Source organism: Oncorhynchus gorbuscha, unplaced genomic scaffold (genome assembly GCF_021184085.1).
Source record: "Oncorhynchus gorbuscha isolate QuinsamMale2020 ecotype Even-year unplaced genomic scaffold, OgorEven_v1.0 Un_scaffold_7:::fragment_4:::debris, whole genome shotgun sequence".
NCBI classification, from domain to species: domain Eukaryota; kingdom Metazoa; phylum Chordata; class Actinopteri; order Salmoniformes; family Salmonidae; genus Oncorhynchus; species Oncorhynchus gorbuscha.
The window spans coordinates 91,810-225,279 of NW_025745509.1; the positions used below are offsets into that span (position 1 = coordinate 91,810).

Here is a 133,470-nt window from a genome sequence, read left to right on the forward strand (position 1 = left end):
GGAACATCTACCCAAAATATTTCACCACCTTTATTACTTTACCAAACATATCATGAGTGATAGTCCAAATCTGTTAAATTTGAACTTCTAAATCAATATTTGGGCCATTTAAACTGCGCACGTTCCTCCTGTAGACAAGGGGAGGTCTATGTCAAATTATTAATTTTGTTCTGTGCATATGCAATGTTTCTACCTCCGACATAAAACAAATGTTTGACTTCCACACAAAATTACTTATTTTAGGTTTAAATAAGTGTGTAGGTCACATTCTTTATTGTAGAGCTATGAAATGTATGGGTTTAGATCTGCCTGCTCTAGACAAATTCAGTGATTGCTTTGCTATGTCTGTGCTGTAAATCAGGGACCGCCATTTTGATTTAACGTTGCAGTAAAGTGATATAAATGTATGTAATGATGCAGCCGACCACCAGAGGGAGGCATATACAAGTTCATTCAACAGAGGGCCTTTACATAGTCCTAGGAAGGTCTGGATGGCTGTCTTCTGACTTATAAAACCGTGGGAAATCAATAAAAGAAGTATACATATTTATTTTTAAGTAATTCTAGTGCCCAATTTCGGGGACTGTCAGCTTAAGAGGTTTGCAATAGAGTCGATACTTATAGAATTAATAGGGTTTTCGCTTAGCTAGCTACCTAGGCAATTTTTTTTCTGACATCATCTGTGAGGCAGTTTGGCTGCAAAATTAGGTCTCAACAATCACAGGCATCGAAGATAAAGATGCACTATACAGAAAATCACACAGCCATTTCCTGGTGCTAAAATTCTAATAGTTTGCCTAATTTCAGTTTATGAAACAAACAAGCAAGTCTAGTGTACATGATCATTGTACCATCTAAACCGCTGTAACATCTCTTTTCAAGAACCACAAATATTGTATTTTCAACTGCTTGAAGCTGGTGTACAAAATTTATAGTAAAAGGCCCAAAAACAAAAACTTAGGAACGGGAAGCATTAAAATAGCACACAAGGAACAGATCTACCACATCTTAGACCTGCTTTCAATGAGAGTGACAGATCTATGTCACACATTTCTATGTGAATTTTGTCAGGTCGCCCAAAAAGTTACATATTGCAGATTTGAAAATAAAAGAGAGCCGCACACTCCGCACACATATTGCAGATTTAACAGCTAGGTAACTACAGTAAAATAGGGAGGAGCATGATATTATGATGGAAAAGTCAAGGTAGCAAATGTTAGTGAGATCAGACGTGGTGCCATAATATATATGTAAAGTGATGTGGGTAATAAACTATTCCTTCTCCCTTAATGTGACCTGACCTGGGCCCCCATTCCTCACTAATCCACAGCTCTCCACCCTTATCAGTGACTGCAACCATGTGATTACCCAGTAACATTCCAAGACCTGGCTCATATCCAACCTTAATTGTCTCCACCATATACATTCCTCCTACAGATAACCATTAACTCCTACTGTAACAACCAGACTGTGGCCCCTTTCCTTTGAATAGGATATCTTATGATTAACAATATTTCAAGTTTAGAAGTCAGAACCCATCAATACTGAACAAAAATATAAAACGCATCATTCAACCATTTCAAAGATTTGACTGAGTTGCAGTTCATTTAAGGGAATTAGTCAATTGAAATAAATTGATTAGGCCCTAATCTATGGATTTCACATGACTGGGAATACAGATATGCATCTTTTGGTCACAGATACCTTAAAAAACAGGTAAGGGCATATATATCAGAAAAGCAGTCCATATCTGGTGTGACCACCATTTGCTTCATGCAGCACGACATCTCCTTCGCATAGAGTTGATCAGGCTGTTGATTGTGGCCTGTGGAATGTTGTCCCACTCCTTGTCAATGGCTGTGCGAAGTTGCTGGATCTTGGCGGAACTGGAACACTCTGTCGTACACGTCGATCCAGAGCATCCCAAACATGCTCAATGGGTGACAGGTAGTGACAATGGGTGACATGTCCAGATCCTTGCGATGAATGTCACGGCAATGGGCCTCAGGATCTCGTCACGGTATCTCTGTGCATTCAAATTGCCATCGATAAAATGCAATTGTATTCGTTGTCTGTAGCTTACGCCTGCCTATACCATAACCCCACCATGTGTCACTCTGTTCACAACGTTGACATCAGCAAACCGATCACCCACACAAAGCCAAACACGCTGTCTGCCATCTGCCTGGTTGAAACCGGGATTCATCCATGAAGACCACACATCTCCAGCATGCCAGTGGCCATTGAAGGTGAGCATTTGCACACTGAAGTCAGTTACTATGCCGAACTGCAGTCAGGTCAAGACCCTGGTGAGGATGACAAGCACACAGATGAGCTTCCCTGAGATGGTTTCTGACAGTTTGTGTAGAATAAATTCTTCAGTTGTGCAAACCCAGTTTCATCAGCTGGTGCTCTTTTTATCTGTAATTTATTTTCATATGACAATGATTGAAAAGGATTTGCCAGTAGATTGTCAAAGGGATTCATGATGATGACTGCTTATCTAACTAGCTAGGTAATATTCTGAAAGTATGATGATGTTGACATGATCAGTCCAATCAAAGCTACAGGAGATAGTGATTTTATCTGTGGCCAATGACCTTGAGCCTTCTTCGACGGGCACTTCTACTCTAAATCTATGGTAGCACCCCCATAGATTTGTGTCCCCATGAGTGACATAAACCTGAGCCAATCACGGCGCAACCAGAGAAGATTAAAAACACCTTCGCTCTCTGCTTTCGCAGGCTGCCCCACCACCACAGAAAGCACTGAGCTGCCTTTTATTTATTTATATATCTTTTTTAACCTTTATTTAACTAGGCAAGTCAGTTAAGAACAAATTCTTATTTACAATGACGGCCTACCAAGAAGGCCTCTTGCAGAGCCTGGGATTAAAAATACTTAATAAATAAAGGCCAAAACACACATCACAACAAGAGAGACAACACTACATAAAGAGAGACCTAAGACGACAACGTAGCAAGGCAGCAACACATGACAACACAGCATGGTAGCAACATAACATAACAACATGGTAGCATCACAAAACATGGTACAAACATTATTGGGCACAGACAACAGCAAAAAGGGCAAGAAGGTAGAGACAACAATACATCACACAAAGCAGCCACAACTGCCAGTAAGAGTGTCCAGGATTGAGTCTTTGAATGAAGAGATTGAGATAAAACTGTCCAGTTTGAGTGTTTGTGGCAGCTTGTTCTAGTCGCTAGCTGCAGCGAACTGAAAGGAGGAGCGTGCTTTGGGGATCTTCAACAGAATGTGACTGGCAGAACGGGTGTTGTATGTGAAGAATGAGGGCTGCAGTAGATATCTCAGATAGGGTGGAGAGAGGCCTAAGGCCTAAGAGGGTTTTATAAATAATAATCAACCAGTGGGTCTTGCGACAGGTATACAGAAATGACCAGTTTACAGAGGAGTATACAGTGCAGTGATACGTCCTATAAGGAACATTGGAACATCTAGCCACTCGAGAGCACCCTTTCCTGCCAATCTATAAATGATGTCTCCGTAATCTATCATGGGTAGGATGGTCATCTGAATCAGAGTTAGTTTGGCAGCTGGGGTGATAGAGGAGCAATTACGATAGAGGAAACCAAGTCGAGATGTAACTTTAGCCTGCAGCTTTGATATGTGCTGAGAGAAGGACAGTGCACCGTCTAGCCATACTCCCAAGTACTTGTATGAGGTGACTACCTCAAGCTCTAAACCCTCAGAGGTAGTAATAACACCTGTGGGAGGAGGGGCATTCTTCTTCCCAAACCACATGACCTTTGTTTTGGAGGCCAGAACAAGGTTAAGGGTAGAGAAAGCTTGTTGGACACTAAGACAGCTTTGTTGAGGAGCATTTAACACAAAATCCGGGGAGAGGGCCAGCTGAGCATAAGACTATCATCTGTATATAAATGGATGAGTGTTTCCTACTGCCTGAGCTATGTTAATTGAGAAGAGTGTGGGGCCTAGGATCAAGCCTTGGAGTACTCCCTTGGTGACAGGCTGAGACAGCAGATTTTCTGACTTTATACACTGCACTCTTTGAGAGAGGTAGTTTGCAAACCAGGCCAAAGACACCTCAGAGACACCAATACTCCTTAGCCGGCCCACAAGAATGGAATGGTCTACCGTATCAAAAGCTTTGGCCAAGTCAATAAAAATAGCAGCACAATATTGCTTAGAATCAAGGGCAATGGTGACATCATTGAGGACCTTTAAGGCTGCAGTGACACAGCCATAACCTGAGCGGAAACCAGATTGCTTACCCAAAATAATACTATATACATCAAGAAAGCCAGTCAGTTGATTATTGACAAGTTTTTCTAACTCTTTTGATAAACAGGGCAAAATCGAAATAGGCCTATAACAGTTAGGATCAGCTTGATCTCCCCTTTAAATGAAGGACGAACTGTGGCTGCCTTCCAAGCAATGGGAACCTCCCCAGAAAGGAGAGAGGCTTGGCGATGATAGGGGCAGCAACCTTAAAGAAGAAAGTGTCTAAACCATCTGACCCAGATGTTTTTTTGGGGTCAAGTTTAATTAAGGAGCTCCTTTAGCACCTCTGACTCTGTGACTGCCTGCAGGGAGAAACTTTGTAGCGGGCAGGGGAAAAACAGGGAGAAGCATGAGGAAATGTTGGACCGGCACCTTTTGGAGCTGCCTTATTCAAGAGTTTGTTTGTATGCTGTGATATGAATGAACCCCAGAATTACATGCAAAACAGCCCCCCCAAAAATACAGTAATGAGGTGGGGCTCAAAACAGCTCTGCCTCACCTGCCCTGAATGACAGGTCACCACTGTGTAGTTATACTTTATTTACATAATCTTTACATTATGCAAAGCTGCAAAAATGATTGATTTCGTATCATGCACATTGCATTTTACTGTAGATGTATATTTGGAAGGCAAAATCGGAAAAAAACCCAAACAGAAGTCTTAATGTTGCTGCCGGGACTCTAATCTAAATACCAACAATAAAAACCCTAACGTGAAAATTCTTCGTGGTCATGTTTACTTCCGTTTACAATAAAAAGAAAGGATCTTATTGGTTGAAGTCATAGCTCAAAGGGTGTGTAGCTGTTCTTTGAAACACGGCACTGCTTATTACATTTCCACATCACATCTCCTATGATCAGTATCTTTCAAGCTGAGAGCAGACTTGTTAATTGTCTGATTAATCAGACTGCAATACATCTAATTTGTATATACAGCCTGAAACGAATGTAACATTGTGCAAATGTTCCTTACAAGCAAGATTATTGAGTCAAATTACATGTGAACTTACTCTACACTGGTGATCTGTGCGGTTTGTCCTTCAGTTGCTCGAAATCCGAGACAAATTATCGACGGGAAACTGACTTTTTAGAGCACTATTACTGCCGTTTTAAATTATTATCACCTGGCACGTGCACAAAATCATTTAAACACCTGCAGACTTCAGATTCATGAATACTTTGCTTTTCCATGTACTTCTGTCTTGTGCACGGGCAAAAAAATCTTGATTGCCACACACAGAGATCCACGGTTTGAAGTCGGGTTAATAACACAGTCCTGTTGATATTTTGTCTAACATGTCTACCAAGAGAAGGATGAACATCACGGACAATCGGCAGAGTAAGTTCAAATTAAGTTTATTAAACATTCTGACTTGTAAGAGGACAGTTTGTCATTATTTAATGTATATGTGCACAGTGTTGGCATAATTTGAAGGCCACGTTTCATGACTAACTTGTAAGGAAAGAACAGTGTGTTCATAAGAATAGAGCAGAAGAGAAAATAATGATAATCAGCTTCTTGATATGCCACACTGGAGAGGTGGATGGATTCTCTTGGGAAAGTAGAAATGCTCACTAACAGAGATGTAAACAAATTTGTCCACATTTTAGAGAAATAAGCTTTTTGAGCATCTGGAACATTTCTGGGATCTTTTTCAGCTCATGAAACATGGGACCAACACTTTACATGTTGCGTTTATATTTTAGTTCAGTGTACATGACACATAAAATCTCCCATTATTGCCATCTTTCGAGCTGAGCGCAGACTCGTTTAGAAAGAACAGTGTGTTAGCAAGAATAGAGTAGAAGAGAAAATGATTAATTTATTCCATCTACATCACCTCAGTAAGGTAAAACAATGGTCCTTGTTCTAGCCTAGGTTTACTGTCTCTCTAAAAACAGATTTACACAAGCCTGTTTCAATTGACAAATTAACAAAGGGTTAATGAGGGATATGTGGTTAATTACTCTCTTACCCAAAGACACTTCACACGATAACTATAATATGTCAGCTAAAAAATGGTTCCCAGATATCCCTTGTGTACATCTCAAGCCACACTGCTACAATTTCTCCACATTGTGGACACTCCTGTGTCTGATAAGGTTACTCAGGAAGGAGAAGCTCTTGTAACATAGTTTGCACTTGAAGGGCTTCTCCTTGGTGTGAACGGTCTGGTGCTTCTTCACATAGCTCGCCTCAGCGAAGCGCTTCCCACATGTGGGGCAGGCGTACGGCTTGTCGGCGTCCGTTCTAATGCTCGGCCTCCCATGTTGTGACCCAATGACACCAGAGGAGGTAGAAGCAGAAGCCACCACCCTTAGGTGGTTAGTCTTTGAGCTCCCTCCTTGACCTCTGCCCATTGTTTGGGTGTTGTTTGGATTGTGTGCTGTGTTATAGGCTAGGTACCTCTTGTGGTGAACGCCCATCCTGGCCCTGTCTGTATTTGTGGGGTAACCATGAGGTAGCTGAGGAAGGCTGGACCCAGGCTTCCCCTGAACCCATTCACCAGGCATTAGACAAGATCCTGAAGGAGAAGACAGACTTGCTGATAGACTACTGCCAGGAGGGTCTCCTACCACTCTCTGTGAAGGCTGAAGCCCAGGGTGACCTGCTCTGTTCATCATGGATACTGTGGTGTTTGTATCATAAGAACAGGAGGGTCTATCTCTATCAGCCCCAGGTCCTGCTTCATCCCTGCACTGAGACTGTGAAGAGAAGGGTTTGGCCTGCAGAATGGATCCCTGACTGGAGCCTCGGTCTCTCGGATGACCACCAGGACTGAGGTTGTTCAGTCCACCTGTCCACTGGTTGTGTTCTGTGTGGTGGTGGAGTCTCTGTCCCTCGTGGTTCAGTCCTAGTTCCGACTCGGGAAAGAAGAGCAACGGCTCCTGATCCAGGGTTCTGATCTGGGGCCAGGGTTTTTGACCAGCTGCTTCAGAGGTCCAGGCTCTCCCGTCAGCAACACCGGACATCAGCTGGTCCTTAACACAAAATTGTACAGAAGAGCATATAAAAGGTTTTTATAAGAAACTCTTGCTGTACACACAGAAACATTTATATACCACACCCCCTAATGCCCTATTGCTATTATTGCTATTATGAACTGGTTACAAATGTAATGAGAACAGTAAAAATAAATGTTTTGTCATCCCTGTGGTATACAGGTGTTAAGCATTCAGGGCTCAAACCACCCAGTTTATAATAAAATGTCAACCAAAGTCAAGCCCATCTCTAACACTGTGATTCAAGTATCAAAATGGAGCCACTGGAGGTTATTTTATTTTATTATTATTTATTTTATTTTAAATCAGCAGACCACGTGTAACTGCGCCAGCCCAGAACCTACACATCTGGCTTCTTCAGCTTCGGGATCATCTGAGACCAGCCAAACAAACAAACAATTTCTACACAAACTGTCAGAAAAGGTCTGAGGAAAGCTCATCTGCGTGCTCGTCGTCCTCACCAGAGTCTCGACCTGACTTCAGTGGGCAAATGCTCACCTTCAATGGCCACTGACATGCTGGAGAAGTATGCTCTTCACGGATGAATCCCGGTTTCAACTGTACCGGGCAGATGGCACACCAGATAGTGACTGGTTTTCTGATCCACGCCCCTACATTTTCTAAGGTATCTGTGACCAACAGATGCATACCTGTATTCTTAGCAGTGTTGTAGTACTCAAGACATGTTGAGTGTCTGTCTTGTGTCGGATACATTTGTACTCAGTCTTGACTCTGTCTCAGACAGTGTAGCCTCGTAATATCTTCCAGAGACCACCGGAGTAAAAAAAAATCATAATTATCAGCTTTCATTCAGTAAGTGCATAAAACAGCTTTGTTTTCTGTAAGATATGTTAGATGAAAGAATAACGCATTGTACAAGTCCCTACATACGGGGTCTGGGAAACAGCCCAGCTAGTCGATTACCTATCAACTAGACTCCATAACATTATTGTTTCAATAGAAAGTGCAAACATAACAGCACAACCATTAAGTTCTTAACAGTCAAGTCATAACAAATGAAAATGCATTTTCTTTTTACTTCAGTTGTTTAATTAGACCAGAGGACATTTCTCCAAAATGTCCCCATGTGCAGTTGCAAACCGTAGTCTGGCTTTTTTTAATGACGGTTTTGCAGTGGCCTCTTCCTTACTGAGCGGCCTTTCAATTTATGTCGATATAGGACTTGTTTTACTGTGGATATACTGCAGATACTTTTGTACCTTTTTCCTCCAGTATCTTCACAAGGTCCTTTTTGCTTTTGTTCTGGGATCGATTTGCGCTTTTCGCACAAAAGTACGTTCATCTCTAGGAGACAGAACGTGTCTCCTTCCTGAGTGGTATGACGGCTGCGTGGTCCCATGGTGTTTATACTTGCATACTATTGTTTGTATGGACGAACGTGGTACCTTCAGGCGTTTGGAAATTGCTCCCAAGGATGAACGAGACTTGTGGAGGTCTAAATTTTTTCTGAGGTCTTGGCTGATTTCTTCTGATGATGTAAAGCAAAGAGGCACTGAGTTTGGAGGTAGGCCTTGAAATACATCCACAGGTATACTGCCAACTGACTCAAATTATGTCAATTAGCCTATCAGAAGCTTCTAAATCCATGACATACATTTCTGGAATTTTCCAAGCTGTTTAAAGGCACAGTCAACTTAGTGTTTGTAAACTTCTGACCCACTGGAATTGTGATACAGTGAATTATAAGTTAAATAATCTGTCTGTAAACAATTGTTGGAAAAATGACTTGTCATGCACTAAGTAGATGTCCTAACCGACTTGCCAAAACCATAGTTTGTTAACTTCTCTAGGATAGGGGGCAGTATTTGGAAATTTGGATGAAAAGCATGCCCAAATTCAACTGCCTGCTACTCATCCCCAGAAGATAAGATATGCATATTATTAGTAGATTTGGATAGAAAACACTGAAGTTTCTAAAACTGTTTGTATCATGTCTGAGTAGAACAGAACTTATGTAGCAGGTGAAACCCTGAGAACAAACCATTCAGATTTTTTTGGGGGGGTCACTCTTTTTAATGGATTTTCATTGGGAATCCAGATTTCTAAGGGACTTGCTTGCAGTCCCTACTGCTTCCACTGGATGTCACCAGTCTAGAAATTGGTTGAGGTTATTCCTTTGTGTAATGAAGAAGTATGGCCATATTGAACGAGGGTCACTTCATGTGTTCTGTTTGATAGAGGCGCATGACCAGAAAGCATGCTTCAGTTAGTTTTCTTCCTGTATTGAACACAGATCATCCAGTCTTCAATTTTATTGATGATTTACTTTAAAAAAAACCTAAAGTCGTATTACAAAAGTAAACTTTGCCAAAAAATATCAAAGGTGTAGCTTAACTGATTGGCAGCGCTCCATCAGTGCTAGGAACTTCACATCGTGGTCACGTTCTGCTTCTTAGTGTGTGTCACCATGGCCTACGATCATCAGCGATGGGTTCAATGCCCTTGAGCCCAGCCAATAACTTGTGCTGCTTGCGTTGGTGTACCTCAGGCGCCACAGAAACACCAAACTGGAGTACTCTCCTGAGTACAGCTTTAGTCTAATATAGCAGGGCAAGAATTGTGTGTCAGGTGCCAGATTGATTTAGTCTTTGTAGCTCATTACAGTGCACGTAGCACTGGAATTCAGTTGACATTGTTGCAGCTTGTGTAATCGTACTGTCCACAAACCATTTCTTCCCTCGAGTGTACAGCCCCAATGTATTCATGCATGTAAATGTCACTTTCACTGTTCTTAACACTGAGTGACATCAACACAGTGAATCCTGCCCTTTTTGCTTTTGAGACACTTTTGCAAAGTGATTATTAGTTCCACAAGCTCTGCATGGTTTTCCGTAGGCAGGGCAGTGCTCTTTGCGTGTGCATTTCCAGTGTTCACCGTTTGTTGTGAATTACTCTGCCTTGATTGGTTTTGTCTGAGTGTTTGCCTGGCAACAGTGTGAACAGTATCAGCGTCAGTGCATGTGGTTTTGATTTCTATTGCTCTCATTCTCATAGCAGTGCGGCATATTTCAATGGCAGTTGCTAATGTTAAGCCTCTCCTTTGGTTGATGCCGACGTGTGTCCTCATTTGCAATTCCCAGTACTATTTTGTCCCGTCCCGAATCAGTTCATCTTTCAATCCCCCGTATTAACAAGTAGCGGATCTTTCTCTCAAATGGGTTACAAATTTGTTCACTGACTCACCCTCTTTCTGTTTGCAGCTTCCAAAATCAAACTGCTCATAAATTACGTTCCTGGTAGGTCTGAAGTAATTATCCAATGCATCCAGCATGGCCTTTGCGTCACACGGTTGTTGAGTGTGAGATTGCGCAGGTAGATGTGCCTGGATTCTCTGCCCATTAAGCTCCTCAGAGTTGCTGCTTGGAACTCATTGGGTTTTTCATGTTGACCGGTTGCCAGGGCATAGTCCTCGAATTCATCCCTAAAGTTGTCCTAATTAGAATTTCAGTCCCCGGTCAGAATGTTCGCAGCCATAGCGATGGAATAGATAGCATCACTAACAACCTGAGGCAAAGATAACTAGCCAGTTAACGAGTTGATCAGTGGTGAGACGAACGTTATCAGTAGGAAACAGTGTGTGTTCTCATGAATAAGGAGTGCACTTGTTGTAAAACGGAGGCTATAAGCACGTATAAATCAAACCATACACATGGTTAGCAGATGTTAATGCGAGTGTAGCGAAATGCTTGTGCTTCTAGTTCCGACCATGCAGTAATATCTAACAAGTAATCCAACAATTTCACAACAAAAGTGGGTATACGCTGTATACCCACTTTTGTTATGGCCATTTCGTATACTCACTTCTTAATCCCCACTGACGCGTAACAAAGTAGTGTAGTGGAGGTATACGACTTATCAGTTATGTAGTACAATAGAGAAATCATGCACAAAGTATCCTACACAATCGCATAGTACGTGAAATATATTCACATGCGTGGCGCACAGATAGCCTAGTTTCAGCAGAATATCATCTACAGGCAGCAAGCGCGCACAGCTCTGGTTTTGGCATGGAGCAGCTCTCAGAAGAATGACATAGCCGGTAGGGTAGGTAGGAAAGACTTTTCAACTTATGATATCTACAAGTAAATGGGTATGCAAACCAGGTATTGAAAAAGTTTGGGCCAAAGTCTTTGTTAGTAGGCTATTTGTGATGCACAATTAAGTCATCATGCCCTGTTTTCATCAGGGGTGCAGGCATGGCCAGGCCCACCCTATTAGATTGAGCAAAAACAAAAAAAGAATACATTAATTTTACAAAAATACTCCACAAATTGTTTTCTGATTTTCCCCAGACCTCCAAAATGGTCTCGGGTTCAGATTTAAGCATTGTGGACTTCGAAAAACAACAAAAATGTGATGTTATATTTTTAAAAAGTGTGATTTTGAGAGTGCCAATTTGAAAAAGATATAGGAATACTAATTAAAAAAACATTAGGGAAACATCGGGTATTTGTATTTATTATGCCAAAACAGCAGATACTCTTCCTGGGGTCCAGCAAAATTAAGGCAGTTTATACCATTTTAAAAACAATACATTCACAGATTTCACAACACACTATGTACCCTCAGGCCCCTACTCCACCACATCTACAGTACTAAATCCATGTGCATGTATAGTGTGCATGTTATCGTGTGTGCATGTGGCTGTGCCAATGTTTGTGTTGCTTCACAGTCCCCGCTGTTCCATAAGGTGTTTCTTTATTTTTAAAATCTAATTTTACTGTTTGTGTCAGTTATTTGATGTGAAATAGAGTTCCATGTAGTACTGTGTGTCTGTTCTGTTCTGGACTTGGGGACTCTGAGGAGACCTCTTGTGGCATGTGTTGTGGGGTATGCATGTGGGTCCGAGCTGTGTGCCAGTTGTTTAGACAGACAGCTCGGGGCATTAAACATACCTCTCATAAATAAAAGTAGTGATGAAGTCACTCTTCTCCACTTTCAGCCAGGAGAGATTGACATGCACATTATTAATATTAGCTCTCTGTGTACATGCAACTCTTTGTTGAGTGTTGCAGTCATTTCAGTCGCTGTAGTAGCTGACGTGTTGAGTCATCCGCATACATAGACACTCTGGCTATACTCAGTCAGTGGCATGTCGTTAGTAAAAATTGAAAAAAGCAACGGGCCTAAACAGCTACCCTGGGGAATTCCTGATTCTAACTGGATTATATTTGAGGCTTCCATTAAAGAACACCCTCTGTGTTCTGTTTGACAAGTAACTCTTTATCCACATTATAGCAGGGGGTGTAAAGCCATAACACATACGTTTTTTCCAACCGAGACTGATCGGTAATGTCAAAAGCTGCACTGAAGTCTAACAAGACAGTCCCCACAATCATTTTATCATCAATTTCTCTCAGCCAATCATCAGTCATTTGTGTAAACGCTGTGCTTGTGTGTCCTTCCCTATAAGCATGCTGAAATTCTGTTGTCAATTTGTTTACTGTAAAATAGCATTGTATCTGGTCAAACACAATTTTTTCAAGAAGTTTACTAAGGGTTGGTAACAGACTGATTGGTCGGCTATTTGAGCCAATAAAGGGGGCTTTACTATTCTTGGGTAGCTGAATTAATTTAGCTTCCCTCCAGGACCGAGGACACACACTCTCTAGAAGGCTTAAATTGAAGATGTGGAAATATTGTCTGCTATTATCCTCAGTAGTTTTCCATCCAGATTGTCAGACCCCGGTGGCTTGTCATTGTTGATAAACAATACATTTTTCACCTCTTCCACACTGACTTTACGGAATTCAAAAGTACAATTAGTCTTTAATTTGGTCCGATATACTTGGATGTGTAGTGTCAGCGTTTGTTGCTGGCATGTCATACTTAAGTTTGCTTAACTTGCCAATGAAAATGTATTAGTCCTTTGCAATATAATTAGGCTTTGATGAATGAGCCATCTGATTCAATGAATGAAGGAGCCAAGATGGCTTTTTCTTCTCCAAGAAATGTGGCTGGGGGGCAGTATTGAGTAGCTTGGATGAATAAGTTGCCCAAACTAAACGGCCTGCTCCTCAGTCTCAGTTGCTAATATATGCATATTATTATTAGTATTGGATAGAAAACAAAAGTTTCCAAAACTGTCAAAATATTGTCTGCGAGTATAACAGAACTGATATTGCAGGCGAAACCATGAGGAAAATCAAACGGAAAGGAAGTGGCTTCTATTTTAAACTCCATGTTCCATAGCATGCCTTTGCTCCATTTAAAGGGATATCAACCAGATTCCTTTCCCTATCGCTTCCTTGTGGTGTCAGTCTTTAGACCTAGTTTCAGGCTTTTATTTTGAAAAATGAGCCAGAAAGATAACATCGCGTCATTGTATGGCCGGGTGCCAGCAGCGTTTTGTATGCGTAACAGAGTTTGGGCAGCCATGGCCTTTCCCTCTCTGACTGAAAAACAGTTGCGGTTGATATATTATCGATTATATATTTTTAAAACAACCTGAGGATTGATTATAAAAAACGTTTGACATGTTTCTGTGGACATTACAGATAATATTTGGAATTTGTCTGCGTTGTTGTGACCGCTCTTTCCTGTGGATTTCTGAACATAACACACCAAACAAACAGAGCTATTTTGGATATAAAAATAATCTTAATGGAACAAAAGGAACATTTGTGTAACTGGGAGTCTTGTGAGTGAAAACATCCAAAGAACAAAAGGTAAACGATTAATTTGATTGCTTTTCTGATTTTCGTGACCAAGCTACTTGATGCTAAGTGTACATAATGTTTTGTCCAGTGATTGATAAACTTACAAACGCTTGGATTGCTTTCACTGTAAAGCATATTTTATAAATCTGACACGACAGGTAGATTAACAAAAGGTTAAGCTGTGTTTTGCTATATTGCACTTGTGATTTCATGAATATAAATATTTTTAGTAATATTATTTGAATGTGGCGCTATGCAATTCAGCGGTTGTTGATGACAATTATCCCGTTAATGGGATGGCAGCCATAAGAAGTTAAGGTGCCCCAATGCTTTTTACTGTCATTCGTTACATAATTTCTCTTAGTTTCATAGTGTAGTTTATTTTTATTTAGTCATATGATTTCTTAATTTGCAGTACGTTTGCCAATCAGTTGGGCTGCCAGACTTAATTGCCTCCGCTGGGCAGGCCATTTTGGGAAAATTTGAGTATACCCACTTCTCCATGGGGCCGATGGAAAGACTGCAGCATGATGTTAAAGGATAAGCAGTCCATTCACACAGAAATAATAAACCAGTAGGTCCCAATCATAAGAAAAGAAAAACACAACCATTGGGGGCGATGCATTTCCTAATGAAAATGTAGAACTATTACTTCTCACTGCAAAAAACATTTAACATTTAGCACAAAGTAACCAGTGACCTAAAGTTTAAAATGCAACAATGTTTCATAAACAAGATATTTTCAAAGAGATGGCTAAGAAAAGCATGTGAGCTCCAATAAAACAGTTCAACTCACCAGATGATCATTTGAAACTTAACTTCTTAGCTAACATTAGCAACATCTTCCACAATAACTGCTGCAGCCACTGCAAACGAGCCTACAACTAAAGATAGCTAGCTAAACCATGAAAACTACTGCTCGCTATTGCGCAGTGACCTGTTGGCCATTGAGAAGGCAGATGTTTCCATATGTTTTTTTTGTGAAAACTGTTCAACCCATTCATTACAAGTCAAAATGTAATTGGTTGATTCCATTGTCACGCCAAAATTTTGGCCTTATACCGTTGAATTGCAGATCCCTTCTGCCTAGCTTCTGGTGGCCTAGCCAATGGCTTACATGGCAAGCTAGATTTATCTACCCAGAGACATCATGATTGAATCTTTTTTCTCTTGAGTGTTAACCCTTTCCAACAAAAATGCAATAGATTAAATCATATATAATTGAACATAATTGAAAATAGTAATGTAAATAGCATTATTATATTATAAATCCTTAGGCCTTCTCTGAAGATGTAGAAGGACCTCATTGTTCCCCACTGTGTTTGGGTTAGTAATTTGTAGAGTGGCTCTATTTTCCCTTAGCATGCATTTTTTCTTAATGTCTAAATAAATACTGGACATGTTTAACTCTTACAATGGTGGCGATTGGACAAAATACCAATCGTCTTGAATTGGTCTCGCTTTAGGTGGTCTTGAACGCAACACTGAATCTAAATCATGCGAAAATCCATAGATTAGGGACGAACGAATTCATTTTAACTCAGTAACATTTTTGAAGTTGTTACATGATGCATTTATTTTGTTCAGTGCAGAATAACGTATGTAAATCTGGTACCCTTGCTTTGATAAAAATACATTTTAAAGTACTTTGGAAAAGTTTCAACATTACACAAATCACTACTTTATTTAAAGTAAACATGATTAAGGCACTATCATTTCCTTATTATAAAACACCAGTATTAACCTAAAGGGACAGAGTTGTCACTCTTCATCAGTGAAGCATATTTACAAACACCATCACCATATAATTTACTCTGTCTCATCATACTCAGTCTTTCCTCAGTTCACCTCATCCAGTTCCCTATACATCCAAAACCAACATAATTAACTGCAAACAAAATAATTAGTACTACATATCACCATACTCTTACTCTATACATGGTCTGTGTGCATTTTCTGCTGGTGTATCCTGAGAGAGCTCTTCTCTGAGAACCTCTTCCCGCAGTGCGTACAGGCGAACGGCCTCTCTCCCGTGTGGACCTTCAGGTGCATCTTCAGATGGTGCTGGTGGGAGAACCTTTTCTCACACTGGTGGCAGCTGTAGGGTTTCTCCCCTGTGTGGACTCTCTGGTGCAGCTTCAGCTGATGCTGGTGGGAGAACCTTTTCTCACACTGGGGGCAGCTGTAGGGTTTCTCCCCCGTGTGGACTCTCTGGTGCCTCTTCAGGTGGCCAGCCTGGGCAAAGCGCATGTGACACTGGCTACAGCCGAACGGTTTCTCCCCAGTGTGTATCCTCTGGTGGATCTCCACGTGTTTGGGGAAACTGAAGGCTTTCCCACAGAATGAACACGGGAAGCGCTTCTCCTTGGCGCTGCCACCTTTACTGATTCCATCTCCACTACTGTCATTGGTCAATGGGCTTGTGTAGCCATTCAGTGTTGAGGCACTGGCATTGTCTGAGGTCTGGTTTAACATAAGGAGAGTGTGAGGAGGATGAAGGCCAGGGAGTGTCTGCGTTGTCGCAGGGTCCATGTTCCAGTTGATAGATCCTATAGAAGGCAGGCTGAAGCCAGCACCTGCTAGGGGCTTAACCTGAGGTGCCATCAGTCTCTCTGAATCACAACTATAGGAGCAGGACGGAGCATCGCTAGCCGAGTCTGTGTCTGTTCTCTCCCTCCACATACGGACACCTCCCCGTCCCCACAGACCAAATCTACACCTCGCCCTGGTTTCTGCCAGTCTGTTGGCATGGAGACTAAATTCGGTTGTTGTTTTGTGTTCGACTGTCTGTTTCTGGTTAACAGTGTTGTTCCCCAGCCTAGAGTTGAGGACGCTGTCCCATCCACTGACCTCGCCTCTGGTCCTGGCCTGTTCTGTGATGTTGTCCCCTGGGCCCTTGGCTGCACCGGTCTGGGAATCAGAGATGGCTGTCCAATCTCCTCTTTTAGCCTCCATCCAATCACCTGCAGGAAGAGGGTAGAAAATAAACTTTACAAACATGGAGAATGCTACATATGGAGATTTTTTTGTCAATTATCTGGTCAAGTTCATACATTAAGATGTGTTTTTCTATGTAAACAAGTTCTATTGATTTAATTTTATGAATATAGAAAAGGAAAATAAAAATGGTCAGGAAGATTTATTGCTGTATGTAGGTTATATGTATTTCTCTCTTACCTTGCTCCCCCATCTTTAGTCCACTCAGCAGATCAATGCTCTCGGGTCCATCTTCTATTGTCTCCTCTTTGACTATCAGCAGATCAGGCTTCCCATCCTCCATGTCTACTGACTGTAAGAGATACAGATTGAGAGGATGTTGGATCAAGACATGTGGGTAACACTTTATGTGACACCTAGCATCATAACACCGTCATAACCGTGTCAATATGTCAACAGCTGACATAACCTGTCAAAATATGGCCATGACACATACTTAGACCTCTTGTGACCTATTGCATATTTTATGGCTGGTTATGACACCTACATAAGAGTGTCAAAACCCACAAATCCTACCTGGAACATTTACTGAAATTGACCATATTAATATATTATTGTAATTGTGCACACATTGATGTCAGACATGCACCTTCCCCAATGCTTTGTTGCTGATGAATGCAGGAGCAGATTTCAAGAGCAGGAAAAGACACCCTCTTTTTGACTGATGACTGACATAGGTCTATCACGTACAAGCCCTTATCTGGCTTATATGATAGTCCTAATGCTTCTTGACAGTGTCAGTGTATTTTCTTTGTCCAAGTAAAGTGACACAGGATGGTCATAATGCTTCATGGGTGTCAAAGTGTATTTTCTACAAGTTACTTAAAATATCATAAACAAAAACGACTAAAGAATTCATTACAACAAAGAATGTAAGGAACTTCTTGGCAGGGAAAAAACACAATTGAATACATGTGGGTGCCATACAATGATGTAATATAGGTCACAACATATCTACAGTTTTATGACATGGATTAGACAGTGTCAAAATGTGTTATGGTTTAGTGTTACTGAAATCGGATATATGGAGCATCTTCTGATTGGGCAATGAGGGATTGCTAGGAGTACTATGCAAACACGTTAGTTGATTTGATTACTTGACACTCTTTAATGGTTTGATCATTCAAAGGCATGGTCCCACCCTTAGGACAAAATTAATCAAGACCTGGGCCCGTATCCACAGAGTCTGAGTTGAAGTGCTGATCGGGTATCAGACCTGATCGTCTTATTCATTATGCACTAAAAGGCAAAACTGATCCTAGAGCAGCACTCCTACTCTGAGAGGCTTTGTGGATATGGACCCTGACCTAATACCATACAGACAGTAGTTCACAGTGGGCTCACCTCAATGAGACTGTGTGTGGTCCTGTGCTGCTCAGCTGGTTCCTCTGTGGGTTCAGGAGGAGGTGCAGTCTGGTTGTCCTCCATGACCATGGTCCCCTCAGGGTTCCCCAGACCCTCCTCCTTTACCAGCTGCACCTCTGGATCTTCTTCCTCCTCCTGGAAGAGACAGGTGATACAGATTACACAGACATACACTCCCTCAGGTACGTACACACAGATAATAAACATGTTCAACATGGAGTGTTTACCCATCTCCACTACATGAGACCTGTACTGTAGTTATAATTATTATGCTGTTGTAAAACCAATCACGTAGAAATAAATATGATGTTGTGGGTACAAATAAGTCAGCTCATCAGACTAAACTATTTTGACGTGTGCAGTAGGTGTTTGTTAGTGTGTGGGTATATTTAGTAAGTCTATAATGGTTATAAAGTGCAGTCTTATTTTTCTTGAGCCACAGTATTTTCCCCAACTTGTCAAATGTATTCATCCGACTTCCCTTTTACCTCCTGCACAGCCAGTAAACATTCCCAATTTTGAGTTTATTGGTCACATCCTCTGCATCTATTTCTGTCACATGAGTTACGGCATTCAGTTTGTTATAACCTATTTATTGATGCGATTATGATATGCTATAGGTCAGGCCCTGTTTGTCGCGTGCATGCGAAGCATACATGTGTCACAAAGACAGCAAGTGTTGAGGGAATAGGGAATGTTTTTCCTAAACAAATTAGATGTTGGTAACATAGCCTTTACAGCCATTTCTGACTGAAATAGACAGTGCTATACACACTGATGTTCTGTGGTCACTGCAGCAGGGAGGAGAGACAACGGGTGCTAGTAACAGTCACTCTGTCCTTTTTTTAAACAAAGTGCAGCAAGTCTGAGCCAGGCGGCACAATCAAATCAATTGTGGTCGGACTCCCTCTAATCATTTGTGTGTCTTAATTGTTTCATCAAACAGTTTGCTTAAAGCATCAGACAATCTGCATATATTTGATTAAAACAATCGATTGGTCAAAGGAAAAGACAACTCTTAGTCGGTGACAGCCTTTGTGTTACAGGTAAAGTCTCTGTGTCGGTCTCTAACTTGAGGACGGCGTTACACTGACCTCAGTGATGTTTCGTCGGGTCCTGGGCTGGGGCGAAGGGAGTTCCACTCCAGCCTCTATGTGTCTGCTGTCTCGTGGGTCCTCTCCTTCAGTCCTCTCCTGCTTGACCAGAGAGAATCTTCCAGGACCTGAGGCCTCTGCATGTGCCGACTGACAAGAAAATTAGGCTATTAACTGTTAGGGGTGTGAAGATTAAAATTGGGAAAGTTTAGAAAAATGCACAGTGCATTTCTCACAAAACTACCACTAACAGGTCCCGATCATCATCATCATCATTGTAAATGGAACCATTTCAATTATGGTGTAATGGAATTACTTACTTAGATTTCACTTTAAAATGCATGCCAAACAAAAACCATTGATTTCAAAGTTCAACAAACCATACAACTATGCACAAGGACTACTTTGAAGAATTTACAGAGAATTTCAAAAACACATTTACAGGAAGAACTGTACAAATGCAAATTTTGGTAACAGAATTACAGTAAAATCTCCCTCTTTTTTTATGCAACCATGTTTTCCAAAAACTTAAATAACTGCTCTGACTTAAGATTCAAAGATGTCTGCAGAAATAATGGGGCGTCAGCTATGACATGACACGCTGAGTTTGAAGAAATGTATTTTGGTTATTGAACTACAGTAGGTGAAGTCAACAGACTTACATCATGGGTCCCTGATCTGTACTATACAGAAATGCATAATTATGGGTATGAATATCATTCTCTTCATGGTGATGCATCTTGAATAGGTACACAAAAGGTAGAGAAATATGTAATATCTGTATTTTGCATATTTGGTTATATAATAATAATAATAATAATAATAATATATGCCATTTAGCAGACGCTTTTATCCAAAGCGACTTACAGTCATGTGTGCATACATTCTACGTATGGGTGGTCCCGGGGATCGAACCCACTACCCTGGCGTTACAAGCGCCATGCTCTACACACTGGCTATTATTCTAATGAGCTCCACCCCAAAACAAGACCACCTTTGGTTGATCAGGACCATCAGACGTCTGTTTCACAAGTTTGGACATCGAAGTACAGTACATTACTGTACTCTAGTGTGTTCTACTGTAGTTTTCCCACGGCAGTCATTTAGCGGTTCGCCACGGCAAAATAATTTATCCCACGGCAAAAAAATATGCCACATGAAAAAGGCGCACATTGAAGATGCTAGAACAGTTCACATTTAATTTCCTATACAAACAAAACGAGTAATGACGAACAAAACCAGGCATTCCCATACTAGAATAGCTTATCTATTTACTAGTCTGCTTGTTGTGCGTACTATTCGAGCGAAATATTCCTACTAAGTAGGATTGGGCGATATTTGGGGAGACCTCTTCTACGATATGCGACTCCAAATATTGCGTCTCAATATATCGTCAATGTCAAATATCACAATGTTCAATTTAATTATATCGTCCCAACCCTACTCAAGGCACATTCAAGTTGCGACTTGCGAGTGCCATAGAGGGGGAAACAAGCAGTCAATGCACAACAATTCATAATGCAATCGCAGGGGGAAACTGTTTTAATGGCCTTTGTTAAAAAGAGGGGGTTCCCAGCTTTCCATTCCTACTTTATTTATTTCTCAATTCCTAAATATGTGCGAACTGCACCATTTTGAAACCGAGTTTTTAGCTGTGGTACTTGTTACTGCTTCACAATGAGTCCATAGGGGAGAGTGGGGCTGAATGTAACACGGATCAATTGTAGGATAACTTTGGGTAAAAACCCACCCTACCTCAATTTTTGTTGATTGGCTTAAATTGTTATGAGACAGAGGTTTTTGTTGAGAAAGAGTAGTGGCATCCAGGGAAAGTAATTGTAACGAAGTGGTTTCTGTGAAAAGTACAGGCAGGGGAGCGATTACCCCTGGCGGCATTTTACCCCAAGTTACCCTAACAGGTAGGCCCGCAAATATAGAAAATGCGCTGTACAGTTCACCTTCTCTTAAATATTCTGAATAATTATGTCTTTCTTCAACATTTAGGCTATTCATCTATTTATTGAATATTTAGGCCTTTTGAACATCATGTGATGATTTGCTCTCTCGTCACGTCAAACCACCGTTCTCCAGATCCTAGAAAATGTCCATATGCACAAAAAGCTTATTTGTCTAAAATGTTGTGCACAAATTTGTTTACATCCCTGTTAGTGAGCATTTCTCATTTGCAAAGGTAATCTATCCACCTGCCAAGTGTTGCATATCAAGAAGCTGATTAAGCTTCATTACAAAAGGTGCACTCCAATAGTTTCCAATAGTGCAGTTTCGTCACAACACAATACCACAGATGTCAAGTTTCATAGGAGCATGCAATTGGCATGCTGACTGCAGGAATGTCCACCTGAGCTGTTGCCCGAGATTTGAATGTTAATTTCTCTACAATAAGCTGCCTCCAACATCGTTTTAGACAACTTGTTAGTATATCCAAACGCAGACCACGTGTAATGACTCCAGCCCAGGACCTACACATTTCGGCTTCTTCACCTGTGGGAAGCCTCCCGGACAGCTGGTGAAACTGTGGGTTTGCACAACTGAAGAACTTCTGCACAAACGGTCAGAAACCTTCAAGGAAGCTCATCTGCGTGCTCATCTTCCTCACCAGGGTCACTAAAGTGGGCATATGCTAATCTTTGATGGCCACTGGCACGCTGGAGAAGTGTGCTCCCACGGATGAATCCTGGTTTCAACTGTACCGGGCAGACGCCGTTGTTTGGGCAAGCAGTTTGCTAATGTCAACATTATGAAGAGTGCCACATGGTGGCAGTGGGGTCATGGCATGGGCAGGCGTAAGCTACAGAGAATGAACACAATTGCATTTTATCAATGGCAATTTGAATGCACAGTGATACCGTGACAATGTTCCAGTTCTTCCATGTCCTGCATACTCAGACATATCACCCATTGAGCATGTTTGGAATGCTCTGGATCGACGTGTACAACAGCGGTTTCCAGTTCCTGTCAATATCCAGCAACTTCGCACAGCCATTGAGGAGTGGGACAACACTCCACAGGCCACAATCAACTGCCTGATCAACTCTATGCGAAGGAGATGTCACGCTGCAAGAGGCAAATGATTCTGGTTCTGATCCACGCCCCTGCCTTGTTTTAAAAAAAAGTTATCTGTGACCTACAGATGCGTGTCTGTATTCCCAGTTATGTGAAATCCATAGATTAGGGTCTAATGAATTTAATTCAATTGACTGATTTCCTTATATGAACTGTAACTCAGTAAAATATTTGATATTTTTGTTCAGTGTATAAACTGCATTACACTTATGAGTGCACCACTCGTTTGTGCTATTAGAAGTAACAAACTCAAGGACTATTTCATTTGTTTATAAGAAAGAATGTGCTTTATTTTACAAGTTTAATTCATTGCAATAGGCTACCTGTTGGTTTGGCATGGGCCCTCAGATCCTCAAAAAGGTTCTACAGCTGCACCATTGAGAGCATCTTGACTGGCTGAGTCACTGCTTGGTACCGCAACTGCTTGGCATCCGACCCCAAGGTGCTACAGAGGGTAGTGCATACGGCGCAGTACATCACGGGGGCGAGCTCCCTGCCATCCGTTGGTGTCGGGCAAGCAGTGTTGCTAGCGCATGCACTTCACACCTCATGCAATCGGTCATTGCATTGGTTAGTCCCGTTTTGGAGTCATGCTATATTCGGAAAATTATCCATTCTATTGCTTAACCAATAACTGTAGCAATTATGATTTAAGTTTGTCTATCGGATTTCCTTTTAGTGTCTTTTACAATGACCTAGCCATGTATCCGCTTAGTTTGCGTTGTGTGTGCATCGGTATGGTTTCTCTCCAACTGGGCGTGCCGGGGGATATTGTTGGTATATAAGACCCATTCTTTACCATTATCAGTAGAACTGCTGTGAAGATAGCAACACGTTAAGTTCTCTAAACAAATTCTCAGTCGAGTGAGGTTTGTTGGCCGTTCTAGGCTTTATGAGTTTTGCCTTTCAGTTGCTATTGCATGATTTTGCCCTTTGTCGACTGCAAAAGGCTACCAGGACGTAATTGTTGGATAAATTCTGAGCCATTTTTGTAAATATTCACCTTGTAAAGTGCACTTGTAAATAAAATCTTACATTTTGGACCATATTTTTTTTCAATGGTTCTCTTGTGCTCAACCTCTCCTGTTAGACTGCCGGATCCCGTGATATCTTAACACAGTAGTTGAAACAAAAAACAATTGTGTAGCCTATTTGGCGCGTGTACAGTTAGGCCCTAAAGCTTGGCATATGCATATAATAAAAGAAAGAAGCCTATAGATATGAATTGCACATGTATGGATTTATGCATTGTTTTCTCTTCTATCAACCCACCCATACAATATTCCATGACACTAAATCCACCCACCCCCGCGGAATGCGGATATAACCGCAAGCAATGCGGTTATGAGTCAACTCGCACATCACTAGCCTATCACTAGCCTATATTATATTCACTGTTTATTCAAGTTTTTTGGGCCATGAAATTAATTAATATGATGTTAGAATGCTGAAGCAGCAGCTACTCTTCCTGGGGATCACACAAAACACAGTACATAAGGAAAGTATTCAGACCCCTTTGCCTTTTCCACATTTTGTTAGACGTATTCTGAAATGGATTAAATTGTTTTCCCCCTCATCAATCTATACACAATACCCTATAATGACAAAGCAAAAACTGGTTTTTAGAAATGTTGGTAAATGTTTTAAAAATAAAAACTGAAATGTAACATTTGCATAAGTATTCAGACCCTTTACTCAGTACTTCTTGAAGCACTTGACAGCCTCGAGTCTTCTTGGGTATGACGCTACAAGGCTGGCACACCTGTATTTGGGGAGTTTCTCCCATTCTTGTATGCAGATCCTCTCAAGCTCCATCAGGTTGGATGGGGAGTGTCGCTGCACAGCTATTTTCAGGTCTCTCCAACGATGTTTGGTCAGGTTCAAGTCCGGGCTCAAGTCCGAGCTCTGGCTGGGCCACTCAAGACATTGAGACTTGTCCCAAAGCCACTCCTGCATTGTCTTGGCTGTGTGCTTAGGGTCGTTGTCCTGTTGGAAGGTGAACCTTCGCCTCAGTCGGAGTGCTCTGGAGCAGGATTTCATCAAGGATCTATGTACTTTGCTCCGTTAATATTTTCCTCAATCATGACTAGTCTACCAGTCCCTGAAAAACATCCCCACAGCATGATGCTGCCACCACCATGCTTCACCGTAGGGTTGTTGCCAGGTTTCCTTCAGATGTGATGCTTGGTATTCAGGCCAAAAAGTTCAATCTTGGTTTCATCAGAGCAGAGAATCTTGTTTCTCATGGTCTGAGAGCCCTTTAGGTGCCATTAGGCAAACACCAAGCGGGCTGTTATGTGCCTTTTTCTGAATAGTGGCCACTACCATAAAAGGCCTGATTGGTGGACTACTGCAGAGATTGTTGTCCTTCTGGAAGCTTCTCCAATCTCCACAGAGGAGCTCTGACAGTGACCATCGGGTTCTTGGTCACCTCTCTGACCAAGGCCCTTCTCCCCCAATTGCTCAGTTTGGCCTGGCAGCCATTTCTAGGAAGAGTCTTGGTGGTTCAAAAATGTCTTCCATTTAAAAAAAAGAGGCCACTGTGTTATTGGGGTTCTACAATGCTGCAGAAATATTTTGGTACCCTTCCCCAGATCTGTGCCTCGACACAATCCTGTCTCGGAGCTCTACGGACAATTCCCTTGACATCACAGCTTAGTTTTTCTCTGACATGCACTGTTAACTGTGGGACCTTGTTTAGACAGGTGTGTACCTTTCCAAATCATATCCAATCAATTTAATTGACCACCGGTGGACTCCTTGATGTTTCTACTTCATTGGATGATTAATGGGAACAGAATGCACCTGAGCTTAATTTTGAGTCTCAGAGCAAAGGGTCTGAATACTTACGTAAATAAGGTATGTTTTTTATTTTTAATACATTTGCAAAAATATCTAAACTTGTTTTAGCTTTGTAATTCTGGGGTATTTTGTGTAAATTGATTAGGGGAAAAATGGACTTAATCAATATTAGAATAAGGATGTAATAATAGTGGGGAAAAAGGGGAAGGGGTCTGAATACTTTCCGAATGCACTGTACATGTAAGCAAGTGAATAGCTAAGGAAAGCATTGCTGAAATAAACCGTCCACATTTGATTTACAAAGTAACACATTTGTTATATAAGATTATTACACTAACCTCTATCACAACAACATGCTGGATTGAGGTTCCACTCCCCTCATCAACAGTGATTGGTTGGTCATCTCGCCATGTATTGTGTCCCACTGGCTTCACAAAGCCCCTGTGGCCTCCAGTGAGATGTCCTTCACCTGAGAGAGTGATTGGGGGAAAAGAGGTGTATAGGTTAACTATGGTCATTGCTCAACAGTACACGAATGACACTGTCTAGAATTGGCCAGGATGTAAGGTAACACTTCTCATAACTTCTTGGTTTACTATTTATTGAACGAAATGCAGTAAATGAAGAAACTAGTTAGAATGTGCTATTGTTGTGCAAGACGGCTTAGTAATCAGGGGGATTATTGCATTCCATCTAAAAAACTGACCAAGACCCAATTCCGGTTAAGCACATCTGTGGTAAACAAGTCGAGCATATGGGGAAGGGCCTACCTCTTGCCATTCCTCTGTATCGGTCGAGGATCTTGACACTTCTGGGACGACTGGCGAGGACGCGCTCCCGTGATACCTTCAGTTCCAGTAGCTGTAGTTTCCTCCGCATTGCCCTGTTTTCTTTCTGGCTTTGAGTGATTTCCAAACGAAACACTGCATAGTCGTCATCTACGAGTTTACAGATCTCTGCCACGGCTGCATTCGCTAGCACCTCCATGATGGAGGCTATTTGAGTGTGAGAAACCATACATTGATCCATTGTTCGCTAGCTAACGTTAGTAGTTACCGAGAACAATTATCAACCAAGTCCCGTCTCCAACGTGAATTACACACTACCTGGTGTATGTTATGCTGTTAAATGTGTCATATTTTGAATTACAATGTGTTAATGCACGGCTAAATAACGACAAACGCTAATGTGGAAATTATTCTTGGTCACTGTTCACTTCCGTTTATACTGAAGAGAAAGGATCTTATTGGTTGGCATTGTGGCTGAAAGGGTGTGGTTGAATGTTTAAGTTATGCGCGCTGTTTTTTTACGGTACTGCTTATTACATTACAAATCAAATGTACTATGATCATTATATTTCATGCTAAGCTAAAGAATGGTTCCCAGATATCCCCTGCGTAAAACTCAAATCGTAGTGGTGTGGCTTATCTCCACTGTGGACTTCCTATGTCTGTTAACATTAGTCAGGAAGGAGAAGGTCTTGTATCATAGTTTACACTTGTAGGGCCTCTCCTTGGTGGGAACGGTCTGGTGCTCCTTCACATACTGTAGTTTGTGTTAGCAAAGCAGTTCCCACACGTGAGGCAGGCATATGGCTTGTCAGTGTCCATCCTAATGCTTAGCCTCCCACATTGTGAACCAATGACACCAGAGGAGGTAGAAGCAGGAGCCACCACCCTCAGGTTGTTAGTCTTTGAGCTCCCTCCTTGACATCTAGTCATTGTTTGGGTGTTGTTGGGATTGTGTGCTGTGTTGTAGGCTAGGTGCTTCTTCTGGTGAGTGCTCAACCCGACCCTGTCTGTATTGGTGAGGTAACCATGAGGCAACTGAGAAAGGCTAGACTTGAACCCAGTCACCAGGCATTAGACAAGATCCTGAGGGAGAAGAAAGGCTTCCTGTTAGACTCCCACCACCCTCTGTGAAGGCTAAAGCCAAAGATGGCCTGCTCAGTTCATCATGGATACTGTGGTGTTTGTATCATAGGAACAGGAGGGTCTATCAGCCTCAGGTCCTGCTTCATCACTGCACTGAGACTGTGAAGAGAATGTTCTGGGCTGCAGACTGGATCCCTGACTGGAGACTCTGTCTCTCTGATGACCACCAGGACTGAGGTTGTTCAGTCCACCTGTCCACTGGTTGTGTTCTCTGTGGTGGTGGAGTCTCTGTCCCTCATGGTTGGGACCTGGTTCAGACTCGGGAACGAAAAGGGACGGCTCCTGATCCGGGGCCAGTGTTTGTGACCAGCCGCTTCAGAGGTCCAGTCTCTCCCGCCTTCAACACTGGATATCAGTAGGTCCTCATTGACTGTAAACACAAATTTAACTGAAAAGCATAAAAGTTTATAAGAAACTCTTTGCTGTACACACAGACACATGATATTATAAAATGTTAACTGTCAAGCCCCATCTTGAACACTGTGATTTAAGTACCTAACAATATTGAGCCATTGGAGTTTATTATGGGGGGGGGGTGTCAATGTGTTGATTCAAGAATTAAGTATGTTTCGGTTCGACTGAGAGAAGGGAAATTCAGTCCTTGTAATGATAAAAAATAACCAAGTCAATCAGCACAGAGTCAATTTTGTATTTAACTTCAACGAAATGGTCATATACTCACATAATGTTAAGTATAGTACTTTTTTATATGCCATTTAGCAGACGCTTTTATCCAAAGCGACTTACAGTCATGTGTGCATACATTCTACGTACTTTTATTGCATAAAGTGATACGTGACAAGTAGAATAACTTTTATCACAAGCTGGTACCTGACTTGCCTAGTTGGAAAAAAAAGAGAAAGAACCCTAATTGCTCCAGGGTCGCCATCAATAATGGCTGATCCCTGGCCGTGACCCCAGGCCCCAAGGGTGTCCCCCCCCCCGTCACTTTTCATTAGTGAATAATCTTTAGACACCATCACATCAACCATCACCATATCATCTACTCTGCCTCATCATACTCCTTATTTCCTCAGCTCATCCAGTTCCCTGCTACATCCTAAACTAACATAATTGATGACAAACTAACTAGTACTATATTACATCACTATACACTACTGTTGTGTGCATTTTCTACTGGTGTATCCTGAATCTACTCTCTGTGTACCTCTTCCCGCAGTGCGTGCAGGTGAATGGCCTCTATCTCGTGTGGACCTTCAGGTGCATCTTCAGCTGGTGCAGGTGTAAGAACACCCTTTCACAGTCGGGGCAGCTGTAGGATTTCTCCCATGTGAACCCTCTGGTGTCTCTTCAGATTGAACGAGTGGGAGAAACTAGCCTGGCACAGGTGGCAGCCAAACTGTTTCTCCCCCATGTGCATCCTCTGGTTGATCTCCACGTGTTTGGGACAACTGAAAGCTTTTCCACAGAATGAACACGAGAGTCGCTTCTCTTTGTGTGTGTTGTAGGGTCCATGTTCCAGTTGATAGATCCTATAGAAGGAAGACTGAAGGCTGCGCCTGTTAGGGGGTTTAACGGAAGCACCATCAGTCTCTCTGAATCACAACTATAGGAGCAGGACGGAGCACCACTAGCAGAGAGGCGACTACGAGATGCTGGCCCTCTAGGCAGAGTTGCAAAGAAAAAGCCATATCTCAGACTGGCCAATAAAAAGAAAAGATTAAGATGGGCAAAGAACACAGACACTGGACAGAGGAACTCTGCCTAGAAGGCCAACATCCTGGAGTCGCCTATTTACTGTTGACATTGAGACTGTTGTTTTGTGGGTACTATTTAATGAAGTTGCCAGTTGAGGACTTGTGAGGCGTCTGTTTCTTAAACTAGACACTAATATACTTGTCCACTTGCTCAGTTGTGCAGCGGGGCCTCCCACTCCTCTTTCTATTCTGGTTAGGGCCAGTTTGTGCTGTTCTGAGGGGGGAGTCGTACACAGCGCTGTATGAGATCTTCAATATCTTGGCAATTTCTCGCAATGAATAGCCTTACTTTCTCACAACAAGAATAGACTCACGGGTTTCAGAAGAAAGTCTTGGTTTCTGGCCATTTTGAGCCTGTAATTGAAACCACAAATGCTAATGCTACGCATACTCAACTCGTCTAAAGGCAAGTTTTATTGCTTCTTTAAATCAGAACAACAGTTTTCAGCTGTGCTAACATAATTGAAAAATCAATCAAAAAAGGGTTTTCTAATGATCAATTAGCATTTTAAAATTATAAACTTGGATTAGCTAACACAACGTGCCATTGGAACACAGTTGGTTGCTGATAATGAGCCTCTGTACGCCTACATAGATATTCCATTAAAATCCGCCCTTTCCAGCTAAAATAGTCATTTACAACATTAACAATGTCTACACTGTATTTCTGATCAATTTGATGTTATTTTAAATGGACAAAAAAAAGTGCTTTATTTTCATAAACAAGGACATTTCTAAGTGACCCCAAATTTTCAACGGTAGTGTATGCTGAGCACTTGTTGGCTGATTTTCCTCAACTCTGTGGTGCAACTGATCCCAAATCATCTCAATTGGGTTGAGGTCAGCTGATTGTGAAAAAAAAATAATAGTCCTACTAAGCGCAAACCAGATGGGATGGCATATCGGTGCAGAATGCTGTGGTAGCCATGCTGGTTGTGTGCCTTGAATTGTAAATAAATCACAGACAGTGTCACCAGAAAAGCACTATACACCATCACACCTCCTCAATGCTTCACGGTGGGATCCACACATGCACAGATCATCCGTTCACCTACTCTACGTCTCAAAGACACAGAAGTTGGAACCAAAAAGCTGAAATTTGGACTCCTCGGAACAAAGGACAGATTTCCACAGGTCTAATGTCCATTGCTCGTGTTCCTTGGCCCAATCAAGTCTTTTCTTCTTATTGGTGTCCTTTAGTAGTCGTTTCTTTGCAGAAATTCGACCATGACGGCCTGATTCACGCAGTCTCCTCTGAACAGTTGATGTTGAGATGTGTCTGTTACTTGAACTCTGTGAAGCATTTATTTTGGCTGAAATCGGAGGTGCAGTTAACTCTAACTTATCCTCTGTAACTCTGGGTATTCCTTTCCTGTGGCGGTCTTCATGAGAGCCAGTTTCGTAATAGCGCATGAAGAAGCGTTCAAAGTTATTGAAATTTTCCGGATGGACTGACCATGTCTTAAAGTAATGATGGACTATCATTTCTCTTTACTTATTTGAGCTGTTCTTGCCATATTATGGACTTGGTCTTTTACCAAATAGGGCTATCGTCTGTATACCACCCCTACCTTGTCACAACACAACTGATTGGCTTAAACTCATTAAGGAAAGAAATTGCACAAATTCAAATAACACACCTGTTAATTGAAATGCATTCCAGGTGACTACCTAATGAAGCTGGTTGAGATAATGCCAAGAGTGTGCAAAGCTGTTAAGGCAAAGGGTGGCTACTTTGAAGAATCTAAAATACAAAATCTATTTAGATCTGTTTACCCCTTTTTTGGTTACTACATGATTCCATATGTGTTCACTTTTATTCTACAATGTAGAAAATTGTAAAACATAAAGAAAAACCCCTGAATGAGTAGGTGTCTCCAAACTTTTGACTGGTACTGTATGTGTAGTTATATTTAGTAAATGTGTAGTAGAGTTAAAATGGTTATTCCATCAAATTTCAAATTATTAGAATAGTACACAACACAGAACAGAACAACCAGGTAGAGGGTCAGTGGCCAAAGCCCGCTAACAGGAATATTCCAAGTTCAGAAAGAAGGGGGGGGGGGGGGGGGGGGGGGTCAGATCGCTATGATCGCCAGGAACTTTACTTTTAGTGTCTATTTTTAATTGCTGCGCTACTGGTCCTGTCTGTTGATGTTAGGTAGGCAGCTACAGTAGCTGAATGATGTTAACGTCTTCGGGTTTTGTTTCATTATGTATTTTATTTCATCTGGGTGCTTGTGTCAGCTACAAACACCCTAGGATCTTCCCGTAGCTCCGGTTCTCCTCAGTCTGAGAAAACAGAGAGAAAGATGTGTTGCAGATTACTCCTTTGTGGAAGTCCATAACGTGAAATAAATAAAACATCCCAATGTTAATGCTGTGGATATTGTTATAAACGAGTGTGAGACTATTGCAACATGTAACTTTCAGAGTTGTATTGTTGTTATTAATATAGTTTACAGAGAGTGCTAAAAGTGCTGCTGTTAGCATGTCTGTTAGCATGTCTCCAGCTAGCATGTCTTTCTGTGATGCAGACGGTTAGCTGAGCTGCCGACTGGTGCTGGCGTTGCATGATGGGATATGTAGTTTGGTCCTTTACGGTCCAAATGGAATAGAGGCGATCTCACGTTGTAACTTGTTTATGTTGCAGTGTTTTTGTACACGAGTTGCAGTATTTTGCTACTGTCAACACTGAAAGCACCTAGCAATGTATTGGGGCTGTTAGACAGGATATGTGTTTTACCTTTCTTCATGCTCCTGCATAGAACAACTTGTCAGATGGTGCATTGGAGACTGATGTGTTCCTGCCCTGTCTTTTCACAATACTTTTGCAGATCAACATAAAAGCCTAAAAGACAGCCGTGGTGTCGCTCTTCATTTCTTGGTTCTCCTGTGGTACCTAAGAAACCCGCTACAAATGTGTATGCAGAATAGGGTGAGATCAGATGTTACATATATTAAAGGGGGTCTCAATCAAATTCTTAAACCCAAAATTGTAATTTTCATTCTATTAAACATTAAGCTTAATACACGATATGAAAACTACACGTCAACAAAAAATCTGCATTCATTTTCTCATTAAGTGTTTTGGGGGAAAAAATTAAGTAGTTCAAAATGTATTAAATGTATTGTTTTTCTACACACAATACACCATAATGACAAAGCGAAAACATGTTTGGACATTTTAGAAAATGTATTAAAAATGAAATACACAATTCCTGACATTTAATCCTAGTAAAAATTCCTTGTCTTAGGTCAGTTAGAATCACCACTTCATTTTAAGAATGTGAAATGTCAGAATAATAGTAGAGTGATTTATTTCAGATGTTATTTCTTTCATCACTTCCCAGTGGGTCAGAAGTTTACATACACTCGATTAGTATTTGGTAGCATTGCCTTTAAATTGTTTAACTTGGGTCAAACGTTTCAGATAGCCTTCCACAAGCTTCCCACAATAAGTTGGGTGAATATTTTTGGCCCATTCTTCATGACAGAGCTGGTGTAACTGAGTCAGGTTTGTATGCCTCCTTGCTCGCACACACTTTTTCTGTTCTGCCCACAAATTTTCTATGGGATTGAGGTCAGGGCCTTGATGGCCACTCCAATACCTTGACTTTGTTGTCCTTAAGCCATTTTGCCACAACTTTGGAAGTATGCTTGGAGTCATTGTCCATTTGGAAGACCCATTTACGACCAAGCTTTAACTTCCTGACTGATGTCTTGAGATGTTGCTTCAAAATATAGCCACATAATTTTCATTCCACATGATGCCATCTACTTTGTGAAGTGCCTCAGTCCCTCCTGCATAAGAGCACCCCCACAACATAATGCTGCCACCCCCGTGCTTCACGGTTGGGATGGTGTTCTTCGGCTTGCAAGCCTCCCCCTTTTTCCTCCAAACATAACGATGGTCATTATGACCAAACAGTTATATTTTTGTTTCATCAGACCAGAGGACATTTCTCTAAAACGTACGATCTTTGTCCCCATGTGCAATTGCAGACCGTAGTCTGGCTTTTTTATGGTGGTTTTGGAGCAGTGGCTTCTTCCTTGCTGAATGGCCTTTCAGGTTATGTTGATATAGGACTTGTTTTACTGTGGATATAGATACTTTTGTACCCGTTTCCTCCAGCATCTTCACAAGGTCCTTTTCTGTCATTCTAGGATTGATTTGCACTTTTCGCACCACAGTACTTTCATCTCTAGGAGACAGAATGCGTCTCCTTCCTGAGCGGTATGACGGCTGCGTGGTCCCATGGTGTTTATACTTGCGTACTATTGTTTGTACAGATGAATGTGGTACCTTCATGCGTAAGGTAATTGCTCCCAATGATTAACCAGGCTTGTGGAGTTTTGGGTGGTGTAGTGGGGGGAGGAATGTGGTGTCTAGGGCTCAGGACTAATGAGAATTGAATGCAGGTAGGTTGTGATTGGCCTCACTCCAGTACAGTAGTTGAAGGTGTATGCGATCTGCCAATCCAATCTCAAAGAAGTGTATGTCAGAGTAGAAGCTATACCAGGAAGTCCAACAAACTGTCCATAGAGCTGAGAAATCTATGGAAGGTTATAAAAGAGTGTTGAAAGTTTCCAAGAGCATAGTGGTCTCCGTCATTGGGAAATTTAAAAAAAATGGAACAACCGAGACTCTGCCTACAGCTGGCTGTCTGACCAAACTAGAAAGAAGAACCTTGGTCAGGGAGGTAACCAAGAACCCAATGACCACTTTGACAGAACTACAGAGTTCCTTGGCTGAGATGGGAGAACCTGCCAGAAGGACAACAATCTCTACAGCACTTAACCAATATGGGCTTTATGGGAGAATGGCCAGACGAAAGCCACTCCTGAGAAAAATGCACGACAGGCAGCAAACCAGGAGTTTGCAAAAAGGCACGTGAAAGACTCAGAGCATAAGGCAAAATATTCTGTGGTCTAATGAGACAAACATTTTACTTTTTTACCTGAATGCAAATCGCTATGTTTGGAGAAAGGCACAGCTCATCACCTGTCTAACACCATCCCTACCATGATGCATGGTGGTGGTAGCATCATGCTACGGGGATGCTTTTCAGCAGCAGGGACTGGGAGACTGGCAAGGATAGAGGAAACAATGAATGGATCAAATACAGGAAAATCCTTGATGAGAATCTGCTTCCCTTATTGATGTCACTTGTTAAATCCACTTCAAATCAGTGTAGATAAAGGAAGGAGACCATTTTTTAGACAATTGAGACATGGATTATGTACAGTACCAGTTAAAAGTTGACACACCTACTCATTCAAGGGTTTTTTAATATTTTCTACATTGTAGAATAATAGTGAACACATGGAATAATGTAGTAATCAAAAAAGTGTAAAACAGATTCTACAAAGTAGCAACCCTTTGCCTTGATGACAACTTTGCACACTCTTGGCATTCTCTAAACCAGCTTCATGAGGTAGTCACCTGGAATGCATTTCAGTTAGCAGATGTGTACCTTGTTAAAAGATAATTTGTGGAATTTCTTTCCTTCTTAATGCCTTTGAGCCAATCAGTTGTGTTGTGACAAGGTTGCTGCATCAGATGGCCTGGCCTCCACAATCCCCCAACCTCAACCCAAATGAGATGGTTTGGGATGAGTTGTACCGCAGAGTGAAGGAAAAGCAGCCAACAAGTGCTTAGCATATGTGGGAACTCCTTCAAGACTGTTGGAAAACCATTCCAGGTGAAGCTGGTTGAGAGAATGCCAAGAGTGTGCAAAGCTGTCATCAAGGCAAAGAGTGGCTACTTTGAAGAATCTAAAATATATTTGTTTAACGCTTTTTTGCTTACTACATGATTCCATACATGTTATTTCATAGTTTTGATGTCTTCACTATTATTCCACAATGTAGAAAACAGTAAAAAATAAAGAAAAACCCTTGACTGTGTAGGTGTGTCCAAACTTTTGACTGGTACTATGTGTGCCATTCAGATGTTTAATGGGCATATACCAAATGCAAGGCACTATAAGTCCTTACACCATGGCAACCCTGCATCCCTACAAGCTGTGGGTATTGATCATGTTCCGGCCTCAATTAGAAAAGGGCAACGTCTTAAACAGCTAAACCAAAGGGAAGGTTTTTGGATTTACAGATTACAGGCCACTAAGTATCCTGGTTTAAATGAACATATGGATTTCTCACCTTTCCTGTAGGGTCATGATAGGTCCATTTGCTGTCATCTAGTGGACATTTTGCTTTATTGCCCTCAGCTATATATTGCCCTCAGCTATGTTCAGCTATGTTGTCGACTATGTTTGCTGTGTTCCAGTGTACTATGGAATAGATCGCTTTCCTATTCTTGGCACTTTGCCCAGTCTTATTTAAGGTTATAACTACATTTCTAGGCATTCTGATGCTTCTAGCTTGGAGTTAAACATTTTAATAAACATATCTATAGTATTTCACTTTTTTCCCCTTAAATGTTACCCCCTTTTCTCCCCAATTTCGTGGTATCCAATTGTTAGTAATTACTATCTTGTCTCATTGCTACAACTCCCGTACGGGCTCGGGAGAGACGAAGGTCGAAAGCCATGCGTCCTCCGAAACACAACCCAACCAAGCCGCACTGCGCGCCTCCAACCCGGAAGCCAGCTGCACCAATGTGTCGGAGGAAACACTGTGCACCTGGCTACCTTGGTTAGCGCGCACTTCGCCCGGCCCGCCGCAGGAGTCGCTGGTGCGCGATGAGACAAGGAAGTCCCTAACGACCAAACCCTCCCTAACCCGGACGACGCTAGGCCAATTGTGCGTCGCCCCATAGACCTCCCGGTCGCGGCCGGCTGCGACAGAGCCTGGGCGCGAACCCAGTTTCTCTGGTGGCACAGCTCGCGCTGCGATGCAGTGAGTATTTCACTTTTTAATGTGTATAGTATTGCGTACTAGGTGTTGTTCAATAAATGTTTAACCCCTCCCTCTTCAAATTAGGGCTAATTGGAAAAACCGGTTCAAGAGAACATTGTATTATAATTTCTTTGTACTCCCTGACAAAGGCCATGCAGCCGAAATGCGTCAGATTAAAAAAAAATGTTTTTTAACATGAACATGCCATACAAATAAAGGTATTTTAAGGAATCATATGAAGAGTGCCTTGGTCCTCCTTTCTTTTTGATAACCAATGCAAGTAACTTGTAATGACAACTAGTTAAAAATAGCCTACAACTAAAACAATTTCAGGTAGAAAATATTCTGATAAAAATAGGTATCCTATAAATCACATTGGCTACGCATAGCAGTTTGTTCATGTTCTTTCAATTGCATTTCTCTCTCTACCCCGCCTGTCTGCAAGAACTTGAAACATTGTATCAACTGTGTCTGGTCTGAAGCTCCCACTTGCAGCATTGTATCAACCATTCTGGGACCTCAGAGTTTCTCGCGCCAGTGAGTTCCGGACAGAGCTAGCTGTATTTACGCAAAGGATAAGAATTCATCAGGTATTTAACGATGTTTTCACTGGATCAGAGCATGACATTTTTCCCTTTCACACCTAGGCTCGGTGGTTATTGAAAGGGAGAGAGTTGGAAATATTTTTCAAATACATTAGCTAGGTTTCCATCCAATTGGCGACAGATTTTCATGTGAATATTGTAAAATCTGCAAATTTTCCGACCAGAGGGGTTTCCTGCTTAAATGTTACATGCACAAGTACAGTAAAAAGCTTTTCTTGTTGCAGATAACAGGCAGTATGTGATGAGGTAGTGCACATAGAAATTACTTTTGTGGTTAAATTCCCATGTGCCGATAAATTGGTTTCCATCCCACTTTCAATTTTACTGATGGCACGTGCACTCTAGCCATCAACACGCAGATACAGTGAGTGTATATAGTCTACGTGATAAGATTGACAAAATAGCTTATTTTGATCTGTGAATTAAATGATTAGCCTACATTTCCAACTAACCTTTTAAAAGTTGACTGTGCCAAATTCTTGCCAATCCATTATTCTACTGCTAACTATGAGGAATGTTTTCCATAATGTACATTGTATGCATATACATTCGAATAAAGAACACTATCACATTGTGTCTCACTATTTATTAAGTACGAAGACAAATAGCAAAAGGTGTCTCAGGAAAGTATCTAAATATAGTGTAACCTACCAATGTATTTTGAGAGAGAAGCGTCATGGGAGGCACGATCTTACATTTTGCAGACCAGAAATGAGAGCTTCACCATCTGTCAAAATCCAGAGCTTCTGATGGAGATTGTAGAACTGTAGTCAATGCATGCATCACTATTCTCACCTAAATCGAAATAATCCCACCCTGGTCACCAATGTAGCCAACCGATTTAGAGTGAGTGAAGTGCCTTAGCGGAATGCAATTTAAGATGGTGTGGTCTAGAGACGAGAAATCTACCATCTACGGCAAAAGGGTGGGCTCCTGGCAGGTACAATATAATTCTTATCACTGCATGTTACAATAGTAAAACAATCTGTTCGTCGCCTCAAACTGATTCTATATCGCTTTAATAAGCATGTGTATCTATAGTTGCTGATTTGGTGCACTTCAACTCTAAAATACACTACAATGCAAACTGTGTAAGACACAACTCACAAAGAAAAGACAACAGGCAAATGCATATGTGGTCTCAGTGTCTATTGGTGATGGCAGGGCTAGTTCAAACTGCAATAGGATGGTTCTCCTCACAGGTGAGTGAATCAGCTGAGCCTATGCTTGGTGAATAGCACTTGGTTGATTTCTGGGAGCGGGAAGGTGAGCTGAATAGATCACGAGACAAAGCTGAAGAATGAATCAAAGAAATCATCACCGCAAATGATTGTAGCTTGAGCTAGAAATGAAAATCCTTATAGTCAAAACAATTACAACAACTGGGCTAAGGATAGAGGCTCTGCATTCTACTCCAATGTAGCTATACCACATTATCTGGTGTACAAAGATTTTTGGTATCCATGACTGGACGTTACAGGGTTGTCAATGCAAAACACAGCCATAGATTATTCAACTAACATGGCCGTACTTATTACTGGAAGCCATTGTTACTCAGTTGTCTCGAGAATTGATCCATATACAACAATAAAGAGCCTTGCCCTTATCCTAAAGCGCGTATTCTTCCGCTTGAAATCGCTCTTCAAATCAATATAATCATAATCCCACAGAGATATTAACGTCCTTCCCCTGTAAACAATTATAAGGTATAATACCGGGTACATAAATCAGTCTGATGAACGCAAAGAAGTGTTGCGAATTGATCAATCCAACGCATCAAAGGAATATTGTCCATAAATCAAAACCAACATTTAGGGAGCTTTATGAAACGAAATATACATATTAAAGACACTAAATACAAGCTATTAAGTCACAACAAGCTCGATTTGAAATATCGACATGAAAATTAAAATACCCTGCGCATTAAACTGCTGACCACAAATGCAAACTATCATATCAATCCTAAACATAATGCATTGAAATAAATGACATGCATTCAAAAGGAATTACTATCATCAAATACACATACATGTTTATTTAGTTATCTCGGGGTGACCGGTTTATCCGAACAGAAATCTATATTTTGCTGTTTTGAAGCAAGCACTGTCATCCTCAGCATCAACGGCAATCGGCTGGCGTGGGTCTTTCTCCGCCATTCTTGTGGAGCTGTGCTTGGCCTTAAGTTGCTTCTTGATATTTTAAGTTGGCACATTTTTTATGTTTTTTTCTCCTTTAATTCTACCAATTCAAAATAATGTGAATACTTCCACGATATAAAGGCTGCTGCCTCTGCCATGTTGCTGGCTTCCCGCTACAACGTTCTTGAAGAAACAGGAAGTGTGTGAACGTAGGGAAATTATTTATTTTGGGGGGGCCCAAAAACAGAAAAAAGTAACAAATAGCTTATTTGAAAACACAACTAAGTAACTGATTACTTCAGTTGAAAATACCAAGGCGTTAAGTTACTCTTTACAACAAAAAAGTAATTTGAGTACTCTACACCCAACACTGCTGAGGAATCACTTTAAACATTAGGCTGCAGCACCCGGCTGTCGCAACATGCACTGCTGCCTTCACCATAAATACTATGCTCACAGTCAATCACACATTGCCAGCACATGCATACCCATGTTTATCCTGCTTATATGAAATCATCAGGACAGTGCATCATCATACGCAGTTTTACCAACAGGTCCTTTTCTCCTGCTCAGTTCATAAAAAAGGAAAAGTGCCATATCTGTAATTCGGAGTTTCATCCTGATGAGACTAATTTATTCCTTCACTCAAGCTACCATGATTGTATTGCAATACACTACACCCCAAAAGGTGTCAAAAGAGCTCTCTTGTGACATAAACATACAGACAACCGACTGATGCAGCGCTCGCAACCCAGAAATACAGTGGGGCAAAAATGTATTTAGTCAGCCACCAATTGTGCAAGTCCCCCTACTTAAAAATATGAGAGAGGCCTGTAATTTCCATCATAGGTACACTTCAACTATGACAGACAAAATGAGAAAAAACAATCCAGAAAATCAGATTGTAGGATTTTTAATGAATTTATTTGCAAATTATGGTGGAAAAAATATATTTCTACTAACAAGCAAGATTTCTGGCTCTCACAGACCTGTAACTTCTTCTTTAAGATGCTCACCTGTCCTCCACTCGTTACCTGTATTAATGGCACCTGTTTGAACTTGTTATCAGTATAAAAGACACCTGTCCACAACCTGAAACTGTAACACTCCAAACTCCACTATGGCCAAGACCAAAGAACTGTCAAAGGACACCAGAAACAAAATTGTAGACCTGCACCAGGCTGGGAAGACTGAATCTGCAATAGGTAAGCAGCTTGGTTTAAAGAAATCAACTGTGGGAGCAATTATTAGGAAATGGAAGACATACAAGACCACTGATAATCTCCCTCAATCTGGGGCTCCACGCAAGATCTCACCCCATGGGGTCAAAATGATCACAAGAACGGTGAGCAAAAATCCCAGAACCACACGGGGGGGACCTAGTGAATGACCTGCAGAGAGCTGGGACCAGAGTAACAAAACCTACCATCAGTAACACACTATGCCACCAGGGACTCAAATCCTCCAGTGCCAGACGTGTCCCCCTGCTTAAGCCAGTACATGTCCAGGCCCATCTGAAGTTTGCTAGAGAGCATTTGGATGATCCAGAAGAAGATTGGGAGAATGTCATATGGTCAGATGAAACCAAAATATAACTTTTTGGTAAAAACTCAACTCGTTGTGTTTGGAGGACAAAGAATGCTGAGTTGCATCCAAAGAACACCATACCTGCTGTGAAGCATGGGGTTGGAAACATCATGCTTTGGGGCTGTTTTTCTGCAAAGGGACCAGGACGACTGATCCGTGTAATGGAAAGAATGAATGGAGCCATGTATCTTGAGATTTTGAGTGAAAACCTCCTTCCATCAGCAAGGGCATTGAAGATGAAATGTGGCTGGGTCTTCCAGCATGACAATGATCCCAAACACACTGCCCGGGCAACGAAGGAGTGGCTTCGTAAGAAGCATTTCAAGGTCCTGGAGTGGCCTAGCCAGTCTCCAGATCTCAACCCCATAGAAAATCTTTGGAGGGAGTTGAAAGTCCGTGTTGCCCAGCAACAGCCCCAAAACATCACTGCACTAGAGGAGATCTGCATGGAGGAATGGGCCAAAATACCAGCAACAGTGTGTAAAAACCTTGTGAAGACTTACAGAAAACGTTGACCTCTGTCATTGCCAACAAAGGGTATATAAGAAAGTATTGAGATAAACTTTTGTTATTGACCAAATACTTATTTTCCACCATCATTTGGAAATAAATTAATTTAAAAATCCTACAATGTGATTTTCTGGATTTTTAAAATAATTTTGTCTGTCATAAGTGTACCTATGATGAAAATTATAGGCCTCATCTTTTTAAGTGGGAGAACTTGCACAATTGGTGGCTGACTAAATACTTTTTTGCCCCACTGTATATGAAGGAGTCACACTTACCAATGCTTTCCACACCAAACAGTTATCCGATTCACAAGCGTTCTTTGCCAGATTGGTGGGGTCACACACAGATACAAATGTGGTTTAACATGAACTTTACAGGTGAGGTGGTGCGACTAAATCAAATTCAGCTCATTCTCAATTAAAATGAAAGAGCACTCACCTCTTTTGTCACGTGTCCTCCGGTGATAAACCCACCCTGCTCGCAGCGCCAATGTTAGGAATTGAAAACTGGTCAAAGTTTGGTGAAATGCTAGATGGAAAATATAAGGTGAACAACTTCTATATTTTACAGGTCTAATAGACATAGACAGACACTTTCCTCTAAGAGGTTGTCAGAAAATCCACCCCCCCCCCCTCCAGTGGGGAGAAATTACCTAAATATTCTTGCCTTATCTGTTCACTGTTTAAATCATTAAATCAACTATACATTTGAAACATCTTAATCGCTTAAGGACACCCATTGATGATTTAATGGCTCAGGGGCCCAGATACCAGTTACTGAGACCTGCTTTACAGGGTGATATCTGGCCTTACAGAGGGTACCTAGGCCAAATTCCAATATGTAATAATCATAATAAAATAGCATTCTAACACACAGAAATATGATATTATAAAATGTTAACCACAGTCAAGCCCATCTCTAACAGGTGAGTTTTTCCTAGCCACCGTGCTTCTACATCTGCATTGCTTGCTGTTTGGATTTAGGCTGGGTTTCTGTATAGCACTATGTGACATCTGCTGATTAAAAAAAGGGCTTTTAAAAAAAATGTATTGATTCAAGTAGCTAAGAATATGGAGCCATTGGAGTTTATTATTTAAATGTGTTGATTCAATAATTAAGTATAATGTTTTGGTTCCACTGAGATAGGGAAAACTCAGTCCCTGCAATGATACACAAATAACCTAGTCAGTCAGCACAGAGTCAATTTTGTATTTCATTTAAACAAAATGGTCACAACATTCACATAAAATGAAGTACAATTAGGCCTCTATAATTGCCTCATAAATAAACACCAACAACAAAGAACAGGACAAAATTGTCACTTCATCAGTGAAGCATTTGTACAGACACCATCACACCAACCATCACCATATCATCTACTCTGCCTTATCACACTCTTTTCTCCTCAGTTCACCTCATCCAGTTCACTATACATCCAAAATCAACAGAATTAACTACAAACAAACTAACTAGTACTACATTACTACTACATTACATGTCACTACACTCTATACATGGGCGGTGTGCATTTTCTGCTGGTGTATTCTGAGGTAGCCCCTCTCTGAGAACCTCTTCCCGCAGTGAGTACAGGCAAACGGCTTCTCTCCAGTGTGGATCTTCAGGTGCCTCTTCAGATGGGGCTGGTGGGAGAACCTCTTCTCACACTGGGGGCAGCTGTAGGGTTTCTCCCCTGTGTGGACCCTCTGGTGCCTCTTCAGGTTGGACGAGTCTGAAAAACTGGCCCGGCACAGGTGGCAGCCGAACGGTTTCTCCCCCGTGTGCATCCTCTGGTGGATTGCCACCTGTTTGGGGAAACTGAAGACTTTCCCACAGAACGAACACGGGAAGTGCTTTTCTTTGGCGCTGCCACCTTTACTGATTCCATCTCTACTACTGTCATTTGTCAATGGGCTTGTGTAGCCACTCAGTGTTGAGGCACTGGCATTGTCTGAGGTCTGGTTTAACATTAGGGGAGTGTGAGGAGAACAAAAGCCAGGGAGTGTCTGTGTTGTCCCAGGGTCCATGTTCCAGTTGATAGATCCTATAGAAGGCAGGCTGAAGGCAGAATCTGTTAGGGGGTTAACCTGAGGCGCCATCAGTCTCTCTGAATCACAACTATAGGAGCAGGAAGGAGCATCACTAGCCGAGTCTGTGTCTGTTCTCTCCAGCTGCATACGAACACCTCCCCGTCCCCCCGGACCAAATCTATGTCTCATCCTGGCCTCAGCTAGTCTGTTGTCATGGACACTAAATTTGGTTGTTGTTTTGTGTTCAATTGTCTTTTTCTGGTTGTGGTTAACAGTGTTGTTACTCAGCCTAGAGTTGAGGATGCTGTCCCATCCACTGACCTCCACTATGTTGCCTCTGGTCCTGGCCTGCTCGGTGATGTCATCCCCCTGGCTCTTGGCTGCACCTGTCTGGGTATCCAAGATGGCCGCCCAGTCTCCTCTGTAATCCTCCAGCCAACCACCTGTAGAAAGAGGTTAGAAAATAGACTTTACAAACATGGCAGAGAACTCAATTATCTGGTCAAGTTCATACATTATAATGTGTTTTTGTATGTAAACATATGTAGTATTGATTTAATTTTATAAATGAAGAAATAATAATAGCCAGGTGCATCACTATTCCCATTGAAGATCTATTACTGTATGTAGGGTATATGTATTTCTCTCTTACCTTGCTCCCCCACCTTTAGTCCACTCAGCAGGTCAATGCTCTCTGGTCCGTATTCTATTGTCTCCTCTTTGACAAGCAGCAGATCAGGCTTCCCATCCTCCATGTCTACTTGCTGTAAGAGATAGAGAGCATGGTTTCCGTTAGGAAAGTGTGGCGCTGGACATTTGAGAAATGTACCGGACCCATAAGCATTAGATGCATAACCTGAATAGGGCGTCCACCCACCACAGAATGGCGCAAATGGAATCAAATATAAAATACATCAAACACATGGTTTCTAACATTCCACCGATTCCGCTCCATCCATTACCACGAGCCCGTTCTCCCCAATTAAGGAGCCACCCACCATGGTGCTCAGAATGAAATAAATCACATTTAGAATATGGGAAGTTCATATTAACAGAACATGTCGAGGATGCAACAATGCAACGACGTGTGGTACTGAATTCTGAACTTCACTTTTTAAAAATGTATTTGTATTGAACCTTTATTTACTAGGCAAGTCAGTTAAGAACAAATTCTTATTTACAATGACGGCCTACACCGGCCAAACACGGACGTCACTGGGCCAATTGTGCGCCGCCCTATGGGACTCCCAATCATGGCCGGTTGTGATACAGCCTGGAGTCGAACCAGGGCGTCTGTAGTGACGCCTCTAGCACTGAGATGCAGTGCCTTAGACCGCTGCGCCACTCGGGAGCCAAAGACTTTGAAGATGTTAGAATAACTGTCCACATATACTTTTCCTCAGACAACGAGATGAGTAACGAACAGCAAAATCGCTAGCCTATGTCAATCTACTAAAGTACAAAAGTTTAGACGACATATTCTATTGGTCACTTTGTTGAGAAATAAATAGCCTATTCCAAACAGACTCTGAGACAGTTGTGGGACAAAAGATCCAAAACACATACAACCAGTAGGCCTAGGCTACATAATAAAAACATTCAAAAGCAATGAGTCTGAAGCAACACGCACGCCAATTTAATTCCACTAAATTATGCAAATTAACCTATAGACTGACCAGTCAAATGTCATTCCATCGACTGGTGTTTCCATAAATTAATAGGCAAGAAAGCATTTTTTTCGCAATTACATTTTTTCTTCTTCTCCCAGAATATTGGCTATGCCAATTTTATTTATCTGCTTTGACATTTTTTTAGAGGACAAAAGCTGGCTATTACAGGCTAACAGAAAGCCTGATACAGAGTGAGAGGATGTTTGATCAAGAAATATGATATTAGCACCATGCTATGGAGCATGTTATGATTGAGCAATGAGGGATTGCTATGAGTACTATGCAAAACTGTTAGTTGATTTGATACTATGCAAACGTGATAGTACCTTTGATTACTAGACACTCTTTAATGGTTTGATAATGCAAAGGCATGGTCCTACACTTTAATCACAACCTGGGCCATATCCACAAAGCGTCACAGAGTAGAAGTGCTGATTGAGGATCAGGTCCCCACCCGTCTACATCGTCTTATTCAGTATGATCGAAAAGACAAAACTGATCCTAGATCAGCAGTCCTACTCTGACACATTTTGTGAATACAGGCCCTGATCTAATACCACTAACACATGAATTCATAGTGGGCTCACCTCAGTGAGACTGTGTGGGGTCCTGTGCTGCTCAGCTGGTTCCTCTGTGGGTTCAGGAGGAGGTGTTGTTTGGTTGTCCTCCATGACCATGTTCCCCTCAGGGTTCCCCAGACTCTCCTCACAAGCATCCTCCTTCACCAGCAGCACCTCTGGACTCTCCTCCTGGATGAGAAAGGTGATACTGATTATACAGACATACACTCCCTCAGGTACGTGCACAGACAAAGATAAACACACTTTTAACATTGCTTGGCCATACTTGCAAACATAAGCAACTATTTACATTTAAATAGTTTCTCCAGCTCAATATGAGTATCAGCCAATTACAAAAAAAAATGTTGAAAACCTAGCGGTCAAACTGTGAAATGCTTCCAATAATTTTTCCACCATAGGTGATTTTAGAAACACTTAAAATGAGGGCTGTGTTTCGTGTAGACTTATCCTGGCGTGACGTTTTGATAACCATGTAAACGTCTCTCGGACAAGGTGAGTTATCAATCAATATATTCTGCACTATTTACTCTCAGATTTGAAAATGCTAATTAGCATCAAAGTAGACATCATGCAGGACCACAAATCCCTGCAAACTCCTGCACGTTATCTCTAGCGGACACCTTTGCCAACAGGTATTGTGTCAATTTACTTAACCAAGACAGTTCATAATTGTCCATTTAAAGAAATGTAGCCAATGTATTCATTCCTAAACGTAGCTAACATTAATGCTGAGAATCTTACCCTTTCCTCGATTTGGTAGTCCCGTCCAGATCATCTTGGCATTTGTAGTTCTTTATGATAGCCACGTTAGCAAGCTAATTACCATTTCATTTTTGTGGGGGGGTAACTACAGGTGAATTTAATTTATGAAAGTCATCATGTCCTAGAGAGATTTACACAGTTATCAAAGCGTCACACCAGGGTAGGCTTATACAAAATACATCCCCTTTTAGTGTTTCTAAAATCCCCTTTGGGTGGAAAACGATTGGAGCCATTTCCTTGTTTGACTGCTAGCTTTTGTGGGTATTATGACTCGTACAGGTGGCACAGTCAGGAGGATTCAGAAGACTCAAGAGGTATGCTTAGATATTAGAGCAAGAATGATACCAGTACCGCAATATTTTTTTTCATGTAATTTTTTAAAACACAAAGCAGACAACTCTTTGGTCCTTTAAAAACCTGCTGTATGTAACATATTGTGTGTTATGGAAAATAAATAAATGTGAGTCTGGATGAAAACACAATGATATTTGTTTTCAACATTAGGGCTGTTTTCCTAAAAAAGTTAAATCCGCTTTGTGTTTTGTTTCCTTGCCACGACACTAATGAATATCGCGATACTGGTATAGTCCCGGTCCTATTAGATATACAGAAAAATAGCCATATGGATGTTAAACCCATCATGGTGGACATAAATATGTTGTGGGTAAAAAATGAGTCTGCAATGATAAGTAAACATCTGACAAACCTGACTAAACTATTTTGACGTGTACAGTAGGTGTTTGTTAGTGTGTGGGTATGTGTAGATATATTTATTAAGTGTAAATTGGTTATAAAGCCCTATCAGTGTATGCAAAATAGGGTCAGATCAGATGTGATGTATACTAAAGAGAGTCTCAAAGAAAGTCTTGGAATGAAAAGTCCCATTTTGTATTTATGAAACACAAACAAGTTTTAAATGCACTATATGAAAACCACACATACAAGTCTAAAATATAAATCTGCATGAACTTGATGAACTGCATTCATTGTCTCATTAAAGGTGTCATGGGAAAACAATTAAGTAGTTGAATGGAAGTAATGAAACAGGCATTTGTGAACATCATATAGGCTACACAGTACCAACACAACATGTAACAAACTTTAGGCTTATACTGTACACTGAGTATACAAAACATTAAGAACACCTGCTCTTTCCATAACAGACTGATCAGGTGAACGTTTTGATCCCTTATTGATGCCACTTGATGAAACCACTTCAAATCTGTGTCAATAAAGGAGGATTTTTAAGTCTTGAGACAATTGAGACAGGGATTGTGTATGTGTGCCATTCAGAGGGTTAATGGGCAAGAGAAAATATTTTAGTGCCTTTGAACAGGGGATGGTAGTAGGTGCACTGGTTTATGCCAAGAACTGCAACGCTGCTGGGTTTTTCACGCTCAACAGTTTCCTGTGTGCATCAAGAATGGTCCACTATTCAAAAGGACTTTCACCGACTTGTAGAGTCCACGCGCCGACAAATTGAGGCTGTTCTGAGGGCAAAAGGAGTGTGTGTGTGTGGGGGGGGGTGAAGAGTGCCACTCAGTGATGTATTTTTGGATTTGCCCCAAACACAACAGTTTGTATTCAGGACAAAAAGTTCATTTCTTTGCAACATTTTTTGCAGTTTTACTTAAGTGCCTTATTGCAAACAGGATGCATGTTTTGAAATATTTGTATTCTGTACAAGCTTCCTTCTTTCACTGTCATTTAGGTTAGTATTGTGGAGTAATTACAATGGTGCTGATCCATCCTTGGTTTTCTCCTATCACAGCCATTAAACTCTGTAACTGTTTTAAAGTTACCATTGGAGTCATGGTGAAATTCCTGAGCGGGGTTTCCTTCGTCTCCGGCAACTGAGTTAGGAAGGATGCGGTGACTGGGTATATTGAAACACCATCCAAAGTGTAATTAATAACTTCACCATGCTCAAAGGGATATTCAATGCCTGTTTTTTTGTATGTATGTATGTATGTATGTATGTATGTATGTATGTATGTATGTATGTATGTATGTATGTATGTATGTATAAACACACACACAGTATATTTGGAAAGTATTCAGACCACTTGACTTTTTCCTCATTTTATTACGTTACAGCCTTATTCTAAAATGGATTCAATTGTTTTCTCCCCTCAATCTACACACAATACCACATAATGACAAAGCAGGTAAAGACATTTTTCAAGTGTATTAAAAAGCTGAATAATCACAATTACATAAGTATTCAAACTCGGTACTTTGTACCGGTACTCGGTACTTTGTTGAAGCACCTTTTACAGCCTTGTCTTCTTGGGTATGACGCTACAAGCTTGACACACCTGTATTTTGGGAGTTTCTCCCATTCTTCTCTGCAGATCCTCTCAAGCTCTATCAAGTTGGATGGGGAGCGTCGCTGCGCAGCTATTTTCTGGTCTCCCCAGAGATGTTCGATCGGGTTCAAGTCCAGACTCTGGCTGAGCCACTCAAGACATTCAGAGACTTGTCCCGAAGCCACTCCTGCGTTGACTTGCCTGTGTACTTAGGGTCATTGTTCTGTTGGAAGGTGAAACTTTGTCCCAGTCTGAGGTCTTGAGCAGGATTTCATCAAGAATCTCTCTGTACTTTCCCCTCAATTCTGATTAGTCTCAATGTCCCTGCCGCTGAAAACCATCCCCACAGCATGATGCTGCCACCACCATGCTTCACCATAACGATGATGCCAGGTTTCCTCCAGAAGTGACGCTTGGCATTCAGGCTAAAGCGTTCAATCTTGGTTTCATCAGACCAGAGAATCTTGCGATGGTTGGAGAGTCCTGTAGGTGCCTTTTGGCAAACTCCAAGCGGGCTGTCATGTGCCTTTTACTGAAGTGGCTTCTGAAGTGGATTCTGTCTGGCAACTCTACCATAAACATACAGTAATCCCACTCCTGAATGCAGGACCTCAAACATTTACACTGTACATTTGTGTATATAATTATTCCAACAACAACACTTGAATCTGTTCTTTACAACGATGAGGTAGTGGTTGAATCTGGGGTACAGCGATGAGGTACTGGTTAAAAGATCATGTTAACCACTATAATTGCACACCGAGTGACTCTGTGTAACTTATGTGATTTGTTAAGCAGATTTTCACTCCTGAACTTATTTAGGCTTGTCATAAAAGAACTTTGAGCTTTTCATTTTTTTATTCATTATTGAAAAAAACAACAATTCCACTTTGACATTATGATGTATTGTGTGTAGTAGGCCAGTGACACAAAATCTAAATTTAATCCATTTTAAAATTCAACAAAATGTGGACAAAGTCAAAGGGTGTGAATACTTTCTGAAGGCGCTGTATCCCACAATGTCTGGGCCTTGCACTACAACGCTCTTAGTTGTTGTAGAAATTGACCCACTCCGGCGGTTTACTTTGTGCATTTATGTCATCTCGTTGAGTCTACTTTTAATGCAGGGTTTAATCTAAATCTCAGAAGCTATCGAGTGGAATGGTGACTTTATGTTATAGAGTGGAATGTTTTTTCTGCTGGTGTATCCTGAGGTATCTCCTCTCTGAGAACCTCTTCCCGCAGTGCATACAGGCAAATGGCCTTTCTCCTGTGTGGACCCTCTGATGCCTCTTCAGGTCACCAGCCTGAGCGAAGCACATGTGACACTGGGTACAGCTGAAGGGTTTCACCCCTGTGTGGACCCTCTGGTGCCTCTTCAGGGTGCCAGCCTGGGTGAAGCGCATGTGACACTGGGTACAGCTGAAGGGTTTCACCCCCGTGTGGACCCTCTGGTGGATCTCCACCTTCTGGAGGCAGCTGAAGCCTTTGTTACAGAACATGCAGAGGAACCGTTTCTCTTTACTATTGCCTGATGTGGCTCCCCCTCCCTCAGCCTGGGCTCTAGCCCTGTCGTTTGAGTTCAATACCTGATTGAAAAGGACGCGGCCGTGTGAATCGGAAGGCCCCATCGACGTGGACACTGACTCGCGATCCATGAGCGTGTGTAAAGGTGAGTGGGTTGGGACATTTAGATTTGTCTCTAAGCTTTCCCTGTAGTCTAAGAAGTCACTGGCGTTGTCCTGCGAGTGTCCTTCTCCTAAGTGAGTCTCATCTGCATTCAGTGTCAGAGGAGCATCACCCTCCACTTTCACAGTCACCTCATCTACGACCAGACCCTCCCCTTTCTTATCTAGGCACCCTTCAGAGTATACACTACTACTGTACTGGTTCCAGTCCCCTCTGGACAGATCAGTCTGTGTCTCTAAACCCACGGGCATGTTGCCAGGGTCCATCTCTGTAGTGTAAGAACAAGATGGATCATCACCGCCAGAGTGTAACGCGTTACCATCACCACGGGAATGAACCATCCTCTGGCTCTGGTGAAATACCGGTAAATACTCTGAGCCAGGAGCATGTGGACAGCCCAGTTTCCCCAGCCACAGTCTCTCTGGGTCTGATCTGTGATCAGATCCTGTGTTTAAGAGGCTGTGTGTTACAATTAAAGTCTCAGTGTCTGTCTCTGACTTGAGAACGGCGTTTGGCGTTCCACTGACCTCCGTGATGCTGCGTTGGGTCCTGGGCTGGGGCGCGGCGGCGAGGTCCTCCATGGCTTCAGGGGAAGCTCCAGCTGCTGCAGTCTGGATGTCTATGCTGTGCTGTGGGTCCTCCTCTCCTTCAGACCTCTCAAGCTTGACCCCAGGACCTGCAGCCTCTGTATCCTGACACAAGAAGAGAGGAGGTTGTTACTAGTATCCTGTTCAATTGGATAACAATGTCATAGGGAAGTCTCACAAGCTCCCCTATGGCAGATAAATTTGGATGTACATGTAAGCAAGTGAATAGCTGATGGGAGCCTTTCTGATATAAACTGATCACATTTGATATACTGTAATTTTAATGTAACACTATTACACTAACCTCTATCACAATAACGTGCTGGGTTGAGGTTCGAATCCCCTCATCAACAGTGATTGTTTGGTCAACTCTCCATGTATTTTGTCCAGCTGGCTTCACAAAGCTCCTGTGGCCTCCAGTGAGATCTCCTTCACCTGAGTGTGATTGGGGGAAAAGAGGTGGTTAAGTTAGGTACTGTCAATGCTCAAAGCTATTGTACACTATTGCCACCGTTTAGAATTGCCACTTAATATAATGTTTACACACCCTACATTACTCATCTCATATGTATATACTGTACTCGATACCATGTACTGCTTCTTGCCTATGCCGTTCTGTACCATCACTCATTCATATACCTTTATGTACATATTCTTTATCCCTTTAGACTTGTGTGTATAAGGTAGTAGTTCTGGAATTGTTAGGTTAGATTACTCGTTGGTTATTACTGCATTGTCAGAACTAGAAGCACAAGCATTTCGCTACACTCGCATTAACATCTGCTAACCATGTGTATGTGACAAATAAAATTTGATTTGAAGAATGTACGATAACATCTCATAACTTATTGATACCATTTATTGATCAATGTATTATGTTACATGTATCACATTGTTTTCATTGTGTAAATAAAAGGAAATGCAGTGAATAAAGAATCTGGTTAAATTACATTGTGTCTTTGCCCAAGATAGCCAAGTAATCAGATGAACTATTGCATACTAACTATCCAAAAACTGACCAAGACTCAATTCTGGTTAACCATATGTGGTTAACATATCTAAAATTACACATGCGCAGAGGAGAACCAATGACATGCCTCGCATCCTTGGCCTTCTGCTAAATGTACCTCTTGCCATTCCTCTGTATCGGTCGAGGACCTTGACACTTCTGGGACGACTGGCGAGGACGCGCTCTCGCATTGTCCTCTCTGCGCGCTCCCGTGACAATTTCAGTTCCAGTAGCTGTAGTTTCCTCCGCAATGCACTGTTTTCTTTTTGGCTGTGAGTTATTTCCAACCGAAACACTGCATAGTCGTCGTCTACGAGTTTACAGACCTCTGCCACGGCTGCATTCGCTAGAACCTCCATTATGGAGGCTATTTGAGTGTGAAAAACCATACAGTTAGCAGCCATTGTTAACTAACTTAGCAGCTAGGTAGCGTTACCTAGATAGCTAACCTCTATTAATCAAGTCCTGTTTCCAACGCGGATTAAATTCTACATGGGGTAAGTATGTGATGCTGTGCAGTTAAATGAGTCATAGTTTGAGTTCCATGGTGTTAATAAACGTCTAAATAACAACAACGCTAACGTGGAAATTGTTCTTAGTTACTGTTTACTTCCGTTTATACCGACGAGGAAGGATGTTGTCGCTCAAAGGGTGTGGCTAAATGAAAAGCGTATGCAAGCTGTTCTTTGAAATACGGTACTGCTTATCTCCTATTTAAGAACAGTCTTTCGAGATTCGAGCACTAGTTTAAAGAAGTGTGTTAGCAATAATAGAGTAGAATACAATCACTTTTCTCCATCACCTCAGTACGGTAAACATTCAACTGTCCTTTTATCTAGCCTAGGTTTACTGTCTCTCTAAAAACAGGCATTTACAAGCCTGTTTCAAATGACAAGTTTAATGAGGGGTATGTGTTTAATTAAAACTCCTATAAAAAGGGTCGTTCCATTTGATTTCAATCACTTTTTGACCAAAACCCTTTTTGATTTGTATGAAATTTACCATACATATTTGCCCATGGTAGAAGTGGTCAGAAAGTTACTTTTTTAAACTTAAATGCCAAAACAGGCGCTCAAGGTTGAACCATTTTGCATAGCATGGAAAAAAACATGTTTTTAATAACAATTGTCATTAACCGTCGTTAATTATTTAAAAACTGTTTTTTCTGCACATGTTGTAGTTTAGACACAGTTTTGCATAATGAGGTGTTTGTTGTGCCTGTCATCGGTTGAGACACAGCATGCTCATGAATACAGGGTGGGTGTCATGTTTTGGCTGATAAATGTACTAAAATTTTAATAACTGACATTTCAACTTCCAAATGGTACCACAAAGATGATTGGAGGTCATCTTTGGGCACTTCCATCTCAATGTTTTAGCCCCAATTATTTTTTTGAAAAAGTAATGTTTTTTTCCCACATGGTTGGGGTTGAGAATTTTCAGGTATCAAAGTGAGGTCGAGGGCCAACAAAAAGTTTGGGAACTCTTGCTGTATCATGTGAGAATGTGATCATACCCAGATGTTCAACTGAGGGACTTAGTAACCCCCCCCCCACCACCACCACAAGACACTTCATAACTGTATTTCAGATAGTTCCCAGATATCCCCTGTGTATAATTCTAGCCACACTGCTGTGATTTCTCTCACTGGACACTCCTTTGTCTGATAAGGTTACTTAGGAAGGAGAACCTCCGTCATTGAGCTTCCTCCTGGACCTCTAGCCATTGTTTGGGTGTTGTTGGGATTGCACACAATCTGTTGTAGGCTAGGTGCCTCAAATGGTGAATGCCCATCCTGACCCTGTCTGTATTGGTGGGGTAACCGAGGAAGGCAACATCCAGGCCCAGTTCTTCTATGAACCCATTCACCAGGCATTAGATGTGACGCCAAAGGAGAAGACAGACTTGCTGCTAGACTATATCCAGGGGGGGTCTCCCACCACTCTCTGTGAAGGCTGAAGCCCAGGGTGACCTGATCTTTCAATCATGCATACTGTCGTGTTTATCATAGAGACCCTCCTGTTCCTATCAGCCCCAGGCTCTGCTCCATCCCTGCACTGAGACTGTGAAGAGAAGGGTCTAGGCCGCAGACTGGATCCCTGATTGGAGCCTCTGTCTCTCTGTTGACCACCAGGACTGAGGTTGTTCAGTCCAGCTGTCGTGTTGTGGTGAAGTCTCGGTCCTTCGCGGTTGGGTCCTGGTCCCGACTCTGGAAGGAAGAGCGGCGGCTCCTGATCAGGGTCCAGGGTTTGTGACCAGCAGAGGTCCACTCTCTCCCACCAGTAACACTGGATCAGCAGGTCTTCAGGGACAGCAGACTGTAAACAAAGTTTATACAGAAAAGCATAAAGGGTTATAAGACATTCTTTACTGTACATACAGAAGCATGACATGATGTTATAAAATGTTAACCAGTCAAGCCTATGTCTAAAACTGTGATTCAAGTACCTAACAATATGGAGCCATTGGAGTTAATTATATAAAAAAATGTCCATATGTGTTTATTCAAGAATGAAGTATAATGTTTTGATTAGACTGAGATAAGGGAAACTCAGTCCCTGTAACAATACAAAAATATCCAAGTCAGTCAGCACAGTGTCAACTTTGTATTTAATTTGAACAAAATGGCCATACACTAACAACTTTGCAGTACAGTACTTTTATTGCACAAAATAATGTCAAGGTGAATAACGTCTCACTATGTTTGCACTAGAAATGTTACCCTCGACCAGTATCTAAAGGGACAAAGTTGCCACTCTTCATCAGTGAAGCATTTTTAGACACCATCACCATATCATCTACTCTGCCTCATCATACTCATTCTTTCCTCTGTTCTCCTCACCCAGTTCCCTATACATCCAAAACCAACAGAATTAACTACAAACTAACTAGTACTACATCATTATAGTGAATACATGGACTGTGTGCATTTTCTGCTGGTGTATCATGAGGTTACTCCTCTCTGAGAAACTCTTCCTGCAATGCATACAGACGAACAGCCTTTATCCCGTGTGGACCATCAGGTGCATCTTCAGCTGGTGCTGGTGGGAGAACCTCTTCTCACACAAGGGGCAGCCAAACTGTTTCTCCCCCGTGTGGATCCTCTGGTGGATCTCACCTGTTTACAAAAACTGAAGGCTTTCCCACAGAATGAACACGGGAAGCGCCATCAGTCTCCCTTCTCCTCCTGGAAGAGACAAGTAATATAGATTACACAGACATACACTCCCTCAGGTACGTACACACAGAAAATAAAAACACTTTCAACATGGTGTTTACCCATCTCCACTGCGTTTGAGTCCAAGTGTAGTTACAGAATGACTTAATTGTTGTTAAATCCATCATGGTGGACATAAATATGATGTTGTGGGTAAATAGAAGTCAGCTATGATGTCATCAGACAAATCGGAATAAACTATTTGATGTGTACAGTAGGTGTTTGTTAGTGTGTGGGTATAAGTACCCAGGTAGGTATATTTAAGTCCTATGTTGGTTATAAAGTGCTGTCAGGTGTATGCAGAATAGGGTGAGATCAGGTTTGCTGTATACTAAAGAGTCTTAATGAAAGTCTTACAAAGAAAAGTCCCATTTTGTGTTTATGAAACAAATAAGTTAAATACACATTATGATAACCACAAATACACATGTCAACAAAAAAAGCATGAACTGCATTTATTAACTCATTAAAAATGGAAAAAAAATAAAGTAGTTAAATGAAAGTAATGAAATAGGCATTTGTGAACATCATATAGCCTAAACAGTACAAATACAATATGTAACAGACTTTTTAGCCTTATATATCACACAATGTCTGGATGCAATATTCTACCCAGGAATATTCAACACTGAAATCTGTTACTCTTATTATTCCAAATGGATCTGTGGTTCTATTCTGCTGACAACCGTTAAATGTATATTTGTCTCTAATGCAGAGTTTGATCTAAATATCAGAAGCTATAGAATGGAATGGTTTTTCTGCTGGTGTATCTTGAGGTAGCTCCTCTCTGAGAACCTTTTCCCACAGAGCGTACAGGCGAACGGCCTTTCTCCAGTGTGGACCTTGAGGTGCGTCTTCAGATGGTGCTGGTGGGAGAACTTCTTCTCACACTGGGGGCAGCTGTAGGGTTTCTCACCTGTGTGGACCCTCTGGTGCCTCTTTAGGCTGCCAGACTGGGCAAAGCGCATGTGACACTGGGTACAGCTGTAGGGTTTCTCCCCTGTGTGGATCCTCTGGTGCACCTCCACCGTCTGGGGGCAGCTGAAGCCTTTGTTACAGAACATGCAGAGGAACCGTTTCTCTTTAACATTGCCTGATGTGGCTCCCCCTCCCTGAGCCTGGGCTCTAGCCCTGTCGTTTGAGTTCAATACCTGATCGAAAAGGATTTGGCCATACGAATCAGAATGCCCCATCGATGTGGACACTGGGTCACAATCCCTGAACGTGTGCAAAAGGGAGTTAGTTGCGACATTTTGAGTTGTCTCTAAGCTTTCTCTGTAATCTAAGAAATCTCTACCCTGTGAGTGTCTGTCTCCAAGGTGACTATCGGCATTCCATGTTTGAGGAACGTCGCCCTCCACTTTCACAGTCACTTCATCTGTGACCAGACCCTCCCCTTTCTTATCTAGGCACCCTTCAGAGTATACACTACTACTGTACTGGTTCCAGTCCCCTTTAGACAGATCAGTCTGTGTCTCTAAACCCAAGGGCATGTTGCCAGGTTCCATCTCTGTAGCATAAGAGCAAGACGGATCATCAACGTCAGGGTATGATGCATCACCATCTCCACGGGAATGAACCGTTCTCTGGCTCTGGTGAAATACTGGTAAATACTCTGAGCCAGGAGCAGGAGGACAGTCCAGTGGCCCCACCACCAGTCTCTCTGGGTCTGATCTATGATCAGATCCTGTGTGTAAGAGCCTGTGTGTTACAGTTAAAGTCTTGGTGTCGGTCTCTGACTTGAGGACGGCGTTCGGCGTTCCACTGACCTCCGTGATGCTGCATTGGGTCCTGGGCTGCGCTGTGGCAGTGGTAGGGTCCTCCGTGGCTACAAGGGGCGCTTCAAGCACTCCAGTCTGGATGTCTCTGCTGTGCCGTGGGTCCTCCTCTTCTTCAGTCCGCTCGTGCTTGACTTCAGGACCTCCAGCCTGACACAACAAGAGAGGAGGTTAGGGCCGGTGATTGTCAAGCAAGTAACTGCCAGTCTCACGGTAATTGGCTGTTAATCAACAAACACATTAAGCATCTCCTGGCTTCCACGCATCACCTATAAGCCACTGATGCAGACCTAATAAATCCATATAATATAGCCTACACCACAATAAATCTATAATTTATTTTAGACAGGCCTAAAGAAACATGATATGAAGAAAGTGTAGTCTATTTCAGAAGAATAGAATAGCATACTCTGAGCTGTCCTTATGTTAGGTCCTGATCTGGCTACACCAGTACATTTATCAAACAAGATTTACTTAGAATTCCTTGGCATTATTTTATAGTATGAAGAATACAATTGAACATAGCTGAATAAAATAGGATCATTTCAGAGGGAGTGCGCACATGCAGCTATTCTGTGTTGAGCGGTTAAGAAAGAAACAGGTCCTCCTATATGCTTAATTTTAGAGTTATTTATGCATCTTTAGTTGTGATAAACATTGTGCTATATGTTTAGATTTTTAAAACATGAGGCTGCATGACGCAACTAATGATGAATTGAAGAGTTGCATGAAAGGCATGAGCTCTGCTCTGTTTCTTGCGCAGGCTGCACACACTTCATCAGTCTCTCATTCACAATTTGACAAGCACTTGATAATGCCTCTAATTTCCCGTCGGCATCCCCCTTGTGTGGCCGTAACGTCCCCTAAAAGAATCCACGCCTTTGCAGCCACAGTGTCTGTTTATAATATAATAATCATAATTCCCTTCACCCGGCTGCCAAACGCCGTGCTCTGAAGAAACTCTGACTCACATGGATCTCTCAAATCAAAATTCTTATTAGCCAATGCCTGTCATCTGATTGGGTCCTTCTCACAGACATCTCAGCTCCACAATAAGTAACAAGTGGAGACAGATGCAACTGTGTGCGTCCTTCTTATCGAATTCAGAGGCATATATTGAAGATGTTAGAACTGTCAGCCAACAAGATGAGTAGACCTAACGGACAGCAAAATCACTAGCCTATGTCAATCTACTATCCCCCATTGTACAAAAGTTGACCTATTCTATTGGTCAACTTTTCCTTCTGTGTGAGAAATAAATATTCCAAACATACTCTGGGGACAGTTGTGGGATGCGATTGATCCCAAATTAATACAACCACTCGCACCAAAAAAACATTTTAAAAGCAATGAGGCTGATACCAACCGATCAGAACGTTTAGCTTAAAATGTTGATAAACTATTAGGCTATTTTGTCACATTTTAAGCACAACAACGTGCAAACGGCAGTAGGCTAATGAGCGCAGATGTTCCAAAATGCAATCAATTAGTGGGAAAGCACCATTCTCAAACATGAGTGAAAATGCAATTTATGCATTTTTTTACAAGCAAAATTATCTTCTCCAAACTAGAAACTCATGCACCACCTATGTATGCCAGTTAGGCCCTATACCGGTTGTAAAGAAGAATGTGAATGTGCTTAATTTTAAGAAGTTATTTAGCCACTTTAGTTGTGATTACAAACCTTATCAACATATAGGTATATGGGCTAGGCTACATGAGGTGTGTGACTGATTTGAAAAAGTTGCGCAAAAAAAAGGCATACTCTGTTTCTTGCCTTACTGCACAAGCTGGGCATCATTCACAAGTGATCATCCATAATATTACAAGTGATGGGCTAATATTGTCATCAATCACACTATTCTTAATTTAATCATGTCTTTCACATACTAAATGATATACAGTGCATTTGGAAAGTATTCAGACCCCTTCACTTTTTCAGGTCTCTCCAGAGATGTTCGATTGGGTTCAAGTCCGGGCTCTAGCTGGGCCACTCAAGGACATTCAAAAACCTGGCCCGAAGCCACTCCTACGTTGTCTTGGTTGTATGCTTCGGGTCGTTGTCCAGTTGAAAGGCGAACCTTCAGAGCCTGAGGCTCTGAGCACTCTGGAGCAGGTTTTTAATCAGGGATCTCTGTGTACTTTGCTCCATTCATCTTTCCCTCTATCCTGACTAGTCTCCTAGTCCCTGCTGCTGAAAAACATCCCGGTGGCATGATGCTGCCACCATGCTTCACCTTAGGGATGGTATTGCCCAGGTGATGAGCAGTGCTTGGTTTCCTCCAGACGTCACACTTGGCATTCAGGGCAAAGAGTTCAATCTTGGTTTCATCGGATGAGAGAATCTTGTTTCTCATGGTCTGAGAGCCCTTTAGGTGCCTTTTGGCAAACTCCAAGCGGGCTATCATGTGCCTTTTACTAAGGAGTGGCTTCCGTCTGGCCACTCTTCCATAAAGGCCTGATTGGTGGAGTGCTGCAAAGATGGTCGTCTCTCTGGAAGGTTCTCCCATCTCCACAGAGGAACTCTGGAGCTCTGTCAGAGTGACTAGAGTTCTTGGTCACCACCTTGACCAAGGCCCATCTACCCCGGTTGCTCAGTCTGGCCAGGCAGCCAGCTCTAGGAAGAGTCTTGGTGGTTCCAAACTTCTTCCATTTAAGAATGATAGAGGCCACTGTGTTCTTGGCGACCTTCAAACTTTTTTGGTACCTTTCCCCAGATCTGTGCCTCGACACAATCCTGTCTCTGAGCTCTTGTGGCATGGTTTTTGCTCTGACATGCTCTGTCAACTGTGGAACCTTATATAGACAGGCAAGTGCCTTTCCAAATCATGTCCAATCAATTGAATTTACCACAGGTGGACTCCAAGTTGTAGAAAAATCTAAAGGATGATCAATGGAAACAGGATGAACCTGAGCTCAATTTTTTGAGTCTCATAGCAAAGGGTCTAAATACTTGTGCAAATAAGTTCTGTTTTGTATTTTTTATCAAATGTGCAAAAATGTCTAAACATATCTTCGGGTTGTCACTATGGGATACTGTGTGTAGATTGATGTGTGAAAAAAAATATTGAATCCATTTTAGGATAAGGCTGTAACGTAACAATGTGGAAAAAGTGAAGGGGTCTGAATACTTTCCGAAAGCACTGTATGTGTGAAATTAGTTTTGACTTATACTGGACCATTTATCATGCACCTGTCTTGGGAACAGGGGCAGGGGGAAAAAATATGTCTTCTATGCACTTAAACAGAGAATGGAGGACTTTTTTCTGTGGTTAATTTTCATCTCAGCCAGGTAGGCTATACTCCTGTTGTAAAGCGAAGCAATGTGCTTAATATTAGGAAAGTTGAGAAACAAATATAGTAGGCCTAGCCTATAGAAAGCTGATGGGTTCCTCCTCTTATTAATAGAGCCCATCAAATCTCTATTTTCTCAAGCAATTGCATAGCCATTAGAAATTTTACGCAACGTGAGCTCTCATGAAGTGTTTGATTTGAATTTCGATTACATATGCATTGATGTTAGAGGGACAATAGTGCTGTGTACCAGACAGTTAGCAAGTTTGGTAAGCTACTAATTACCATCAGCAGCATCAGAGCTAGGAGAGGCCTAGTTTCTGTGACTAAACGGTGTTGTGGATTTTGGCTGTGGTCATGACTCAAGACTGCCGGTGTGGTGGTAATTTGGTCACCGTAACAACCCCCCAGATTATTACCGGTAGATCAATTGTATTGGATAACAATGTCGTTGTCTCCCCTATGTCGTAAAGAAGTCTTACAAGCTCCCCTATGGCAGATGTACATGTAAGCCACTGAATAGCTGAGGGGGAGCCTTTCTGAAATGAACGGGCCACATTTGATTTAAAGTAACTGTATATTTTTATGTAACACTATTACACTAACCTCTATCACGATAACATGCTGGGTTGAGGTTCCATTCCCCTCATCAACAGTGATTTGTTGGTCACCTCTCCATGTATTGTGTCCCGCTGGCTTCACAAAGCTCCTGTGGTCTCCAATGAGATGTCCTTCACATGAGAAAGTGATTTGGGAAAAAGAGGTGGTTAGGTTATCTACTGTCAATACTCAACACTATATTTTACACTAGAATTGGCAAGAGTGTTAGATAACACTCCACAACCTCTTGATATACAATTCATAGATTTGATTATTATAATTATGTTCCATGCATCACATGCTTTCAATGAGTAAATAATAGGAAAGCAGTACATTAAGTGTCTTTGTGCTAAGTAATCAGGGGTAGTACTGCCTACTATCCATCTGACCTAGACCCAATTCTGGTTAACCGTATATGTGGTTGACACATCTAATCACACAGAGGGGATCAGGGCGACAGGTATCACAGCTTCGGCCTTTTGCAAAATGTACCTCTTGCCATTCCTTTGTATTGGTCGAGAATCTTGACACTACTGGGACGACTGGCGAGGACGCGCTCTCTAATTGTCCTCTCTGCGCGCTCCCGTGTCATCTTCAGTTCCAGTAGTTGTAGTTTCCTCCGCAATGCCCTGTTTTCTTTCTGGCTTTGAGTTATTTCCAAACGAAACACTGCATAGTCGTCGTCTACGAGTTTACAGATGTCTGCCACGGCTGCATTCGCTAGTACCTCCATGATGGAGGCTATTTGAGTGTGAAAAACCATGCAGTTAGCCATTGTTAGCAGCTAGCTAGCGTTATCTTGATAACATCTAAGTCCTGTCTTCAACGCGAATTAAACGCTGCCTGGTGTAAGTATATGATGTAATGCAGTTAAATTAGTCATATTTTGAGTTCCATGGTGTTAATAAACGTCTAAATTACAACAATAACGCTAACGTGGAAATTGTTCTTGGTCAGTTCACTTCCGTTTACACTAAAGAGAAAGGATCTTATTGGTTGGCATCATAGCTCCAAGGGTGTGGCTAAATGAATAGGGTATGCGCGCAGTTTTTGAATGACGTTACTGCTTATTACATTATGCATCAAATCTCATGACTTGTTTTAGACTTGTTCAGAATGAACAGTGTTAGAAAGAAAATGAATTACTTTATTACATCTACATAACTGTTCACACTATGCTAACACTTTACCATTTCTGTAAATCTGATGCCCCCACTTAGAATACTTTGGAAAATGTTAAACATTACATTACACACATCTAGACTACTTTCTGTCAAGTTTATTTTTTACTCTTTATAAAATACCAGCATCTGATCACTTTATCAGTGAAGTATTTTTACAGATACCATTACACCAACCTTACACCACCAAATAATCTACTCATTCTTTCCTCTGTTCACCTCATCCAGCTCCCTACTACATCCAAAATCAACAGAATGAACTACAAACTTACTAATACTACATTACATATATTATACATGGGCCGTGTGCATCCTCTTCCCGTAGTTCTTACAGGCGAACGTCCTCTCTCCTGTGTGAACCTTCAGGTGCCTCTTCAGCTGGTGCTGTTGAGAGAATCTCTTTTCACACTGGGGGCAGCTGTAGGATTTTTCCAGTGTGGGTCACTTCAGGTTGGACAGGTGGGAGAAACTGGCCCAGCAGAGGTGGCAGCCGAACGGTTTTACCCCCGTGTGCATCCTCTTATGGATCTTTGAATTAACTGGTGCACTCTCCCTTTGGGATATATTTTGTATATGCACGGTTTATAAATGAGCCCCCCGGCCAACAGCCTGGAAGGATGGTCCCCTTTTCTTTAAACCCCCTGTAGTAGATCTTCTAAAATCTCTTACACCCAGAAATATATCTGCTGCTGACACATCTACAGGTAACTGCCAAAATAAAGGAAACGGCAACATAAGTGTCTTTAATAGGGCGTTGGGCCACCAGGAGCCAGAACAGCTTTAATGCGTCTTGGCATAGATTCTGCAAAGGTCTGGAAATCTATTGGAGGGATGCGACATCTATTCATCCATAAGACAGTCCATAACTTGGTGTTTTGTTGATAGTGCAGGAAAAGTCTCGGGCGCCACTCCAGAATCTCCCATAAGTGTTCAAGTTGGTTGACATCTGGTTACTGAGATGGCCATGGCATATGGTTTACACAATTTATGCTCATCAAACCATTCAGTGACCACTTGTGCCCTGTGGATGGGGACAATGTCACCCTATGGGGGCATAGCCACGGTAGCCAAAATAATGGCCTACCCAGTATTTTTATACATGACCCTAAGCATGATGATGTTAATTGCTTAATTAACTCAGGAACCAAACCTGTGTGGAAGCATTTGCTTTCAATATACTTTGCATCCCTCATTTACTCAATTGTTTCCATTATTTTGGCAGTTACCTGTATTTTCTGGGATTTACACTCCATCAGTGCAGGACAGTTAACCATAGCAATAAATGCAAGAAACCCTATTTTACTAACATTCATCCTCTCTGGAGCTCTCTCTTCAGGCCTATTCACTCACCCTTGGGCTGTCCTCTATTCTCTTCACTGCCTCAGCATAGGACACTTTCTGCACCACTCGAATTCTGTCAATCTCAACCTGTCTCTCTCTCTCACAGGGCACACAGTTGACACAGTCCTTTCTCTATCCCAACTCCCAACACTCTGACTATGCCCTCCTGCACATTTCTCGCATTGTGGGATCTCCCTTCTAGACATTGCTGCAACATGTCTGAATCCTTTGCAACAAAAGCACCATAGCGGGTTTGGAACATAGGCCTCACAGAATAGCAAATATAACCTGACCTTATCAGTAGAAACTCTGTGTCATAGTTCAAGACAGATTGAGAATACCCTGTCTTGCCATTGCCACCGGATCTACGTCTCAACAGACGTCAGGCATCACAAACACCAGAAATATTCATTTTCAGTTGATCCACCTCTACACTCAATGCTACCTGCTCCAGAGAGCAAAGCACGAGACAGGTCGATCCTGAGGAGTGTGACATGGAGAGCCCGCTGCCTCTGGGCAAAGGATGCACAAAAGAAAAAGAAAACCGCAACAATTCTACTTCTCGAAACTTAGAATTCAACTATTCATCCTCGAGAGGCAATTCGTTCAAGGCTGACGGTGCTTCAGACAGGACAAACACACACACACAGGAGACAAAAAAACAACAACTAAGGCATCAGTTAAAAGTGCATGGTGCCATTTTAAGTCCATGGTAGCCACAGTTCTTAGTTTAGCCCTGCCATTAATTATCTCCAGAATAGTCCCTAGGTCTTCATTACATTTTCCTGTTAACCAGGCGATTGGCCTCGGGCACAAACGCCCTGCACCTATTGGTGGAACACTTGAGAAAGCACAAGTAATGTCCCAAAGGGGAGCAGATGGAACTGCGGGTTGAGGACACAGTGCTCTCCCTCACAATGTCATAGGCTTTCCTCCTGGCCTGCTGCTCAAAGAATGAGGCCAGACTTCTGAAAGGCAGCCCGGTGATCTTTGAGCAGGTCTTCACAATGGCTTGAAGGCAGTATCTGTTCTTGACAGAGAGGGATGTAAACCAGCATACGAAGGACAACACAGAATGCTCTCGATGAAAGAACTGTAAAAAGGATTGCGATATTGATTTGTGGACACTTAATGAGTTCAATTTCCTGAGGAAGTATTGTGTCTGCTATTTTGATGATGGTCGTCTGTGTTTTGCTCAAACTTCCGGGTGTTATCAAAGATGGTACCAAGATATGTATACTGGTCCACATTGTCCACCTCCTCTCCATCAATGATCATTGTACTGGCGGGCTAATTGTACAATAATTGTATTTTGTCTTAAAGACATTCAACTCCAGCGGCGTACTGCCACACCAGTCAATGAAGTCCTGGATGGCTGGGCCATGGTCAGGCTCTTGAGAGGATTGACCAGAGGACTGCGTCATCGGCAAACTTCACAAAATGGCGGTTGGCGTGGGCACTCAGTCATTGGTGTAGAAAATGTAAAAAGGAGGGGTGACACCTTTGTGGTGAACCTGTGCAAGTGAGTAGGGTGTCTGACGTGGCACCATTAGCATAGACTCTCCATAATCCACATTTTAAGGCTGTAGTCCTTATTGGTTGGCTTAATAGTTCAAAGGGTGTGGTTAAATGAAAAAGTTATTTACCCTGTTCTTTGAAACACGGCACTGCTTATTACATTACACATCAAATCTCCTATGATCAGTATCTTTCAAGCTGAGAGCAAACTTGTTTAGAAAGAACAGTGTGTTTAGCAAGAATAGAGTAGAAAATAATATAATTACTTTATTCCATCGACATCACCTCCGTAAGGTCAACATTAAACTGTCTTTGTTCGAGCCTTGATGTACTGTCTCTTAAAAACAAGTTAGTGTTAATGAGGGGGTATGTTGTTAATTACACTCTTACCCCAAGACACTTCACATGATAACTATAATATGTCAGCTGAAAGGTGATTCCCTGACATCCCCTGCGTACATCTGAAGACACACTGCTACGATTTCTCCCCGTTGTGGACACTCCTATGTCTGATAAGCTCTTGTAGTTTAGTCTGCACTTGAAGGGTGTGAACTGTCTGGTGCTGCTTCACATGGTTCGCCTCAGTAAAGCGCTTCCCACACGTGGGGCAGGCGTACGGCTTGTCGGTGTCCGTCCTAATGCTCGGCCTCCCACGTTGTGACCCAATGACACCAGAGGTAGAAACGGGAGTCACCACCCTCAGGTGGTTAGTCTTTGAGCTCCCTTCGTGACCTCTTGCCATTGTTTGGGTGTTGTTGGGATTGTGTGTTGTGTTACAGGCTAAGTGAACACCCATCCTAACCTTTTCTGTATTGGTGGGGTAACCATGAGGTAACTGAGGAAGGCTAGACCCACGTCTTCTGTGAACCCATTCACCAGGGATTAGATGAGACCCTGAAGGAGAAGACAGACTTCCTGTTAGACTCTCACCAGGAGGGCCTCCCACCACTCTCTGTGAAGGCTGAAGCCCAGGGTGACCTGCACTGTTCATCATGGATATTGTGGTGTTTGTATCATAGGAACAGGAGGGTCTGGGTCTATCTCTATCAGCCCAAGGTCCTGCTTCATCCCTGCACTGAGACTGTGAAGAGAAGGGTCTGGGCTGCAGACTGGATCCCTGACTGGAGCCTCCGTCTCTCTGATGACCACCAGGACTGTTGTTCAGTCCACCTGTCCACTGGTTGTGTTCTGTGTGGTGGTTGAGTCTCTGTCCCTCACGGTTGGGTCCTGGCTCCAACTCGGGAAGGAAGAGCGACGGCTCCTGATCCATGTTCCTGATCTGTTGCCAGGGTTTGTGACCATCCACTTCAGAGGTCCAGTCTCTCCCGCCAGTAACACCGGATATCAGCAGGTCTTCAAGGACTGCAGTCTGCAAACAAAGATGGTACAGAAAAGCATAAAGGTTTATATAAGAAACTCTTTACTGTACACAGAAACATGACATTATAAAATGTTAACCACAGTCAAGCCCATCTCTAACACCGATTGAAGTACCTACCAATATGGAGCCATTGGAATCTTTGCAATGATACAAAAATAACCAAGTCAGACAGCACCGAGTCAATCTACTATTTAACTTAAACAAAATGCCATTACAATCACATTTATTGCACCAAACGATACGTGACGAGAATAACTTCTCACTATGGTAACACTATACCTTTTCTGTAAATCTGGTACCCTTGCTTTGACAAAATCAATTTTAGAATACTTTGGAAAAGGTTCAATATAACATTACACGCAGCTTCACTACTTCATGTCAAGTAAACATGAGGTAAGGCACTATTACTCATATTGAGGTATATACAGTGCCAGTCAAAAGTTTGGACACCTACTAATTCCAGGGTTTTTCTTTAATTTTACTATTTTCTACATTGTCGAACAATAGTGAAGACATCAAGGCAAAAGGTGGCTACTTTGAAGAATCTCAAATATAAAATATATAGTTGATATCTTCACTATTATTCTACAATGTGGAAAATAGTAAAAATAAAGAAAAACACTGGAATGAGTAGGTGTCCAAACGTTTCACTGGTACTGAATACCTCAATATGTGCAATTCAATGTTATTTACATATTTGTATTATTATTATTATTATTTTTTTGGGGGGGGGTCAGTCTGTTATGTCTGGAGTATTTTTCCTGTCTTATCCGGTGTCCTGTGGGAATTGAAGTATGATCCCTCTAATTCTCTCTCTCTCGGAGGACCTGAGCCCTAAGACCATACCTCAGGACTACCTGGCCTGATGACTCCTTGCTGTCCCCAGTCCACCTGGTCATGCTGCTGCTCCAGTTTCAACTGTTCTGCCTGCGGCTATGAAACCCTGACCTGTTCACCGGACGTGCTACCTTGTCCCAACATTTACTCCTGAGGTGCTGACCTGTTGCACCCTCTACAACCACTGATTATTATTATTTGAATCTGCTGGTCATCTATGAACGTTTGAACATCTTTGGCCCTGTACTGTTATCTCCACCCGGCACAGCCAGAAAAGGACTGGCCACCCCACAGAGCCTGGTTCCTCTCTAGGTTTCTTCCTAGGTTCCTGCATTTCTAGGGAATTTTTCCAAGCCACCGTGGTTCTACATCTGCATTGCTTGCTGTTTGGGGTTTTAGGCTGGGTTTCTGTATAGTACTTTGTGACATTGGCTGATGTAAAAAGGGCTTTATAAATAAATGTGATCGATTAAACTAAGAGCATTCAAGTCAAATCAAATTGTATTGGTCACAGCAGATGTTAAAGCGTTAGCAGATGTTAATGCGAGTGTAGCAAAAGGCTTGTAGCTAAGTCAACACGGAGCCATGCTGACTGACAAGTGGCGTGGATTGGTACAGCTCGGCTCAGTCCCAAATTGCGTGTTATTATTTGGCTAAATTATCACCCGTAGTTGCCTACAGCTACAGCAGTCTTAACAAAATGGACTGTTACCTTGATTGCAACAGTAAGGTGTTAAAACATTTAAACTTTTGAACTGTGACATTTCCTGACACCACTCTCTCTCTCTCTCTTTTTACCAATATCGATTGATGGAAATTGGGACTTCCACTCCATACCTAATCTAATTCCATCTCCTGTATCGTTCTGCCCTCTCTATAGATTATGCTGCTGCCCCGCTGTAAGAACCTGGAGATCTTCACTGAGGGAGGTGACGTGGCCACAAACAGCGCCTTGGACTCATTCCAGTGTTACCGCTGTCTGGAGAACAGCCAGGGGGTGGTCAAGACATCCGGCACAACTTCATCTTCAGTGTGTCAGCTCTGCTGCACCTGGGAGCTAAAGGTATGGCACCGCACTCCCAACAGTCATGTATGCTGAAACATACTCGTATGCTAATTTACGTGTTTCTTAAAGCGACCAACAGCAGTTGAAACAATAACAAAGCGTACTCCCCACCACTGTTTCTGTGAACCACTCAAATTCATAGACAAGAGCTATGGATGCAAGGACAGACCATGGCTCCTCCTAAAACCCCATTGGAGGAGACGGCCCAAGGTTCCTCGCCTCAGACCTCTTCCAATGGGTTTTGAGAAGGATGCGAGTAGAGGAAGTGAGGAGTTGAGCAGAGATGGGTGGAATCTTACGTTGAATGATGTGTTTATCTTTGTTCTACCTATGATTTTTCCACAGATGGCTCTGGGTTGCTGATGAAATCTGATCTGATGAAACTCCCTATACGATTTGACCCCTGTATTACAGACTGTAAAACTTTCAATGCCAAATTGAAATCATTCAATATTCTGTAATTGATAGACAATGATGGTTCCCAATCAGCCAATTACTCTACATCAAATTTGTTTCTCAGTGCAATGTTTGGTGAATGCATGGCATTGTTTTTTACCTCAGTCCTCCTTTGAATGCTGTGTATACTGACTCAGTTCTAAAGGACCATCACCGAGTCCATCCTCACCTCCTCGATCACTGCAATGATTGGCCGGTCTGCTGAGAGGGTTATTGGAGGGCAGGCTGCCACCTGCCCTCCAATGAGGTCTTGCATGACTCCAGGGCAAGGAACCGAGCAGGAAAGATCATCACCGACCCCTTCCACCAACTCTCATCTCTACCAAACGGTTCAGGTCAATCACGACCCCATGTTTCTTCCAAACATGTTTCTTCCACCGCGCCTGGCCCTCACCAACCGGCCACCTGGTTCACGATGATTCTCTCGTCTTCCACCGCGCCGTGGCCCTCACCAACCGGCCACCTGGTTCACGATGATTCTCTCGTCTATGGACTTTGCACCATCATCCCAGAACTGCACATTGCTCTTTGCACTCTCTGCATATTGCTTACATGCATAATTTATCATGTAGCTTATAGTTTAGTCTAAAGTTTCGTGGATCTGTGGAAATTCTGAGTCTATTTTTATTTTTTATTTTACCTTTATTTAACCAGGCAAGGCCTAGGAACAATGGGTTAACTGCCTGTTCAGGGGCAGAACAACAGATTTGTACCTTGTCAGCTCGGGGGTTTGAACTTGCAACCTTCCGGTTACTAGTCCAACGCTCTAACCACTAGGCTACCCTGCCGCCCCTATATATTTTGTGTTTATTGAGGCAACACCCAGAGTCAAATTCCTGTACATGCAAATGTATTTTGGGAATAAAGCTGATTCTGACATGTTTAGCTGGTTTATCATATTCTCGTCAGTTTACATTCAAAATCCCCATGTGCTGTGTGCTTGGGCTTAATACCGTAAATATTGGATCCTGCCTTCAATTTTTTGGACTCATTGCTTTCATTTTACAGACAAACATTGCTGGTTAACAATTAGCTCGCTAACTTTAGTGAGTAGATTTCACTCAACTTAAGTTATAGTACACCTATTTGAATTTATTTCACAATTCATTTGGTTATCAAGCAGCTGGGTTTCCAAGTCGTTTGGCGCTTACTTCTCAAGCTGGCTAAACAAACGGCGCTGCATTGCATCTGTTTGAAGGCCCACAAACAGAAAGCTCAAGCAATCACACAACAAGTCGCAGGCTGCATAATAGCCAATCACAACACTGGACTGGCCTAGGGCAGGAATTTGTTAGTTTGTCCACTCCGGTGAAAGTGACCAATCTCAGGTTTTCTATACAAGCACCCGCATTTAAGCCCCCCTCCAATCAGACTGAAATTCAAACCTAAAGGTGCCAAGACTTTAGAGAGAGTCATTTGAGAAATTGAGAGTGAAAACTTAGACAAGCTACTATTGCTGGTGGACAATTTAATGTGTTCAAATGTATTTTCATATGTTTGAATCCCGTTCCATTTCTTTGTATTTCTGAAGACATTTTTCCTTTTGATCTGTGACAATGATGTTCTGCTCGCAGGACTTGAAGTTAGCTGGATACCCGATAAGCTTTCTGCTGTTGAGTGACCACTTCATGTTTAACCTAGCTAGCCAGTTATATTTGGGAAATAGAACGCAACAGTCATGGCATACTTTTTACTGAACATTACGTCATAAATAGTACAACAATGAGTACATACTACGCAGTTTAAGTACAGTATGTAGTATGCTATTATGGTTATTCGGACACTGTGTGTGTTGTCACAGGGTCCATGTTCCAGTTGATAGATCCTATAGAAGGCAGGCTGAAGGAAGCACCTGTTAAGGGGTTAACTGACTTGCCTAGTTAAATAAAGATGAATAAATAAATATGAAGACTACATTTGATTGTTTTGTGTTCGACTGTCTGTTTCAACTGGAACATGGACCCTGTGTTGTTCCCCAACCCAGAGTTGAGGACGCTGTCCCATCCACTGACCTCTACTATGTCGCCTCTGGTCCGGACCTGCTCAGTGACGTCGTCCCCTGGGCCCTTGGCTGCACCCGTCTGGGAATCCAAGACGGCCACCCAGTCTCCTCTGATAGCCTCCAGCCAGCCACCTGCAGGAAGAGGTTACAAAATAGACTTTACAAACATGGCATGAGTTAATGCCCTGGTCAAGTTCATACATTATAATTTAGTATGTAAACCTAAATTGTATTGACTTAATTTTATGAATGAAAAGAAAATAATAGCCAGGTGCATCACTATTCCCATTGAAGTATATCTATAATATAATAATAATAATCTATATGCATGTCTCTCTTACCTTGCTCCCCCATCTTTAGTCCACTCAGCAGGTCAATGCTCTCTGGTCCGTCTTCTATTGTCTCCTCTTTGACCAGCAGCAGATCAGGCTTCCCATCCTCCATGTCTACTGACTGTAAGAGATACAGAGTGAGAGGATGTTGGATCAAGAAATCTGATATGAGCACACTGCTATATTGTGGTTGGGCAATGAGGGATTGCTATGAGTACTATGCAAACATGTTAGTTGATTTAACTACTTGACTATCTTTAATGGTTTGATAATTGAATGGTCCCACACTTAATCCAGTTCTGGGCCTGTATCCACAAAGAGTAGAATTGCTGATCGAGTATCAGGTCCCCACCGGTCTATATAGTCTTATTCATTATGCTCTAAAAGGCAAAACTGATCCTAGATCAGCACTCCTACTCTGAGAGGGTTTGTGGATACAGGCCCTGACCTAATACCATTCAGACAGTAGTTCACAGTGGGCTCACCTCAGTGAGACTGTGTGTGGTCCTGTGCTGCTCAGCTGGTTCCTCTGTGGGTTCAGGAGGTGGTGTCGTCTGGTTGTCCTCCATGACCATGGTCCCATCAGTGTTCCTCAGACTCTCTTCACATACCTCCTCCTTCACCAGCAGCACCTCTGGACCTTCATCCTCCTGGAAGAGACAGGTGATACAGATTACACAGACATACACTCCCTCAGGTATGTACACACAGATAAACACTTTTTCAACATGGAGTATTTACCCATCCCCACTACGTTTGAGTCCTACACTGTAGTTATATAATGACTTCATTGTTAAACCCATCACGGTGGACATAAATATGATGATGTTGGTAAAAAAATAAGTCAGCTATGATAAGTCAAAAGTCATCATCAAACTATTTTGACGTGTATAGTAGGTGTTTGTTACTGTGTGGGTCTCAATGAGTCTCAATGAAAGTCTAAGAATAAAAAATCCCATTTTGTGTTTATTAAACAAGTGTTAAATACACTATATGAAAGAAGAAAAAAAATCACCTTGAACTTGATAAACTGCATTTATTAACAGTGTCTTGGGAAAATCTGAATATCATATAACCTACACAGCACGAATGCAATATGAAGCAGACTTTTTAGGCTTATATCACACAAAAGCTATGGATTTGTTCTGCTGAAAACAACAACAATGTATCTTTGTCATTAATGCAGGGTTTGAATTGAACGTCAGAAGATATCAGAAGAATGGTAACTTTCTATTTTATAGAGTGGAATGTATTTTCTGTTGGTGTATCCTTAGGTAGTTCCTCTCTGAGAACCTCTTCCTGCAGTGTGTGCAGGCAAATTACCTTTCTCTCCTTCAAGTTTTAATGTCGCCTGTACAGGTACAGTGAAATGCCTTTCTTGTCATCTTCAAACCCAGCAATACAGTAATCAATAACAATGTAATACTAAAAGTAACACAAGGAAAAAGTAAATCAGCATACTATATAAACAGAGTCAGTCAGTTCCAGTACCATATTACAATTTGCAGTGATAGAGAGGTAGATATGTATAGGAGTAAGGTGACAAGGCATCAGGATATATGATAAACAGAGTAGCAGCAGCGTATATGATGAATGTATGTGAGTGGGTGTAGAGTCAGTATAAATGCATGTGCATATTATGTGTGTGAGCAAATTATGAATTGAGTGTTTGTGTGTGTTCTGGTGTGAGTGTGCATAGAGACAATACAAAAATAAAATACAAGGGTCAACCCAGATGGTCGATGTAGACATTTTGTTAGCTATTTAGCAGGCTTATGGCTTGGGGATCGAAGCTGTTGATGTCAGTCTTGATGCACCGGTACCGCTTGCCGTGCTGAAGCAGAGAAAACAGTCTATAGCTTGGCGGCTGGAGTCTTAAACTATTTTTCGGGCCTTCTTTTCACACCGCCTGATATAGAGGTCCTGGACGTACTGGGTTGTCCGCACCATGCTCTGTAGCGCAATGCGATCGAGGGCGGTGCTATTGCCATACCATGCAGTGATGCACCCCCAGTCAAGGTGCTCTCAAAGGTACAGCCTCTTCAGGGTGTCCTGGTGGGAGAACCTATTCTCACACTGGGAACAGCTGAAGGGTTTCACCCCTGTGTGGACCCTCTGGTGCCTCTCCACCTTCTGGGGGCAGCTGTAGCCTTTGTTACAGAACATACAGAGGAACCGTTTCTCTTTACTATTGCCTGATGTGGCTCCCCCACCCTGAGCCTGGGCTCTAGCCCTGTTGTTTGAGTTCAATACCTGATTAAAAAGGATGTAGCCATGTGAATCAGAAGGTGCCATCAAAAAGTGGACACTGGGTCTAGATCCCTGAATGCGTGTAAAGGGGAGTTGGTTGCGACGTATGGATTTGTCTCTAAGCTTTCCCTATAATGTAAGAAATCTCTGCCCCGTGTCTGTCTGTCTCCAAGGTGACTATCTGCATTCCATTTGGGAGGAGCGTCACCCTCCACTTTCACAGTCACCTCATCTACCACTATAACCTCCCCTTTCTTATCCAGACGCCCATCAGAGTATACACTACTATTGTACTGGTTCCAGTCCCCTGTAGACAGATCAGTCTGTGTCTCTAAACCAAAGGGCATGTTGCTAGGGTCCATCTCTGTAGTGTAAGAACAAGACCGATCATCAACACAAGTGTCTAATGGCTCACCATCTCCAGGGGAATGAACTGTCCTCTGGCTCCGGTGAAATACCTGTAAATACTCATCCGGGAGCAGGAGGTTGGCACAGTCTCCCCAGCCCCTCTGGGTCTGATCTATGGTCAGATCCTGTGTGTATTTCCCTGTGTGTTACAGTTAAAGTCTTGGTCTCCGTCTCTGACTTGAGGATGACGTTCTGTGTTCCACTGACCTCAACGATGCTGAGTCGGGCTCTTGACTGCACTGGGGTGGTAGTGGGGTCCTCCGTGACTACAGGGGGCAATCCAGACGCTCCAGCCTGGTTGTCTCTGCTGTGCCGTAAGTCCTCCTCTCCTTCACATATGCATATTACACACATCACATGTACAGAGAGGAACGGGGCAACATGCACTACGGGATATATGAACGGCGATACGCTGCGCATCCTCAGCCTTAAGCAAAACGTACCTCTTGCCATTCCTCTGTATCGGTCGAGGATCTTGACACTACTGGGACGACTGGCGAGGACGCGCTCTCGCATTATCCTTTCTGCGCGCTCCCGTGCGACCTTCATTTCCAGTAGTTTCCTCCGCAATCCTCTGTTTTCTTTCTGGCTTTGAGTTATTTCCAAACGAAACAATGCATAATCGTCGTCTACGACTTTACATATCTCTGCCACGGCTGCATTCGCTAGAACCTCCATGATGGAGGCTATTTGAGCGTGATAAGCCATACAGTTAGACATTTTTAGCTCACGTTAACAAGCTAGCGTTTAGATAACATCTATTAACTAAGTACTGTCTGCAACGCGAATTAAACACTACGTGGGGTAAGTATGTGATGCGGTGCAGTTAAAGACTCGAATTTTCTTGGGTGTTAATAAATGTTTAAATAACAACAATAAAAACGCTAACGTGGTCACTGTTCACTTCCGTTTACGTCTTAGTGTGAGTTTCCGGCAGACTAGACGCTATGTTGCGTATTGCTTGCTGACATTCACAGATCAGAGGAGTCATGGGCTGGGAATACACACATACATACTGAACAAAAATATAAAAGAAACATACAAGTTACAGTTCATATAAGGAAATCACACAGGTACACCTCCAATTGACTCAAATTATGTAAATTAGCCTATCAGAATCCTCTAAAGCCATTACATAATTTTCTGGATTTTTCCAAGCTGTTTAAAGGCACATTCAACTTAATGTATGTAATCTTCTGACCCACTGGAATTGTGATATAGTGAATTATAAGTGACATAATCTGTCTGTGAACAATCTTTGGGAAAATGACTTGTCATACACAAAGTAGATGTCCTAACCGACTTGCCAAAACTATATTTTGTTAACAAGACATTTGTGGAGTGGTTAAAAAAAGTTTTAATGACTCCAACCTAAGTGTATGTGAACTTCCGACTTCAACTGTACATCTCTTGACACATTGATGAAAATGGTATTGGCCTCTGAACCTTCAAACTGCATACTGGACCCTATAACTACTGAAAGAGCTGCTTCCTGTGCTTGGCCCTCCTATTTTGAACATAATCAACGGCTCCCTATCCACCGAATGTGTACCAAACTCACTAAAAGTGGCAGTAATAAAGCCTCTATTGAGAAAGCCAAACCTTGACCCACAAAATATAAAACAATTAATTGGCCTATATCTAATCTCCCATTCCTCTCAAACATTTGAGAAAAGGCTGTTGCGCAGCAACTCCATGCATTCCTGAAGACAATGTATACGAAATGCTTCAGTCTGGTTTTAGACCCCATCATAACACTGAGACTGCACTTGTGAAGGTGGTAAATGACCTTTTAATGGCGTCAGACCAAGACTCTGCATCTGTCCTCGTGCTCCTCGACTTTAGTGCTGCTTTTGATACCATCGATCACCACATCATTTTGGAGACCCAAATTGGTCTACAGGGACAAGTTCTAGCCTGGTTTAGATCTAATTTGTCGGAAAGATATCCGTTTGTCTCTGTGGATGTTTTGTCTTCTGACAAATCAACTGTAAATTTCAGTGTTTCTCAAGGTTCCGTTTTATGACCACTATTGTTTTCACTATATATTTTACCTCTTTGTGATGTCATTCAGAAACATAATGTTAACTTTCACTGCTATGCAGACGATACACAGCTGTACATTTCGATGAAACATGGTGAAGCCCCAAAATTGCCCTCCCTGGAAGCCTGTGTTTCAGACATAAGGAAGTGGGTGGCGGCAAATGTTTTACTTTTAAACTTGGACAAAACAGAGATGCTAGTTATAGGTCCCAAGAAGCAGAGAGATCTTCTGTTGGATCTGACAATGAATATTGATGGTTGTACAGTCATTTCAAATAAAACTGAAGGACCTCTGCGTTACTCTGGACCCTGATCTCTCTTTTGACGAACATATCAAGAATACTTCAAGGACAGCTTCGTAACATTGCAAAAATCAGAACATTTCTGTCTAAAAATGATGCAGAATAATGTGTCCATGATTTTGTCACTTCTAGATTAGACTACTGCAATGCTCTACGTCCGGCTACCCGGATAAAGAACTAAATAAACTTCAGTTAGTGCTAAACACGGCTGCTAGAATCTTGACTAGAACCCAAAAAATTGATCATATTACTCCAGTGCTAGCCTCACTACACTGGCTTCCTGTAAAGGCTAGGGCTGATTAAGGTTTTACTGCTAACCTACAAAGCATTACATGGGCTTGCTCCTCCTATCTTTCCGATTTGGTCCTGCCGTACATACATACACGTACGCTACTATCACAAGATGCAGGCCTCCTTACTGTCATTAGAATTCCTAAGCAAACAGCTGGAGGCAGGGCTGTCTCCTATAGAGCTCAATTTTTATGGAATGGTCTGCCTCTATCCATGTGAGAGAAGCAGACTCGGTCTCGACCTTTATGTCTTTATTGAAGACTCATCCTATGATTGAGTGTAGTCTGGCCCGGGGCTGTGAAGGTGAACGGAAAGGCACTGGAGCGACGAACCGCCCTTGCCGTCTCTGCCCGGCCGGTTCCCCTCTCTCCACTGGGATTCTCTGCCTCTAACCCTATTATGGGGGCTGAGTCACTGGCTTACTGGTGCTCTTACATGCCGTCCCTAGGAGGGGTGCGTCATTTGAGTGGGTTGAGTCACTGACGTGATCTTCCTGTCCGGGTTGGCGCCGTGGGGGGAGATCTTCGTTGGCTATACTTGGCCTTGTCTCAGGGTAGTAGGTTGGTGGTTGAATATATCCCTCTAGTGGTGTGGGGCTGTGCTTTGGCAAAGCGGGTGGGGATTTATCCTGCCTGTTTGGCCCTGTCCGGGGGTATCGTAGGACAGGGCCACAGTGTCTCCCGACCCCCTCCTGTCTCAGCCTCCAGTATTTATGCTGCAATAGTTTGTGTGTCGGTGGGCTAGGGTCAGCCAGTTATATCTGGAGTATTTCTCCTGTCGTGTCCTGTGTGAATTTAAGTACGCTCCCTCTATTCTTTCTCTCTGAGGACCTGAGCCCTAGGACCATGCCTTAGGACTACCTGGCCTGATGACTCCTTGCTGTCCACAGTCCACCTGGTCATGCTGCTGCTCCAGTTTCAACTGTTGGCACTGCCTGTGCCTATGGAACCCTGACCTGTTCACCGGATGTGCTAAATTGTCCCGGACCTGCTGTTTTCAACTCTCTCTCTACCGCATCTGTTGTCTCTTAACTCTGAATGATAAAAAGCCAACTGACATTTACTCCTGAGGTGCTGACCTGCTGCACCCTCTACAACCACTGTGATTATTATTTTCCGATCCTGCTGGTCATCTATGAATGTTTGAACATCATCTTGGCCATATTCTGTTATAATCTCCACCCGGCACAGCCAGAAGAGGACTGACCTCAGTGCCTGTTTCCTCTCTAGGTTTCTTCCTAAGATCCGGCCTTTCTAGTGAGTTTTTCCTAGCCACCGTGCTTCTACATATGCATTGCTTGCTGTTTGGAGTTTTAGGCTGGGTTTCTGTACAGCACTTTGTGACGTTGGCTGGTGTAAAAAGGGCTTAATAAATACATTAGATTGATTGAACGTGTAAAGTGCTGGTCAAATGTTTCATGAGCTGAAATAAAAGATCCCAGAAATGTTCCATTAAAAAAAAGCTTATTTCTATCAAATGTGCACAAATTTGTTTACATCCCTGTTAGTGAGCATTTCTTCTTTGCCAAGATAATCTATCCAGCTGTCAGGTATTGCATATCAAGAAGCTGAATAAACAGCATGATCTATTACACAGATTCACCTTGTGCTGGGTACAATAAAAGGCCACTCTAAAATGTGCAGTTTTGTTACACAACACAATGCCATAGATGTTTCAAGTTGAGGGAGCGTGCAATTTGCATGCTGACTGCAGGAATTTCCACCAGAACTGTTGGCAGAGAATTTGATGTTAATTTCTCTACCCAAGTGTATGGTGTCATATGTGCGAGCGGTTTACTGTTGTCAACATTGTGAACCGAGTGCCCCATGGTGGCGGTGGGATTATGGTATGGGCAGGCATAAAGTACGGACAACAAACACAATTGCATTTTATTAATGGCAATTTGAATGCACAAAGATACTGTGACGGACCATTTTTTTAAATGTAATTGACCAACAGATGCATATCTGTATTCCCAGTCATGTGAAAACTGTAGATTAGTGACTAATGAATTTATTTTGATTGACTGATTTCCTTATATGAACTGTAACACATTCAAATCTATGAAATTGTTGCATGTTGCATGTATATTTTTGTTCAGTATATTTACCAAGAGTTATCATCCATAATTGTCATAGCCATTTATTTACCACAACAAACAGATGCTGGTGTATAAGGCCATAAGCAAACAAGAAAAGGCTCACCCAGACACTGTCCAATCAATAGTAGAGCTATAGCCTACATTAATTCACATCAGATAGTGTCCACCTTATGCTATAACCTACTAATGCATATGGAACTTTGCATGGCACACCTGAATTTATGATGAACCCCATTAACTGTAGCCTCGACTTCCAGTGCGGTGAGGTTAAAGCCTAGTGGAGCTTACCCAGAGTGATTACGCCCTCTCCTGGCGAAGGGCACATTAGTGTAGGCTATATTCCTATGTAGGCTACACTTATTATTATTATTATTTTTTCACATTTATTTAACCAGGTAGGCTAGTTGAGAACAAGTTCTCATTTACAACAGCGACCTGGCCAAGATAAAGCATAGCAGTGTGAACAGACAACACAGAGTTACACATGGAGTAAACAATTAACAAGTCAATAACACAGTAGGAAAAAAAGGGGAGTCTATATACATTGTGTGCAAAAGGCATGAGGTAGGCGAATAATTACAATTTTGCAGATTAACACTGGAGTGATAAATGATCAGATGGTCATGTACAGGTAGAGATATTGGTGTGTAAAAGAGCAGAAAAGTAAATAAATAAAAACAGTATGGGGATGAGGTATGTAAAATTGGGTGTGCTATTTACGATCGGTTAGCTGCTCAGATAGCAGATGTTTGAAGTTGGTGAGGGAGATGAAATTCTCCAACTTCAGCGATTTTTGCAATTCGTTCCAGTCACAGGCAGCAGAGAACTGGAACGAAAGGCGGCCAAATGAGGTGTTGGCTTTAGGGACGATCAGTGAGATACACCTGCTGGAGCGCGTGCTATGGATGGGTGTTGCCATCCTGACCCTTATAACATGAAGGCCTACAACAGCAGTGGGCAATTCCAGTCCTCAAGGGCCTGATTGGTGTCACAGTTTTGCACCAGCCCCAGCTAACACACCTGACTCCAATAATCACCTAATCATGATCTTAATTTTAGAATGCAATTTGATTAATCATCTGTGTTTGCTTGGGATGGAGAAACAGTGCGACACCAACAGACCCTCGAGGACTGGAGCTGCCCACAACATTTTATAGGCTATGCATTATTCTAGTCATCCACTTAGTCACGTGTTTTGAATCGAGCATCAAGGACCAGCAGTGAACAGTTTTTTCCTAACAAAAAAATCTTGATGCGGGAGGGGCTCATGGTTAAAGTGCACTATAGATTTCGAGTCAACCGCTTTAGCCGTGTGTGCCACCTAGAGGTGATGGTGATAATGGTAGCCTACATGTTTGCTATTTGACAAATCCATAAGGCTCTGTTTTTTTCTTACATACCCTATTTCTATTTGTTCCATAAAAACACATAGATGTGTGTGAAACAGAAACGTGGGATTTTGTCATATAAAAACATTTGAAAATGTCTAACAGTAGTAGCTAGTAGTCTAGTCAAGGATGCATCAATGCAATATTGGCACAGAAAACTTTGTTACAAACCAACTGAACAAAAGCAAACCTTGAATTTGTAGGTTTATAATATCCTTTTAGTGGCCAAGGTTGACCAATTTTAAGAAATAATATTGGTTGGGGGATATAAGATCTTATGAAGAATTTGTTACAGGATATAATCACTTCCACCTGGTGAGATAAGCATAGGGCTAATGTGTGCCATCTGTTGGGGCCGGGGCTGCATTCACTACGTTTTTACATTCTGGAACGTACAGTTGAACGGAAACTATGCTGTAATGAACGACCAGTTAAAAAAAATAGGAAGGGTTGGGGAACCCCATCAGCATGGCCACTGCCCTTTAAATAAGTCACTCATTGCTTCAAGCCACACCCACCAAAGTCTGTTAACTTAAAGAACGTACAAGAATGTTTTTGGGAAACGTGTCGTTCAGTACAAACCGTTCTGCAACGTTCAAGCGAACTGAACGCACTTCAGCTACAATTCAGCGTTCTGTTGCGTGCAAGTACATCAATGGTTTTAATTGGATGATACGTATTTTGAGCAAGAGAAACTTGCTTATGTACGCAAGTATGTATGCGTGTTATCTATCCCCACAACGTTTGAGTCCTATACTGTAGTTACAGAATGACATAAATATGTGGGTAAAAAATAAGGCAGCAATGATAAGTTAAAAGTCAAGACAAACAATGGAAGAGAGAAAAAGTAAGGAACTTATCTGCCGGCCCTGCATTAAATACCAAAATTGGTTAAATAAAATTGTGATATATAAAAAATATATACCAGTTTCATCATTTAAGGACCAAAAAAAATTTGACAGCTGTGCCATATAAATGGCAAACGATTTGGGGAGAGATTTTCGATGTACCGATTCCATGGCACATGGTTTATGAATTGACATGCAAACGACGCCGTATTCAAATTTTGAATTTAAATTATACAAAATGATTGCAACCAATATAATTTTATATGATGAATACAGCCTTCCCAGCTCTGCAGATTTTGCTGCGAGGAAGCAGTCATTAGATCATTTATTTTGGTACTGTCCATATGAAGCCCGTTTTTGGTCACAGGTCCAGGAATGGCTGAAAAATGTGAGGGGTTGAATGGAGCTGAAGGGTGGAACTAATAACAAGACAACAAATGTAAAACATACGGGGTCTGTAAAATGTATATAGGTTGAGAACTGTTGTGAAATAGCACAGATAGAAATCAAACTGGATGGACATCAGGAATAGAGGAAGGCCAGGACTAAAAACAAACTAAATATAATTATTGTAAAAATAGATTGTGTCTGTAAAATATATATATTGTGTATAAGCTGGAAGTAGAAGCGTATGTGTTATTGTTTATTAGTTTTCTCCAATTAGGGGTGGATATATATGGATATAAAATGTATATATATATATTTTTTTTAATGTATATATATTTGCCCAAAAAATATGGGGGGTTGGAAATTATGCAGACAATTACATTGATGTAAGCTTAAATCTATCCGCAATATTAAAGCCAAAAACAAAAATGAAATAAAAGTTAGACAAACATGATTAAACTATTTTGATGTGTATAGTAGGTGTTTGCTAGTGTATGGATGTGTATATTGATATGTGAATATTTAGTGTATATTGGTTATAAAGGGCTGTTGGGTTTATGCAGAATAGGGTGAGATCAGATGTGATGTATACGAAAGAGAATCTCAACAAGTGTCTTAGACAAAAAAGTACAATTTTGTGTTTATTAAACATAAACAAGTTAATACACAATATGAAAACCACACACATCTCAACTACAGAGCTGCATGAACTTCATTTTCACATTAAAATAATATTGTGGGAAAAAATGAAGTAGTTCAATGGAAGTAATGAATGATGCAGTTGTGAACATCATATAGCCTTCACAGTACAAACAATACGTTAAATACTTAGGCAAATACATGTCTTATACAGTGAGTGTACAAAACAAAGGCTTCTTACCAGCTTCTACCCCCAAGTCACAAGACTCCTGACTCTGTACCGGTACCTCCTGTATATAGCCTCGCTACTGTTATTTTACTGCTTAACACTTATTTTTTCTTAAAACTGCATTGTTGGTTAAGGGCTTGTGAATAAGCATTTCACTGTAAGGTCTACCTGTTGTATTCGGTGCAAGTGATAAATACAATTTGACTTTACCTTCCTAATATGGAGTTGCACCTCCTTTGGCCCTCAGAACAGCCTCAATTCGTTGGGGCATGGACTCTATAAGGTGTTGAAAGCGATCAACAGGGATGCTGGCCCAGACTGACTCGAAGGCTTCCCACAGTTGTGTCAAGTTGGCTGGATGCCATTTCGGTGGTTGACCATACTTAAAACCCACGGGAAACTGTTGAGCGTTGCAATTCTTGACAAGCTGGTGCCTCTGAATGGCACACATACACAATACATGTCTCAAGACTTAACAATCCTTCTTTAACCAGTCTCCTTCCCTTCATCTACACTGATTGAAGTGAATTTAACAGGTTACATCAATAAGGGATCATGTTCAGTCTATGTCATGAAAAGAGCAGGTGTTTCTAATGTTTTATACACCCAGTGTATATTCCACAATGTCGTGGCCTTGCACTTCCAACGCTCTTAGTTGTTGCAGAAATTGAAAGTCTACCTTTAATGCAGGCTTTCATCTAAACGTCAGAAGCTATCGAATGGAATGGTTACTTTATATGTTATAGAGTGGAATGGGTTTTCTCCTGATGTATTCTGAGGTAGCTCCTCTCTGAAAACCTCTTCCCGCAGTGCGTACAGGCGAAAGGCCTCTCTCCCGTGTGGACCTTCAGGTGCCTCTTCAGTTTGTCCTGGCGGGAGAACCTCTTCTCGCACTGGGGGCAGCTGTAAGGTTTCTCCCCTGTGTGGACCCTCTGGTGCCGCTTCAGGGTGCCAGCCTCTGTGAAGCGCATGTGGCACTGGGTACAGCTGAATGGTTTCTCTCCTGTGTGGACCCTCTGGTGGATCTCCACCTTCTGGGGGCAGCTGAAGCCTTTGTTACAGAACATGCAGAGGAACCGTTTCTCTTTACTATTGCCTGATGTTGCTACCCCTCCCCGAGCCTGGGCTCTAGCCCTGTTGTTTGAGTTCAATACCTGATCGACAAAGACATGGCCATGTGAATCTGAAGATCCCACCGATGTGGACACAGGGTCTCGAACTCTGAGCGTGTGTAAAGGGGAGTGGGTCGCAACAATTGGATTTGTCTCTAAGCTTTCCCTGTAGTCTAAAAAATCTCTGCCCTGCGAGTGTCCTTCTCCTAGGTGATTATCTGCATTCCATGTGGAAGGAACGTCGCCCTCCAATTTCACAGTCACTTCATTTATGACAAGCCCCTCCCCTTTCTTATCTAAGTACCCTTCAGAGTATACACTACTACTGTACTGATTCCAGTCCCCTATAGACAGATCAGTCTGTGTTTCTAAACCCAGGGGCATGTTGCCAGGGTCCTTCTCTGTAGTGTAAGAACAAGCAGGATCATCACCATCAGTGTCTAACATGTCACCATCACCATCCCCACGGGAATGAACAGGCCTCTGGCTCTGGTGAAATACCGGTAAATAGTCTGAGCCGGGACCTGGATCTGATATTTGGTCAGGTCCTGTGTGTAAGAGACTGTGTGTTACAGTTAACGTCTTGGTGTCGGTCTTTGACTTGAGGACAGCGTTCAGCGTTCCACTGACCTCCGTAATGCTGCGTCGGGTCCTGGGCTGCACTGCGTCAGTGGTAGGGTCCTCGACTCTGGTCTGGATGTTTCTGCAGTGCCGTGGGTCCTCGTCTCCTTCAGACCTCTCTAGCTTGAACCCAGGACCTGCATCTGCAGGCTGACAAGAAGAGAGGAGGTTATTACCGGTACAAGAGTAGAATTGGATAAGTCTCACAAGCTCCTTTATGGCTAATGTACATGTGAATGGCTGAAGGGGGCTTTTCCGAAATAAATGGGCCACATTTGACTTATAAAGTAACTGTAATTTGTAATGCAACACTATTACACTAAGCCATGGCTCTCCAACCATGTTCCTGGAGAGATACCCTTCTGTTGGTTTTCACTTCAACCCCAGTTGTAAGTAACCTGATTCAGTTTATCAACCAGCTAATCAGAATCAGGTGCACTAGATTAGGGTTGAAGTGAAAACCTATAGGACAGTAGCTCCCCAGGAACAGGGTTGGAGAGCTCTGCACGAACCTCTATCACGACAACGTGCTGGGTTGAGGATCCACTCACCTCATCAACAGTAATTGGTTGGTCATCATTCCATGTATTGTGTCCCGCTGGCTTCCCGAAACTCCTGTGGCCTCCAGTGAGATGTCCTTCACCTGAGAGAGTGATTGGGGGAAAAGTGGATGTTAGGTTAACTACGGTGGTATAGACATCTTTCTGTGTTTGCAAACATTGCCGCACAAGGGCAATGCGTGCAATTTGATTACTGAACACGGGGGAGTTCTCTGAAAACACACCAAAAAAAACATACATTCATGAGAAACATGTAAATGTATTTCACACTACCTTTGGATTATAATATGATTTTAAGCCTTGTGTGGAGTGAAAAAACAATATTTGCCTGTGTTTTGCATGTACAGTACCAGTCAAAAGTTTGGACACACCTACTCATTTAAGGGTTTTTCTTTATTTTTACTATTTTATACATTGTAGAATAATAGTGAAGACTATATAGTGAAGACTATCAACTATGAAATAACATATGCAATCATGCAGTAACTAAAAAGTGTTAAACAAATTAAAATATATTTTATATTCCTCGAAGTCAAATAACATTTTATTGGTCACATACACATGGTTAGCAGATAATGTGAGTAACGAAATGCTTGTGCTTCTAGTTCCAACTGTGCAGTAATATCTAACAAGTAATCTAACAATTTCACAACAACTACCTTCTACACACACACACACGTGTAAAGGAATGAATAAGAATATGTACATATAAATATATGGATGAGCGATGGCCGTGCGGCATAGGCAAGATGCAGTAGATGGTATAGAGTACAGTATATACATATGAGATGAGTAATGTAGGGTATGTAAACAAAGTGGCATTGTTTAAAGTGACTAGTGATACATGTATTACATAAATGTTTCATTATTAAAGTGGCTAGAGACTTGAATCAGTTTGTTGGCAGCAGCCACTCGATGTTAGTGATGGCTGTTTAACAGTCTGATGACCTTGAGATAGAAGCTGTTTTTCAGTCTCTCGGTCCCAGCTTTGATGCACCTGTACTGACCTCGCCTCCTGGAGGGTAGCGGGGTGAACAGGCAGTGGCTCGGATAGTTGTTGTATTTGATTGGATTGTACTCTCTTTTAGTCCCCATTTGGACTAATCTTCCAAGAGTCCTTAAACATTAAAATACAATTTATAATACGAAAACATTCACACATAACACACTATTAAACATACATAATATACTAACATAAAGACCCAATAAATACTCAAATCTAAAAAAAATATTGATTCTTCATCTACTATAGTCCCACAACATTTCTATGCATTATATTGAACTAGTTTTAAAATAATGTTTAAATGTATATGTTGAAAGGTTTCTGGTTTGCTCAATTAAAGAAATTGAATAAATTATTGCTCTAAATCAAAATGTTATTTAGCCTATTTCTCTTTTCTGTCTGGATAACACATAGATGGTGGACAATCTATTCCTAGTATTTACGGAATGTCTGCCTCTTACCAACGGAATACCGTTGTGAATAGAACTTGGCCATTTTAAATGATGACCAGCTTCATGAGGTAGTCACCTGGAATGCATTTCAATTAACAGGTGTGTACCTTGTTGATTGAATTTGTGCAATTTCTTTCCTTCTTAATGAGTTTGAGCCAATCAGTTGTGTTGTGACAAGGTAGGGGTGGTATACAGAAGATGTCCCTAGTTGGTTAAAGACAAGTCCATATTATGGCAAGAACAGCTCGAATAAGCAAAGTGAAACAACAGTCCATCATTAATTTAAGACATGAAGGTCAGTCAATGCGAAAATGTGCAGTCACAAAAACCATCAAGCGCTATGATGAAACTGGCTCCCATGAGGACAGCCACAGGAAAGGAAGACCTAGAGTTACCTCTGCTGCAGAGGATGAGTTCATTAGAGTTACCCGCCTCAGAAATTGCAGCCCAAATAAATGCTTCACAGAATTTAAGTAACAGACACATTAAAATCAACTGTTCAGAGGAGACAGCGTGAATCAGGCCTTCATGGTCATATTACTGCAAAGAAGCATCTACTGAAGGACACCAAAAGAAGAGACGTGCTTAGGCCAAGAAACACAAGCAATGGACATTTGACAGGTGGAAATCTGTCCTTTGGTCCGATGAGTCCAAATTGGAGATTTTTGGTTCCAACCTCTGTGTCTTTGTGAGACATGTGTGGGTTAACAGATGATCTCCGCATGTGTATTTGCCACCATAAAGCATGGGAGGTGGTGATATGGTATGGGGTGCTTTACTGGTGACAGTCTGTGATTTAATTAGAATTCAAGGCACACTTAACTAGCATGACTACCACAGCATTTTGCAGCGATACGCCATCCCATCTGGTTTGGGCTTAGTGGGACTATCATTTGTTTTTCAACAGAACAATGACCCAACAAACCTCCAGGCTGTGTAAGGGCTATTTGACCAAGAAGGAGAGTGATGGAGTGCTGTATCAGATTACCTGGTCTCCACAATCACCCAACCTCAACCCAAATTAGATGGTTTGGGATGAGTTGGACCGCAGAGTGGAGGAAAAGCAGCCAACAAGTGCTTAGCACATGTGGGAACTCCTTCAAGACGGTTGGAAAATCACTCCAGATGAAGCTGGTTGAGAGAATGCCATGAGTGTGCAAAGCTGTCAAAGAAAAAGGTGGCTACTTGAAGAACCTCAAATATATTTAGATTTGTTTAACACTTTTTTGGTTACTACATGATTCCATATGTCATTTCATAGTTTAGACGTCTTTACTATTATTCTACAATGTAGAAAATAGTAAAAAATAAAGAAAAACCCTTGAATGAGTAGGTGTTCTGAAACTTTGGACCGGTAGTGTATATTTAAAATAAAAATGTGGAGCTTACCTGTTTTGTATGTTATTTTGGCATAAATACAATGGGGCAAAAAAGTATTTAGTCAGCCACCAATTGTGCAAGTTCTCCCATTTAAAAATATGAGAGGCCTGTAATTTTCATCATAGGTACACTTCAACTATGACAGACAAAATGAAAAAATCCAGAAAATCACATTGTAGGATTTTTTATGAATTTATTTGCAAATTATGGTGGAAAATAAGTATTTGGTCACCTACAAACAAGCAAGATTTTTGACTCTCACAGACCTGTAACTTCTTCTTTAAGAGGCTCCTCTGTCCTCCACTCGTTACCTGTATTAATGGCACCTGTTTGAACTTGTTATCAGTATAAAAGACACCTGTCCACAACCTCAAACAGTCACACCCCAAACTCCACTATGGCCAAGACCTAAGAGCTGTCAAAGGACACCAGAAACAAAATTGTAGACCTGCACCAGACTGGGAAGACTGAATCTGCAATAGGTAAGCAGCTTGGTTTGAAGAAATCAACTGTGGGAGCAATTATTAGGAAATGGAAGACATACAATCTCCCTCGTTCTGGGGCTCGATCTGGGACCTAGTGAATGACCTGCAGAGAGCTGGGACCAAAGTAACAAAGCCTACCATCAGCAAGGGCATTGAAGATGAAACGTGGCTGGGTCTTTCAGCATGACAATGATCCCAAACCCACCGCCCGGGCAACGTAAGAAGCATTTCAAGGTCCTGGAGTGGCCTAGCCAGTCTCCAGATCTCAACCCCATAGAACTTCTTTGGAGGGAGTTGAAAGTCCGTGTTGCCCAGCAACAGCCCCAAAACATCACTGCTCTAGAGGAGATCTGCATGGAGGAATGGGCCAAAATACCAGCAACAGTGTGTGAAAACCTTGTGAAGACTTACAGAAAACGTTTGACCTCTCATTGCCAACAAAGGGTATATAACAAAGTATTTAGATAAACTTTTCTTATTGACCAAATACTTGTTTTCCACCTTAATTTGCAAATAAATTCAATAGAAATCCTACAATGTGATTTTCTGGAAAAATTCAATCTCATTTTGTCTGTCATAGTTGAAGTGTATTGTACCTATGATAAATTACAGGCCTCAACTTTTTAAGTGGGAGAACTTGCACAATTGGTGGCTGACTAAATACTTTTTTTGCCCCACTGTACATGTCACATCAGTTTGCAAACAAACATAAAAATATATATAATTGAGTTAATAAAGCTGCATATAAACATGGTCTTTGTTTTCTTGAGTAAGGCAGCTCCAAAATGCAGGTGTTTCAGCTTAGTTCAGTGCTTTCTGTGTTGTTAGGGCGAGCCAGCAGAAAATAGGAGCATTGCGCCATGATTGGCTCAGTGTTGTGTCATTTATGGGGACACTACATCATCGGCAAGTTTAAGTCTTTAGTAAGGGTAGACATCCTAAGTTTCAACCCTTTGGGTCCTGCCAGAGTTATATTACAAGTGCCCTTCCAAGAAGGCTCAAGATCATTGGCCACAGATAAAATTACATCAAATCACATTATTTGTTCAGTAGCTTTGACTTGATGTCAACATCTTTCAATTACATTACTTTCAAAGTCTTAGTTAGCAGTCATCATCATGAATCAAGTCATCAATTTACTGGCAAATCCTTTTTAATCCTTGTCATATGAAGAGAAATTACAGATAAAACGTATCGTTTCTCATCGGGCATTGGACAAAGATTTGCACGACAAGTTGGAAATCACCTTCCATACAACTCCTTGTTGAATGTGTATCAGTGGCTAACTGCAAGTATTGCAAAGCAACCACTAGCCTGCTATTCAATGGAGTGGCTGTGTGTTTTTTCAGAATTCCCACCATAAATCCAAATAGTGCCAGACTTTGATGACAAAATTTGCCTACAAAGGTGCCATGCCACCTTCCTGTTTAAGTGACATCACAAAGTGAGTGCTGAACAATCTATAATAGAATTGTGTTATTTGATTTGTGTCCGGAGACACCTGAAACCCCACCTCTTTAAGGAATACCTAGGATAGGATAAAGTAATCCTTCTCACCCCCCCCTTAAAAGATTTAGATGCACTATTGTAAAGTGGCTGTTCCACTGGATGTCATAAGGTGAATGCACCAATTTGTAAGTCGCTCTGGATAAGAGCGTCTGCTAAATGACTTAAATGTAATGTAAATGTAATTTGACACAAGACCCAAATGGCATTCAATGTGCCTCACCCTAATAACTTGGTATATTTTCACCTTTTAATTTCAGCCACTGTTCTAACTTCGTGGTGCATATGTAGCCCATAACCTGTTTTAGAGAAATGTAATCATTGAATATTGTAAGAGCTTTCATTGTCTGTTTATATTCCCCCTTTATTTATCCTACGGTTCTGACTTGGTGTACAGGGAAAACACTAAGAACGGCCCATGTTCTGAATTCTGTCGCTGTACATTTCAAAGGTGCTGAACAAATAGTTATGACTACGTCCGTCGACGCTTGCTCATTGTCTTAATGAAAAATAGGGATTGCCTCTTATCCGCTTGTCTTCCCTTATGCCATAGTTTGTACATCTCAATTGTCAGTAGAAACCACATTTGTTTAAGCAAGTCAGCCATGTTTTTTTAAGGCAGTAAATGAGGCTGAATGAACTGTTTCACTGCCAGACAAGGCCCTGCTGAAAGCCAGGTGTAGCAGTGGTAAGGTGTTGGGACAGCTTTATGTATGCCCTAACAGTTTGTGGTGAGCACCCTTTTTCACCGTTATAGTGCAATTAATTTATTGTTTGGTGTTATGGCTTTGTTGGCATGTATCCCACATTTAGATTTTTTTTCCCCACCAAGATTTACATGATAAAATCGCCACTGGTCTCATCACAAATCAACTGCATTTCACTTATTATTTTTTTTAACAACTTCAACCAGTAAAATGGATCTTTGGTTAACTTTAGGCCACTGGGTTCCCGAATGGCGCAGTGCTTGAGGCGTCAGTACAGACACCTTGGTTCGATTCCAGGCTGTATCACAATCGGCCGTGATTGAGAGTCCCATATAGGGCAGCGCACAATTGGCCCAGCGTCGTCCGGGTTTTGCCGGTGTAGGCCGTCATTGTAATTAAGAATTAGTTCTTAGCTGCCTTACCTAGTTAAACAAAAGGTTAAATAAATCAAATAAAATACTACAGCCTATGTCAATGTGCGTTAGCATTCTAGCTAATAAGTGCTGTTGCCGAAATAAGTATTTTACAAAGATCCCAACCAAATATAATATTAGTGTCTGTTCAAGCTAAATTATAAACATTGTACGCGTACTATGACATCCCCAAAATATGGTTTTGATTACAACTATGAATGTTTCTTCGAGGCAGCGGCCCTAACTGCTTTAATTCTTCATCCAAAGGTCTCGCTTATCTGGTTAGAATACGATAGTGTCTTTGCACAAGATAGGTAGTTATAAGTAATCACGGGACTTTTTCCATACTATCCAAAAACTGACCAAGACCCAATTCTTGGTAAGACATCTGAACACATGGGAAACGGGCGACAGCACCATCGGCCTTCTGCAACATACGTACCTCTTGCCAATCCTGTTTTGTATCGGTCGAGGATCTTGACACTACTGGAACGACGCTCCCGTGCCACCTTCAGTTCCAGTAGTTGTAGTTTCCTCCGTAATCCGCTGTTTTCTTTCTGACTTTGAGAAATTTCCAAACGAAACACTGCATAGTCGTCGTCTACGAGTTTACAGATCTCTGCAACGGCTGCATTCGCTAGAACCTCCATAACGGAGGCTATTTGAGTGTGAAAACCCATATCGTTACAGTCAGCCATTGTTAGCAGCTAGCTAAATAGCGTTACCTAGATAACATATATCAACAAGTACTTTCACCAACACGAATTAAACACGATTTGTTGTAAGTATATGATACTGAGAAGTTAAATGAGTACGATTTTGAGTTCCTGGGTGTAAACAAACATATAAATAACTAAAACGCTAAGTGACGATATTGTTCACTTCCGTGTACGGGTCTTATTGGTTGGCGTCATAGCTAAAGGGTGGGTTAAATGAAAAACTTACGCGTGCTGTTCTTTTAGTTACGGTACTATTTATTACACATCAAATATCCTATGATCAGTATATTTCAAACTCAGAGCAGACTTGTTATAAAGAACAGTGTGTTAGCAAGAATATAATAGAATATAAGTAATTACTTTATTCCATCTACATCACCCCAGTAACGTAAATATTCAGCTGGGCCGTATTAATTTGTATTTTATTATATGCATTACGCCGTTTCTGATGCAAAACGTTTCTTAAATGGAAGCAAATGGAACGATACGGGGAGGGACCTACATAGTCTGAAAAAAGAATGGTGACATACCTGAATTTGTCCAATCGAAACTCTCGTTTTACTTGCACAACTGTTTGGACGAACGATTACATCCCTGTCCTTGTTCTGCCTAGGTTGACTGTCTCTAAAAACAGGGATGTACACAAGCCTGATTCAAATGAAAAGTTAAGTACCCTCCTAAACGGATTCAGTTTGTAGAGAACAGTCAGTCTGGAATATCAAGCCCAAATTCACATTCGTTTATGTTTAATATTCGCCCCCAGTCATCACGAGACCTGAATGCTTCAGGCCATTTACTGAAAATAGCTTGAGGTCAAGGACTGTTTGTAAAGATAACCTTGTGAACTCTGGGTTTTTAATAACGGAAACAGTTAAGAGGGACTTGACTTGAGCATGTTTTGGTCGTTGTTGCATTGATGAACATGGGGAAGTACATCAGTATAAATAAACCAACAGTATGTGGCCGAGTAAGTAAATTACTAAGTGGCAATGTTTGCTACAGCCATGGGGGGTTCATAGCAATAATACACATAACAGATATGGGAGATATACAGTGCATTGGACATTTGAATTTCAAAACACTTGGGCCGTAGTAATAACTAGCTTTTGCTTGGATTGTATAAAACAAACGAGAGACATATGTAAGCTAAGCCTTCTAAGGTCTCACATATAAGCAGGGCTTGGCTTGGTTAAACCCCAGGATGGGAGACCAAAGGCATAGCTGTAGATAGATAAACTGTTCAGTAGGAAGTGCTGCCCATCCTTAACCATCAAAAATCATACCTGAACGTGTATATACAAATATTGTATTTTTCTTATAGTAATTGTCATGGTTTTTATATGTTGACATAAAAACAATGTGAAATTATAAGAAAGGCATTTATTTTGTAGAGGTTACATTATGAGAGCATACAGTGCCTTTAGAAATTTTTCATATCTCTTGACTTATTCCACATTTTGTTGTGTTACAGCCTGAATTCAAAATGTATTAAATATTTTTTTCCCGCACCCATCTACACACAATACACCATAATACCAAAGTGAAATATATTGAAATATATTGACAATTAAATACAGATATGTCATTTTACATAAGTATTCACATCCCTCAGTCAATACATGTTAGAATCACTTTGCCAGTCTCTCTGGGTAAGTCTCTAAAAGCCGTGCGCACATTGGCAGTTAGAAATTAATCAAATTTAATTTATTTCCATATCTGATTAGAATCTGTTATATATGTCCTGTATTCTGAACAGTCAAAAAGTATATGGAATCGAATATTTCGAGCCACACATCAGACAAGTCATATCTGATTATTTTCCCTCAAGTGTTTTTTTAGACTGCTATTCGGCATATCTTGTTGCTTGCTGGCTACTCTGACAATTTGACAAAAACATGTGGTACGGTAGCTAACTAGCTTGTTAATTGTTTACATACAAATAAGTGAATGTGCTAGAAAACTAAACAGCTATGGCAACTAGCTAGTCGATGGCTGTGACTCACCAAAAGATTATTGTTTTGAAAGTTGGACCATCTGGACAGTCAGTAGTCCAAAACGGATTTGAAAAACAAAACTGATTTGAGCGTTAAGGCCTGCAGTCTGAACAAGCTTAAGAGCTTTGCACAGTATTCTTTAACAAATTCTTCAACCTCTGTCAAGTTGTTGTTGATCATTGCTAGACAGCCATTTTCAAGTCTTACTATAGATGTAAGTTAAAACTCTAACTAGGCCACTCAGGAACATTCAATGTTGTTTGGGTAACCAACCAGTGTATATATTAAAGTCCCCCCTTATCTCAGCTCACTGGTCACCATAGCATCTCCCACCTGTAGCACACGCTCCAGCAGGTATATCTTTCTAGTCACCACCAAAACCAATTCTTTCTTTGGCCGCCTCTTCTTCCAGTTCTCTGCTGCCAATGACTGGAACGAACTACAAAAATCTCTGAAACTGGAAACACTTATCTCCCTCACTAGCTTTAAGCACCAACTGTCAGAGCATCTTACAGATTACTGCACCTGTACATAGCCCACCTATAATTTAGCCCAAACAACTACCTCTTTCCCAACTGTATTTAATTTATTTTGCTCCTTTGCACTCCATCATTTTTATTTCTACTTTGCACATTCTTCCATTGCAAAACTACCATTCCAGTGTTTTACTTGCTATATTGTATTTATTTTGCCACCATGTCCTTTTTTGCCTTTACCTCCCTTCTCACCTAATTTGCTCACATTGTATATAGACTTGTTTATACTGTATTATTGACTGTATGTTTGTTTTACTCCATGTGTAACTCTGTGTCGTTGTATCAAATCAAATCAAATCAAATTTTATTTGTCACATACACATGGTTAGCAGATGTTAATGCGAGTGTAGCGAAATGCTTGTGCTTCTAGTTCCGACAATGCAGTGATAACCAACAAGTAATCTAACAATTCCAAAACTACTGTCTTATACACAGTGTAAGGGGATAAGGAACATGTACATAAGGATATATGAATGAGTGATGGTACAGAGCAGCATACAGTAGATGGTATCGAGTACAGTATATACATATGAGATGAGTGTGTAGACAAAGTAAACAAAGTGGCATAGTTAAAGTGGCTAGTGATACATGTGTTACATAAGGATGCAGTCGATGATGTAGAGTACAGTATATACATATGCATATGAGATGAATAATGTAGGGTAAGTAACATTATATAAGGTAGCATTGTTTAAAGTGGCTAGTGATATATTTACATCATTTCCCATCAATTCCCATTATTAAAATGGCTGGAGTTGGGTCAGTGTCAATGACAGTGTGTTGGCAGCAGCCACTCAGTGTTAGTGGTGGCTGTTTAACAGTCTGATGGCCTTGAGATAGAAGCTGTTTTTCAGTCTCTCGGTCCCAGCTTTGATGCACCTGTACTGACCTCGCCTTCTGGATGATAGCGGGGTGAACAGGCAGTGGTTCGGGTGGTTGATGTCCTTGATGATCTTTATGGCCTTCCTGTAACAACGGGTGGTGTAGGTGTCCTGGAGGGCAGGTAGTTTGCCCCCGGTGATGCGTTGTGCAGTCCTCACTACCCTCTGGAGAGCCTTACGGTTGAGGGCGGAGCAGTTGCCGTACCAGGCGGTGATACAGCCCGCCAGGATGCTCTCGATTGTGCATCTGTAGAAGTTTGTGAGTGCTTTTGGTGACAAGCCGAATTTCTTCAGCCTCCTGAGGTTGAATAGGCGCTGCTGCACCTTCTTCACGACGCTGTCAGTGTGAGTGGACCAATTCAGTTTGTCTGTGATGTGTATGCCGAGGAACTTAAAACTAGCTACCCTCTCCACTACTGTTCCATCGATGTGGATAGGGGGGTGTTCCCTCGAAATGTAATCCATTTTAAATTCAGGCTGGAACACTACAAAATGTGGAAAAGGTCAAGGGTTGTGAATACTTTCTGAAAGCATTCTAAGAAACTCTTTACTGTACACACAGAAACATAATATTATAAAATGTGTGGAGAAAGTAGAGTTTATTAAATGGCCATATGTGTTGATTCAAGAATTAAGTATCATGTTTTGGTTTGACGGAGAAGGGTTCCTGCAATTATACAAAAATAACCAAGTCAATCAGCACTGAGTCAATTTTGTATTTAATTTGAACAAAATGGTCATACACTCACATAATGTGAAGTACACTATTCTTATTGCACAAAATAATACATGTGACAAGTAGAATAACTTCTCACTGTGGAAACATGTCCCATTTTCTGTTAATTATGGTACCCTCGCTTTGATCAAATTAATTTTAGAATACTTTGAAAAAGTTTCAACATTGTTACACACAACTTCACTACTTTATCCTACTACTTTAAACATTAAAACACTATCATCTTCTCATTATAAAACACCAGCATCAAAGAACAGTACAAGTTTATCACTTTTCCTTAGTGAAGCATTTTTACAGACACCATCTCACCAACATATCGACTCTGCCTCATCACACTCATTATTTCCTCAGTTCACTTCATCCAGTTCTCTATACATACAAATCCAAAAGAATAAAATGTACAAAAATGAACGAGTACTACATATCACACTATACACTATTCATGGGCTGTGTGCATTTTCTGCTGGTGTATCATGAGGTTGCTCCTCTCTGAGAACCTCTTCCCGCAATGCGTACAGACAAACGGCCTTTCTTCCGTGTGGACCTTCAGGGGCATCTTCAGTTGTTGCTGGTGGGAGAATCTCTTCTCATACTAGGGGTAGTTGTAGGGTTTCTCCTCTGTGTGGACCCTCTGGTGCCTCTTCAGTTGGTGCTGGAGGGAGAACCTCTTCTCACACTGGGGGCAGGTGTAGGATTTCTCCCCTGTGTGCAACAATAACATTACTGTCATCAAATCCTCCACCGGGTGCCCTTTTGAGTTCCTCAATGAACTTGACACCTTGCTAAGCTAATTTTCTGACGATGGGTCTCCGCTCGTACTGGGCGACTTCAACATCCCGACATCTGCCTTCGATTAATTTCTTTACAACTCTTTTTTTCCCCTCCCTTTGACATCACCCTTTCCCTTTCCCAGTCCCCTCCCACTCACAAGGCAGGCAATAGAAATTCTTACCCGTCAATACATAAATCTACCCGCATTTAGCAGGTGTTCATTTTATGCCCTGAACCAGCAGAGTCCCTGCCCATCTTCCGAAAACATATCTCTTCAAAGAGTATCTTAAATAGTCCCACAGCAATCCCCCTCCACTATGTCGCCTCTGGTCCTGGCCTGCTTGCTTGCTTATGTCCCCTGGGCCCTTGCCTTCACCGGCCTGGGAATCCAAGATGGCATCCCATTGAAGCTCTATTACTGTATGAAGGCTATATGTATTTCTTCCTTACCTTACTCTCCCATCTTTAGTCCACTCAGCAGGTCAATGCTCTCTGGTCCATCCTCGATTGTCTCCTCTTTCACTAGTACCAGATCAGGCTTCCCATCCTCCATGTCTACTGACTGTAAGAGGTACAGAGTGAGAGGATGTTGGATCAAGAAATCTGATATGAGCACCCTGCTATGGAGCATCTTCTAGTTGGGCAATGAGGGATTGCTAGGAGTACAATTGAAACATGGTAGTTGACTTAAAACTGGAAAAGTGATAGATTATTTGATTACTTGACACTCTTTAATGGTTTGGTCATTCAAAAGCATGGTCCCTTATCTGCAGTCTCAGAGTAGAAGTGATGATCAAGGACCTGTCTACACAGTGTTATTTATTATTATCTAAAAGGCAAATATGATCCTAGATCATCACTTCTACTCTGAGTTGCTTTGTGGATATTGGACCTGACTTAATACCATGCAGACAATTTTTTACAGTGGCTCACCTCAGTGAGACTGTGTGTGGTCCTGTGCTAATCAGCTGGTTCCTCTGTGGGTTCAGGAGAAGGTGTCGTCTAGACCCTCCTCATTCATCATCAGCACCTCTGGACCCTCCTCCTTCTGGAAGAGACAGGTGATACAGATTACACAGACATACACTCCCTCAGGTATGTACACAGATAATAAACGCACTTTCAACATGGAGTGTTTACCCATCCCCACTACACTTGAGTCCTACACTGTAGTTACAGAATGACTTCATTGTTGTTAAACCCATCATGGTGGACATGAATATGTTATTGTGGGTAAAAAATAAGTCAGCTATGATAAGTCAAAAGTCATAATCAGACAAACCTGACTAAACTATTTTGAGGTGTACAGTAGGTGTTTGTTAGTGTGTGGGTATGTGTAGGTATATGTAGTAAGTGTATAATGGTTATAAAGCACTTTTGGGTGTATGCAGAATAGGGTGAGATGGGAGGTATACTAAAGAGAGTCTCAATGAGTCTTAGAATGAAAAGTCCCATTTTGTGTTTATTAAACATGAACAAGTGTTAAGGTGCCACTCCAGTCTCCTTTTCACCTCTTAACACCTGATTTACTTAGCAAAAAGGCACATCTTAATAGGTGGTCCAGGACATAGCACAAGTGGGTGGGTTGGGCCTTTTTTCTTTTGTTCACTAGGCCAATGGCATCACAACTTCCCATCAAACCAACTCATTGAATGCCTTACTCCTTGAAGTTTGCAGTTGTGTCAAAAAAACAACTTTTGTTCAAAACATTGTATTGTTCAACATTGTATTTATACTTGCGATATCACTTTACAACAGGAAAAGTTTAATCACGGGAGGAAGTCTTGAAATACACCATATGAAAACCACATACTTCTCAACAAAAAATCTGCATGAACTCGATAAACTGCATTCATTTTCTCATTAAAAGTGTCTTGGTTAAAAATATAGTTGAATGGAAGTAATGAAACAGGCATTTGTGAACATCTTATATCCGACACAGTACAAACATTATCTATCAGACTTGTTTAGGGTTATACAGTGTATCACACAATGTCTGGATGCAATATTCTACTCAGGATTATTAAACACTGAAATCCGTTACTCTCATTATTCCAAATGTATCTGTGGCTATTTTTGATTGACATCAATGAAAATTCATCTTAGTCTTTAATGCAGGATTTGATCTAAACATCAGAAGCTATCGATTGAAATGGTTACATTCTGTTATAGAGTGGAATGTTTTTTCTGCTGGTGTATCCTGAGGTAGCTTCTCTCTGAGAACCTCTTCCCGCAGTGTGTACAGGCGAACGGCCTCTCTCCAGTGTGGACCTTCAGGTGCATCTTTAAGTGACCAGCCTGGGCGAAGCGCATGGGACACTGGGCACAGCTGTAGGGTTTTTCTCCTGTGTGGACCCTCTGGTGCCTCTTCAGGTCACCAGCCTGAGCAAAGCACATGGGACACTGGGGACAGCTGAAGGGTTTCACTCCTGTGTGAACCATCTGGTGCCTCTTCAGGTTGCCAGCCTGGGCGAAGCGCATGTGACATTGGTTACAGCTGTAGGGTTTCACCCCTGTGTGGACCCTCTGGTGGATCTCCACCTTCTGGGGGCAGCTGAAACCTTTGTTACAGAACATGCAGAGAAACTGTTTCTCTTTAATACCGCCTGATGTTTCTCCCCCTCCCTGAACCTGGGCTCCAGGCCTGTCTTTTGAGTTCAATACCTGATCGAAAAGGACACGGCCGTGTGAATCGGAATGCCCCATCGACGTTGACACTGGGTCGTGATCCCTGAGTGCGTGCAAAGGGGAATGGGTCGCAACATTTTGATTTGTCTCTAAGATTTCCCTGTAATCTAAGAAATCTCTGCCCTGTGAGTGTCTGTCTCCTAGCTGACTATCCGCATTCCATATGGGAGGAGGGTCACCCTCCACTTTCACAGTCACTTCATCTATGAGCAGACCCTCCCCTTTCTTATCTAGGCACCCTTCGGAGTATACACTACTACAGTACCGGTTCCAGTCCCCTCTAGACAGATCAGTGTGTGTCTCTAAACCCAATCGCATGTTGCCAGGGTCCATCTCTGTAGCGTAAGAACAAGACGGATCATTGCCAGTCTCTAACACATCACCTGAGTCCAGATGGGAATTAACAGCCCTCATGTTCGGGTTACCGTAAAGTAAGTACTCTGAGCCAGGAGCAGGAGGACATCCCAGTGGCCCCAGCCCCAGTCTCTCTGGGTCTGATCTGTGGTCAGATCCTGTGAGTATAAGGCTTTGTGTTACAGTTAAAGTCTCTGTGTCTGTCTCTGACTTGTGTCTGTCTCTGACCTCCGTGATGCTGCGTTGGGTCCTGGGCTGCACTATGGCAATGGGGTCCTCTGTAGCTATAGGGTGCACTCCAGCCGTTCCAGTCTGGATGTTTCTACTGTGCCGTGGGTCCTCCTCTACTTCAGACCTCTCCTGTTTGACCTCAGGACCTGCAGTCTCTGCATCTGTAGACTAACACAAGAAGAGGAGGTTATAACCTAAATTGGATAACAATGTCATAGGGAAGTCAAACAAGCTCCCATATGGTAAATGTACATGTACGCAAGTCAATAGTTAAAGAAAGCCTTGCTGAAATAAACAGGCCATTGACTTACAAAGTAGGATTTTTTTATGCAACACTATTACACTAACCCCTATCATGATAATGTGCTGGGTTGAGGTTCCACTCCCCTCATCAGTGATTGGTTGGTCATCTCCCCATGTATTGTGTCCTGCTCGCTTCACAAAGCTCCTGTGGCCTCCAGTGAGATGTCCTTCACCTGAGAGAGTGATTGGGGGAAAGATGGGGTTAAGTCCGGTACTGTCCATGCTCAACTGTATATTGTACCCTGTTGACACTGTCTAGAATTGTAAACAATTTAATTGTTAACGATTTAAGGTAACACTTCTTGATATGCTATTTCTCTATTTATTTCTCTGTATTGTATCATGTTCCATGTACTGTTTTTTTACTGAGTAAATAATAGGAAATGCAGTAAATAGAATATGGTTAGAATATAATATTGTGTCTTTGTGCAAGATAGCTAAGTAATCAGGGGAATTATTGTATACTCTCCAAAAACTGACCAAGACCCAATTCTGGGTAACACATCTGAACACGTGCAGAAGAGGGGGGACAGGCACTGAACTATCTATATATGAACGGTGACAGGCCGAGTAGCCTCCGCCTTCTGCAGAACATACCTCTTGCCATTCCTCTGTACCGGTCGAGGATCTTGATACTGGGACGACTGGCTAGGACGCGGTCCCGTGCCACCTTCAGTTCAAGTAGCTGTAGTTTCCTCCGCAATGACCTGTTTTCTTTCTGGCTTTGAGTTATTTCCAAACGAAACACTGCATAGTCATCGTCTACGAGTTTACAGATCTCTGCCACGGCGGCATTCGCTAACACCTCCATTATGGAGGCAATTTGCGTGTGGAAAACCATACCGTCAGTCATTGTTAGCTAACGTTAGCAGCTAGCTAGCGTTAACTATATATCTATCTATCATAAAGTCCTGTCTCTAACAAGTATTAAAGACTACATATGGTAAGTATGTGATTCTGTGCCGTTTAAATTGGTCATTTTAAGTGCCATGGTTTTAATAAACGTCTAAATAGCAACGATAAACACGCCAACGTGAAAGTTGTTACTCGTAATTTACTTCCGTTTACACCGAAGAGAAATTATGTTATTGGTAGGCGTCATAGAAGGGTGTGGCTAAATAAAGGATATGCGCGCTGTAATGTGAATTACGGTACTGCTTATTACGTTCCACGTCAAACCTATTCATGATCACGATCTTTCAAGCAGTCGTCACTAACATCCACAGCCAAAATCATAATTGTCTAAACCCTGCCTATTTTCACAATGTCTCTTCTTAACATTTTGTTTTAAAACCAACCTTAACCATAACTTTAATTAAAGACCAAAAAGCACTTTATATCATTCATTTTTACGATATAGCCTAAATGACTTTGGCTGTAGAATCTAGTGGAAACCCTTTCATAGGATGAATGAACATTAAGCCCATTTTAATTCTAAATGATAAACAAGTTAATAAAAAGTCAACATATCAAAAGGACAACATGATTTCTCATTAATTAACAGATTTGACCACCTAATTATAGGATTTAAAGGAACAGGTACCACCTGATTATGCAAAATGTTGTTGGGAGGGACATTATATTTGTTATGACTAGAACAAAGGTAAAACCAAATTCCAAAGGGGGAATATACAGTGCATTTGGAAATTTGAGCCTTATTCTAAAATTGATTAAAATAAGTATTTTCCTCAATCTACCCACAATATCCCATAATGACAACGTGAAAACAGGTTTAGACATTTTAGCTAATTTATTACAAATAAAAAACGGATACCTTATGTACATAAGTATTCAGCCCCTTTGCAATGACACTCGAAATTGAGCTCAGGTGCATCCATTTACATTGATCCTCCTTGATATTTTTCTACAACTTGATTGGACTCCACCTGTGGTAAATTCAATTGATTGGACATTATTTGGAAAGGCACACATACCTGTCCCACAGTTGACAATGCATGTCAGAGCAAAAACCAAGCCATGAGGTCAAATTAATTGTCCGAAGAGCTCCGAGAAAGGAATGTATCGAGGCATAGATCTGGGGAAGGGTACCAAAATATTTCTGCAGCATTGAAGATCCCCAATAACACAGTGGCCTCAATTATTTTTAAATGGAAGAAGTTTGGAACCAACAAGACTCTTACTAGAGCCACTCGGCCAAACTAAGCAATCGGGGGAGAAGGGCCTTGGTCAGGGAGGAGACCAAGAACCCGATGATGGTCACTCTGACAGAGCTCCAGAGTTCCTCTGTGGAGATGGGAGAACAACCATCTCTGCAGCGCCAAACGGAAGCAACTCCTCCAAACGGAAGCTACTCCTAAGTGAAAGGCATATGACAGCCCGCTTTGAGTTTGCCAAAAGGCACAAAGATTCTCAGACCATGAGAAAACTCTTTGGCCTGAAAGCCAAGCATCACATCTGGAGGACATCTGTCACCATCCCTACGGTGAAGCATGGTGGTGGCAGCATTATGCTGCGGGGAGGTTTTTCAGAGGCAGGGACTGGGATACTAGTCAGGATGAGGGAAAGATGACAGGAGAAAAGTACAGAGAGATCCTTGATGAAATCCTGCTCCAGAGCACTCAGGACCTCAGACTGGGGTAAAGGTTAACCATCCAACAGGACAACAACCCTAAGCACACAGCCAAGACAATGAAGGAGTGGCTTCAGGACAAGTCTTTGAATGTCCTTGAGTGGCCCAGCTGGAGCCCAAAATTTAACCCGATCGATCATACATCTCTGGAGAGACCAGAAAATAGCTGTGCAGCGACGCCCACCATCCAACCTGACAGAGCTTGCGGGTCTGCAGAGAAGAATGGGAAAAACTCCCCAAATACAGGTGTGCCAAGCTTGTAACGTCATAACCAAGAAGACGCGAGGCTGAAATCTCTGCCAAAGGTGATTTCACAAAGTACTGAGTGAAGGGTCTGAATACTTTCCGAATGCACTGTATTTATATAGTGTTAGACTTCAATGACAGTGTGTCGGCTATGCCAGCACACCAAACAACCAATCTGTATAATGGGAGAACGTTAGAGTACACAGATGCTCAACTGAGGGACATAGTAATAAAAAATATTAGCCCAGGACACTTCACATGATAACTATAATAGTTCAGCTAAAGAATTGCTACGATTTATCCCCATTGTGGGCACTCCTATGCCTGATGAGGTAACTCAGGAAGGAGAAGCTCTTGGAACATAGTTTGCACTTGAAGGGCCTCTCCTTGGTGTGAATGGTCTGGTGCTGCTTCACATACCTTGCCTCCGCAAAGCTCTTCCCACACGTGGGGCAGGCATACGGCTTTTCAGAATCTGTCCTATTGCTTGGCCTCTTACGTTGTGACCCTATGACACCAGAGGAGGTAGATGCAGGAGCCACCACCGTCAGTTGGTTAGTCTTTGAGCTCCCTCCTTGACCTCTAGCCATTGTTTTGGTGTTGATGGGATTGTGTGCTGTGTTATAGGTTAGGTGCCTCTCGTGGTGAATGCCCACCCTGACCCTGTCTGCATTTATGGGGTTACCATGAGGCAGCTGAGGAAAGCTAGACTCAGGTCCAGGTTTACTATGAACCCAGTCACCAGGCATTAGATGGGATCCTGAAGGAAAAGAAAGACTTCCTGATAGACTACCACCCAGGGGATCTCCCGCCACCCTCTGTGAAGGCTGAAGCCTAAGATGACCTGCTCTGTTCATCATGGATACTGTGGTGTTTGTATCATAGGAACAGGAGGGTCTATCTCCATCAGCCCCAGGTCCTGCTCCATCCCTGCACTGAGACTGTGAAGAGAAGGGTCTGGGCTGCAGATTGGATCCCTGACTGGAGCCTCGGGCTCTCTGATGAGCACCAGGACTGAGGTTGTTCAGTCCACCTGTCCACTGGTTGTGTTCTGTGTAGTGGTGGAATCTCTGTCCCTCGTCGGTTGGTCCTAGTTCCGAATCGGGACGGAATAACAATGGCTCCTGATCCAGGGTTCTGATCCGGGACCAGGGTTTGTGACCAGGAGCTTCAGAAGTCCACTCTCTCCCGCCAGCAACACCGGATATCAGCAGGTCTTCATGGACTGCAGACTAAACACACATTTTACAAAAGAGCATATAAAAGGTTCATATAAGAAACTCTGATGTACACACAGAAACATGACATATTATAAAATGTTCACCCACAGTCAAGCCCATCTCTAACACTGTGATTCAAGTACCCAACAATATGGACCATTGGAGTTTAATTTTTTAAAGCCATGTGTTGATTCAATAATTAAGTATAATGTTTTGATTCGACTGAAATAAGGGAAACTCAGTCCCTGCAATGATACAAAAAAACAAAACAAGCCAGTCAGCAGAGTCAAATTTGTATTTAATTTCAACTAAAATGGTAATACACTTACATAATGTAAAGTACAGTACTTTTTTATTGAAGAAAACAATAAGTTGGGCTGTGGTGGTCATGACAAAATAAGTAGGGGAGTGGTGGTCATGACATTTTGTCAGCTGGTTATTGTCATGCAAAACTGTCATTGACCAGTAATTAACATAAACACGTTGAGCATCTCCAGGCCTCCATGCATACAAGCTGCTGATGAACTATGGAACATCTACATTTAACAATATCAAATCAATTGAATATACACCATCACAATAAAGCCAAGATTTATTTTAGGCCAGTCTAAAGATACATGATATGAAGAAAATGTATTTCAGAAGAATAGAATATGAGTTGCCCTACTGTACACTGTCAAAAATACATAATTTTATGGCTATGCGCCATGCTGTAGGCTTGTTCATTTAGCAGACAAGATATCCTTAAGTCCCATGCCATTGTGTTATATTATATGATTTTATAGTAAGAAGATTATAATTGAACTTAAAATAGAAAGGATATTTTTCCCTTTCCAGAGGAGTGCGCATATTAAGTGTCTATGTTGAACGTAAAAGTCATCATTTGAAACAGGTCCTATATGCTAGATTTTCAGTAATTTGGCAACTTTAGTTGTGAATGATACAAACATTAGAATGCCTTAGAAATCAAAACATATATGGGCTGCATGATGCGACTCTTGGGTATTGACGATTTTGAGAATATCGCAACATGCTGCACATGCTGTTCCCTCCAGCTTTCATCAAGTGACCATTCTTTCACCAGACTATTCTCAATTTAATCTGAACTAATATGTCAAATTAGTTTAGATCTATAATGGCCCATTATCAAATTGGCAGAAATATGGGCAAGAGAAAAAAATACATATCATCTGTATCGAATAGCGAATGGAGGCCACTTTCCCGCCGCTTCGTCCCATATCCGGTAAACTGCGGTTATGTCGCGGCGCAATATGTGATAGATATTCCGCCCAAACTCTGTATGCCATGGGCACTCCAACCCTGTTCCTGCTGATACCCAGTGCTTCATTTGGGAAACTAAGTGAAATCTTTAAGAGAAAATCGATAGTAACATGTTTTCACACCGAAACTGTACACGGTATTTCATTAAACTGTTGACAGCGCCTCTCTCTGCGCGCTGAAGAATGTCATGAAGGAGAGCGGGGAGGAGATGGAAGCACATGGTGGTGAGATATTCTGTAGCTAAAGGTAATGTGTCAGCCTATTAATTATGAAAAATATAAAACGTGTCCTATTACTAGGCTATTCAAAATAAAATCAACATTCACTATAATGTAGACTGAATTAGTTTGATTTAGGCTTGGCCAATTTTGTACCAAAGATATCTTATATTTGTTTTTTATTAACTTTTTTTCCCATCAGTTTTTATTTGTTTTATTTTAACTTTATTTATTTAACTAGGCAAGTCAGTTAAGAAAATGCATTCTTATTTTCAATGATGGCCTAGGAACAGTGGGTTATCTGCCTTATTAGTTGTAGTTCTGCTCTTGAACTACAACTAATCAACCAATCACAGGGAGGTACGTTTTAAAAGCACATACTGTTTTGGTGAGAAGTGTTTGTGATTTTCGATGACATTTGCGTTGATGTCAGAGAGGCTAGAAGGACAATAGAGCCCTGAGAATCAGGCCATTAGCGACCTGATGATCATTACCGAGTTGGGTACTACTAACATATTAACATATGTCCAGAGTGCTTAAAAGGAGATTACCATGACTGGTCACATAGAATTTTATTGAGGTCATGACTCATGATGCTGGATTACCGCAAAAGCCCTAGTAATAAGTATATATATTTCTCCCTATGGTAACACTTGACCTTTTCTGTAAATCTGGTACCCTCGCTTTGATAAAATGAATGAGAATACTTTGGAAAAGGTTTAACATTACACACAGCTTCATTACTTTGTCAAGGAAACATGAATTAAGGCACTATCAGTTCCTCATTATAAAACAAGCGCATCAAACAACAGGACAATGTTGTCATTTCTTATCAGTGAAGCATTTTAAAAGACCCCATCACACCAACCATCACCATATCATCTACTCTGCTTCATCATACTAATTCTTTCCTCAGTTCATTTGATCCAGTTCCCTACTACATACAAAAACATAATTAACTACAAACTAACTAATACTACTCTACACTATACATGGGCCGTGTGCATTTTCTGCTGGTGTAACCTGAGGTAGCTTCTCTCTGAGAACCTCTTCTCGCAGTGCGTACAGGCGAACGGCCTCTCTCCCGTGTGGACATTCAGGTGCCTCTTCAGGCTGGACGTGTGGGAGAAACTGACCCGGCACAGGTGGCAACCGAAAGGTTTCTCCCCTGTGTGGACCCTCTGGTGCCTCTTCAGGCTGGATAAGTGGGAGAAACTGCCCCGACACAGGTTGCAGCAGAAAGGTTTCTCCCCTGTGTGCATCCTCTGGTGGATCTCCACCTGTTGGGGGAAACTGAAGGCTTTCCCACAGAACGAACACGGGAATCGCTTCTCTTTCGCGCCACCACCTTTTCTGATTCCATCTCCACTACTGTCATTTGTCAATGGGCTTGTGTAGCTATTTAGTGTTGAGGCACTGTCATTGTCGGAGGTCTGGTTTAACATTAGAATAGTATGAGGAGGATGAAGGCCAGGGAGTGTCTGTGTTGTTGCAGGGTCCATCTTCCAGTTGATAGATCCTATAGAAGGCAGGCTGAAGGCAGCATCTGTTACGGGGTTAACCTGAGGCCCAATCAGTCTCTCTGAATCACAACTATAGGAGCAGGACGGCGCATCGCTAGCCGAGTCTGTGTCTGTTCTCTCCCGACTCACACCCACACCACCCCGTCCCTGCAGACCAAATCTACGCCTTGCCCTGGTCTCAGCCAGTCTGTTGTCATGGAAACTAAGTTTGGCTGTTGTTTTGTGTTCGACTGTCTGTTTTGGGTTGTGGTTAACAGTGTTGTTCCCCAGCCCGGCATTAAGGATGCTGTCCCATCCACTGACCTCCACTATGTCACCTCTGGCCCTGGCCAGCTCGGTGATGTCGTCTCCTCGACCCTTGGCTGCGCCGGTCTGGGAATCCAAGATGGCCGCCCAGTCTCCTTTTTTAACCTCCAGCCAACCACCTGAAGGAAGAGAATATACTTTTCTTTTTAAATGGCAGAGAACTCTACATAGGGAGTTGTTTTTAAAAAATCAATTACCTGGTCAAGTTCATGCATTGTGTGTTTTTGTATGTAAACATAAGTTATATTGATTTAATTTTCTGAAAAAATAATTGCCAGCCACATTACTATTTCCATTGAAGATCTATTACTGTATGTAGGCTACTGTATGCGCATTTCTCCCTTACCTTGCTCCCCCATCTTTAGTCCACTCAGCAGGTTAATGCTCTCTGGTCCGTCTTCTATTGTCTCCTCTTTGATCAGCAGCAGATCAGGCTTACCATCCTCCATGTCTACTGACTGTAAGAGATACAGAGTGAGAGGATGTTGGATCAAGAAATCTGATATGAGCACCCTGCTATGCAGCATCTTCTGATTGGGCAATGAGAGATTGCTATGAATACTATACAAACATGTTAGTTGATTTTATTACTTGATACTCTTTAATGGTTTGATAATTCAAAGACATGGTCCCACACTTAAGACAAAATGAATCAAGACCAGGACCCGTATTCACGATGTGTCTCAGAGTAGAGGTTCTCCTATTCTAACGGGTAAAAATAAAAGCTATGCTTGAAGCATCTTTAGTCATAAGAGTCCCATCTAGTCTACAGATATTTAGGAGACCTCATGAGCTGTCCTAACTAGTTGAGTTCCCAGCAAGTGTCTTGATAATAGAAAAGGTCAGCGAGTCAGTGGTTCCTGCACCATAGGCAATTACTTTGGAGTTCTTGAAAGAAAGTGCTTATATTTGAATATGATCAACCCATAAATGATGTAGACCTACCTGCACCAGTATCTCTTGCGCTTTTGACAATGATTTCACATTATATGCCTAAATTGTTTTAACCACTACGCTAATAAATAATCAATATATTTCAATAACCGACATTATGTTATTTTAAGTTATCCCTTTGGAGCACAATATCACCTTGATAGACGATGACAGTCTATCTTTAAAAAAATATACTTAAATTGAGCATACCTGTAGGTTTGGAAATTGAAAGCATTAGATAATGTTGCACAACATTTTTGAAAGTCTATCATTTTCACATGGTATGGCCTATGTTAACTTTGATTATATTCAATGAAAATTATAGACTGTTCAAACGATTTATGCAACATTATCGGCAAGTTGGTTGATGCCTACTGTGCCAAAGCGATTTAGAGTTGTTAAATGGTAGTGACGAATGTGTTGATATAACTAATAGCCCATTAACAAAATTCAGTTTTTAACCACCATCAGAATTGGTTACAAAAAAAAGGTTATGCATGCAACAAATATTAGGCAAGAATTAAGAGTAGGCAAAGTAATTGTATTAGGTGAAAATTATATGAAACATTTTACCATTGCAACATTTGATGCTTGTTTGAAGTATTCTATAGTCCAAAGCAGGCAATACCTCATCGTGATGAGTTATTCCCCATAATTCTAATTCCTATGACCGAAAAGAGCTTCTGGACATCAGAACAGCGATCACTAACCTCGATTTGGATTAATATTTCTACTTCAACGCGAGTCAGAGGAGCAGGACCTGCTTCTCACCCCGGACCAGGCCCTAATAACGAAGACTTGGAAAAGAAAAAGACTGCGCAAGAGAGGCCAACATGCAGGCACCCTGACAAACTACGTAGGCGAATACATAAACCACCTCTAGCCCCCTTCTATTTGCGAATGTACAATCACTGGAAAACAAACTGGGCGAGCTCCATTCGAGACTATCCTATCAACGGCACCTGAAGAACTGTAATAACCTATGGTTCTCGGAGTCTTGGCTGAACATGAACATGGATAATATACATCTGGCAGCAGTAGGACAGAATGGCAGCATCCAGTAAGCTCAAAGGGGAGGTGTATGTCTCTTTGTTAACAACAGCTGGTGTGCGATCTCTAATATTAAGGAAGTCTCGAGGTTCTGCTCTCATGAGTTCAAATACCTCATGATAAGCTCTAGACCATACTATTTACAAAGAGAGTGTATCTATAGTTTTCATAGCTGTCTATTTACAACCCCAACAAGATGATGGGACTAAGACCACACTCAACAAGCAGTATAGGGCCATAAGCAAACAAGAAAATGGTCATCCAGGGGAGGTGCTCCTAGTGTACAGTGATTTTAATGCAGGAAAACTGAATCCATTTTGCCAAAAAAAAAAACCCTAGATCACCTTTACTCCACACACACAGAGACGCATAATAACTGCCTTCTATGCTCACTTCGAGGCAAGCAACAATGAACCATGCATGACAGCACCAACTGTTTCGGACCGCTGTATGATCATACTCTCCAAAGCTGATGTGAGAGAACCTGTTTAAAGTTCTAACATTCACAAGGCCGCAGGGCCAGACGGATTACCAGACGCGTAATCAGAGCATCCGCTGACCAGTTGGCAAGTGTCTTCACTGACATGTTCATCCTCTACCTGACCCCATTTGTAATACCTACATGTTTTTATTTTTTTATTTTACCTTTATTTAACTAGGCAAGTCAGTTAAGAACAAATTCTTATTTTCAATGATGCCCTAGGAACAGTGGGTTAACTGCCTGTTCAGGGGCAGAATGACAGATTTGTATTTTGTCAGCTTGGGGATTTGAACTTGCAACCTTCCGGTTACTAGTCCAACGCGCTAACCACTAGGCTACCCTGCCGCCACATGTTTAAAGCAGACCACCATAGTCCCTGTGCACAAGAACGCCTCGGTAACCTGTCTAAATGACTATCGCCTCGTAGCACTCACATCTGTAGCCATGAAAAGCTTTTAAAGGCTGGTCATTGCTCACATCAACACCATCACACCAGACACCCAGAGAAGTGGCAGTGTAGTGCTAGGACAACCTCTTCCTCAATGTCAGCAAGGCAAAGGAGCTGATCATGGACTACAGGAAATGGAGGGCTGAGCACGCCCCCACTCACATCGACCAGACTGTAGTGGAGTGGATCAAGTGCTACAAGTTCCTCAGTGTCCACATCACTAAGGACCTATCATGGTCCACACACACACCAACACAGTCATGAAGAGGGCATGACAATGCCTCAGGAGGCTGAAAAGATTTGGCAACTGCTTGGCATCCAACCACAAAGCGCTATAGAGGGTAGTGTATACACAGGAGTCAAGCTCCCTGCCATCCAGAACCTTTATACCAGGCAGTGTCAGAGGAAGGCCCTAAAAATTGTCAAAGACCCAGTGCAGTGACCTTACCGCCACCCCGGTGGTCACGAGTCATGAAGGCAGTCAAATTCCATGTAACCTTTTAGTCACGGTAATTAGGCTTCTCCAAGCTCTGATGCTGCTGATGGTCATTAGTAGAATACCAAACTTGCTAACTGCCTGGTACTCAGCACTCTATTGTCCCTCTAATCACTCTGGCATCAATGCAAATGTATTCGAAAATCTAATCAAACACTTCATGAGAGTCCATAAGCTCATGTTGCGTAACATATCTACGGCTATGAAATTGTGTAAGAAAACAGAGTGATGGCCTCTTAAAAAAAGGAGGATCCCATCAGATTTCTATAGGCTAGGCCTACTATATTTATTTGTCAACTTTCCTAATATTAAGCATATTGCTTCTCTTTACAACAGGAGTATAGCCAACCTGGCTGGCATGAAAATGAACCACGGAAAAGCGTCCTCTATTCTCTATTTAAGTGCATAGATGACATGTATTTTTTCCCCTGCCCATTTCGAGACAGGTGCAAAATAATGGTCCATTTCTAAATCAAAACGGATTTCACACATATATTATTTAGTATATGTAAAGATAAAATTAAATCAAGAATAGTCTAATGGGTGACTATTAGCTTATCACTTGTTAATTATATATTATCACTTGTGAATGATGCCCAGCATAAGGCAAGAAAAAGATACTTAATAAAAATAAAAAAATCATAATCGCACACCTCATATAGCCTAGCCCATAGGCCTGTTTGAAGGTTTGTTTCACAACTAAAAAGTGGTCAAATAAATTCTTAAAATAAAGCACATGAATCCACTTTACAAGGGGTGTAGAGCCTAAATGGCATATATAAGCAGCGCCTGAGTTTCATGCATAATTGTGTGGTCACTTTTGATAATGGTGTTTTCCCGCTAATGGAACCTTCACGCTTTTAGCCTACTGCCGTGTGCGTATTGCTGCGCTTATAATGTGAAGAAATAGCCTAATATTTTTTCAACATTTTAAGCTAAATGTTCTGATCTGTTGCATCAGCCACATTGCGTAACAAAGTTTTTGTTTGATGCTAGTGGTTGTATTAATTTGAGATTTATTGAATCCCACAACTGTCCCAGACTATGTTTGGAATATTTATTTCTCGTACAGAATATAATAGGCCAACTTTTGTACTATGGGGGATAATAGATTGACATAGGCTAGTGCTTTGGCTGTACGTTAGGCCTGATCATCTTGTTGGCTGACGAAAAGCAAATGTGGACAGTTCTTCCAATATCGTCAATCTTCGGAATTGGATAAGAACGTGCTCAGTTGCGTCCCGATGTGTCTGTCTTCACTTGTAGCCTGTGAGAAAGACCAGATCACGTGATGGAGAGCCGTGTGAGTGAGAAGTGCTACGGAGCATGCAGCAATCAGGGTGAATGGCTGCAAAAGGCATGGATTTTTTTTAGGGTGCACTATGGCCACACAAGGGGATGCCGCCGGGAAATTCAAGGCATTATCAAGTGCTTCTCAAATTGTGAATGAGAGACCTGACGAAGTGTGTACAGCCTGCGCAAAAAAACAACAAAGCAGAGTTCATGCCTTTCAAGCGACAAAAGAAAATAATTTAGATTCGCATCATGCAGCCTTACAATGTATTACAAATCAAATCATGAAGCCCAACGTTTGTAGAACAACTAAAGATACATTAATAACTCTAAATTAAACATGTAGGAGTACCTATTTTTGGTAACCGCTCAACACAGAATAGCCGCATATGCACACTCCCTCAAATGGTTTGGAGAAAATATCCTTTCTATGTTATTCAGCTTTGTTCAATTGTATTCTTCATACTATAAAATAATGCCACAGAATTATATGCAAATCTTGTCTGCTAAATGAACTAGTGTATCCCACAGCCATTTGGCATAGCCAGATCAGGACCTAACATAAGGACAACTCAGAGTATGCCATTCTGTTCTTCTGAAATAGACTACATTTCCTTCATATCATGTTTCTTTAGACCTGTCTAAAATAAATAATGGATTTGTTGTGAAGGTGTAGGCTATATTACATGGATTTATTAGACTTTTTCAAATGTAGATGTTCCAAAGGTCTGCATCAGTGGTTTTTAGGCAGGAGTATGGAAGCCAGGAGATGCTAAATGTGTTTATGTTAATTAAAGGTCAATTACCATGAGACCGACCGTTATTTGCTTGACAATCACCGGCTGACGAAATTTCGTGACCAGCACAGCCCTAGTCTGGAACCAACAGGACCCTGAACAGCTTCTATTCCCAAGCCATAAGACTGCTAAATAGTGAGTTAAATAGTCCGGGTAGCTAATTGGTTAACTATCTTCATTGACCTTTTTGCACTAACTTTCTTTGACTCATCATATACGCTGCTGTTTATTATCTGTCCTGTCGACTTTATTTCTAGTTACATGTACATATCTACCTCAATTATCCTAGTACTGGTACCCCATGTATCGTTACTCATTCTGTATTTATTATTATTCTGTTATTACTTTTCTTTCTCACTGCATTGTTGGGACGGGCCCGTAACAATGTCAATGAGCGTCATCACTATCTTTCCTTTACGGTACCTCAAAATGTCCTGATTACCAGCTGAGAAACTTTTAAGAGTTGATTTTACTCCTGGCTCAGAGTTTGTCTGAGCAGTGTCTTAATATCATCCTAAAATCTACTCTGAGCTCAGATGTCTTAAAACAGATTATAACAAAATTCCTGTGACTTTTTCTGAGACACTTTGTGGATACGGCCCCAGGGTAGTCTCAGAGTAGAAGTGCTGATCGAGGATCAGGTCCCCATCTGTCTATATTGTCTTATTCATCATGATCTAAAAGGCAAAACTGATCCTAGTTCAGCACTCCTACTCAGAGAGGCTTTGTGGATCCGAGCCCTGACCTAATACCATTCAGACAGTAGTCTACAGTGGGCTCACCTCAGTGAGACTGTGTGTGGTCCTGTGCTGCTCAGCTGGTTCCTCTGTGAGTTCAGGAGGTGGTGTAGTCTGGTTGTCCTCCATGACCATGGTCCCCTCAGGGTTCCTCAGACACTCCTCCTCCTTCACCAGCAGCACCTCTGGACCCTCCTCCTCCTGGAAGAGGCAGGTGATACAGATTACACAGACATACACTCCCTCAGGTACGCACACACATATACACACTTTCAACATGGAGTGTTTACCCTTCCCCACTACATGAGTCCTGTACTGTAGTTAAAGAATGATACGGGGATTTATATGTTTAAAGATAATGATTAAATAATTCCACCCTGAAACCTAACTATTAGGGATTATAGTTTATGTAGCATGTATAAGGAATAATTAAAGTATTAAACGTAAGTCCAACTAGGTTCAGAAGAGACCTGTGAGGGAGAGAAATGTGTGTTTATATGTGTGTCTAAGAAAATATCGAGAACAATTAAACTGTGTTTGACCCGACCTGGCTAGAACTCTGAGAAACTTATGATAGGACAGGGAGTACTTCTCAAGGTTTCCCTAATCTCGGGGGAATGGAACTGTCGGCTGGGTAGTGATACACAGTGGTGAGAACTCTGGAGAAGGATACAACTCATCTACTGTTCGTGTGTATGTATGTGTGTAGGATATCTACTGTTTGTGTGGAAGTATGTGCGTAAGTAAGGAGCAAGGTATAAAATGGATGCATAATGGACTTCAGAGTGCTCTCGTGAATAAACATTTTGACTATTGTAAGCTGGGAACTATGTCTGTTTCATTTAAACCAGAACCTTACAAACTCTGGGTTGAAGACTGAGTAAATTACTTGAAGTTTATGAACATTGATAACGAAATTCTCATAATACAGAATGACTTCTTTGTTAAACCCATCATGGTGGATATAAATATGACGTTGTGGGTTTAAAAAAAAGTCAGCTACGATAAGTCAAAAGTCATCATCAGACAAACCTGACTAAACTATTTTGACATGTACAGTAGGTGTTTTTTAGTGTGGGTATATTTAGTAAGTGTATATTGGTTATAAAGCTCTGTTGGATGTATGCAGAATAGGGTGAGATCAGATGTGATGTATACTAAAGACAGTCTCAATGAAAGTCTTAGAATGAAAAGTCTGAGTTTTAAATACACAATATATAAACCATACATACGTCTCAACTTGATAAACTGCATTAATCTACCCATAAAAAAATAAGATAGTTGAATAGAAGTAATGATACAGGCATTTGTGAACATCATATAGCCTACACAGTACAAACACAATATGAACATCTTGAAGAACAATCTGACCTTAATAGCCATGTACTCTTATCTCAACCTGGCACAGCCAGAAGAGGACCGGCCACCCCTCAGAGCCTGGTTCCTCTCTAGGTTTCTTCCTAGGTTTCTTCCTTTCTAGGGAGTTTTTCCTAGCCACCGTGCTTCTACATCTGCATTGTTTACTGTTTGGGGTTTTAGGCTGGGTTTCTGTATAGCACTTTGACATTTGCTGATGTAAAAAGAGCTTTATAAATACATTAGATTTTTATTTGATGCAACATACTTTTTAGTGTTAATATATTTGTATTTAACCTTTATTTAACTAGGCAAGTCAGTTAAGAACAAATTCTTATTTACAAAGAAGGCCTACACAAGCCTAACCCGGACGATGCTGGGCCAATTGTGCGCCGCACTATGAGACTCCCAATCACGTCTGGTTGTGATACAGCCTGGAATTGAACCAGGGTCTGTAGTGACGCCTCTAGCACTGAGATGCAGTGCCTTAGACCGATGTGTCTTAGACCACTGCCTTATATATCACACAATGTCTGGATGCAATATTTTGCTCAGGAATATTCAACACTGAAATCTGTTACTCTCATTAATCCAAATGCATCTGTGGTTCTTCTCTTGACAACAATGAAAATGAATATGTATTTAATGATTGGAATGGTTACAAATCGTGTTACATATTGTTTTATTATTATAACTGTTTTGCTACTGTAGGTAGCGGTAGCTGGCACTAGTCAGCTGTACCTGTGGAAAAAACTTCAGATATTTTTCATCCTATAGCTTGTTCTCCATCTTCTTTTTAAATAGTGAGCCAACATGTTTTCAGCACTTTTATTTCCCAGATTTATAAAAACTATTTTTCTCACGCTCTCTCCTCTCTCTGCAGCAGACATATGATGAGCCATATGTTTGGAACATCAAATTGCAACATCGAATCGGAATACATACACAATTGTGAGAAGTGTAATAAATATAGCATCGGAACCTAACTATTGTGATAATATTTTATCATGTGGTCCCTGGCAAATTCCAGCCTTACTTTCTATGTTACAGAGTGGAATGTTTTTTCTGCTGGTGTATCCTGAGGTATCTCCTCTCCCAGAAACGCTTCCTGCAGTGCGTACAGGTGATGGGCTTTAGCAAGCTACATTAATCTTCTGTCGAGGGAGGACCTGGTTTTCAGAGTGTATATTTATTAATTCTGAATACATTTGTTCCTTTTCTATTATCTCCCTTTTCTTTCTCTGCATTGTTGGGAAGGGCCATAAGTTTGCATTTCACTGTCAGTCCACACCTTCGGAAAGTATTCAGACCTCTTGACTTTTTAAAAACATTTTCTTACATTACAACCTTATTCTAAAATTGATACAATTATTTCCCCCCCTCAATCTACACAGGGTAGCCTAGTGGTTAGAGCGTTGGACTAGTAACCGAAAGGTTGCAAGTTCGAATCCCCGAGCTGACGAGGTACAAATCTGTCGTTCTGCCCCTGAACAGGCAGTTAACCCACTGTTCCTAGGCCGTCATTGAAAATAAGAATTTGTTCTTAACTGACTTGCCTAGTAAAATAAAAAATATTTAAAAAACATAACCCAAAATGACAAAGCTATTTTTTTCTCACATTTATAAAATAAAATATATAATGAAATAACAATTTAAAATAAGTATTCAGATCCTTTACTCGGTACTTTGTTGAAGCACCCTTGGCACTGATTACAGCTTCGAGTCTTCTTGGGTACGACACACACTTGGCACACCTGTATTTGGGAAGTTTCTCCCATTCTTCTCTGGAGATCCTCTCAAGCTCTTGTCAGGTTGGATGCGGAGCGTTGCTGCACAGCTATTTTCAGGTCTCTCCAGAGATGTTTGATCGGGTTCAAGTCCGGGCTCTGGCTGGGCCACTCAAGGACATTCAGAGACTTGTCCCAAAGCCACTCCTGCGTTGTCTTGGCTGTGTGCTTAGGGTCGTTGTCCTGTTGGAAGGTGAACCTTCGCCCCAGTCTGAGGTGCTGAGCACTCTGGAACAGGTTTTCACCAAGGATCTTTCTGTACTTTGCTCTCTTATCCTGACTAGTCTCCCAGTCCCTGCCGCTGAAAAACATCCCCACAGCATGATGCTGCCACCACCATGCTTCACCATAGGGATGATGCCAGGTTTCCTCCAGATGTGACGCTTGGCATTCAGGCCAAAGAGTTCAATCTTGGATTCATCAGACGAGAAAATCTTGTTTCTCATGGCCCGAGTGTCCTTTAGGTACCGTTTGCAACTCCAAGCGGGCTGTCATGTGCTTTTTACACATGATGAGTGGCTTCCGTCTGACCACCACCATAAAGGCCTGATTGGTGGAGAGCTGCAGAGATGGTTGTCCTTCTGGAAGTTTATCCCATCTCGACAGAGGAACTCTGGAGCTCTGTCAAAGTGACCATTGGGTTCTTGGTCACCTCTCTGACCAAGGCCCTTCTCCACCGATTACTCAGTTCGGCCGGGCGGCCAGCTCTAGGAAGAGTCTTGATGGTTCCAAACTTCTTCCATTTAAGAATGATCAGGGCCACTGTGTTCTTGGTCTACGGACAATTCCTTCGACCTCACGGCTTTGTTTTTGCTTTGACTTGCACTGTCAACTGTGGGTCCTTATATAGACGTGTGTGCCTTTCCAAATCATGTCCAATCAATTGAATTTACCACAGGTGGACACCAATCAAGTTGTAGAAATGGCTCAAGGATAATCAATTGAAACAGGAGGCACCTGATCTCAATTTCGAGTCTCATAGCAAAGGGTCTGAATACTTATGTAAATAAGGTATTTCAGTATTAGCAAAAATGTTTAAAAAATATATAAAAACCTGTTTTTGCTTTTTCATTATGGGGTATTGTGTGTAGATTGATTGAAGAAAAACAATTGAATCCATTTTAAAATAAGGCTAACGTAACTAAATGTGGAAAAAGTCAAGGGGTCTGAATATTTTCTGAAGGCACTGTATATGCATGAAATGTACATTATGGGAAACTTGTCTCACATTCAGTCATAGCTAGTAGAATAATGAATGGATTTGCAATATCTTGGCACTGTCAACTTTTAGAAGGTTAGTAGGAAAATGTATCATTTAAACCACCTAAAAATATTCACATTCACTGAACATTTCGTGTTTAAAACGCAAACATGAATTTCCCAACTGTTTTTTCTATAATCCTAAAGGCTCTATCATTTTCCATACTTTATATTGTAATGCATTCAACATTGTGCAGGTCCACCATGGTATTGGGACCTGCTATTTGAGGTCTCATCTGGTTTAGAAATCAAACTCTGGTTTTCTTATTGCAAAGCACATGTTACAACATGTTACAACTGTTTTTAGAGAAGATTGTACTGCAAGGTATGCTATATGATTTGGCTAATATGCAGCCATCATTATTAGACCTCCATTCATGACACACACATCTTTCTACCTACATGCTTTAATTGGGTTTCTATGCAAATTATATGATCAAATGTTTATTTAAGCTTGCAGCTAGTTACTTGAAATGAGACAAAACATGATTTTAAAAAATTGAATTCACTGACGAAGAAAGCTAATGAAACACAAATTGACATTTACAGTAGCTGACTAGGCTAGTCAAAATAACATTTGCTAGCTTTCAATAAGTTGGCTAAATTGTAAACGGCGTTATCTCTTCATAAAATCAAGACAATTCATGTTGCATGCGGCATATTTCCAGTGCACTAAACAGATATTTATCTTATTTCAGTCTTTGGGAGTTAGCTATATCTGTTCCCCTTCATCAGACAGCAGCGTGTGTTTTCACAAGAGGCAGTATTTACATCGTAGATAGAAGCAGTCCATTGGCTGCCTTCATCACAAGGTGTTTGTGCTGGAGTTCTGATTGGTTCAAAGTTAAGCAGTTTAGAATATTTGCCCAACAGAATTTTGGAATATACTTTTTATGAGAAAATGAGTAAGAATTGAAAGTACCAACACATGCAATAGTGATCATAAGAATATTTTACTGTCATCAGCTCCTCCCTCGACAGGGATGAATCAACTTAACGTTTTTCGGCCCTCCACCTAGTCTCTATCTTGTGTGGACCTTCATGTGCCTCTTCAGATGGTGCTGGTGGGAGAACCTCTTATCACACTGGGGGCAGCTGTAGGGTTTCTCCCCTGTGTGGACCCTTTGGTGCCTCTTCAGGTCACAAGACTGGGCAAAGCGTTTGTGACACTGTGTACAGCTGAAGGGTTTCTCTCCTGTGTGGACCCTCTGGTGGATCTCCACCTTCTGGGGGCAGCTGAAGCCTTTGTTACAAAACATGCAGAGGAACCGTTTCTCTTTACTATTGCCTGATGCGGCTCCCACTCCCTGGCCTCTAGCCCTGGCGTTTGAGTTCGATACCTGATCGAAAAGGATGTGGCCGTGAGAATCGTAAGGCCCAATCGACAAGGACACTGGGTCAAGATCCCTGCGCGAGTTTAAAGGGGAGTGAGTTGCAACATCCGGATTTGTCTCTGAGCTTTCCCTATAATCTAAGAAACCTCTGCTCTGTGAGAGTCCGTATCCTAGGTGACTATCTGCATTCCATGTGGGAGGAACCTCACACTCCACTTTCACTTCATCTACAACCAAACCCTCCCCTTTCTTATCTAGGCACCCTTCAGGGTATACACGACTACTGTACCGGTTCCAGTCCCCTCTAGACAGATCAGTCTGTGTCTCTAAACCCACGGTCATGTTGCCAGGGTCCATCTCTGTAGTGTAAGAACAAGATGGATCATGTAACGCGTCATCTGAGTCCCGTTGGGACTGAACCATCCTCGGGCTCTGATTACCGTAAAGTAAATACTCTGAGCCGGGAGCAGGATCAGATGCTGTGTGACAGACCAGTCTCCCTTGGTCTGATCTGTGGTCAAATCCTGTGTCTAGCCTTTGTGTTTCAGTTAAAGTCTCTGTGTCTGTTTCTGTCTTGAGAACGGCGTTCAGCGTTCCACTGACCTCCATGATGTTGCGTCGGGTCCTGGGCTGCGCTGGGGCGGTGGTAGGGTCCTCTGTGGCTACAGGGGGTGCTCCAGATGCTCCAGTCTGGATGTCTCTGCTGTGCTGTTTGATTTCCTCTGATTCAGAACTCTCCTGCTTGACCCCAGGACCTGCAGCCTCTGCATCTGCAGACTGACAAAAGAAAAGAGGAGGTTATTACTGGTGCATGAGTTGAATTGTATAACAGCATCTTAGAAAAATCTTACAAGCTCCCCTATGGCAGATATACATGTAAGCAAGTGAATAGCTGAGGGGAACCTTTCTGAAATAAACGGGCCAAATTTATTTTTATTTTTTATATAACACTATTACACTCACCTCTATCACGATTACATGCTGGGTTGAAGTTCCACTCCCCTCATCAACAGTAATTGGTTGGCCATCTCCCCATGTATTGTGTCTCGCTGGCTTCTCAAAGCTCCTGTTGCCTCCAGTGAGATGTGCTTCACCTGAGAGTGAATGGGGGGGGATTAGCTACTGTCAATGCTCAACGCTATATTGTACACGATTGACAGTTTTGACAATGTCTAGAATTGGTAAGGATGTAAGGTAACACTTAGCATAACTAGTTGATATACTTTTTATTGATCAATGTATTATGTTCCATGCAACACATTGCGTTCGTTGATTAAATAATAGCTAATGTAGTAAATTAACCTGTCTAGAATATTATTTTTATTTTTCCATGACAGCTAAGTAATCTGGGGAATTATTGCATACTATCCAAAAACTGACCAAGACCCAATTCTGGGTAACACATGTGCAGAGGGGAACGGGGCGACAGGCACGGAGTTATATATGGATGGCGTTAGGCCGCGCAGCCTCAGCCTTCTGTAAAATGTACCTCTTGCCATTCCTCTGTATCGGTCGAGGATCTTGACACTACTGGGACGACTGGCGACGACGCGCTCCCGTGCTACCTTTAGTTCCAGTAGCTGTAGTTTCCTCCGTAATGCCCTATTTTCTTTCTGGCTTTGAGTTATTTCCAAACGAAACACTGCATAGTCGTCATCTACGAGTTTACAGATATCTGCTACGGCTGCATTCGCTAGCACCTCCATGATGGAGGCTATTTGACTGTGAAAAACCACACCGTTAGCCATTGTTAGCAGCTAACTAGCGTTACCTAAAAAAAAACGTCTATTAACCAAGTCCGGCCTCCAACGCGAATTAAAGACTACATGGAGTAAGTATGTGATGCTGTGCAGTTAAATAAGTCATATATTGAGTTCCATGTTGACAATACACGTCTTAATATCAACAATAAAAAACGCTAATGTGGAAATTCTTCTTGGTCACTGATCACTTCCGTTTACACTGAAGAGAAACGATGTTATTGGGTGGCGTCATAGCTCAAAGGGTGTGGCTAAATGAGAAGGATATGCGCGCTGTTGTTTGAATTACGGAACTGTTTATTGTGTTACACATCAAATCTCCTTCTTTAAGGTTTTGTGGCAAACTACACCTATTGGTATTGAAACAAAATATTCCATTGCGGGAAGGGGGGTTAAACCGAGATCATACAAAATACATAAAAATATCATTCCACTCCTTCAGTCACAGTTTAAATCCCATCCCTAAACAGGCTCAGGTGCCTGTGAGGATGGAACATTAAATCGACAGGATTCCTTGTAATGCCTCTGCTGTCAAATTCCTGAATCCCAAAAAACACGTTGAAGCAGTGAAGAGGGTGGTAGAGAAAGGTCTGTACAGGGTGAGGGATCCTGAGAGGATTTCTGTGAGTAGGCAGAAGCTAATAGAGAGTGATGGAAAGAATGTGCTTCAGTAAGGTAGGTTTCTTGACATTCATAGCTATGGTTGTCAATTGTACTACAGAAATGGATCGAAAGTCGCCGAAAATAGAGGTTGTGTGGTGGCAGCGGCAGAGAAATACTTGGGATTGCGGGGTTTTACTGCAGAACAGTTGCAGGGGGTGTTGAGTGGTAGTGTTCTGTCCTTCCAGACCGTTAGATGTAGCTTGATAGTTACAACAAGTCGATCTGTTGCTAACTAGCAGGAGCAGATTGCTAAAACGCCCCTTTCCTGGAATGACATGCTAGCGATACAGCTGTCAGTTTATTCTAGGTAACAGTTTAAGACGACGAAATCTATAGGATAAGTACTATAAATCTAATACAGTAATCAAGGCAGGACCCACTCATTTAATTCCTACTGACAAATAAGAACTGACACATTATCCCTGTCAATAGTAGGATGACTGCAGAGCACCCTGCCTCAGACTGTCAGGATGTTCCTTTTCTCGTTCACAAACAAACTACTAATTCATTCTTGTCTCTCACTTTTGTCTCACATGATTTATTCAGCTCTCCAGTGTCCTGCTCCAAGAGATCAACCAAGTGCTATTCACCAGTGGTGTAGTACTTAAGTAAATATACTTCGTCGTCTTTGGGCTATCTGTACTTTACTATTTGTATTTTTTACAACTTTTACTTGACTACATTCCTAAAGAAAATTATATACCTTTTACTCCATACATTTTCCCTGACACCCAAAATGTACTCTTTACATTTAGAATGCTTAGCAGGACATGAACATTATAAAATTCACACACTTATCAACATCCCTGATCATTCCTACTGCCTCTGATCTGATCACTCACTAAACACATTCTTTGTTTGTAGATCATGTCTGTGTGGTGCCCCTGGCTATCTGTAAATTAAAATAATGCAGTCTGGTTTGCTTAATATAAGGAATTTTAAATTATTTATACATTTACTTTTGATACTTAAGTATATTTTAGCAATTACATTTGACTTTTGATACTTAAGTATATTTCAAACCAAATACTTTTAGACTTACTCAAGTAGTACTTTACTGGGTGACTTTCACTTCTACTTGAGTAATTTTCTATAAAGGTATCTTTATAGTATGAAGTATGACAATTGGGTACTTTTTCCAACACTGCTATTCACTGACAGAGATCGCTAGCTAATGAAACACAAATTGACATTTACAGTAGCTGGCTTGACTAATCAAACATTGGCAAGCATTCAATAAATTGGCTAAATGGTAAATGGAGTTACCTCTTCATACGATCAAAACAATTCATGCTGCATATTTCAAGTGCACTCAAAAACAGATATTTATCTTATTTCAGTCTTTGGGAGCAAGCTATAGATGTTCTTCTTCAGACAGCAGCTCATGTCTGACAGGTGACAAACTTGTTTTATATTACTATTTTAACATGGAGTGTGGACAATTCTATTGTCTCTGTCAGGAGCCCAGGCTTTTGCAAAAGACGGTAGAGTTCTCATCTCTGGACCACACAAGCTTTAGAATGCATTCTGCTAAGGTCCCTGTCTCTCTCTACATCGGTCAGCTACATTGGTGACCAGGGTGGGATCCTTTCAATATGCCTATAGGGACTGGACACACACATGCGCCTAGAGAGAAGGGGTAATACTGAAGAATGCGTCTGACAGTTCTACAGTCTCCATCAGAGGCCCAGGCTTTTGGCATAGATGGTAAAGCTCTCATTTCTGGACTGCAACATTGTAAGATTGTGCCCTCCAAGGCACTTGATATACATTGATTGGTAGGTTACATTATATTTACATACTCCAAATACTGCCTGAGATACCTTTGCTATTTGTCTCCGTACTCAATAATCAAAGAATTACATTTATTTATAAAGCCCATTTTACATCAGAAAATGTCACAAAGTGCTTATACAGAAACCCAGCCTAAAACTCCAAACAGCAAGCAATGCAGATGTAGAAGCACAGTGGTTAGGAAAAACTCCCTAGAAAGGCAGGAACCTAGGAAGAAACCTAGAGAGGAACCAGGCTCTGAGGGGTGGCCAGTCCTCTTCTGGCTGTGCCCGGGTGGAGATAAAAGTACATGGACATTAAGGCCAGATTGTTCTTCAAGATGAATACAAATAAATGGTGAAACACTTTATGATGGTGTTGTTTGTTCAAATGTATATGCATGAAGCGTACATTATGAAAAACATGTCTCACACTTTTTTTATATATATTTTTTTATTTCACCTTTATTTAACCAGGTAGGCTAGTTGAGAACAAGTTCTCATTTGCAACTGCGACCTGGCCAAGATAAAGCATAGCAGTGTGAACAGACAACACAGAGTTACACATTGAGTAAACAATTAACAAGTCAATAACACAGTAGAAAAAAGGGGGAGTCTATATACAATGTGTGCAAAAGGCATGAGGTAGGCGAATAATTACAATTTTGCAGATTAGCACTGGAGTGATAAATGATCAGATGGTCATGTACAGGTAGAGATATTGGTGTGCAAAAGAGCAGAAAAGTAAATAAATAAAAACAGTATAAAAACAGTATGGGAATGAGGTAGGTGAAAATGGGTGGGCTATTTACCAATAGACTATGTACAGCTGCAGCGATCGGTTAGCTGCTCAGATAGCTGATGTTTGAAGTTGGTGAGGGAGATAAGTCTCCAACTTCAGCGATTTTTGCAGTTCGTTCCAGTCACAGGCAACACTCAGTCATAGTTAGTAGAATAATGAATGGATTAGCAAGATTTTGGCACTGTCAACTTTTAGAAGGTTAGTAGGAAAGTTAATAATGTGAACTACCTAATTATACTCACATTCACTTAACATTTTGTATTTAAAACTCAAACAAAACAAAGAAACATTCATTTCCCAACTGCTTTTTGTATAATCCTAAAGGCTCTTTATCATTTTCCATACCTTATATTCCAATGCATCCAACATTGTGCAGGCCCACCATGGTATTGGGCACCTGTTATTTGAGAACTCATCTGGTTTAGAAATCAAACTCTGGTTTACTTATTGAAGAGCACATTGTCCAACTGTTTTTAGAGAAGATTGTATTGCAAGGTATGCTATATGTGTTGGCTATGCCATATGTATGGGCTAATATGCATATGCTGCTGTCGTTTTTAAACCCTCCATTCTAGCATACATGACACACATACACCTTTCTATCTACATTTATTTGGGATTCTATGCAAATTATATGATTTACTGTTCATTTAAGCCTGCAGCTAGTTACTTGAAATGAAACATTATCATGCCAAAACATAATTCAAAATTGGAATTCACTGACAGAGATCACTAGCTACTATAATGAAACACAAATGTACATTTACAGTAGCTGGCTAAGCTAGTCAAACATTGGCTAGCTTTCAATAAATTGGCTAAATGGTCAACGGAATTTAACTCTTCATACGGTCAAAACAATTCACGTTGCATGCGGCATATTTCCAGTGCACTTGAAAACAGATATTTATCTTATTTCAGTTTTCGGGAGTTAGCGAAAATCTGTTCCTCTTCATCAGACAGTGGCTCGAGTTTTCGCAAGAGGCCGTGTTCACGTCGTAGATAGAAGCAGGCAATTGGCTGCCTTCATCGCGAGTGGTATGTACGGGACTTATGATTTGTTCCAAGTTTAGCAGTCCTGAAATTAGTTTGAGCATACAGTGTTGAAATATACTTTTTATGAGAAAATGTGTACAAATGGCCAACGAATTTTATTAGCATCATAAGAATGTTTTAATGACAACTACAAAATGTTTTAATGACAACTAGACCAAAACTTCTTCGAAAATACATTTGCCAAAACTACTTTCAAAATAGTTTTCCCGTGATTGCATTAAGAACTGCTGTGAACTGTGCATTGACTGTCAGAATACATGTTTCCCTCTTTGAGTACGCTTCGAGAGGAATATTTGTATCTGCATAGAACACACAACAAGCCGACCAGGTAAATAGGTAAACTATTCTACTATGAGGTTGTTTGACGGGATTTCTTACAATGCCTCGGCTGTAAACTCCATGAGTCCCCCAAAAAAGCGTTCTGCTGCACTCTGATTTCTTCGTTCGTGCTGTGCAGTTTATGACCATTACAAACAATTCTGCAAAGTCCACCCGTTTCACATACAGTGCATTCGGAAAGTATTCAGGCCCCTTGACTTTTTCCACATTTTGTTACATTACAGCCTTATTCTAAAATCTAGTAAATTGTGGTTTTCCCTCATCAATCTACACACAATACCCCATAATAACAAAGCAAAAACAGGTTTTTAGACATTTTTGCAAATTTATAGAAACTGAACTGAAATACCAAATTTACATAAGTATTCAGAACCTTTACACAGGACTTTGTTGTAGCACCTTTGGCAGCATTTACAGCCTTGAGTCTTCTTGGGTATGACGCTACAAGCTTGGCACACCTTTATTTGGGGAGTTTCCCTCATTCCTCTCTGACCCTCTTAAGCTCTGTCAGGTTGGATGGAGAGTGTTGCTGCACAGCTATTTTCAGATCTCTCCAGAGATGTTCGATCGGGTTCAAGTCCGGGGTCTGGCTGGGCCACTCAAGGACATTCAGAGACTTGTCCCGAAGCCACTCCTACATTGTCTTGGATGTGTGCTTAGGGTTGTTGTCCTGTTGGAAGGTGAACCTTCGCCCCAGTCTGAGGTCCTGAGCACTCTGAAGTAGATCTCTCTGTACTTTGCTCCGTTCATCTTTCCCTCGATCCTGACTACTCTTCCAGTCCCTGCCTCTGAGAAACATCCCCACAGCATGATGCTGCCACCACCATGACTCACCATAGAGATGGTGCCAGGTTTCCTCCAGATGTGGCGCTTGGCATTCATGCCAAAGATTTCAATCTTGGTTTCATGAGATGAGAGAATCTTGTTTCTCATGGTCTTAGAGTCTTTAGGTGCCTTTTGGCAAACTCCAATTGGGCTGTCATGTGCCTTTTACTGAGGAGTGGTTTCTGTCTGGCCACTCTACCATAAAGGCCTGATTGGTGAAGTGCTGCAGAGATGGTTGTCCTTCTGAGAGTTTCTCCCATCTCCACAGAGGAACTCTGTCAGAGTGACCAGCTGGTTCTTGGTCATCTCCCTGACCAAGGCCCTTTGCCACTGGGTGGCCAGCTCTAGGAAGAGTCTTGGTGATTCCAAACTTCTTCCATTTAAGAATGATGGAGGCCACTGTGTTCTTGGGGACCTTCAATGCAGCATACATTTTTGGGTACCCTTCCCCAGATCTGAACCTCAACGCAATCCTGACTCGGAGCTCTAAGGACAATTCTTTCGACCTCATGGCTTGTTTTTTTTCTGTGAGACTTTAACCCTTGTGTAGTCTTAACATTCTGTATACTCCCCTTGTCCTAAGGCTAAAAAATGACCCGCCTTCACTAAACCCCTAAAATAAAGCTGCTTAATTGAATTTTAAACCCCAAATCTATTTTACATTAATAAACATTTTTTGATTTCCAAGATGGCGTAGCAGTAAGTCGTCCTGTCGTCCTGTCCCCTGTATATATCGCGTCTTTTTCATTTTTTTACATATTTTTCTTCGCATACCTCTTTAAAAACATTTTGCTAAATCTAAGCTTCCAAATACTCTCCTGCAACCCGCCTCACCCAATGTAGCTATTTTTCCTAAAGTATTTATATTTACTTCGGAACCGAAACCCCTCAACTGAAGCTAGCCAGCTAATCCACCAGCTATGCTAGCGGTCTACAGCTAACCGGTCATCAGCTAACATTTTACCTGCTGCTTGCTGTGCTAGCTGACTAGCTGTTGCTGTCTCACCTATTGTTTTAGCTAGCTTTCCCAATTCAACACCTGTGATTACTGTATGCCTCGCTGTATGTCTCTCTCAAATGTCAATATGCCTTGTATACTGTTGTTCAGGTTAGTGATCATTGTGTTAGTTCACAATGGAGCCCCAAGTTCCACTCTTCATACCCCTGTTACCTCCTTTGTCCCACCTCCCACACATGCGGTGACCTCACCCATTACAACCAGCATGTCCAGAGATACAACCTCTCTCATCATCACCCAGTGCCTGGGCTTACCTCCGCTGTACCCGCACCCCACCATACCCCTGTGCGAATTATGCCCTGAATATATTCTACCATGCCCAGAAACCTGCTCCTCTTATTCTCTGTCCCCAACGCTGTAGGCGACCAGTTTTGATAGCCTTCAGCCGCACCCTCATACTACTCCTTCTCTGCTCTGCGGGTGATGTGGAGGTAAACCCAGGCCCTGCATGTCCCCAGGCACCCTCATTTGTTGACTTCTGTGATCGAAAAAGCCTTGGTTTCATGCATGTCAACATCAGAAGCCTCCTCCCTAAGTTTGTTTTACTCACTGCTTTAGCACACTCTGCTAACCCTGATGTCCTTGCCGTGTCTGAATCCTGGCTCAGGAAGGCCACCAAAAATTCAGAGATTTCCATACCCAACTATAACATCTTCCATCAAGATAGAACTGCCAAAGGGGGAGGAGTTGCAGGCTATCTCTGCAGTAGACTGCAAAGTAATGTCATACTTTCCAGGTCCATACCTAAACAGTTCGAACTACTAATTTTGAAAATTACTCTCTCCAGAAATAAGTCTCTCACTGTTGCCGCCTGCTACCGACCCCCCTCAGCTCCCAGCTGTGCCCTGGACACCATTTGTGAATTGATCGCCCCCCATCTAGCTTCAGAGTTTGTTCTGTTAGGTGACCTAAACTGGGATATGCTTAACACCCCGGCAGTCCTACAATCTAAGCTAGATGCCCTCAATCTCACACAAATCATCAAGGAACCCACCAGGTACAACCCTAACTCCGTAAACAAGGGTACCCTCATAGACGTCATCCTGACCAACTGGCCCTCCAAATACACCTCCGCTGTCTTCAACCAGGATCTCAGCGATCACTGCCTCATTGCCTGTATCCGCCACGGAGCCGCAGTCAAACGACCACCCCTCATCACTGTCAAACGCTCCCTAAAACACTTCTGTGAGCAGGCCTTTCTAATCGACCTGGCCCGGGTATCCTGGAAGGACATTGACCTCATCCCGTCAGTTGAGGATGCCTGGTCATTCCTTAAAAGTAACTTCCTCACCATTTTAGATAAGCATGCTCCGTTCAAAAAATGCAGAACCAAGAACAGATACAGCCCTTGGTTCACTCCAGACCCGACTGCCCTCGACCAGCACAAAAACATCCTGTGGCGGACTGCAATAGCATCGAATAGTCCCCGCGATATGCAACTGTTCAGGGAAGGGGGGAACAAAATGGCGCCGTAGAGAGAACACGGTGTTTCAGCGAGCTCTCGTGGCATTCGTAAATTTATATTCTTACATTAATCTCCTAGCTTGAAAAAGTGGTAGAATTGGCTAAATAAGTTACCATATAATGAGTCTTGACGACTATTTCGCAAAAATCTCCGACAACATGCCCAATAGAACTACTAAGAAGTCGACCAAAACCACCACCCCTGTGGATGTGCACGAGGAGCTAGCTAACGTTAGCGAAGCTAACACCATTGCGGACCCAGGCACAATGGACCTGATAATTCAAAAGATGACTGATAACATTACTAAAGTGATCGATGCTAAAATAAGAACGGTCTTGGAAGCAATAGCAAGCCATTCAGCCGAAATACAGAGCTTTGTGAAACGTGTTGTTGAGGCGGAAGGAAGAATTGCTGCAGTGGAAACTTCAACTACATCTATGGACGCTAAGATAAAAGCACTTGAGAAACAGGTGCGCGAAATGGCGGAGCACATTGACGACTTGGATAATCGAGGACGCAGATGCAATATTCGTGGTGTGGGACTCCCGGAAAATTCTGAAGGGACACGTTCAGTAAAATTCTTTGAGGAATGGATCCCTGGCTACCTACAAATGGACACTAAGGCTGGTCGTGTGAAGCTGGACAGAGCCCATCGCTCTCAAGCACCGATACCGGGCCCCAATCAGCGCCCACGGCCGGTGGTTATAAAGTTCCACAACTTCACCGACAAGCAGCGCGTCATGGATGCGGCTAGAAACATCGGTTCTGTTGGTAGTCAACATAAAAGTCCAAAGGTCTCATTCTTCAATGATTACTCCACAGCGGTTGTACGAAGACGCAAAGCGTTTGATGAGGCGAAGGCTCGACTCAGGAGAATGAAGATGGACTACGCACTGTTGTACCCGGCCACATTGAAGATTATGGTCAACGGATCACCTAAAAGCTCTACACACCTGAAGAGGCTGCTGCGTTTATTGACTCTCTCGGGTAAATAACTCTAAGCTGCGCCTCCACAGCATTGAATAACTTTGCTTATTTTTGGTTGAATCTGATCATGAAACAGTGGTGTGAGTCCTCACGTACTCCGGCTCAGTAATATTCGTATCTTTATTATTTTTCTTGCTAAAGTAATAGCCGCTATAGCTCAGGCTGAGATATGTGTGAATCCATATTGGTGCCCAGACTTGGTTTTAGGTGGAATAGCCTCAATCTTCTTCTATTGATTTTATTTTCCATATATATAAAGGATGAGGCTATTGAGCGGCAATGCGGACTTAAGAGTCTACATTTGAGAGTGGAAATCCCCTGTATGTTAGCTAGTGGGAAAACCCCCTTTTGGATCTTTACATGTTTAATTTTTGGGTTCAGTATAGTTCGAGTTCAGGGTTCATATTTTTTGTTTATGCTCAGTGAGATGGAGGAGAGTTCAACACATGGAAAAAGGTACCACCCCACTTTTACAGTAGGATCCAGTCTGAATATTGAATGGTCAAGATGCAATGGCAGATAACAGACTGCGTGTATGCACGTGGAACATTAGAGGGAGCCATAACCCCATTAAGAGGAAGAAAGTATTGTCTTTTTTGAAAAAAGAAAATATTGATATTGCCCTGTTACAGGAAACCCATTTGGATGATAAGGAGCACTTGAAATTACAGCAAGGAGGATTTGGTCAAGTGTTTTTCTCATCATTTACATCCAGAAGTAGAGGGGTAGCAATTCTGGTGAAAAAGAACTTACCACTTAAGGTCTTGAATTGTGTGAAAGATAAATTTGGTCGCTTTGTTATAATTAATGGTACTTTACAAGGGCAGAACATTTCCATAATGAATATTTACTTCCCCCCCTGCTCACCCCCCTGATTTCCTCACAAAAGCATTTCTAGACTTTTCAGAATTAAACTCAGACACTGCAGTGGTTGGATGAGATTTTAACTGCTTGTTGAACCCCCTTATTGATAAGTCTCCCAGCGGTATAGCTTCACTCTCTCCTCAAGCAAAGTCACTTACAGCTATTTGTGATGATCTGGGGTATGCGGATGTCTGGAGAGCTTTCCATCCCTCCAACAGAGAGTTCACTTTTTTCTCTGCACCTCATGGATGTCAGACTAGAATAGACTATTTTTTTATGCCCAGGACGTCTTTGCAGTCTGTTTTATCTGCTAGGATAGGAAGCATAGTCATATCTGATCATGCTGAGGTGATCCTGGACATAAAACTCAACGGGGCATTCAATCGGTCAAGACATTGGAGGTTGAACACAACCATTCTTAAAGACCATACATTCACATCATATTTTATAACAGAGTTTAAAGCATTTTTCTCTATTAACTCTCAATCAACAGATAACCCCTCGCTCCTTTGGGAGACCTGTAAAGCGTATGCCAGGGGTCTGATTATGTCATACACAGCTACTAAGAGACGGAAAAAGCGGGAAAAGCAAAAAATGTTAGAGGGTGAATTAGGAACTAAAGAGAAGGACTACATTAAAACGCCCACTCCTGCCCTATTAAAGGAAATATCAGTCATTAGATCAACGTTAGACTCTCTCCTAACACAGGACGCTGAAAAGAAAATGAGATTTGTCAGGCAAAAGCTATATGAACATGGCGATAAGCCAGGAAAGTACTTGGCATACCTAGCTAAAAAGAGGGCTGACTCTCAGTCAATTGCTACTATTACTGATTCTGATGGTAATCATTTATATGAAAATAAATTGATAAGTGACTCATTTAAGAAATTTTATACAAACCTTTATGCCTCAGAACTGCCAAAAGATGCACCCAAATTAATGGAGAACTTCTTTGGTAAGATTGAGCTCCCTACTATCTCCGAAGAACAGAGGTCCCTCCTCAATGCCCCTATTACCAAGGAAGAGATAATGTTCGCAATTAAGAATCTGCAAAATGGTAAGGCCCCAGGACCAGATGGGTTTTGTAGTGAGTTCTATAAAGAGTTCCATGGCCTGATCCTTGAGCCATTGCGTGATATGTTTAACCACTCATTTTCAAATGACCAACTCCCTCAAACGCTGAGAGAAGCCAACATTTCACTTATTCTCAAAAAGGGAAAATGTCCAGAGTCTTGTTCCTCGTACAGACCAATTTCCCTTCTGAATGTGGATAGAAAATTGCTTTCTAAAATTCTAGCCACAAGATTAGAGGACTCATTGCCACTAATTGTGAAAGGAGACCAAACTGGCTTCATTAGGGGCCGTAAGTCATGCAACAACGTCAGGCGGCTTCTTAATGTAATTCAAGCCTACCAACAAAGTGCTGTGGATGGTCTTGTGCTCTCCCTAGATGCTGAGAAGGCATTTGATCGTGTGGAGTGGTCTTACCTATTATTTGCTCTAAATAAATTTGGTCTGGGGGACAACTTTATAAAATGGGTGAAAGTTTTATATGATGATCCTCAGGCTGCTGTCCTTACTAATGGGCTACGGTCAAATAGCTTCCCTATACACAGAGGTACCAGACAGGGCTGTCCTTTATCCCCCTCCTCTTTGCACTCGTTATGGAACCACTAGCCGAGGCCATCAGGGTAACGCCTGCTATACAGGGGCTGCTCATTGGTGATGTTCACCATAAAATAAGCTTGTATGCTGATGATGTCCTGATATTCATCTCTAGTCCCGAGACTTCAATTACACCTCTTATTAATATTATTGAATTATTCAGCGGATTCTCAGGCTACAAGATTAACCTTACTAAGACAGAGGCTATGCCACTTGGTAGCCTGCATTCTGTACCTAATACTTCTCCCCCCTTCCCTTTTAAATGGTCTCCCTCAGGTTTCAGGTATCTGGGTATATTTGTAACTCCTAAATTCCAGCTAATGTACAAAGCCAATTTTGTTCCTTTGTTTGATACAATAAGACAGGATCTGGAGCGCTGGAACTCCCTCCCCATTTCTTGGTTGGGTAGAATATCCCTCTTGAAAATGAACGTTTTACCCAGACTACTTTACCCAATCCAAATGATCCCAGTATTACTCTCCAATAAGGTAATAAAGGATGTAAATGGATGGCTAAGTTCCTTTATATGGAGTAAGCGCAAGCCAAGACTTAAGATGGCAATATTGCAGCTGCCAAGTTCTATGGGCGGCTTGGACCTGCCCAATATCAAGTTCTATCAATGGTGTGCCCACCTTTGTTATATTTCTGACTGGATCACAAATGATGACTCCTCTATTTGGTTAGACATTGAGACTTCTCTTTCAAAATACCCCTTACAGGATCTTTTATTTTTCAGAAGTTTCAAGTCTGTAGAAGAACACTGCAATAATCCAGTTACACTTAACACACTCAAAGTATGGAGGTCAGTTCAACGCTTCCTGGGAAGGTCCAAACTAACCTCTGCTCTTACCCCAATTCTTAACAACCCAGATTTCAGCCCAGGATTGCTGGATGCTGGCTTTAACTTATGGCTTAATAAGGGCATACGCAGGCTAAACGACTTATTTGCTGATAAGATTTTGTTGTCATTTGAGCAGATGGTCGAGAAATATCGACTCCCAAAGCAGGACTTTTTCCGCTTCCTACAAGTAAGACATTATATTCTGGAGAGCACCACCTTAATTGGTAACCCTGATGTGTCTGTCATTGAAAGAATGCTTTTTTTCCCACAAAGGAAGATGTCTGTTTTATGATACTTTAAGGTCCTTTTCTGCTGTCAACACACAGAGGGTGAAACAAGTGTGGGAGAAAGAATTGTCTGTTACTATTGACGAAGAGATGTGGGAGGATATTTGGAGATATGCAAAAACAATATCTATATGTAACCGTACTAGAGCAATCCAATTAAGAATAATACACAGATTGCATATATCCCCAAATCGCAGACATGCTTTTAGCCCCACTTCCTCTTCCCCTCAGTGTCTCAAATGCAAAACTGATACAGGCACCCTAACACATTGTTTATGGTCATGTACCAAAATACAAAGATACTGGTCTGGTGTCCTGCAAGAAATTGAAAAGATCCTAGGGGTTGATCTAGAATTGGACCCAGTTTCTTTACTGTTGGGTCTCCCTAGTAGGCATGTTACTTCTGTCTGTAAAAGGAGGCTTTACAACATCCTTACCTTCGCAGCGAGGAAAAACATCCTTTTACAGTGGATTAGTGATAAGGTTCCTTCTATTAAAGACTGGCATAAGATACTATTTGAATGGGTGCCTCTGGAATATCTGACATGTACATTGCATTCTAAAACAGACCAGTTCTACAAAGTATGGGAACCTTATCTAAATTATCTAGAACCTGAGGTATCAACTATTATGCTGCAAGGTTTCTCTTAGAATGGCGGGGATCTATGTATTTCAGAACTACACTGTACGTTCCATGTGTGGAACCTAACCTCTTGGTTTAAACTGAGCTTTTTTGTTTAATTTCTGTTTGTAAGATTGTTTAAAATGTATGTATTGAGAGACGCAATGATGGTGATGGGGTGAGAGAGGCACAGAGCGGGAAGAGAAATGGTGTACGTATGTATAGGTGCGTGCGTGTATGTATGCATGGGTGTGTGTATATGCATGGGTATATGTGTGTGTGTGTGTGTGTGTGTGTGTGTGTGTGTGTGTGTGTGTGTGTGTGTGTGTGTGTGTGTGTGTGTGTGTGTGTGTGTGTGTGTGTGTGTGTGTGTGTATGTATGTATGTACGTATATATATGCACGTAGATATGGGTAAGTGGGGGCTGTTTTTCTTTTTGTTCTGTGTGCTTTGTCTCTGTATCTCTTAATATGGGTGAAAATTGTGAAATTTCAATAAAAATACTGTT

At 41.8% G+C, this 133,470-nt stretch overlaps 6 protein-coding genes and 2 long non-coding RNA genes across 13 annotated transcripts; 1 reads left to right on the forward strand and 7 right to left on the reverse strand.

The window, feature by feature from the left end:
• Window positions 1–5,636: 5,636 nt before the first annotated feature.
• Window positions 5,637–26,558, reverse strand: LOC124019122 (zinc finger protein 205-like). 2 transcript variants are annotated; one of them, XM_046334496.1, is made up of 7 exons: window positions 26,083–26,558; window positions 25,651–25,781; window positions 19,427–19,576; window positions 18,312–18,467; window positions 17,148–17,259; window positions 16,821–16,933; window positions 5,637–7,269 (listed from the first exon to the last, which is right to left on the reverse strand). In XM_046334496.1, exons 1-7 carry the CDS (start codon window positions 26,339–26,341, stop codon window positions 6,349–6,351), a joined length of 1,842 nt encoding a protein of 613 aa, XP_046190452.1. In that variant the 5' UTR covers window positions 26,342–26,558; the 3' UTR covers window positions 5,637–6,348. The 2 variants fall into 2 exon arrangements, with proteins under 2 accessions (XP_046190452.1, XP_046190453.1); XM_046334497.1 differs by lacking the exon at window positions 5,637–7,269 and having other exon boundaries at window positions 15,628–16,933; window positions 26,083–26,554.
• A 4,667-nt stretch (window positions 26,559–31,225) lies between these two features.
• On the reverse strand, window positions 31,226–34,055 carry LOC124019121. Its single transcript, XR_006835739.1, has 3 exons — window positions 33,926–34,055; window positions 31,711–31,878; window positions 31,226–31,256 (listed from the first exon to the last, which is right to left on the reverse strand). It is a non-coding gene; the product is annotated as an uncharacterized LOC124019121 (long non-coding RNA).
• A 7,808-nt stretch (window positions 34,056–41,863) lies between these two features.
• On the reverse strand, window positions 41,864–56,426 carry LOC124019112 (zinc finger protein 34-like). 2 transcript variants are annotated; one of them, XM_046334483.1, is made up of 6 exons: window positions 51,421–52,118; window positions 50,598–50,728; window positions 50,234–50,398; window positions 44,953–45,114; window positions 43,348–43,459; window positions 41,864–43,138 (listed from the first exon to the last, which is right to left on the reverse strand). In XM_046334483.1, the coding sequence occupies exons 1-6, from the start codon at window positions 51,704–51,706 to the stop codon at window positions 42,177–42,179; spliced, it is 1,818 nt and encodes a 605-aa protein (XP_046190439.1). In that variant the 5' UTR covers window positions 51,707–52,118; the 3' UTR covers window positions 41,864–42,176. The 2 variants fall into 2 exon arrangements, with proteins under 2 accessions (XP_046190439.1, XP_046190440.1); XM_046334484.1 differs by lacking the exons at window positions 41,864–43,138; window positions 43,348–43,459; window positions 44,953–45,114 and adding exons at window positions 54,421–54,489; window positions 56,289–56,426 and having other exon boundaries at window positions 48,197–50,398; window positions 51,421–53,620.
• On the reverse strand, window positions 54,950–61,173 carry LOC124019113 (transcription factor Ken-like). Its single transcript, XM_046334485.1, has 3 exons — window positions 60,684–61,173; window positions 60,198–60,322; window positions 54,950–56,447 (listed from the first exon to the last, which is right to left on the reverse strand). Exons 1-3 carry the CDS (start codon window positions 60,964–60,966, stop codon window positions 55,257–55,259), a joined length of 1,599 nt encoding a protein of 532 aa, XP_046190441.1. The 5' UTR covers window positions 60,967–61,173; the 3' UTR covers window positions 54,950–55,256.
• A 1,364-nt stretch (window positions 61,174–62,537) lies between these two features.
• Window positions 62,538–90,321, reverse strand: LOC124019107. 3 transcript variants are annotated; one of them, XM_046334479.1, is made up of 8 exons: window positions 89,873–90,006; window positions 84,492–84,601; window positions 83,476–83,567; window positions 82,934–83,074; window positions 70,791–70,955; window positions 70,315–70,426; window positions 69,984–70,105; window positions 62,538–65,600 (listed from the first exon to the last, which is right to left on the reverse strand). In XM_046334479.1, the coding sequence occupies exons 2-8, from the start codon at window positions 84,577–84,579 to the stop codon at window positions 64,707–64,709; spliced, it is 1,614 nt and encodes a 537-aa protein (XP_046190435.1). In that variant the 5' UTR covers window positions 84,580–84,601; window positions 89,873–90,006; the 3' UTR covers window positions 62,538–64,706. The 3 variants fall into 3 exon arrangements, with proteins under 3 accessions (XP_046190435.1, XP_046190433.1, XP_046190434.1); XM_046334477.1 differs by lacking the exon at window positions 84,492–84,601 and having other exon boundaries at window positions 89,873–90,321; XM_046334478.1 differs by lacking the exons at window positions 82,934–83,074; window positions 83,476–83,567; window positions 84,492–84,601; window positions 89,873–90,006 and adding exons at window positions 73,171–73,292; window positions 73,407–73,941.
• Window positions 67,334–76,487, forward strand: LOC124019108. Its single transcript, XR_006835738.1, has 5 exons — window positions 67,334–67,512; window positions 69,956–70,968; window positions 71,492–71,527; window positions 73,116–73,767; window positions 76,427–76,487. It is a non-coding gene; the product is annotated as an uncharacterized LOC124019108 (long non-coding RNA).
• A 6,174-nt stretch (window positions 90,322–96,495) lies between the features above and the next one.
• Window positions 96,496–99,716, reverse strand: LOC124019110. The gene is made up of 3 exons (XM_046334482.1): window positions 99,241–99,716; window positions 98,689–98,816; window positions 96,496–98,508 (listed from the first exon to the last, which is right to left on the reverse strand). Exons 1-3 carry the CDS (start codon window positions 99,494–99,496, stop codon window positions 97,234–97,236), a joined length of 1,659 nt encoding a protein of 552 aa, XP_046190438.1. The 5' UTR covers window positions 99,497–99,716; the 3' UTR covers window positions 96,496–97,233.
• A 1,500-nt stretch (window positions 99,717–101,216) lies between these two features.
• Window positions 101,217–119,967, reverse strand: LOC124019109. Of its 2 annotated transcripts, XM_046334480.1 has the most exons (7): window positions 119,489–119,967; window positions 118,963–119,093; window positions 118,603–118,776; window positions 112,308–112,463; window positions 106,374–106,485; window positions 106,025–106,146; window positions 101,217–102,711 (listed from the first exon to the last, which is right to left on the reverse strand). In XM_046334480.1, the coding sequence occupies exons 1-7, from the start codon at window positions 119,745–119,747 to the stop codon at window positions 101,770–101,772; spliced, it is 1,896 nt and encodes a 631-aa protein (XP_046190436.1). In that variant the 5' UTR covers window positions 119,748–119,967; the 3' UTR covers window positions 101,217–101,769. The 2 variants fall into 2 exon arrangements, with proteins under 2 accessions (XP_046190436.1, XP_046190437.1); XM_046334481.1 differs by lacking the exon at window positions 101,217–102,711 and having other exon boundaries at window positions 102,957–106,146.
• Between the last annotated feature and the right edge of the window lie 13,503 nt (window positions 119,968–133,470).

Coding starts and splice junctions, on each gene's coding strand:
- LOC124019107 (XM_046334477.1), bottom strand. CDS start 90,128: ATGGCTGACTGTAACGATATGGGTTTTCACACTCAAATAGCCTCCGTT. Junction 83,075..83,475: donor AACCAATTACTGTTGATGAG/GTGAGTGGATCC, acceptor TCTTCTTGTCAG/CCTGCAGATGCAGGTCCTGG. Junction 70,106..70,314: donor ACTAAAGATGGGGGAGCAAG/GTAAGAGAGACA, acceptor CTCTTCCTGCAG/GTGGCTGGCTGGAGGCTATC.
- LOC124019122 (XM_046334496.1), bottom strand. CDS start 26,341: ATGGATCAATGTATGGTTTCTCACACTCAAATAGCCTCCATCATGGAG. Junction 18,468..19,426: donor CCCGACGAAACATCACTGAG/GTCAGTGTAACG, acceptor TGTCTCTTCCAG/GAGGAGGAAGAAGATCCAGA. Junction 17,260..18,311: donor CCACACACAGTCTCATTGAG/GTGAGCCCACTG, acceptor TATCTCTTACAG/TCAGTAGACATGGAGGATGG.
- LOC124019109 (XM_046334480.1), bottom strand. CDS start 119,747: ATGGCTAACGGTGTGGTTTTTCACAGTCAAATAGCCTCCATCATGGAG. Junction 106,147..106,373: donor ACTAAAGATGGGGGAGCAAG/GTAAGGGAGAAA, acceptor CTCTTCCTTCAG/GTGGTTGGCTGGAGGTTAAA. Junction 102,712..106,024: donor CCAGAGGTGACATAGTGGAG/GTCAGTGGATGG, acceptor ATGTGTGTTTAG/TCTGCAGTCCATGAAGACCT.
- LOC124019113 (XM_046334485.1), bottom strand. CDS start 60,966: ATGGCTAACTGCATGGTTTTTCACACTCAAATAGCCTCCATCATGGAG. Junction 60,323..60,683: donor ATACAAAGGAATGGCAAGAG/GTACATTTTGCA, acceptor TCTCATGTGAAG/GACATCTCATTGGAGACCAC. Junction 56,448..60,197: donor AGCATGTTATCGTGATAGAG/GTTAGTGTAATA, acceptor TTGTTGTGTCAG/GCTGGAGGTCCTGAAGTCAA.
- LOC124019112 (XM_046334483.1), bottom strand. CDS start 51,706: ATGGCTGCTAACTGTATGGTTTTTCACACTCAAATAGCCTCCATAATG. Junction 45,115..50,233: donor CCCAACGCAGCATCACGGAG/GTCAGTGGAACG, acceptor TTTCTCATCCAG/GAGGAGAGTCCAGAGGTGCT. Junction 43,139..43,347: donor ACTAAAGGTGGGGGAGCAAG/GTAAGAGAGAAA, acceptor CTCTTTCTACAG/GTGGTTGGCTGGAGGATTAC.
- LOC124019110 (XM_046334482.1), bottom strand. CDS start 99,496: ATGACTGACGGTATGGTTTTCCACACGCAAATTGCCTCCATAATGGAG. Junction 98,817..99,240: donor GTACAGAGGAATGGCAAGAG/GTATGTTCTGCA, acceptor TCACTCTCTCAG/GTGAAGGACATCTCACTGGA. Junction 98,509..98,688: donor AGCACATTATCATGATAGGG/GTTAGTGTAATA, acceptor TTCTTGTGTTAG/TCTACAGATGCAGAGACTGC.